General features: G+C 36.2%; 3 protein-coding genes across 3 annotated transcripts in view; 1 reads left to right on the top strand and 2 right to left on the bottom strand.

The window, feature by feature from the left end:
* The window catches only part of LOC106883087 (signal recognition particle subunit SRP68), an 18203-nt gene extending 8875 nt beyond the window's left edge, over positions 1–9328 (bottom strand). Inside the window, exons 1-4 of the mRNA XM_014933979.3 lie at positions 9221–9328; positions 3319–3385; positions 2003–2116; positions 1165–1360 (exon numbers count right to left, since the gene is read on the bottom strand). Of these exons, the coding sequence (XP_014789465.1) occupies positions 1165–1360; positions 2003–2116; positions 3319–3385; positions 9221–9320 (477 nt within the window). The 5' untranslated portion in view covers positions 9321–9328. The remainder of the gene's footprint in view (positions 1–1164; positions 1361–2002; positions 2117–3318; positions 3386–9220) is intronic.
* Positions 9329–28890: 19562 nt separating this feature from the next.
* LOC106883085 (lysosomal alpha-mannosidase) lies at positions 28891–79668 on the top strand. Its single transcript, XM_014933977.3, has 26 exons — positions 28891–29207; positions 35608–35710; positions 39305–39478; positions 40759–40952; positions 42291–42396; positions 44018–44115; positions 45232–45303; positions 46251–46367; positions 48201–48404; positions 49663–49723; positions 50678–50717; positions 51602–51671; positions 53638–53757; positions 55441–55557; positions 60781–60910; positions 63619–63695; positions 66288–66515; positions 67969–68087; positions 69971–70072; positions 71633–71720; positions 73028–73114; positions 73548–73638; positions 74885–75030; positions 75927–76073; positions 79112–79226; positions 79403–79668. The coding sequence occupies exons 1-26, from the start codon at positions 29115–29117 to the stop codon at positions 79492–79494; spliced, it is 2991 nt and encodes a 996-aa protein (XP_014789463.1). The 5' UTR covers positions 28891–29114; the 3' UTR covers positions 79495–79668.
* Positions 79669–80843: 1175 nt separating this feature from the next.
* Positions 80844–124425, bottom strand: LOC106883086 (heparan-alpha-glucosaminide N-acetyltransferase). The gene is made up of 17 exons (XM_014933978.3): positions 124251–124425; positions 110144–110301; positions 107024–107136; positions 103620–103726; positions 100827–100893; positions 99783–99840; positions 98922–99025; positions 98480–98587; positions 97570–97721; positions 95423–95535; positions 93768–93889; positions 93046–93172; positions 90396–90482; positions 89175–89249; positions 86604–86674; positions 84926–85038; positions 80844–82808 (listed from the first exon to the last, which is right to left on the bottom strand). The coding sequence occupies exons 1-17, from the start codon at positions 124288–124290 to the stop codon at positions 82633–82635; spliced, it is 1791 nt and encodes a 596-aa protein (XP_014789464.1). The 5' UTR covers positions 124291–124425; the 3' UTR covers positions 80844–82632.
* Positions 124426–144179: the final 19754 nt, after the last annotated feature.

Raw genomic sequence — 144179 nt, 5'->3', positions numbered from 1 at the left:
TGTTGATAGTCATGTCTGTGCTGATATAGTAATTATGTTATGTTACCGAGTGGACGTTATAACAATCTCAACCTTTAGAGGATAATAACACTGTACGATTGGGGGTCATGCAGTGCCAGACAGAAACATTCTGTTGATGGCTTTGGAATATAACAACATCTGTCAGAAGGACAACCATCATCAAAAGACAAATAACAGTGGCAAAAGACCACTTTACAATAAATATCAAAAATGTGACATGAAGTTAAAGACAATAATTCATATCATGAAAACAATAAATTCGTAATTCCTTTGTAGAAAGTGTCAAATATAGTATAAATTACTTTCCTAGTTCCCAAATAAGTTAATTATTAGTGGAATAATAATACTATATACTAAATGAAAAAAACCTGCTGTTGTTGTCATCTCTGCCCACTAAGCTCCAGGGCTTTGGTGTACCTAAGTCAGTAGGTGACCCCTTGACCTCACATAAATTTCTATTGCATGCATTATACAATTTGTACCAAACCCACAGATATATATACATGGTTGGTATGTTTGTAGATAATTCAGTTGTGATGGATCAATATCAAAAACAGTACCCATTTCTTTACAAAGTGTAGTTTTGATCTCCAGACTTCTGGGTTATGGGCCTAGCACACTTCTACTGCACCACTCTGGTTAACAAAAATTTTAGCAAATATATGATGGATTATTTCTCATATCATCAGTTCTGAGTTACATTTCTTGTATTACATCATCAATCATATGTTATTTATTTATTATTTCTTTCTATGCATTGGACCATTTGAGATATACAAAATATAGTAACTATAATAACCAATGCTGCAACGCTACAATGTTAACTGACTCAGTGAAAAGCGACATTTGAGTCTGCTGATACTCCAAGAGTCACATTTAACAAACAACATACATAGATCGCTGTGCTGCAAATTTTTCTAGGTGTCACCTCATTTGCTATTTTCAAATCAGCCAGAAGCAAATCAATTCTTTAAATGTTTCCTTAGTGCAGCATATTAGGCAAGCTTGCCAACGCTTTAGAAAAGAAGGGGGGAAGCTGACCTTTCACTGAATTTAGATAGCACTATGAATCTTTAGGCATAACTTTAAATTTATCAAACAAATATAAGCAAACTAAGAATAAAGAGATATAAATTTACACACCTGGGCTTCAAGTTTAGTTCGGGCATCACATTTAGTACTACCACAAAGTTTTGCTAAATCATCTGCATGATTTACAGCTTTTTTCAAACGAGACAACATATGAAACTGTTTCCTATGTTCTGTGTTAGCTTCAGCTTTCAGCTGCATGAAATAACCCCATGCTCTTTCAGCAGAGAAAAGAGGAAGATGTAGATATCTGGAAATAAAATGGATAAATATAAATGCCAAAAAAGCTAAATATATATTAGTATCATTTACATAAAAATAGATAAACATATTTACTATATTTGTTTTTGTCTGTAATGCTGCACATCATCAGCATCAACTTTCTAAGTACTTACAAAACTCACAAATTTGAAGAACAAATATAATTTATCGACCCCCAAAAGGATGAAAGGCAAAGTCGACCTTGGTGGAATTTGAACTCAGAATGTAAAGATGGACCACTAAGCATTTCATCCGGCGTGCTGACGTTTCTGCCAGCTCACCGCCTTATTATTATCTATTTATTACTAATCTATTTGTTTTTTTTATCATTATTGAATCAAACGAAACAGAAATACAATGACCATCTTGAATTTTATCTTTCAGATAATTATTTAACAATGTTTCAAAATTTACTTATAATTAACTGTGTTTCTGTCTGTAAGATTGAAATCTAGTGTATGTATATTTTATGGAACTCAGCAGTTGTGAGATTAATGTGTTGAATTACTAATGCAGCACACAAAATATCAACATTTGAGAATCAACTGAATATTTATTGCCAACACAGTAAACTAAGTATCAAGTACAAAAGGAAGCGATGGATAAATGACATTATGATGATAATATTTACCGGATATCAACCAACATATCATTGGTGATTTTTTTAGAAACAACTTTATGCTTGCTTCCCTGGGGAAAATGGAGAGACTTTCGTATGCGACGAAGTCGACGGCTACAATAGCTCCTGTAAAGCAACAGATAATTGAAACATCAATGACATGTACCATTAGAAAAAGAGATTTCTTTCTGAAACACAAAAATATGTTTTGTAAAAGGAATGTTATACAAAGAATAAAGGTCAAACACAGCATTATTTGAACTGAGAACTGAGGATGAAAAGTTGTAATATATTTAATAACATATATTCTACAGTCTAGACCATCTCTATTATTCTTAAAAGAAATATTCATTTCTGATTTAGATAAAAGCTAGATTTTTGTAAGAGAGTGGACTGTAGTTAACTGCAATGTATCACTGGAAATAATAATTTTGATGAATGGGACTAAATACTGAAAAGCAAATTGTTTAGCGCTATTGTTTCTGCCAACTTGCATTAAAAACAAACATTTAACAATGATTTCAGCCAATGCTTTAGTGTTGAATTTGTGCCTTTGGAATTTTTTAGATGTGAATCTAAGCCTTGTAAATTATGATTTAGTTTTAAAGCATTTCTTTTCAATCTATACCATTTTATATTCATCAATTTAATGAAATTAAAATAACCATTTTCATAGGAACTCATTCTGGTAATAAATATGACTAGCATGACTTTTTAAAAATCTTTTACTTGCTTCAGTCATTGAACTGTGTAGCCAAACTGGGGAACCACCTTAAAGGGTTTAATTGAACAAATCAACCCCAGTACTTATTCTATCAGTCTCTTTTGGAAAAGTGCTAAGTTACAGAGACATAAAAAAACAACAACACTGGAAGCAGAAATGTGTGTGTGAACAAACCTATATACATACGTGTGTATGTGTATGTATGTATGTATGTATACATTCGTAATGAGTTTCCACTCAGCATCCATCTACCAAATTCACTCACAAGGCATTGGCTAGACTGAGACTATAATAGAAAGTGTCCAAGATGCTGCACAGTGGAACTGAACCAGAAATCACATGGTTGTAAAGCAAGCTTCTTTAAAGTCATGCCTGTGCTTATACAATTATATATTTTTTTATTCTTTTATTTAGTTTCAGTCATTGCACTGCAGCCATATATAAAATTAAATCTAAATTAGATCAATGTTTTGAACATAAGGAATTGGTATTCTTAAAACTGAGAATTTGGTGTAAAATAATATAATTTATACACTGAAAGCAGAAAGTGACTTCTGTAAATATATTTTGAGCCTATTTAGAAAATAATGAAAATTAATTTTACCTATAACGTTGATAATCTCCATGTCTAAGGCCATGTTGCTGTTGGGCTTCTTTAATTATCTGTAAAACTGAAGATTAATATTCTCATAAGTAAAAGTTTCAAGTCACATGCACAGAATTAGAAGCAAAAAATATTTTCCAAAATGTCAACTGATGTTATGAACATTCTATTTTGTAATACCTCTATATGCCTATCTGCTAACATTTTTATATGAATTTAAATATATAAATACACACACACACATATGTATTAGTGTGCCTGAGATGTCAAAAGTGAGAATTGTATTAACCTTTTTGATACTAAACTACCTGATACACCTTTGATTCTATGATACAAACACCATGTTTTAAAGCAGTCATGGGCAAACTGGCAGGTGGGACTTTCTGAATGGCATGCCAATGAAAAATGACCTTGATTTTTTTTAGTAGCATGGCCCATCTGATGATAAGCCAAATCCCATGTGGCTACCTTCTCAAAAAAAGATTGCCCGTGCCTGTTTTAGAGTGATCTAAATTTAAACCTTCCATCAAAACATTTCATGTTATGTTCCAAACACCAGCTTAATGATGACAAAGTTATTTTATTAAATTCTTCATCATTTTCAAAATTAACCGAAACAAAGTCAGTGTATTTCAACAGAAATATAATAGCAAGAGGGTTAATTACAGAAAGTGCATTCATAACATCCATAAAGTAATTGATAAACTTCTTGTCTAATGACTTTTCACTGTTTTTATTAATAGTAAAATATTAATCTGTGATCCGAGTCAAAAAACTGAGATCAATAATTTGTAAATGTGACAGTGCATGCTGTCCACAGAGAAGTGGTTAAGTCACAAAGGTACACAACTACGTAGTTAAGTGTGCTATCAATAATTATGGATTTTTCATTGTTCTACTCAACAGCTGAATGGTAGTTATAAAAATGTAATTAATAAATAATAGGTGCAGATGCGGCTGAGAAACTTGTTTCACAAACATGTGGTCGTGGGTCCAGTCCCACTGCACAGCACTTTGAGCAAGTGTCTTCTACTTAAGCTCCAGGCTGAGTAAAGCCTAGGGAGTGGATTTGGTAAGTAGAATATGTATGTGTGTGCGTGTGTCCTCGTGATGATTGCGAATGGATATCCCTGTCATACAAGTGATGTTGTTCATTTCCAGTCTTCCTTGGAAATCAGATCTGGCTATGGAAAATATTATTTTGCTTGGAAACATGTGAGAGTAGATGACTAGGGCATCCAGTTGTTGAAAAAAATCTATCTCATCAAATTCTATCTGACCCATGCAAGCATGAAAAAGTGGACATTGATAATGATACTTTCTTCAAAAATATTAAGTTTCATAAAGATTTCCTTGATTTCATCATTATTTAATCTTCTTACTACCGCACTACACATTGGTAATTATCACATGTGAATTATCATATAATTATATTTATATACAGATCCATACTTTCTCTATATATAATTCAATTAAGTGATTTCAATTCTCATTTCAATGACTTGACTAATTGACTTTGTTTTGCTAATAATTAGGTAGTTAAAAGTTTATTTAACTTGGTAATTATTACCAATCTTTCAGTGAATATAAAACTTTCTGTTCTCAGTTGTAATACTAAAGAGATATACTATTTCCTTGCTTTTCAATTTATCTTTTTGATTATGAATTTACTTGTATAGCTAATTAGATAAATGAAAATTTGAATCTGTCTTCACAGGCATTTCCAATTTCTTTTAGTTGACTTAATATTTCAGATGAATAAAAATTTTCTAAAATAGGCTGTCCATATGTAAGGAATATCCAGTGATGGCTAACTAACTTGTTGGCAATTGATTGTTAAACAATATATTCATGGTTTAAATATTTACACACACACACACACACACATATAGCGCATAGAAGGGATTATGATCTAAGTTGTGTTCTTGTGAAACACATCTGCACATTCCAGTAACCAAATGTATATAACTGTTATGAATTTATCATTTTATTAATATTTATATTCTTAATGTATTTATTGTATTGTAATGAAACGTGTGACATGGAATTAAAAATATACCAAATTTTTCAGTTTTTGTTTTAACACACACATATATATATGCATCTTATGATCCTAAGTTTCACCAGGGGATGTACAGAGTATTCAGGCAAATTATGACATAACTTGACTGAAGACCCTGTACATCCATAGGTGAAACTCATGGTAGCAAGAGACTGACTTGACCAAAATAAAATATATTATTAATCTCTACCATGGTATCCATCGTATCAAGTTCTCTTTATCTAACAGACAACACTAAATGGATTTATATATATATATATATATAAAATTTATAGAAAAACAAAAGACAAAGTGTATGAACAACAAGCAAGTGTATTAGTTTGACACTCGGGAAAATGAAGAAGTCTTTTACGTTTCGAGCCTACGCACTTCAACAGAAAGGAATAAGAGGAAAAAAAAAAAAAAGAGAAAGAATGAAAAAAATTTGTAGATTTCAGTGGTACAGCATATATAAAGAGAAGCTCCAAAATAATATATAACAGTACACAAGAAAATTATAGACATTTAGAAATTATATTTATAAACAATTAAGAATTATCATTTGTTAGAAATTATTGACAGCAGCTGGTATAGACAGACACTTCACAGATGAGATGGTAAATGATTAGACGATTTGCAGATGTTGATAAATACATGCTGTTATAGAAAAAGAAATGATAACGAGAGAATATAAGGTATTAAGAGATTCACAGTGACTGGAATAGAATATAGCTGAAACCAGCCATTAGTATTAGGAACAGTGCACATTACTCTCCTAGATGAAAATAGTAATAAATCGAAAATGTTGCACCTGAAATTCTCTGATACAGAAAAATACTTTTGAAGCATGCTACTCATGTATATTGTTGGATACCTCATCAATTGCTATTTTTCAGCTTTTTTGTATTAATCATCTTTAGAGCTTTTAATTATTTTTGGAGTTTGATAATTATGAAGTAAAAGTACAGGACTACTGATCACTTAATTCAAGACAACTAGCTATGTGCTGAGTCCCTGAGAAATATGTCTCACTTCACCTGTCAGAATAATGGTTTTCAATCCTATTCATTGTTCAGTAATTAAAGGTGAGAAGAGCTGCTAGAGTATAAAATTCGTCTTTCTTGAAACTGGTGCTGAGCAGTAAGCTCAGCTCACAACTGAACAACAGACACACTAGCAACTTGTTTGATTTATGGTTGAAACTTTAACTTCAAATTTACAACACTACATCTGATCACTGTGTAGCTTGACCTACCAATTTTCTCAACAAATGCTAGGCTTTATAATATCTAATCTTTTATAGTGATCACAAATTATAACGATTAAGCTTCCTCTTTAGAGCTGCGCTATAAATCAGTCATACACAAAAAGCAAATTTGTCTCACACTCAAATCCTGCTTCCAAATCATCATCATTATAGTTTAACATCCCTTTTCTGTGCTGGCATAAGTTGTATGGTTCAACAGGAACTGTCAAGCAAGAGGACTGCAGCAAGCCCCAATGTCTGCTTTGAATGCCTTTCCTAACACAAACCATTTTGTCAAGTATATTGGGTGTGCTTTCTGTGGAACTGGCACATCCTCCTTTTATCACTCCCATTATTGTATATGAAACACTTCACCAAAACTAATAGAACTATAATTCCTTCTCATTCCTGTTTTCCTTTTGACAACCTACTTGAAACTAAAGAAACTTATTAATCTTGGTTTCTTTTTTTAGTAGTGTTGCTACCTGATGATGAGCTATGTCTCATGTGGCCCATTTCTTGAAACAATGTTGCTCATGTCTGCTATAAATTTAACAAAAGAGACCCAACTTTGAAAACATGGATAAAAACTGGCAGTTTTATTATGTATGTAAAATGGTCTTCCTTATTTTATTTAAAATCAAGATTAGGAAAATGAAATCCAAACTAAAAACAAGCCAGAGTTTTTAACTCTAAAATTAAGTGACAACTCATAAGAAAAGGCATACTGTCATAGATTTTATTCATTGCTATTATATCTCTGTAACAGAGATATATTATAAAATAATAAAGAATGTATGCATAATATTGAATAATTTTGTTTAATTTTAAACTTTATGCATGTCAAGAAAATTGTTTTCTTAATCTTACATAACACTGATGTAGTTGATTTATACATATGGATAAAATAAAATGGAAATCTCTTTATGATAAAACACCTGTGAAAGTGTATGTGTGTGAGGATATTGAACACTAAACTTGCCCATGTCTAGATTAAAATTGAACCCAAGCCTTTTTAAATACCATCTAACATACTTGAAGAAAAATGGAATATAAAACGAAAAATGGTTTAATTTCTCATTAACTTTTCAACTGTTTACTGTGTTAAAGCTGCAATTTCTATTTGTCATAAAACAACAGATTATATGGAGAACATTTATTTGAATACTAAGGGAAATTAAGTACAGTTAAAATTATATCAACAGCAGTAACTAAAACTACCAAAGTACAGAGGCTGTCTAATATTGATTTCTAACAGAGGAACAAAAGCCACATTTGTTTAAAGGGGTATTAATCAGTGAGATCGATTTCAGTACTTGACATATTTTATCGACCCTGAATAGATGAAAGGTAAAATAGACCCCAGTAGGGTTTGTACTCACAGCATAAAAAGACCTAATTAAATACTGCAAGGTCATTTTATCAGGAATTTTACTGATTCTGCCGTATGCCACCCTGAAGGCTGTGTTAAATATCTTATATCGGCTTAGGAGGAGTAGGAGTAAATGAATTCAACACCGGTAAGAGGAGGAGTAGAGTAAATTAATTCAATACCAATAAACAACTGGTACATATTTATCGATGCCGGAGAGATGAAAGACAAAGACTTTCTTCAAAAGGATGTGAAATCAGAATTTCTGATGTATGGAACTAAATAATACAAAGAGTGTGCTCTAGCGCTTTAAAGTTTCTGAGTTTCTATCGCTATATTTTCTTATAGTGGCACAAAGTCACATATTTGGAGTGGGGACGGAGTAGTCGATTCAACTGATTCTTGTGTTTGGTCACTTCGGCGGAATTTGAACTCAGAATACAAAGTAACCAAAATAGAAATACAAGACATTTTGTCTACTGCCTTTACAGATTCGGCTAACCACCCTTGTCACATTTCGATAAAACCTAAAACAAGACGCTTATTGTTCTTTAGTAATATCCGAAAGATTTTTACAAAAATAAAAAAAATCTAAGAGAACAGAATTTAAACGTTAAAAAAATACTGAAAAGTGTTACAAAATCGAATATCTAAATAGAACAGAACTTCAAAATATATAGTTACATATCAAATTAAATTGTTTTTACTCTGTTGGATTGTAAAGACTGTCAGATTACACTTTCCACGTGTTAGTAAATAGGTACGAGATAACGGATAACATATGGATAACACCCTGTTTTAAAATGAGATTAATTTCGGATCAAAGGGAATTTCTAAAACCATGCTGGTTAGGACAGTTGGATCGATGTTATACATTTCTAAATCTGGATAAAGAATGATGAAATTAGCTGAAAAATTGTACAGCAGCAGATGAACGTCGATGCATAAATGAGCCAAACTGCACGAGATCTAAACATGAGGTGTCATACGTAACTGACACGTATGTGAACATTAAAGCAACGAAAACACAATCGGCAGGTTTTGATTTCGAATTACAACTAGCCTGTAGTAAAGTACAATGAAATGTAAAATATCTTCAGAAAAATATTCCTTATGAATAAGAAAATGGTGCAAAATTCGAACCATTTCTGATGACTGAATAAGCAAGTAAGTACTAGTCTGAATAACATTAGCATTATGAACAAACAACACATAACTAAAAAGATCAAGTAAATTATTATACTTTCAAGTGTAAAACTTGTTGAGGCCGATGTACGATGATCCTTTCTTGATTCCGAATGTTCGTGTGAAGAATCGCCAGCCGCATTACTTGATTGAGCCATATTGAATGACTTAGTTGATGATGAGCGCCACCTACCATACTTTAGAGAGTTATCTCCTCTTGCATATTCTTTGGAAATCAATGTTAAATCGCAATGGCAGAATAGTTAAGTGTTAGATTCTTGGATGAAGAGTTGTAAGTTCGTATTTTACTTCTATGCACTCTGACATACAACTCTTGTAAACTGTAGACTGGTTGTATAGCTTAGTGTTTGTGTGTATAGAAAGTACTTGGGAGATATGTTACTGAGTTCAGCACAAACACAAAAACTTAACTGTATTAATAATGATTTTTTTTTACATGGCTACAAATTTCCAGGGAAAAAGTATAGTAAATTGAATCGATTCTTGTACATACTGTTATCAATTTTATTAACTCCAGAAAGAGGTAAGATGAAGTTTTCCTCCGTGGAATACAGAGTGCTGAGGTTAAATTCTATAACACAATTAGCCAAAGGCTGTATAGAAATTAAAGGTACCAGATATAACAATAATAATTATACACATACATACATGATAGCTGTCCATTTGTGACTGATGAAGACCATTACTGACCATTGCCTATGTGAAGTGTCAGTAATGCCGTGCATGAGGTTATTGCACCCATTGTCAACTTCACCCAGGTTTGTGCTCATGGCATCCATGCTTGTTGTAGAGTCCTCCTACTTGACCAGGTACTGGAAAGTCAGTGATTGCACACCCTAAAATTTTAGGTTCAAGAAGGCTTTTACAACACCTCACATATCCTCTCCACCCTATTGACATGATCCAGAGACAAGCCAGAGAAAGATATCCAGTGCCAAAATAGGTTACAGGCTCAGGAATGTTGAAATGCCATGATCTCAAGTGCATGCAAAATACCTCCAAAATGTTCAATGCCATTCCCAGCATGTCTGGTTTTATGTCAGTGACCTTCTCCAAGAGGCATGCTTTAACAAAAGCTTAGGAGTGCCTCATACCCATGAAAGAAGTTCTGTTGGCCACTTGGTGGTAGTATTAGTTAAAGAAAGAATTTCATTTGCAGTCATGCATTGTTACTCTGATGTGTGATTAATGTTGCAAAGGTAAAAAGAAAAACCTCTAGAGTAACATTATTCAACAGAGTGCATAGCTCGGACATAGGAAGTCTCTCTAAGTTGAACCATTATTTCTCCACATTGAGAAATCACACCTCCAGTACTACAGGCATGTGATTAGAATATCACAGGAAAGAATTGCATGGTAGATTCTTCAAGCTGAGCCAACCAGCAGAAGACACAGAGGATAGACCAAGAATGAAATGTAAGCTCAGTCTTTCATGTTTGGGAATCCAACCAGAAAGTGAATGACAGTTGCTTCTGATAGGGCCCTATAGAGGAGGTGCCTGAGGATTCTACTCCAATGACACTTCCAGGAACAGTGGGCAGAGAAAATGACAGGCTGGATGGATGGAGGTAAAAAGAAGATTATAAAAGAAAGACTGCAATATAGAGCTTTGTTCAACTGGACATGTATCTAATTTTAGATCAACTAATTTGTTTTGTGGTTCTGCTTTCCTTATGTTTAGTTGTAAGAGAGCAAAGCATATGTTTGTCACCTATTGAAATGAAGGGAAAAAGTACTAAGAGAAAATTCCTTTTGAAGTCTGTTTTATATAACCAAAATGATTGAGATAACACTGATCTCTCATTGGTCCAATAAAACAAATGAGTAATAGTGAATGATCAAAACAAGTAGTTTCATGATGGTTGCTACCATTCTATCATTTCTGCTAATCCATTGTCTTCAAATTATCAACTCTTACAACCTAATTTGATCCAAATAAGAGGCTTTTACTACAATGATCTTCTCTTCAAAGAGCTAGAAAACAATTTTTTTCATTTAATGGAATTAGTGGTATATGATAGAAGTTTTGTGAAGGTTTTTATAAAGAAAATATGGTGAATTTAAAGAAAAGTAGTAAAATATACTCTAACACAAAATTAACATTTTGTTTTCCTTTTAATAGTTTCCTCTATAAACAGCAATCTTTTGTCTGTCTATCTGTCACATATCAAAGCCACACACACATACACACACACACACACACACCAGCTGAAAAACACAGCATTGGCAGAGTTGAAGACTCGGAATAAATGGTAACATTGCAAAGCAATTTAACTAATAGTAAATCTTCCCCCCAAAAATACTCAACACAGTTCAAGACAATTCAAAAAAAAGTTTTTCCTAAGAATATTTTTTTTAGATTTCATTTAAACATACAATTTCTATGATTTTGCAAACATTGTACACAAATTTAAATATTTTCAGTCCCTCAATTTCAATTAAGCATTATCTTAACTCTAACCTTCACACACTCATTGTAAGTGCTTACACCAAACCCTTAACCTTAAATCCTAAATGTAAGGCCTTATCTCAAAAAACTCTAACCATCAGCTTATCTCTAAATCCTAAACCCTAATAGTGACCAAAATCCTACTCCTAAATCCTAATGCCAATCCCTGATCCTAAGATTACTTTTTGTGTAGATTAGTAATCTGCTTCATTTAAAGCATACACTTTTGGGAAAAAAAATTGAAATTGAACATGTACCATCAGACATGTACTTTGAAATAAATGGAACAAAAATGATAGACACTTGTAATTTGGAACAACCAAAATATATAAAATATGAAGAAAATTTTAGAAAAAGATATGGAAGTTATGTGGGACATTTATCAATATTTTGTGAAGCCATATTAAAGTGCCAGACATACTTAAGTTGTACTATTACACCAACATTAAGCACCTAGGTTCTTGCAGAGAATAATTGAGGATCTTTTTTCAGTATGTCTTTGATGTGACACTCCAGGTGTTTTCAGTCTGTCGTTGAGAAACTCACTGGATATTTCAGTACACAATTTCAAAGACCGCAGCTGTTGATTCATCATTTCTTTAGTATGGTCACAGGTATTTCAGGTAGTAAATAGTAAATATATATGTTAATAGAGAGAGAGGAGAGAGGGAGAGAGAGAGAGAGAGAGAGAGAGAGAGAGAGAGAGGATAGGTGGTACAAATAGCAGAAATATATCTCAAAACCTAAAAGCACAGTACAACACATACATTATTTAACTGTAGCCTACACCAGTGTCGCATAACCAGCCCATTTAAAAAGAAAAGTACCTTTGAATTGTTGGGTGACATGCCGTGCTTGAGGAGACCTATTGAGTCAAGTAAAATCAAAATACAGTCAAATGGAAATTGTAGTTGTGGCCTAGGCCAGTGCCACCTGACTGGCTCCTGTACTGGTGGCACTCAAAAAGCACCATTCATGCATGGGTCATTGCCAGGCACATAAAAAGAACCATCCGAATGTGGCTGATACCAGTGCCACCTGACTGACTCCCATGCTGGTGGCACATAAAAAGCACTCACTACACTCTTGGAGTGGTTGGCATTAAACGATGATGATGATGATGATATATATATGTATACACACACACACACACACACAGGTGCAAAACAAGATGGAAAAAATAGTAATCAAATACCAAAGGTAGGGTAATATACTTTTTATTAAAGGTGCAAAATTATTGCTGGACCGTTACTCAGACTTTCACACTCCCATTCATCAGACAATTGTGATATATATATATATATATATATATATATATATATATATATATATATATATATGTATATATATATATAAATTATTCATTTAAAATACAGAAATGCCTATAATAGGACATCTAACCCGCTAGAAAGAGCAGCAAGAAAACTCTATACCACAAAAATAGGGATAATTTCGAAAGAGAATGAAAAATAAAAACTTTTACCAGTCTATACTCTGTACCATGGCTTCAAGTTATTTAGCAAGATAAAAACCATGGTACAGAGTATAGACTGGTAAAAGTTTTTATTTTCCATTCTCTTTTGAAATTATCCCTATTTTTGTGGTATAGAGTTTTCTTGCTGCTCTTTCTAGCGGGTTAGATGTCCTATTATAGGTATCTCTGTATTTTAAATGAATAATTTATAGTCTATTGACTAATTTTTATTCTCACTGGACCACTGGTGGTAAATTAAATTTCTAAAATTTTTTTGCTGCCCTATGATTTATTTTATATATATATATATATATATATATATATATAGACTAACTAGCAAGATAGTTTTTGTATGTGGTAGATGCTCAGGAGCAATAGACACTGAAAATCTGCAGAAAACAACCTTTGCCACAATCCAGGGAAAAAACTGGATGTAGGTGATAGCTTCCGTTATCTAGGTAACCAAGTTAGTAGCGAGGGAGGGTGCGCTGAAAGTGTAGCTACTAGAATAAGAATAGCCTGGGCAAAGTTCAGAGAGCTCTTACCTCTGCTGGTGACAAAGGGCCTCTCACTCAGAGTAAAAAACAGACTGTATGACGCATGTGCATGAACAGCCATGCTACATGGCAGTGAAACATGGGCTGTTACTGCTGAGGACATGCATAGGCTCGCAAGAAACGAAGTCAGTATGCTCTGATGGATGTGTAATGTCAGTGTGCATACTCGACAGAGTGTAAGTACCTTGTGAGAAAAGTTGGACCTAAGAAGCATCAGTTGTGGTGTGCAAAAGAGACGATTGCGCTGGTATGGTCACGTGGTGAGAATGGATGAGGATAGCTGTGTGGAAAAGTGCCACACCCTAGCGGTTGAGGGAACCTGTGGAAGAGGTAGACCCAGGAAGACCTGGAATGAGATGGTGAAGCATGACCTTCGAACATTAGGCCTCACTGAGGCAATGACTAGTGACTGAGACCTTTGGAAATATGCAGTGCGTGAGAAGACCCGGCAAGCCAAGTGAGACCATAATCTGTGGCCTCTGCCAGGGTTGTAGCCAGCTCACTTATTCATACCTTTACTTCATTGGACACTAAACTCAGCTTGCGAAGACCTGTTGAGGCAAGTGAAATCGAAATCAAACCAAATTCGACAACTGGCATCCATGCCAACCTCTCCTTCATTGGACACTAAACTCTGCTTGCGAAGACCTGTTGGGGCGAGTGAAATCCAAGTAGAAATCAAAATCGTAATTGAACCAAATTTGATGACTGGTACCTGTGCTAGTGGAGCGCTGTCTGGCTTCCATGCCAGTGGCACGTAAATAGCACCATTTGAGTGTGATCGTCACCAGCGTCGCCTTACTGGCACTTGTGCCAGTGGCATGTGAAAAAACATTTGAGCGAGGTCGTTGCCAGTGCCACTGGACTGGCTCCTGTGCAGGTGGCACGTAGATAACACCATTTTGAGTGTGGCTGTTGCCAGTACCACGAGACTGGTGCTCATGCAGGTGGCACGTAAAAGCACCCACTACACTCTCAGAGTGGTTGGCGTTAAGAAGGGCATCCAGCTGTAGAAACTCTGCCAGATCAGATTGGAGCCTGGTGCAGCTATCCGGTTCGCCAGTCCTCAGTCAAATCTTCCAACCCATGGAAAGTGGACATTAAACAATGATGATGATGATGATATATATATATATATATATATATATATATATATATATGTATTGTTTTGCCAACCTATATAACACTATTTTGCCATACTATATACATATTTCTATTTCATTTCTAGGTTTCTTATTTTTCAGCACCACTTTGTCTCTTAATTGTGTTATTTCTTCCTCTTATTTACTATTTACTGTAAATCTAGTACTTCCTTATAATGCTATGTTTTACCAGAAGAAGCATGTACAGACAAAGAGAGGAAGAAGCATAGTGAGAGAGAATGAGATGCAAATAGGAAAATAGAGGAGTTTAGAAGAGAAATGTAGGAGAAAAAAACATAGTTTTTTTAAAGGGTATATGTGTGTGTGTGTGTGTATTTATTCCATCTTATCCAACGTGTCCTCGTTTGTAAAATGTTAGCTTGTGACATTGTAGAAGATTTGGCTGTTATTTCCAGTAGGTCAAGCAACCACACAGATTCTCACATTTTCTCACACAAAAATACACATACATATACCTACATATATGCACACACATGTTATTTTTTAATCGTTGATTTCAGTTAACTTGTTAAGTGGTTGCACCTGTTTTTTTTTTGACAAAAGTGGGGAGAGGAAGAGGGAGAGAGAGAGAATGAGAGTAAGGTGGGGGAAAGATAACGGAGAGAGTGGTGGTGTGTATTGACGATCTGAACGACAGCTTATGTAAACTTACCAACTCCTTATCACTGCATACCAATTTCTTACATTCCTTCCTTTCTTTCTAGCCCTCAAATATTCTAGAGATTCCATTTGGGTTTTACATGTGTGTGTGTGTGTGTGTGTGTGTATTTCTTTGTGATGGACAACTCCTTTTTCCTTCCTTAGCTTTCTAAAAGTTACATATATGCATATGTATTGGTGTTGGTGTACGTGTGTGTGTGTATGTATGTCTGTATGTATGTATGTCTCTTCTGAAGAGGGAGCCAGTTTCCAACAAAGATACAAGGCTCCATCTTTGGGATGTAGTTAACACAGATAAATTCACATTTGGAACTTGAGTAAAGTCTTGCATATTTTTACTGTTCCATTCACAGATTGCACTTGTAATGTACGAATTAGACAGTTGATTTCTCTTTCTGAAAATTCTAGTTTATCTAGATTCTCCTCTAATCATTTACTAACAAAATCTAGTGCTCCAATTATTATTGTTATGAATATGAATTCATGTATGTATGTACTTGTGTACATATGTATGCAGTGTCCATCATAATATATTTTCATCTTCCACTAAGCCCTGCCTATTACTTGGAAATTTCCAAATTTAAATTCCATAACTTAACTTTTATCTTACCCCTCTCATTCAAGTTCAATGCAACTCAGCCCACACCTCACACATTTTGTGTACCACAGCCTAAATAGCCAAATGATTGTCTATGGTTTTATAAGTTACTAGCTGAATAGTCCGTCGTTGCAGGGCAATTTTCACAATGTTCCAATGCCTTAGCCTTGCCATCGCCCGTGGTAATGCCGCGAGCATGTTGGCTTATTCAGTATGTTCCACTGAACCTTGAGATGTGGGACCAATTGAGGCACTTGGTGTTGAATTGATGTGTTTTTTCCATTTTTCTTTTTTGTTTCTTGTTTTTTTTTTTAATCTTTCTTTATTCCTCTTTTTCCCTTTTTTCCCTCCCAGTTTTGAATTTGTATTTTTAATGTGGTTTTGTATTATATATGTATTGTTTACATCTGTGTTATATCCTGATAAAAGGTACTCAAAGAGTAACTTTTATTCGCATGACATAGCGATTTCTATCTTGATTTCTGTTTCTTTTAAAAATCCAAAATCCAGTCATAAATGATGCTGTGTTCAGAATCATACAATATTTTGCATATTTTTTCCTGAATGATGCCACATGCCTAAATTCATGAAACTCCAATCCTACCAGCGATCAGCAATATATAGGAGGATTGTATGAACCTGAAAATGTGTCTTATTATACACTTTATCTGTATGTGGTACAATATCCTGATTTATATATATGTAAAATCATAAAATAATCAGAAGACTACATGTTTGAATCACATTGGGGTTACCAAAATTGAAGAAGGCGGTTCTTCCTTTAAGTCAAACGTAACGATTTCTGTCTATTGATCTGTGACAAAATTAGTACAATCATTTTAGAAGGTGTGCAATTCTTTAGTCAGGAATCACTAAAATATAATGACATTATAATTCATATTAGATAAATGTCAACTTTATAATTAATTAATTGTTCTTCCTTCATTCATTTCTCCAATGCATCTTCACATTCAATCAAGCACAACAGCCTTCGTTACACACACACACACACACACACACACACACACACACACACACACACACATGAAAAAAATAAAAGAGAAACCGGAGAAATTGACATATAGACATCAAATTATTGGAACATAATGCAATTCTCAACAATATTAAACTCAATTTCACCTACATCCCTTTTAAGAGGATTTAAGTCCTTGATTTAATCATATATACAGATAAGTTGCAATAATAAATCTCTGAGTGAGATGTAAACAGTAGCAGCACGACATCATGAAGTATATTTGCTACCTAAATGTGGCTGGCCCATATGGAACGATGCCACTGTTGTTTATATCCCCAGGAAGACAGCTCCTCCATCTGGCTAACGACACACTGTCTGTGTCCGATCAGTATTTGCGAAGGGAAATCATCGTTCCCATCTCTAGCCTTACGTGATACACACGGACCCGGGTTTCTGGATAATAACCTGTCATCAGCCTGTGGCAGTCACCAGCTAGGGATGAGAACTGATTCCAAACGCAAAATACTATATGCTTTTTCGAGTGACAAGCCGTTGCTGATCTCGAAAAAGGAGATATCTTAATTCATATTCCATACATTACTGATTGAAGCACAGCATCACGTTAGACAAAAACAAGGGACATAATTCTGACAATATTGGATAAGAGTTACTTCCCTTGAAAGTTTTTCTTGTTTGCATCCTATTTATTTTTAGCTAAAAGTTATAAGTGAATCTTTGTGTGTTATTTTAAATGGCTTATAAACACCTTCCACGCAGCAAAGGAATAAATATTTTACTTTTTCTTTCAATCAAACATAAGTTTGATTTATAGTGCTATCATTTCTGAAATAGAAAAACTGAGTTCAAATTACAGTTTTTGCTTCTAATTAATCTCCAGAAGAATTTTATCTGTAGGCCTACAAGTTTTCAGTCTGTTAACTAACCACCATCATTACTCTCAGCATCACCCTCAATTTAACATCTACTTTTCCATGTTTCGATGGGTTGTATGGAGTTTATTGAGACAGATTTTCTACAGCTGGATTCCCTTCCTGTTGCCAACCTTTACCTGTTCCACAGAATATTGGAAATGAATGATATTCATTTACAGTAATCACATAATATCTAGACAAAGACACAAACACACGCACACACACACACACACACACACACACACATTATCTATTCTTAAATATCAAACAACAGCAGTTCTATCTGTTCGATTTTAATATTTATTCATGAAAGTAAAATTCACTTAGTCAAAGGATCTTTTTTCTTTTCCTTTTCATGTTCTTGTTCTTTTCCTTTCTTGCAAGTTATTTGTTGACCCCGCTAGTGCCACTGACACAAGAATAGCATCCAGTATACACTGTAAAGTAGTTGGTATTAGGAAGGACGTCCAGTGATAGAAAACTTGTCAAAGCTGACATTGGTGTCTGATGCAGTTTTCTGGTTCACCAGCTTCTGTCAAACTATCCAAACCATGCCAGAATGCAAAATGGATGTTAATTGATTATGATAAATGATGATGATGATAACAAAGATTAAAGCCTAAAAATATATCTAATATTTACTAACTACATTAGTACAAGGCTCTATGTACTAATGTAATTACATTATGAGTTCAAATCCTGCTGAGGTCAATATTGTTTTTTATCTTCCTGAGGTCAATAAAATGATTTGATTGTGTCCTTTGTCAAAATTTGTGGCCATGAGACAATGTTAGAAAATTATAATAGGTTTAGATTGAATGTAGGTATTATTTAATTAAGTTTCAATGTGTGAAATTTGTTATTACTAACTACTTCCACTACTCTGAACTAGCAAACTGCATACCTCCTTCACCTAGTTCATTTATTTCTCCACTTTTCATCATTCATTTCTACTGCATCTCTCCCTAACATTTCATACTCAGGTTCTACACAAAAAATTCTGCCTTAGAGCTGTAATCCTCTGGAATTACTCACCAACCATGTTTTCCCCAGAGACATCAATATCAGTCTTATTAGTAATGATGGGGATAGAGATGGAATGGAGGTTTAACAAGCTTATGGGTGCTATTCTTTCTCCTCTGCACATCATCATCCTCATCATCATTTAACGTCTGCTTTCCATGCTAGCATGGGTTGGACGATTTGACTGAGGACTGGTGAACCAGATGTCTACACCAGGCTTCAATCTGATTTGGCAGAGTTTCTACAGCTGGATGCTCTTCCTAACACCAACCACTCTGAGAGTGTAGTGGGTGCTTTTACGTGCCACCGGCATGAAGGCCAGTCAGGCGGTATTGGCAACAGCCACACTCAAAATGGTGTATTTTATGTGCCACCTGCACAGGAGCCAGTCCAGTGGCACTGGCAACAACCTCGCTCGAATGTCTTTTCACGTGCCACCGGCACAAGTGCCAGAAAACCTACCAGCCATTTATCTATGTGAGTTTGTAAATATGGAATTTAAACTCTTATTGTGCTGTCAGAAGTCACACTACTTTATTGGCATCATCATCATCATTTCCACTGCTACTGCCACTGCCACTACCATGGTCACCTGAGATTAGTGCAGCATGTTCCCTGTTATAATTTGCACAACAATAGATCTGATAGCAAAGTTGTGATAAGCAATTTGCTATTTATCAAGTTATGTTCCAATGTTTACTTTGCACTAATGATTTCATTTCTTATCTAATTAAAACAATTTTGACATTTTTTATAAAGAAGTGCAGATATTTCCTGTATTAAAGTGCACTGTCCAAGCAATGGATGGAGCAAATTGTTACCTAATTCAGTTTTCTTTCTGAGTCTTTTACTTCAGAACTACATTATCCAATGTGCCCTTCAATTTTTAAGACAATAGAGTGTGGTTTGAGGGAGATTTGGCTGCTATTTTTAGCAAGTTGAGTGACAGCCTAGTGTCCTTCAACTATGCAAAGAATTACCACAGCTCTCTGCAACACACAACTATAGCACCTAAAATCATTACAAATGTAAGGCCTTACAATCTGTTGTGAGATATCACAGCAAACATACATAACATTATCAAAACTGCTTCCCTGGGCTAATGCATTCTCTTTAGAGACAGATATTTCTTGAACATGATCAGGTGCTCATTCATTTAAAAGATCAGGTAATACCCACATTGGAGTAATGTTTCACACATCTAGTATTACTATTACACTCGTAAACATTATAAACATCACTTAAAAGAAGGTAATTCAGCTGATTTGCAAAGATTTATTCACTAATACACAACATTCTGTAACTCACAGGAATGCTATCTTTCTCTTTCGCTATTACTATGACTGCAGCTGTTCCTGTAAAATAGCTAGTTCACTGCATTGGTGCACATCACTTTTCTTTTCAGTGACATTAGTACACCTCACGTCTCATAAAATAATTCATTAAATCCAATCCGTCTACAAAAGTGCATACCTCTGGTGTTATCTCTCCACAAATATTCTTTCTACAGATGCTTAAACTGATTATCAGCCACATCAGTCTCAGTAGTATGGATGGACCTACAAAAGTTATGAACACATTCCTTCCTTTGATCAAATAATGAAAAGAGTTTGTTATATCATCTGGTTAGTGAATTACCAGAGTTGTTTGTGTACGAGATGAAATATCTTGCAGTATTTGTTCTAGATTTTTGCATTCTAAGTTCAAACTTTATCAAGGTCAGCTTTGCATTTTATCCTTTTGAAGTCAAAACATGACCAGTCCAGGAAGTGACCAATTTTTCTCTTTCTATCTCTCCAAAAGAAATCAGCTATGGTTATGCCTGGAGAGGAATGTGTGCCACCAGGTTTAAATTGTTTAAGACACTCTTATCACAATGGCATCCTTACAACTCTACCAGGAGTTGAAGACTCAAAGAAAGGCAAGGCAACGTATATCGTCTATTCATTCCACTAACTGACACACCAACTCTTTAAACAATTATTATCTCTGTCTTACCACTGAACTGAGCATTTACTCAAACATCACAGTTTCCATTGCCTATGATTGCCTGCTCATTATCAACCTTCTTCATTATAATCCTCTACTTTTCAAAACTTTTGCTTCTTTATTTCAGCAAACTTGTTAGAGCTTTGTTAATTCTATGTTGTGTATCTTTGGATAACTAAGCAAAACAGTTTTATCCAAGACAGCTAAACAAGCAACAAATGCAATTCTTCCTGATAATGTTCCTCCACATCATTCATACAACCAAAGTGCACATCTCCAAGGTTCTAAACTAGTGGTTTCCAACAGTAGTTCCTTTTATTTAAATGAATTTTCTCACAGACTCCTTTTAATATGCTTATCCTTATGTGTGTGTGTGTATATATATATACAGCTGATTGTATCTTTACTGTCAGACAATTACAGGAGAAGTGCATTGAACAGAATCTTGCTCTGTACCATTGCTTTGTTGATTTGAGCAAAGCATTCGATACTGTTAATCGAAGTGCTCTGTGGCTAATTCTGGGGAAAATTGGTTGCCCAGAAAAGTTTATAAACATGGTCAAGGCTTTGCATCAGGATATGAGAGCTAGGGTTAATTTTGGTGGTAGGCTTTCTGAATCTTTTGCTGTGGAAAATGGAGTAAAGCAGGGAGACCTTGATGCACCCACCCTCTTTGCAATATACTTTGCCGTTGTGGTGTCACATTCCTTTCAAAACTCTGAGGAGGGTATCTACATAAAATATCGAACAACTGGGAATGTTTTTAATTTGACCCGACTGAAGTTTAAAACGAAGGTTTTTACTTCACTTATTAGGGAACTTTTGTATGCTGACGATTGCGATCTGGTTAGTCATTCTGAATCGGGTCTGCAATCCCTTGTATCTGCATTTGATGCAGCTTGTGATGATTTTGGCCTGACCATCAATCTGAAAAAAACAGTTGTAATGTATCAACCTGCGTATGGTGCTGTTTGTAACCTCCCTAAAATTTTTGTTATGGGAAAGTTACTTGAGGTTGTCAATTCATTTGTCTACCTGGGAAGCTCTGTTCAAGATGATGGAAATCTTGATACGGAAATACACCTGCGAATTCAAAGGGCAGCAAAAGCATTTGGTGGCTTGGAGTCACGCGTCTGGCGCCAGCGACATATAAATAACAATACAAAGCTGGCTCTTTACAAATCATTTGTCTTAACATCCCTATTGTATTCCTGTGAAACTTGGACCTGTTATGAAAGGCATTTTAAAATGTTAGAAAAATTCCACCAAAAATGCCTTCGTCATATTTTAAGAATTAAATGGAATTCTTTTACTCCAAACACAGATATCCTTGCATCTGCAGGCATCCCCTCAATTAAAGCCATGATTTTGAGGAACCAATTGAGATGGTGTGGCCATATTGTTCGAATGGCAGATGAACGCATGCCGAAACAGCTATTTTATGGTGAGCTTGCAGAGGGGAAACGTTATCGGCATAAACCTAAAAAAAGGTTTAAGGATGGCATAAGGACTGCTATGAAGTCAATTGGAATGGCTCCAAAAGATATAGAAGTCCTCGCTTCAGATCGAGTTGGATGGCGAACAAGGGTGTGGAGTAGAGTGAAAGCATTTGAAGAGGCCAGGATGATGCAAGCAGGGCTCAAGAGATATTTAAGGAAAAATGTAAAGACTGAGAAGGTGAATGACAAGGACCTTTTTGTGTGCACAGTCTGTGACAGACCATGTCTGTCCTTGGCTGGCCTCAAATCTCACCTGCGAACCCATGGAAAACAAACCTCATCCAGCTATTCTGATTATATGTCTGTGCACACGTTTGAATGTGGTGTGTGCCAGAGGGTTTGCAAATCCAATGGGGGTCTTAAAAGACATGTTAGGATCCACAATGAGCAGAACTTACCTGCAGGTATTGGTAGTGCAAATCAGAGGTGCAATCTGTGTGGGTGCTTTTTCAAAACACTGTCTGGTTTAAAAAGCCACATCAGACGCCATGAAAGGGCTAAGGTGTAGGTGCAGGAGGTGGTCAAACTCTGTTTAAGGAGTAGACAACCACCATATATATATATATATTCGAAGTTAAGCAACAAAAATTCAATAGGTTATAGCAGTATGTACATTTCGTACAAGCTCCATTTATTCATGTAGTGAGAACACCACAGAAAATACAATTCATTGTATTGAATTTTTGTTGCTTAACTTCAAATTTTATTCACCAAATCTCTTGATTTTGTTTTTGGTTTTTATCCTACCACATTCTGGTGCCTCAAGCATTTTAAGTACCACATTTAATCTTTTGATTAAATCTATATTATATATATATATATATATATATATATATATATATATATATATATATGAATATATAAATATGAAATTCTGAATTTAGTTCACAGACCTCCAGTACTACCTTTCCAGACTACCAGGTGTCTGAGGGCCCCAGGTTGGGAACTGCTGCTCTGAACTATTTCCTTGCACCACTTTTTTAGTAATATAGGTGAAAAATGCTACTTACAACATCTGCAGTACTTTACCACCCATTACTAATTGAGAAGTATGTGCAGAGAGCTTTTGAAGAGAGTCTCTACTAACTGTGATGTGAAGGAGGAAAAAGACGGAAGCAAAGAGAGAATTACGGTAGTCTTATCTGTTGATCTGGAAGGGTCACTCACAACATCTACATGCTCTGTCCAGCACCATACTGTCTAACATGTCTGCTCTTGTACTCTGTCCACCAACTGACTGCTTGTGTCTCACTGACCCCACATGCCCACCATGGCCCTTCTGGTGGGACCCACAGGACATGCGTACTCCCTTACTTTCGGTCCTTCCCTACAACACAGCCTGGCTCATGACACCACACGCTCCCCTGATCTGAAGGTCATTCAACCAACCTGCCCACACCTTCTCCTCAATCATGACCACATGCCTTAACTTGTTTCATAATCAGCCAACCAGTGAGGAGGGCACCACTCCCTCTGCGACCATCGTGGGACTTCAGGACTGGCCTCAGTTCCTGGCATGTTACTACCAGCTTCGTCCTCTTGTCCATTACTGTTGGCTCCAACCTCCATCACAGTGATGATCCTGCACACATCCAAAACATAATGTGGCATGCCATCTACTGACACATTGTTCCTCGAATTTACAGAGGTTATTGTCCCCTTTCCCCATTGTGATGTGCACCACACATTTGGGGGTTTAACCCAGACCTACACAAAGGCATGCTCTTTCTCTTCTGTGGGTTGTGGCGATGTGGTACATGGATGTCTTCACTTGTACTTGAATATTGCCCTATGTGGCACTGACTCCTCAGCTTGTCCCAACTTGGGCGCCATATTATACAAAAAAACGGCCTTGACCGGTGAGATGTGGCCCCTCTCTGCTATGGTCTTGATGATGCGATGATGCCTCTCCACAACTCCATTGTCACTTGGCCAGTATGCTGCCCTGAAGAAATGACTAACATGCTTTTTGTCGAGCATTTCCCCCAGCACCTCCGAGTGAAACGCAGTGCCATTATCCACAAGCAGCTCATCCACAGGGCCTCGTTCTAGGAATATCTCATTTAGTATTCTTGTGATTTCCTCCATGGTCCCTGCCTTCATCTCCCTCCGTATGGCCAACTGCCCTGGTCTGCAGTCGACCATTGAGAGGTATGTCCCCTGCTGGTAGTGCGTCACATCCACTGCCAGTTGTTTCCAGTTGTATTCCACTGGATTGCTTCCTGCCTCATGCACGCCTGGAGCAGGGTCAATGGATTGGCACCTGTCACAGCTCTCAACTACTCTCTGCCTGGTCACATCAGAGTCAACTTACCTGGCTAGGAACAGGGTCCTATCCACCCTCATGTGATGCATGGTATGCAGTCTCCTCAGCTCTGAGTCACTCAGTCGACACACTGCAGCCACTCCTTGCTCCAGATCCTCCGGCACCTGCAACCAGGCTTTCTTTACTCTAGTCAAGGCGTCTGCTCTATTCCTCTCAGATGGCACAAAAACCACACTCAGCTTCAGGTTAAACTCGGCAGCTAGCTCACCCAGAATTCCCAATTGGCATCTTGTCAGCATCTCTGCGCCACCTTTGGTTCACTGGTGACCACTGATCCCACCCATCTAAGTACAGTGGTCGAATCGGTCCGGATCTCGATAGTACACAGCCCCCACCTCAGGGCCAGGTTTATCCCCCTTCAACACATTGACTGTGGTTGCAGTTGTTCTTCTTCCTGAGCTAGACCACATCCTCCACCACAACACCTCCAATTTCCAGGACAACTCCCATTGCTATGCTGCTGGCATCACCACACAATCCCATTCTTCAATTTGGACACATACCAGTTTCCTCTTACTGGGTCCTCTGCCATCACTCTCTCCAAGACTTCTTGCATCATGGCAGTTGTCTTCTCACCCACATTGTCACACCACCTCACTCCTTCAGCTTGCTTCTTGATGAAGCTGAATGCTATCCGGAGCCATCCTGCAATCAGGCAGTGTCCCAGCAGCTTCCCACACACAGAAAACAGTTCTTGCCTAATTGTCTTGGAGCCCATTTCTGGGATCTCATTCCCTCTCTGAAACACCAACGTGCCATCCTTGTCTCTCCGTACATTGAGTCCCAGTGCAGCTCCTTCCATCGCCTCTGGCAGTTTGGCAGTTAGCTCAAAACTTTTCAGGTGGCTTATGACCTCCTTTGCTGACACTATACTCTCATTCAATCACATTATTTACATTATATTTTCTCTGGCTTTTCTACCATTACTATAACTACTGTTGCTTCTCTGAACTAACAAACTGCATACTATCCAATTCTTGGCACCCATTTCTCCTCTTCTAGTGAGTCTCACTCCATCTTTTTCTTGCTTTGATAAATTAAAAATAAATCTCACCCAGCCATTTCTTTTAGTGATGTTATAAAAGTGGAATTTAAACTGTTATTGTATCACAATAGTACTCAATGCTCTATTTACATTTTATTACACCCCATCACCAGTAGCAGCAGCAGCATAGATTAATGCAGCATGTTTTCTGTCACACTTTCAAGAACAATGAATTTGATAACAATGTTGTGATAAGCAATATGTTATTAGCCGAGTCATGTTTGAATAACTAATGTACAATAAACACTGACTTCAGTTTAATTCTGATGGTGTTCATCTTTCTTCTAACTGAATATAATTTAATATTATCTATTAAATAATATCTATTTCACCTCTCTACTCACAAAAGACATTGTACTGGGTGGCTTAAATGCATACAACTCATTTTAGCTCTCTTACAATTTCTGTAGCAAAACTATCTGCAACATTATCTGTATCCCTGAGCAACACTGTAACTCTTTAAACACCCTTTGTCTCTTTGTTATCTACAAACTCACGATAATTTCTGTCTTATTAGAATTTTCAAACTATTCCTAATGAAGGCATTCACCTGAATTCAGTCCTCTTGAGTCCTCTGGTATTTAACCTTTCATAAATCTGTTAAATGTGTGTCACCCTTAATGTATCTGTGACAGCTAAATACACAACTAGAATCACCTTGTTTGGAAGTATAACCTCCATCATGCATGCTATCAAATTCCTAAAAAACCCTCAGTGTTTCACTGTTGCCAATCAGGCAAAGCACACTGGAGAAAATCAGCACCAACTAGGAGACATTTTCCACCACTATAGCATAAGAAAGATGGCTACCAGGACAGCATTGTTATCCAATACATTGTTATGTAAGCTTTACAGGAAACATGTTACAGATTATGTATGACAGGAGACATTGATTACTGCTGCTAGAGGTATTGCTGCAGCTAATGGTGGTGGTGGTGGAGATAAAATAAAATGTAACTAGAGTAATGAGTCCTATTATAGCAAAATAACAGTTTAAATTTTACATTAAAAAAATAACTACCTTTGTGTATTTCATTGCTGGCAAGTTATATTTCCTCTCAAATTGCAGGCAGATATCTAATTTTAATAAATTTTGCAGAATCCTCCTAAATTCACATGCTGAAACCCATTTATCTTATAACCTTGTGCACAGTCACTAAATTTGTAGGGGAGCTTTACATGCTCATTTAATGTAAGAAATAGCAGTCAAATTTTTCTTAAATAACACTCTGCCATCTTAATAATATATCTATGGCTGCAATGGATAATGCTGTTTAGAAACACAATGTCTGAAAATAGATTAAAAAAAAAGTGGGGATGGTTATGGTTTAAAAACGTCTGATCATCAGTTTGTTTAATCAGTGTTGATCTGGGTTTAAACAACCACATCTCTTGTTTCTGTCCAACAAGATAAATGATTTCAATTCCTCCTACAGCCTCTCAGGGAGATTTGTCTCATCATCATCATCATCGTTTAACGTCCGCCTTCCATGCTAGCATGGGTTGGACGATTTGACTGAGGACTGGTGAACCAGATGGTTACACTAGGCTCCAGTTTGATCTGGCAGAGTTTCTACAGCTGGATGCCCTTCTTAACGCCAACCACTCCGAGAGTGTAGTGGTTGCTTTTACGTGCCACCGGCACGAAGGCCAGTCAGGTGGTACTGACAACTGCCACGCTCAAAATGGTGTATTTTATGTGCCACCTGCACAGGAGCCAGTCCAGCGGCACTGGCATGATCTCGCTCGAATGTTTTTACACGTGCCACCAGCACAAGTGCCAAGAAGGCGACGCTGGGCACAGGTGCCATCACGTAGAGATAAGCACTGGCTCTAACCATAATGGTTTCAAATTTTGGTACAATGCCAGCAATTTCAGTTGAGAGGGCTAGTTAATTACATCGACCTCAGAGTTTAACTGGTACTTATTTAATTGCTTCCAAAAGGATGAAAGGCAAAGTTGACCTCAGTGGAATTTGAGCTCAGAATATAAAGACAGATAAAATGCCATTAAGCATTTTGCCTGGCATGTTACTAGTTTAGCCAGCTCACTGCCTACTGGCTCAAATTTTGGCACAAGGTCAGCAATTTCAGGGGAGGGGTAATTTCTGTAGAGGGGTGTAGCCAATTACCCCAGTGCTTAACAGGTTCTTATTTTATCGACCCCTAAAGGATGAAAGGCAATTTGAACTCAGCGGAATTTGAACTCAGAACGTGACGATGGACGAAATGTTGCTTAGCATTTTCCCCAGCATGCTAAAAGATCTGCCAGATCGCCACCCTACTGCCTTTGTACACATCAACAGTTCAGAAAAGGATCAGCCATAGTATAACAGTTAATGTTTAAATTAAGAGGGAAAAGGTTTATAGATCAGTTTCTCCTTTTAGAAATTGCATGAAGGTCAGCATTATATTTCAGAAGTTTGTGACACAAATTACTCTCTTCTCTCTTAGACAAGAAGAAGCCTCCTCATACGAAAAGGACAAGATGGTCATGCTTGCAATACCGTTGGTCTGCTCGATCACGGCAAACCTGAGAATAAACGTTAAACAACAACAAAATCTACTACTACTACTACTACTACTGTAATTTTTCAGATTAACACCTGCACGATCTTCACTAGGGTGTTAGGGCTAGGGTTTTAGGGCTAGGGTTTTAGGGTCAGGGTTAGAGTTAGTGTTTAGAGTTAGGGTTAGGGACGGAAAACCGTAACCCTAAAACCCTAACCCCAACACCCTAGTGAAGATCGTGCAGGTGTTAATCTGAAAAATTACCACCACTACTACTACTACTACTACTCTATTTTTTTTCACAAGTTGCATCCATCATTTTCTGATATTTATTTCTCCTCCTAGACGTTTGGTTGATCGTCGCGCAGTCTCTGTAGAGTGGCTAAATAATTGTCCAATAATATCACTGCTTTATATGATAGACTTTTATCAAACAGAATGCCAGCTGATCATCACTAATCGGTTAATATGCGCGTTTGTCAAGGGAACAAACTCTAAAATAACTAACGAACTTTGATATTAGCTCAGTTGATAGTTTATGTCACATGTTCTAGCCTTATTTAAGGAAAAGATATGTATATATATATATATATAACATATCAATGACTCTCTCAACAGTTTTATGATATTTAAAAACGCTACACGACAGCACATATATTTCGTTTGACTTTGTTTTCGTTATTGCTGCTTTTTCTCTTCAAACATCATTTTAATGACAGTGTTATAAGGATGACGACTGGAGTTATTTGTATTTTTCTTAGCTTTCTACTGGTTGTAGGGAACCAAGCCTACCCTTTTCATGCATCGTCTTGCGGTTATCAGGTAAGAATAAATAACTTCGAAATATTTTTTGTGCCCAATTTATTAAGATGCCGTGATAATAGAAGTAAATAAGATTCTAGCCAGGCAATTACACAAACTGGTTTTGAGATCCGGGTTTGTTTTCGTCAGTGCAGTCGAAGAGATTTTGTGTTGTTATTGTGCGAAAGAAAATAAAGAAAACAAAGTGACGCTAGTTCTGATTTACCATTCATTTTAAAGCTAACAAGTTTTGCTCATTCATCTATAAAGTTGGTAGGAAGCCTCCACGTAATTTTTCGCTTTGCTAGCTATAGCAGTCAGTCTCTTCTCACGAATTACATGTCTTAAGGGGTAGGATACATTAAATAATATAATCCAAGATATTTTTAAAATATCTAAAGAATAATCAACAATAAAATAACTCGACAAAAAGGACGACGACGACAACACAGTTGAATTAATGTTTTCTTTTTTTCTTTATTTTCCATTTTTTCGCTCATGATTATGTTTACTTCTGTTCTGGGTTTGTATTTTAATGTGGAATATATATATTTAATCAAATACGTTGTAACAGTTGTGTAAAATAAAAAAATAAATTCAATTTTCCGTTTAAAAAGAAAACGAAACATGTAAACAGGCCAACAGGATCTCTTTCTTTAAAAACGAAACAAAGACATTGGCCAATGTAGTCAATATATATATGGCATAACTACAGATTTCGGTAAATTTTCAGATTAACACCCGCACGATTTTCACTAGGGTGTTAGGGTGGGAATTCTGTCCCCTAACCCTAACCCTAACCCTAAAACTCTAACCCTAAAACCCTAACCCTAACCCTAAAACTCTAACCCTAAAACTCTAACCCTAAAACCCTAACCCTAACACCCTAGTGAAAATCGTGCGGGTGTTAATCTGAAAATTTACCCAGATTTCTGCACCCCCGACTTTGGATAACTTTCAGAAAAAAGGATATTTTTTAATGAAATTTTCTACGAATTCATGTAGATTCCGAATATCCAAAACTTTTTTTTTGGGGGGGGGGAGTGTTTTAGGAGGGGGGGGGGTCAGGAATTTCGGAAAATTCACCGGCGTCCACTTCAATTCGTCTTAACTTTCAAGGAAATGGATATTTTTTAATGAAATTCTCTACAAATATACCTCGGACTATGTAGATTCCGAAAACAGGAATTTTGGGGGGGAAATCAAGTTGTCCATATTTGTTTCATTTTCTCCGTTTTTTTGCGTTTGTGCATCCGTAGATTTCTGCCCTCACCAGAAAACTCGTTATGCTAAAAATAACAGCTACAGGTCTGGTACACAGAAATATGTTATTAAAACGACTTATTTGTTGCATACAATCTTTTTTTCACTTTAAGTAAATTCCCAGGTAAACGTTTCTAATAGAAAGGCAGAAGACACCAGAAGCAAAAATAAATAATATACACGCACAGTTAAATATAGAAATGTGAAGTATAATTTGTTACATAATCTCTATAGTAAACATGATATTGAATGGAATAATTCCATTTGAACTTTTTAAATTACATGTGTGTGTGAGAGAGAGAGAGAGAGTGTGTGTGTGTGGTAGAAATCTACGGATGCACGAACGCACAAAACAGAAAATGAAACAAATATAGACGACTTGTTCTGAAACACCCTCGAGGTATATTTGTAGAGAATTTCGTTAAAAAATATCCATTTTCTTGAAAGTTAAGACGAATTGAAGTGAACGCCGGTGAATTTTCCGAAATTTCTGACCCCACCCCCTCATAAGACACTTTCCCCCACAAGTTTTGTATATTCGAATTCTACATGATATAACACATATCAACTTGGACAGACACAATAATTATAGTACAATAAATTGCAGCGAAGAATTTATTGCATTTGGAGAATAATATTGTAACGATTAGAGCATTTCTTTATCTATACATATAAATTTTATATGGGTGATTCTGTCTTGTCTTGGGTTTCACGGTCAAACGGCTGGGTGGAATTGTGCGAAAAATTACATAGATGTATAGAATGATCCGATGGTGATGCTGGGCTTTGTATTTTTTCATAGCTCCCATGGTTACCGAGATAAGCTACTATAATAATACTCTTGTGTTATGAATGAGAAAGGAAGGGGTGATGTCATACTTGGTAGTGGGATGATGAAAATTGTACGCTGAAAAAATAAATCAAACAGCGTTTCAACTCTGTGAATATATGTGTGTGTATGTAAAAGGGGGGTATGTGAATGTGTGTGTGTGCGTGCGAGCGCAATGGAAGTAGGATGGCTCATCTTTATTCACTTAGTATTGGTTTATTTTTTGATTTGGTTGAATCTTGGTTGGGTTTTTTTTTGTTGGTCAGTTATTTTTAGCATTTTGACAGAAAAAAGTCATTCCAAAATTGTTTTTTAACATAAGCATGCCCAAATAAGTTGAATGCTTACACAGAGCAGGTTTTACAGCCACATCATCCGAACCGACCAGGTGAAACCGGGCTTAGCTGCTAGTTTGTTATAAAGACAACAAAACTAACACATGTTCTGCAGGTCATACATTCATTGTGTTTTCCTTGTATTGTAAACAATTGCAGGCGGCAAGTTGGCAGAATCATTAGCATGCTGGACAAAATGTTTCACGGCATTTCTTCCTGCTTTACATTCTCAGTTCAAACTCCACTGAGGTTGCCTTTGCCTTTCATCTTTTCGGAGTCGATAAAATAAGTAACAATTGATCACTGGGGTTGATGTAATCGACTTGCTCCTCCTACAAACTATTGAAAGTCGTCGAAAAAGCAAAGGTGCGGACACGTCTAGGACTTAGTTAGCTGTTAGGAAATTTCATCAATCATTGAATGCGGGGTTGTGCCATATGGAGACTCAATTGTACGTTGCTATTTGGTCTTATTTTGATGTTTTTGTGTTGTTTAATTGGTGTTGCAGCACTACGTGCAGCTGTCGATGAGAGTATTATGAATATGTGTTTGCTCAAAAGTATCTATTACATTTGCCTCCCATACGAAACACCAACCCCTCTCCCCTTAGAATGGGACGATCGGGTGTGGCTGATTGGACACTGACGATTTGGCATGGCCAACTGGACGTTAAAACTATTTTGTTGACAGTACATTTTGACACTGGAGGCAAATACACACACACATGCATGCATGTGCAGAAATGTTTGTCTTTTTATTGTTTTTCCTGTCTGGATGTATTATTGTTGTCTGTTGTGTTCTTGTTCCATTTTTATTTATATATATATATATATATATATATATATATATACATACACACACACATTCTGTGGAAGCCACAGCATGGCAAGAAAAAACAAGGATGACCAAAAGTGACTTGGCACCACACCTTCATTAATGACCTCAAAGCCATTGACATTTCATGGGATGAAGCCGATATTGCCACAGCTGACCGGCCACGTTGGAGAAGCCTTGCCGCCCATTGCGCCACATGGCACAGGAGGACCTAAGATATACACAGAGACTTTACAATGTATTAATTAAATGTGATTGACATAAACACACACATACACACTCTCTCTCTCTCTCTCATACATATGAAGAGAGATATGTTCACACATAAAGAGAGAGAGAGAGAGAGAGCATTAAAATGTCTGATTTCAAATAAGTCATCATTGAATCAGTAACACCAAATAGACAGCTCCAAAACAGCTGTGCCAAAAAATTTCATATCTGTTTCCATTTGCCTGATGAACCTCCACTGGAACTACATTCTTTAATATCTGGTGCTCAACTTTGTGCACTAAATAAAAGAAGACAATACCTAGTCAATTGCTATTGACAACACATACAGTTCACTGTCTAGTGAAGTGGATCTTCATATAATGACCAAGCAACTTTCACAACATCTATTTTTATATTAGGTGGGTGAAGGCATCCCAGGATTTGAAACCATGTAGGTTTAGTGACTAGGATCAGACCAATCATCTTGCAATAATATCACCCTATATTATTGAAAGTTTCAGATGTTCCTGTGTAAATGGAGATTATAAAAGCAAAAATGTGATCAAACAGGCCAGAGGTGCACATAGATAATACAGAGGAACAAACAGGTGGCACAGACAAGAAGTTCATAAGAAGACTATTTTTTTGGCTATTTCTCGACCCTGGGTTAAAGGAATCGTCGGCTGTGATGAACAGGATAGTTTCCTACTTGTCACACAAAGTCATTCTTATCTATTATTAATTCAGCCATGCACACCATTTACTACTGGCAAATCGCAATACAGCCATGGCAAGCATCTGTATAATTATGTAAATATTGTGATATACACATATATAAATAAATGTTTATCAAACACTGTTTGGAGTTGGTTTTATTATGGGACAGCATATAGCCTGAATTTCATATGAATTAAACAAGAATCATCTGGCTAGTCTGACATGAAATTCTTATCTTTATTTAAAATTATTCCCTCTCCTTGATTCTTGTCACTTTATGGCTCTGTTGCTGGTCTGTAGACTCTGGTCCTCTTCCTCAGTTGATGTTCTCCTGGTCTCGAATTTAGAGATTGCATTGGTCATCTGGAACAGTGCGTGTAACATCCAGTTTTCAGATATGGAGTCAAATGAAATTTTTGTTTTGTGTTTACTTCATATCAATATGTGTATATTTAAGATCTACTTATTCGTGAACCTTTGATGTTGAAGCTGAAGGAAGACAGTAGAAAATTATTACAAACCTCAATTTGTACTGGGTACATAGAAATGCAAATTTATAAGGTTACCATGCATGTAGAGTTTATGTGGTTATTTGGTCACTTAGAAATAGCAACCAAATCTTTCCATAAAATTATATCCTACTGTCTTAAATAAAAGCATGCAGTGGACAGTGTAATCCCAAATATACAAAATGACTGGATTCTCACAGTGGGTCTGTTCAATCTGTATAGAAGAATAGCAACTAGTGCCATGCTCTGACTGAGTCCACTACCACCAGAACCTACATGTATACTGATTGAACCAATGGAAAAGCTTCTCTGCAGCGGCTTGACCTGCCACCAAACATCCTCAAACCACACCCTACATCTTACAAAAAGGATGCACATCATACCCAAGATATTTTGGTTTAGATATACCTTTGACTAAAGTGAGATAGTCATGCCCTGAATGCCATTAATCATGGGTTTGTTCAATCAAAGCTAAACTACATCTATATAGGAGGTTAATCCAATGATGGAGCTACTATGTAGTCATTTGACCTGCTAAAAATAGCTGTAAAACCTTTTGTTAATCACACAGTACCATTTTGATAAAAAGAGGAAGGACTCCTTGGATAAATATCAGTTTTTAATTTTAATATGCCACTTCCTTTTGTTAAACTTTAGCTTGTATCAGTTTAGTTCTGCAAAGAATTTTTGTTTATTTACACTGTCTTACAGCTAGTTTATTTGTCATAGAGGATACTTTTAGATGCAGTTAAGAATTACTTTTTGACTGCTGTGACAACAAAAGTAGAAGAGTGGTTATAACAAATAATAAAGAAGATAAGTGGTCTTGATTTTAGTTGAAAAGCTTTTAGCAATGATTTTAATATTGCCTTCAGTGAAAGCATACATTTGTGGTTTCTTGGTTAAATTTATCTGAGAAAATCTTTTCACACACACTATGTAATTGCACAGATGGAAGAAATACTCTGAGGGTAATTACAAGTTTTAAACATTGGAAGATATGGTCTGTTCTTTGCACTTGTTACATGAATAAATGACACAAACCTGTTTCAACAACAAGAACAACAACACAAAAGATAATTCTAAGTTATGCCAAAAATATCTCCTATAACAAACAAGCTGACTGCAGGACAGCATAGTTATTTTTTGTGTTGATAATTTTTGTACTTTTGTTGAATTATTTCTCATGTTAAGATAGGTGTGTGTGTGTGTGTGTGTGTGTGTGTGTGTGTGTGTGTGTGATTGTATTTAGAATATTGTAACAATACAAACATGAACAACATCAATGCACAAATAAAAGACAATAGCAAAATAATAACCACTCAAAGAGGTAATTCTCATTTATACCAAAAATACTCTCTATGATAAACAAATCAAATGCAGTTCAACATAAATATAAAATCCCATAATAATGATTTGGTATTGTTGCTTTAATGGTGGAAAATAAATCTGAAGTTAAAATAATATAAAAAGGAAAAAACGAAGCAATTTGTATTAGTTTTACTTATTGAACATAAAATTCAACACATTAGTAAAACTGAATATCTTTTGGAGGGGTGACATCATTAACATTTTGATATAATTAAAAATTAATGCAGCCTTGTTTTGTACATTGTATTTAAATGATATAAACAATTTAAACTTTATTTTAGTTGACTTGTAGTTTCCTCTCTTTATTATATTTTTTATTATCTATTTACTATTTTTTTTTTTTTTTTTTCCAGAGTTGTAATCCTGTGAAAGATGGCATGATCAATGTTCATTTAGTGCCTCACACTCATGATGATGTTGGTTGGCTAAAAACAGTTGACCAATATTATTATGGAGGTAAGTAATAAATTTGTGGAAAATTTCCCAGGAATGTTTTCTGCATGAACAATTTGTAGTTGAATGCAAGATAACAATCTACTTAAGTAGTGAGCCAAAAATAATTTTTGATTTATTTAAATTAAACTTATATTGAGAAGGAAAATCATTAGAATTAATGAGTTCTTGTTAAGGGAGAGAATTCTGAAATTTAAATTGATAAAAAATTAAACAGAGACATACAGTGAGGAGAGAGTTAGATCTTTGGTAGTTACAGTAACAACACATTTTTTTGTCTTTTTAAACCTCTTCAGTGAAGCATAGTCTAACACAGTGGTTCCCAAACTTTTTCAGGCTGCTACCCACTTAGCACTGAGGCCACATTCCTAGCACTCCACCCTCACCACCACAAACATAAACCACTTTCTGCAGCAAATTCAAAACAACTGTAGTTCACTAATAAAACTTAACTTAATTAACCCATTATTTTGTTTACTTTTACATCCATCACCTCCCTTTTGGTCACTCTGTTATCACCCCATTTTTCTTCAACACCTCTCTGAGGGCGTGGGAGTACTGCCCACTTTGGGAACCATTAGTCTAACATGTAGCTACCACTTTCAGAGTTTGTAGCTGCTGCTTTTAGAGTTTATAATTATTTGTGTAAAAATTGTATACTAACTAGGTAATTTGAAGTAACAACATTGAGAAATTTTCCAGGGCTGCATAATCACTAAATTTTAGATAGGATCTGATAAGGTTGTAATAGTTATCTTGTAGTCCCATGAATAGTTCTGTTACCATTATGCAGAGGACCTAGTCAACAGTCTATTAGTTTATTTGTGAAATGATTTATTTGTTCTAAACCTTGGCCATGACTTAGGCATTTAACTTTCTCTAGCTTAGTTCCACTAGCTTAAAATTAGTACCTTAAAGAAATGTAACTCACTTCTATCAACTGTAGGGGCACTGGTAACTGATGTTTGTTTTCACTGCAGTACTGAAACATCAATTAATCAGTATCAAATCTACTTCATTCTAATGACACCATTGGATGTCAGTGATAAACTCTTCTACATTGCAGTACCATCTGCTGTTATCAGAGATAAGATTTATACTGTGCAGTACCACCTAGTGATGTCTGTTATAATCTTTTCTGCTCTAGGCACAAGGCCGAAAATTTTTTTGGGGGCGGGGCAGTTGATTAGATCAACCAAAGTAAACAACTGGTACTTAATTTATTGACCCTGAAAGGATGAAAGGCAAAGTCGACCTCAGCAGAATTTGAACTCAGAATGTAAAGACAGATGAAATACCACGAAGCATTTCGCCCAGCATGCTAACGTTTCTGCCAGCTCACCGCCTTGATAAAGTCTACTATATTATAGTACTATTTTCTGATACTAGAGATAAACTTCACCCATTGCAATACTACATGCTGATGTCAGTGGTTAATTAGAGAAAGAATCTTTTATCTTTTGTTTCTGTAATTAAACTGCGGCCATGTTGGGGGCACTACCTTGAAGAGTTTTTTTTAGTTGAATGAATAAAAATAAGTACCTTAGTACTTATTTTTAGTTTTTTAAGCCTGGTACTTATTCTATCTGTTTTTTTTCTGCCAAACTGCTAAGTTGCAAGAATGTAAATAAATGAACACTGGTTGTCAAGCTATGGTGGTGGGATACACACACACATATATGACTGGCTTCTTTCAGTTTCTGTTTACCAAATCTACTCACAAGGCTTTGGTTGGCCTGAGGCTATAGTAGAAAATGCTTGCCCAAGGTGCCACACAGTGAGACTGAACCTAGAACCATGTTGTTAGGAAGCAAACTTCTTACCACACAGCTTTGGTAAGAAGTTTGAAATAAATATAATTACGCTAATGTAGATATAACCTTTTCTACTCTAGGCACAAGGCCTGAAATTTTGGGGGAGGGGGTCAATTGATTAGATCGACCCAGTATGCAACTGGTACTTAATTTATCAACCCCGAAAGGACAAGTCGACCTCGGCAGGATTTGAACTCAGAACGTAAAGACAGACGAAATATCACTAAGCATTTTGCCCAGTGTGCTAATGTTTCTGCTAGCTAGCTGCCTTCTAATGTAGATATAATGATTCTCACATTGAAATGAATTTGTAAACTGGGGTGTAAGTAATGATGTCAACTTCATTACATACCTGGTTTATCAACCGGAAAGAGATAAAGACAAAGAAAACCAAAAAAGCAATGTCAACCGAAGTGCTAAAATAAAAGAACAGTAAGACAAAATGAGGAGTAACACTAAATACTGTAAGCTATTTGTCTGGCACGGAATCATTTCTGCAACTCCACTGTTTTCACAAACTTAAAATGTAAAAATTTCTACTTTAAGCACAAGGCAAGCAATTTTGACAGTGGAAGGGAGGGTTAATAGATTACATTGACTCCAGTATATGACTGGTACTCTATTTTAATGACTTTGAAAAGATGAAAGGCAAAACTGGCTTCATGGGATTTTAGCTCAGAATGTAAAGGATAAGGAAATATTGGTTTCAAATTTTGGCACATGGCCAGCAATTTCGGGGGTGGGGGGGTAAGTTGATTACATCAACCCCAGTGCTCAACTGATACTTATTTTATCGATTCTGAAAGGATGAAAGGCAAAGTAAACTCAGAACATAAAGCCAGAAGAAATGCCACTAAGCATTTTGTCCAGCATGCTTAATGATTCTGCCAGCTCACTATCTTAAACTAGAATGAATATTACAAGACATTTTTACTCCAATGCTATCAATCTACATATAAGGCCTGACGTTTGGGATAGAAGATTGATTAAATCAACCCCAGTACTTGACTAGTGTTGGCACTCCATCGCTTATGACGTCGAGGGTTCCAGTCGATCCGATCAACGGAACAGCCTGCCCGTGAAATTAACGTGCAAGTGGCTGAGCACTCCACAGATACGTGTACCCGTAACGTAGTTTTTGGGGATATTTAGTATGACACAGTGTGACAAGGCTGACCCTTTGAGTTACAGGCACAACAGAAACAGGAAGTAAGAGTGAGAGAAAGTTGTGGTGGAAGAGTACAACAGGGTTCGCCACCATCCTCTGCCGGAGCCTCGTGGAGCTTTTAGGTGTTTTCGCTCAATAAACACTCACAACGCCCGGTCTGGGAATCGAAACCGCAATGCTATAACCGCGAGTCCGCTGCCCTAACCACTGGGCCATTGCGCCTCCACACTTGACTAGTACTTAGGGATGAAAGACAAAGTTGATTCTGGTAGGATTTGAACTTAGAATGTAAAGAGCTAGAAGAAATACCATCAGGTGTTTGTCCAATACTATAATAATTTTGCCAATTTACCATCCTAAATTGTTTCTGACATTGACACAAGATCTGAAATTTGGGGGAAGGGTATTCAATTATGTTGTACCCAGTGCTTAACTGGTAATTTATTTCATCAACTCTGGCGGGATGAAAGACAAAATTAACTATAGTTGTATTTGAACTCAGAATGTAACGATTGGTAAGTAAATACTTGCAAAACATTTTGTGCAATACTATTATAATTCTGCTTACCCGCTACCCTAAATTAATATAAATATTATGACTTCTATTTGTTACAGCCAAAACAAAAATTCAAAATGCAGGAGTACAATATATCTTGGATTCAGTAATTCAAGAGCTTTTGAAAGATCCTTCCAGGCGCTTTATATATGTAGAAATGGCCTTCTTTTGGCGCTGGTGGATTGAACAGCATGATCATACACGTCACATTGTACAGAAACTTGTTAAAGAAGGTAATTATTATAAGTTGATAAATGTCCAAAAATATGTGTTTTTGCGCTAATGTTGTATAAATATCTTTTTATTCAAGTATTCTTTTTATTCTTTTTTCAAAACATTTTGATGTAGATTAGATAATTAGATTAGTCAGAAATTGCTGATGTTGGGAGAAGGATTTGGAGAAACTGTTTAGTGTGGGATGTGGGAGGAAGGTACAGTAAAAGTAACAAAAGGAGGAGAGACAAGTGTGAGAGGAAGTAGTGTACAGCTATGAGATCAGAGAAGCAGGAACCATTGCAATAATTATAGAAGAAGCAGAGAGAAGAAACATCACATCTATGAGTTTATGGTTGTAGAGTTTGGCCAATGAGTTTTTTTGTCAACAGTTGGATGGCATGGTTTTTGGCTACTTTCTAGGATATTTGTATATGTAGCTGAAGCACTGTCTCAGATATGTGAATACTGCTCCTATGTGAATTTTATTTGATCTTTGTACATGGTCAGCTACTTGGGCCTTGAATATTTTTGGATATTATTTTGGCAATATTAGCTAAGATTCCACGATAGATCATCATAGACTGTAAGGCCAACTGTTTGTAGTGAATTTGATAGTTGCTATCTTAAGTAATCTTCAAAAGGTGAAGTATACTTTCCATTAGTTAATTCAGATAAAACAATAAAATATGCTGATCAATTGTTGGCCCTCAAAAAAATTCAGTTAGAATCTTCATTCACATATCTAGGACAATGCAGCTTTGAGCAAACAAACGCACTCATGCGTTTGCACATAGATATGCATTGAATGTACCCAAATGAACACCATCTGGCTAACTGGCAAAGCTTCACTGACTAACAAACTACAATCACTAGTTCACAGATGTGCTGTTTCTTCTTGCAGTTTTACTTTGAACTTGAAAACTATGTACCACATCTGTCTTAATCTATCAGATGAAGCTTTTCCACTCTCAATCCCTACTTTAGCACACTAATCTCTTACACTGAGCATTTACCTAATCCTTAATTAACAAGTGTTACATGAGATAGCAGTATCAGCTTAGTATCCACAGTCTGAAAAAGACTCAGAAAATTACTCCTAACATGAAGACAGTCTTCACCGGTTCCTCAGTATTCAAATAAATTACGGGACATTACTTCTTTACTTTAAATGTATTTGCTTTATACTAAAATGTTTTGCTATAAAATCAGGTTGATCATATGTAGTTAACATATAGTGCTTTAAAGATATGGAATTTTCTTTTAACAAGACTGATATGAATTTATTTTCAATTTGTAGGACGCTTGGAATTCATACTTGGAGGCTGGACCATGAATGATGAAGCAGCAACACACTATAGTGCAATCATTGATCAACATACTCTTGGTTTTGAATTTCTATCAAAGACCTTTGGTGAATGTGGCCGGCCAAGAGTAGCCTGGCAGATTGACCCATTTGGTCACTCAAAAGAAATGGCATCTTTATTTGCTGGAGTAAGGAGTTAACTGGTTTCCTTTGTTATAACTAATTATATATGAGGGTGTTGTTGTTTAGCCCCAGTCCAGTCCTAACTGAGTGGACTTATGATCAAAAGCAATCAAGTTGTGACGATCCCATCCTTTTTCAGGTACTGTGTAGTTCAAACTACATTGTCCAATAAGTTTTTTTAAGATTGAAGGTGTAATTTTAAGGAGATTTGGTTACTTTTCCTTGTAGGTCAATTGACAACATGGAAGCTCCCTTGTTGGTTTATTATATTTAATTTTGTAGGAAATCAGTATTTTAAGTGCTCCAAATGTATGTGAGCAGCTAAGTATTAATTTTAGAAGTTTAAATGTAAAGCAAGAAATTAGTCAAAAATTAGTGACAGCTAAGCATGATTAAAGTGGTAAGAATCTCACATATCTGGAAATTGGTGAAAACCTAATGCTGCATAGATAGTGTAACTAAAAAAGTAAGCAATTTCCTAATAATATTCTATTGATGGGAAAACATAAGACAAGGACACCTTTTAGAAAGCAATGGAATTTTATGTTCTGTCGTGATCATGTTGGCTTTTCACACATTATATTCTTTTAATTCCAGGCAGGATATTTTATATAACTCATTAAATGATTGTTTAAATTCAGCTATTGCGCTGCTGAGTAAATTTTCTATATTCAGTATGTATTTGTTCTATCATTAACCTTCCTTGAAAACAAATATTTTCATTATTTGCTACATATCATTTTTCACCAAGTGAGTGAGTCCATTAACAACATCACTGAAAACTCCATCTTTATATTATGTACTTTGGGCAAGGAAGTTTAGCAGAGAGCAGTTTTCTCTAAGTTATTTCCACAGAAAGTGTTGGAATAGCATTACAAACTTTGTAGAAACACTAGTCAAGTGCATCTACTTGGCTGTTTAACTTGTTAGAAGTAGCAGCTAAATCTCCCTTAAATCACCCCTGGCTATCTTAAATAAGGAAAAGACACGTTGGTTAATAATGTAGTTGTAGATATTCTAAAACAGCAAGGTGTTTATTGATGGAAAAATCTTTGGTCATAAGTCTACTCAACCAGGGTTGACTTGGAGATAAGCAACAATTACTATAACAATAATGCTGTTTAGAGTTGTGAGTTCTTTGAATATATTTAGTACTTATTTATAGTTAAATGGGCTGGACTACTTGATAGTTAAGTGGTTTTGTCACTGGCACTACAAAGTACTAGTGGCAGAATGCAGATTACCAGTTTCTCAACTGTTTGTGTGGTACCTAATCCTCATTTCCTACCTCTCTTTGTATTTATTGTTTGTCTGCAATATTAATTATTTATTTTGTTTTGTAGATGGGTTTTGATGGATTATTTTTTGGACGGGCTGACTACCAAGATATAGTAAAACGTGTGCTTGATAAAGATATGGAAATGATTTGGAAAGCAAACCAAAACATTGGTACATTCTTATATGTTTCCTCATTATTTTGAAACTTTTGTTAACATTTGAAATAAAACTTAATTGATTTTCAAATTAAAATCTATTTTTAAGTGTTCTATTGACAAATCTTTGATTTTTTACTTTAGAAACATTTTAATATTTAGGCCCAGGCATGGTCGTGTGGATAAGAAGCTTGCTTTGCAACCTCATGGTTTTGGGTTCAGTCCCACTGTGCAGAATCTTTAGCAAGTGTCTTCTGTTATTGCCTCAGGCTGACCAATGCCTTTGAATGAATTTAGTGGATGAAAACTACATGGACGCCTGTTATATATATGCATGTATAAATGTACATGTATGTGTCTTTGTCTCCCAACACCATTTGACAACTGGTGTTGGTTTATTTATATCCCTGTAACTTAGTGGTTCAGCAAAAGAAATTGATAGTATAAGTACTAGACTTAAAATAAGTACTGGGGATGATTTGTTTGATTAAATCCTTCAATGTGCTGTCCCAGCATGGCTTCAGTCTAATGAATGAAACAAGTAAATGATAAAGGATTTAAAATTGGAGTTTGGAATACATTATGCAATTCCACATTTAGAAAGCACTTTTCTTTTTCTTTTTTTGCCTTTTATAATTCAAGATTTTCTAGAAACTTTAATACAGGTACAACATTGATTTTTTTTAACGTTTAATTCCAAAGCTTTTCTAGATTTTGGGATCATTACCTTGGTCAACACACTCTAAATTAAACAAATATTAAATTTAGTTAAATAATTAAATGAAATACAGGTACCTGTACATTAGTGTAGATTAGTGTGAATTATAAGCAGTTCTAGACCATCAGTGTCTGGAAAATTAGTGTTGTACCTGTACCTGGCTTAGGTATATCTTTGAAAAACATGACATGTTCTCTGACTTTAACATTGCGGCATTGGCTGTAAACCTGAGTATCACCACCTGTAACACAGAGGAGAGGAAGATAAACGAATACAGGAGCCTGACCGGCCACTGCCAGTTTGTGCTGGTTGCAATTGAGATCTTAGATCAGTGGCTCCCCACCTGTGGTCTGCAGACCTCTGGTGGTTTGCAAAGGTAGTTTTGGGGTTCTGTGAACATGTTAAGCTGACAGGCCTTTCAATATCCTGGAGTCCGTGGGAAAACTCATATAAATAAAAGGAGTGCTTGATAGTGAAAAGGTTGGGGACTACTACCTTAGGTGTTCTTGGACCCTGCAGTGCTAATTTCCTCTGCAAAACTGGGATAACTGTGGCCTATTTGAGAAACGAGGGGGTGACTATTGCAGTGAGTGTTGCTAGCCATTCTCTGTGACGACATTTTTGGAATCATGTCCATGAGGCGCAGCTGAACACACCATTTGGTCTGGAGTGTACTCCCCCTTCTCATCTGCTGCTTACCCCCCCTTTTTTTTCTTTTCTTTTCTTTCCTTGGTGAGATAGTTCTGGGGTTTGTTTTCTTGATTTGATTTTTTTAATACTTTTAATCATAGATTTTTTCATTTCTTTTCTTCTTGTAAAAATGTGTTGCTAAATAAAAATGTATTTTATATGTAAAAAAAATAAAAAATAATAAATTGAATCACTCTTTCCAATTTTTCATTTGGAAATGTAATTGTAGGTGATGATGCAGATTTATTCACTGGAATACTGCTAAATGGCTATAATCCACCCCCTGGATTTTGTTTTGATGAACTGTGTCAGGATGATCCCATTATGGTAAATCTTTTTGAAATAATTTTTTTTTCATTTATCATTACTCTGTGCGTGTAAGTGAAAGCAGAGTATTGTAGTCACTCATCTTCGTCTGTTTGTCTGTGTGTTTGCAAAATTACTGGAAAACAGCTGAATGGATTTTCACCAAATTTGGCAGAAATACTCATTGGGTGAGAGGCTCAGACTCATTAAATTTTGGTTTGATTAACTTCAAAAGTGGCGGACGGGTGAATCAAAATATTTTTTCTCTGTTACATATGCATAAACGATTAACAGGGGAAATAACTCTTGATGTAATTTTGTTGAATAAGCGTGGCCGTTGATCGTTACCAACGTCGTCTCCCTGGTACTTGTGCCAGTGGCACGTGAAAAGACATTCGAGCGAGATCGTTGCCAGTGCCGATGGACTGGCTCCTGTGCAGGTGGCACGTAAAATACACCATTTCGAGCGTGGCTGTCGCCAGTACCGCCTGACTGGCCCTCGTGCCGGTGACACGTAAAAGCACCCACTACACTCTCGGAGTGGTTGGCGTTAGGAAGGGCATCCAGCTGTAGAAACTCTGCCAGATCAGATTGGAGCCTGGTGTCGCCTCCTGGTCCACCAGTCCTCAATCAAATCGTCCAACCCATGCTAGCATGGAAAGCAGACGTTAAACGACGATGATGATGATGATGATGATTAAGTCTGAGAATATATTTATTAAATTAAATTTTATTCTATCTTTGTGTGCATGCAGGGTATGCATTGCCCCTCTAATGTCTTTTTTTGTCATTTGTAGAGCATTACTCATGATAGCCATATAACACAGTCTCATGCTGGGTGTCAATGACAAAATACTAACAACAGTGTGTTCTTATGATGATAGTATTAAGTTAGTTCTAGAGTTGATCATCGCGTGTGATTTATAATGGTTTATAAATATAAGTTTGACATTTAAAAAAAAAAAAATTCTCCTTGACTGGAAAACTTATGACTTATAACATTTATATTATTCTGAATTATATTTAGATGGGGAGAACAGATGTTAAATTTATGATCTACAAAATATCGGGAAATACATTTTTTTTCCAGTTAGTGTATTTTTATGTATTATATTGTCTTTTGATCTTTCATTTAAGGATAATCCACGATTCAAAGAGAACAACCTGAATGAAAAGCTGATTATGTTCACTACCTGGGTTATGATGAAGGTAAGATATGGGATTTTTTTTTATGAATTAGAGGGGAGGTAAGGGCTGCAACCATAACCTTCACATGTCCTCTGAGATTAGTGAAAATGATGTGGTTTATGTTTAACTTGAACATCTGTAATTGAGAAGGAAGATGCAGGCAAGAAAGAAATTTCAGGATTTGATCTCAGGATTGGGTACAGTGGTTAGTGGGGAGTCTGGATATTGTGACACAATTGGGGTGGGTAAGTGAGTGTGTTGAGTGTGCCTGGGCAGAAATGGTGATATGCAACTAACTAGTTCGGAGGATAGTGATTAAATAGGCAGAAAGACAAGACAATATAGTAAAGGACCAGAGATTGTGTTGGTGAGTGACTTAATGCTAATCAGTCACACGACCTTCTTTTGGGTGTAGTCTAGAATTGACAACGTTTGGATGTGGTTTATAGCAGCTGCAACTTTCCAAAAGTAGGAACAGTGCTCCATTTTGCTCCTTACAGCTCAAACCTTCAGGTGAAGTACAAAATTGCTTGTTTGAGAGGAGCAGTGATTGTTTTTTGTGATGTTGAAAGAGATTAGATTGATATATCTTCATTCAAGGATGTTTTAAGTTCTCTATTCATGAAGGCTGTGCAAATTTAGTTTGAGGTGTGTAAGTTGCATGTGGATGATGCTTGTATGTTATTTTATTTCATTCTGGTGTTGTCATTTTAATGTTTTTTTCTAAAATAGTAAAACAGAAACACTTAATTTTTGAACATTTGACAAGTTTTCTTTTTAAGTTTTGTCTTTAGTAAGTTTATCATTTTTTAATTATATTTGCTTAGTTAGAAATTTTGTACTTTTTTTTTCCATTATTTAACTTTGTTATTTTCCCAAATGTTGTGAAATATTTCTGCCATTCTGTTTCTAACTCTCAAATTTCATTTATATATATATGATTTTTTCTACTCTTATTTTTTTTTTAGTCTTTAACTCTGAGAACCAAACACATTATGCTAACAATGGGTTCGGACTTTCAGTACAGTAATGCCAACGCTTGGTACAAGAATCTAGACAAACTTATTAAGTACATTAATGCCAAAGTAAGTTGTGCTTTTATATATATATCTTTAATTCATGTTTCTTTTTCAATGTGTTTATAGCTATTGCAGGTTCTTTGATGGAACAAAGAGTTATATTTTTGAAAATTCTTTCCTACATATTTATCAGAGACATTTTTGCGTCAATTTCTCCAAATCTAGACAGAGGTTCTACAACATTCAAAATAATTTATTTTCATGTTCTGCCAGCAAATACTAACTTGGTTGGAAAAACGAAAAAGACAGTGTAGAGAATTGCTGGGTGTTACTTATAGACAAGCTGTCATGGAAGTGAACTAAGCAGAAAGCTAACGTATATCCATATAAGAAAGAAGCGGACAATCAGAGATTTTTCTTTCATTTTATGGTTTGATCTGGAAGAGAAGATAATACTGATGACCTTCACAAGTCTTCTCACCGAGACTGATGTGACTGATGCAATTGATGCTCACTTTAGATATCCATAAAATGATGTCTGCAAGAAAAAAAATTTTTGGAAAGGGAGTTTCCAAGGGGTGATATTCTAGGGAGGAAGGATTAATACAGGGCTGAGCGAGGTGTGGGTTAAGATACATTATGGGTGATAACAGAAGAGACAAGTAGGTCTATGTGTATAGTAATCAATTAGTTGAGTTTGAATAAGTAGAGTGAAGGAACAACACATTTGTCATGTTTGTGGGTTAGTTGGTTGCAATGAGTTGTTGAGTGAGAAGTAGTCTTTGCCAATCAGTCTAAAGGTTTTCTCTTGGATGTAGTCGAGGAAGTTTATGTATGTAGCAGCAGTAGCATTATCCCAGATGTAAGGACACTACTCCATTGTGAGCCATACTTGAGCTTTGCAGTGAGTCGTCAGCAGTTTTGATCTTTAATATTAAGAGGATGAGGAGTTTGGCCATGTTTCAGATGATGTTTTAGTGGTTTTCGGATGAATCAAGATGTCTGTCAGAAATGATGTGAGCAAATTTGTCTTCAGTGACAATGAAATGAAAGGGATTAAAAGAAAAAATGTTACGATAGGCTATTGTTGACTCTACTCTCTTCATGTAAACCAATATAAAAAAGTGTATTAAGTCTTAATTTGACTTAGTGGATTTGTCAAGCTCAAGATTATTTAAAAAAAGGTTCAAATTTCAGGCTTTTTAGATATGCTGGCATATCAACTTTGTTTTTGATAGATTTTTCAAAATTAGCCCTTTCTCTGGCAACTTTTTTTGGAGAAAAACGTTTCATTTTCAGATAAATTTTTTTTTAACAGTTGAGCTTGCACTCTCATCTGATGTATCCAAGCTTCTAATAGAAGGTTCATGCTCCTTGTCATCTTCTGAGCCTGACATCTGGGCGTAATTTGTAAAAGAAAAGCAGATAAAAACTGAGAAATGCTGAGAATTGATGTATAAACTCATCTGTGTCTGTTTTTGAAACTATGTTTTGGATAAGTTTACTTGTCATACTCTGAAAAAGACAAATTAGGTGAAAACAAGTTAACTTGTCTTTGGCAGGTAATGAGTTAAACTGCTGAGTTTTATGCCTTGATGTGGTGCCTAGTGTAAATTTTGACAGAAAAAGGTTTAGATAATTTTTACCACTTTGTTGGATGTAGAATAACCTGTATGAGTCAGAATTATAAATAGTAATGAAATATTGGGTTTGAAACAGAGGTTCTACTGCAGCTGGACTAGAATAAATTCAGTGTGATTGTTGTGCATCATTGTCATGATTATCATCTCTCCTGCAATAACAAATACGTTTTTCCATGCTGTTAGTAACTGAAGAAGCAAACGTTTACTATAACATCAGTCCCTTAATTTTATATGCTTTATCCATTGTATTTTGCAGCAAGCAAAAGGCAGCAAATTGAATTTGATTTATTCTACCCCATCATGCTACCTTTATCAACTAAACAGAGCAAACATTACATGGCCTGTGAAAACAGACGATTTTTTTCCATATGCTGACCGACTTCATAGCTACTGGACAGGTTATTTTACCAGCAGGCCTGCAATTAAGCAGTTCATTCGAGAATCTAGCAATTTATTCCAAGTAAGATTGTGTTGAAACAATGACAGTTCAGTTCAATTTTGCTGTTTATCAATGACAAGAAAATACATGCTAAAAAAAAAAAAGAGAATTAATATTCAAAGTATGGTACTAATATGTGATTTCTATTAATAATCCTATTTATTAAGGTGGTGTGCTGGCAGAATTGTTAAGTGTAAGGTGGTGAGCTGACAGAAACGTTCACCCTCTGCATGCGATTAGACTCAGAAAGTTTGAGAAGAACCCATCGACCCAATTTGCTGACTTTTCCGATGGCACATAGGTGTTGATGAATGGTTGAATGACCAAATCCAAGCTTCTCTGCTAGTTCCTCAACAGTTCCGATGGGATTTTGTTCCACCAGGTTTTGTAGGATGTCCTCATCAAGCTCTACAGATCCTCCAGGATGAGGCTCGTCTTCTAGGCTGTAGTTTCCAGCTCAGAATTCCTGGAACCACCATTGATATCGGTTTATACTTATTGTCCAGTCCTCATATACTGCATTAATATTCCTCACACTTTCCAATGTGTTGTTGCTTTTATTGAACTCATAAAGCAAAATATGCCGAATATGCTCCTTTGTTGCTTCCATTATAGCTTTGAAAAAATAGCTGTTAAAATCGAACTGCACTCTTCAAAACTTGCACTAAGAATAAGGACAAGGTAAAATTACTACCTGCTTTTATAGCAAGTTGATGCAGGTAGTTTATCTAGTCTCGTTCCACCTTTCAGTTCATGCAATTGAAAAAAACTGCATTATTTATGGGATGACCCGATATATCTTTTATCTTTTACTTGTTTTAGTTATTAAACTGTGGCCATGCTAGGGCACCACTTTGAAGAATTTTTAGTTGAGTGAATCGACCCCCCACTACTTATGTTTTTTAGTTCTCATGCTTATGCTATTGTTCTCTTTTTGCTGAACCGCTAAGTTATGGGGACATAAACACTCCAACACCAGTTATGCAGTGATCGGGGGCAGACACAGACAGAGGGAGAGTGCATAGTTATATTTAATTCCACAGGGTTGAAAGTCAAAGTCAACTCCAATTGAGTTTGAACACAGAATGAAGAAAAACAATCTAGTGTAATGTTATTTAGGCACACCAGTAAAAATATAATAACAATAAAAATTAAATAAACCATTAAAAAAACGGAAGTTTTTTAATTAACATTCTAAATCTGAAATAACTAAAATAAGCATCAGAAAAATTTGACAGTAAATTTTGTTATTGCTTTTGCTTTGGAAATATTTTGACAGGTCACTCGACATTTAGACGTGTTCGCTCAACTTCAGAACCACATAGATTTGTTTAGAGTGTGTAAGTAAAGCTTTTATTTATTCATTTTTTTCACTCCTCTGTGTAGAACCTTGTGCAAACCCTGGGCCAATTGAAGTCTTGAGTGGATTTAGTAGATGGAAACTGAAAGAGTTTGTTGCAGAGTGGTTGGTGTTAGGAAGGGCATCCAGCCATAAAATCCCTGCCAAAACAAAGTAGCCTAGGGTAGTTTTTCTACCTGGCTGGCTCCTGTCAACTGTCCTACCCATGCATGCATGGAAGATGGACGTTAAACAATGATGATGATGGTGATACATATATATATATATATATATATCTTTTAGTTGTTCCAGTTATTAGACTGTAGCCATTGAAGAGTTTTTAATCAAATGAATTGACTCCAGTACTTATTTTTTGTTTAGCCTGATACTTATTCTGTTGGTCTTTTTTATTGAATCGCGAAATATGGGGATGTAAACACACCAACACTGTTTGTCAAGCGGTGGTGGGACACACACACACACACACACACACACACACACACACACACACACACACACACACACACACACACACACACACACACACACACACACACACACACACACACACACACACACACACACACACACACACACACACACACACACACACACACACACACACACACACACACACACACACACACACACGATAAGCTTCTAGCAGTCTCCATTCTGCTAAAATCCACTCACAAAGCTTTGTCAGCCTGAAACTATAGTAGAAGGCACTTGCTCAAAGTGGCATGTAGTGGGATTGAATCCAGAACCATGTGGTTAGGAAGCAGGCTTCTCACCACACACCCACCCACCTATGCATATGTTTGTGTGAATGTGTGTGTGCCTTTGTGTTGGTGGAATTGTATATTAGAGATATCAGATGGAGTTGGAGCAGTACTTTGGAGAAACATGACCGCATTGTTTGTATTACAGTTGTGCATCTTAATGTTTATTGCAGGGGAGCCTTTAAGTGTTGCTCAACATCATGATGCTGTGACGTGAGTTATCTTCTTTTGAAATTTTATTTTAAATAACTTCAAAACTTTCAACTTTTTAAGCTAATAAGATGCTGTCTTACTTATTAAAAACTTGATGGTTCTCATCCATCTCACCAGCCTTGCACTGCATTCACTCTCAATAGTTCAGCTTATATAGACAACAAACATTGTATAATTATCAAGTATTTGGTTAGCTTATACAGTGCTTAAGTGTCTGTGACAAAAGAAAACTTAGGTGTCTTGTTACGGAGCCTGAAGAAGACAACAGAACATCATTCTAGTATCTCACTTTACCATTACTTACTGAAACCTTGCGTAAGATATTGTGTTGAAGTCTTAGTTCTTCCAACTCCATATGGAGCTTTGGGCATTGAAAGACCTCACCCCCACCCCACCGCCTCCTGGCATGGTTGCAGCACTGTCATGTGTCTGATCCCAAGCGAGGCCCATAACTGCCAAGTTTTCCACCACAATTCTCAACCAGATCTGAATTACTATACTCTGCTCTCTGGTTTCTACTTGAGAGAGGCAGTCAGTGATCTCATCATGGACACACACACACACACACACACACACACTCACACTCACTCACACACACACACACACACACACACACACACACACACACACACACACACACACACACACACACACACACACAGCACATGGCTGAGCATCTTCCACTGTCCCATGATGATGTTATTCTGTAGGTTACTCAGCCTGGCTCTTTCCATGTTTGTTGAAGACTCATCGTTAAATCAAAAAATTCTAGACTACCTTTTAAGAAATTTATTTCATCAAAATAATACTCTAATTTCGAAGTCAATAACAAAAAGATTGCTGTTATATTTTATAATTTGTCTCTTTTATGTTTTACTTGTTAGGGGTACAGAGAAACAAGCAGTTGCTAATGATTATACAGCTAGATTGTCTGCTGGTGTTGAATCCTACCAGGTGAGTTAGCATCTTTTTAATTAGATGCGATAGTTTGTCACTTTTTCTGTTTTAAGCTGGCTCTTTTAAAGATTTAAATAATTATCTATGATTTTAATCATTAAATCCCACATGCAATGCTTCTTTTTATGTATTTAGCCGATGGCACACAACTATGAATGAACATATGAGATTTAGCTGTATCAGAAATCGCTGACATCTAAATAAACTAGTATTCAAAATGTTTTCCTATATCATTTTAAGAAAATTGTAATTTGGATAGTTCAGTTTTTTTTTTTAATATTATATTTGGCATTTCTATGTTGGTTACTGGAATTGTCTAGTTTCAATTGTCTAGATCATTCTAGGTGTCCTTAGAAGAACATTTACAACTGGATTTTATTTGCCTGCAATTTAATACTAGTTAATTTTTTTTGTAATTTATTTGTTTTCCTATCCTAGTGATATTAACTTCTAACCCATCTTAGTAATTTATCAACCAAAACAATGGAAAAAGTAAAGTTTACTCAAACAGAATTTGAGCTCTGAACAGCGGGAAATAAGACTAAAACTAATCTGATGACTTACTACCTTTAAATTTCTAATGACTTTAAGCTGAAATTTCTTTGTATTCTTCTGTGGTATCTATGAATCAAGCTGGAAGCTGGCAGTGGTATGATTATAACTAAACTAGAATGTGAAGGTGCATGGCTCAGTGGTTAGAGCATCGAGCTTACGATCGTGAGTTCAAATCCTTGACCAGGCTGTGTGTTGTGTTCTTGAGCAAGACACTTTATTTCATGTTGCTCCAGTTCACTCAGCTGTAGAAATGAGTTGTGACATCACTGGTGCCAAGCTGTATCGGCCTTTGCCTTTCCCTTGGATGACACTGGTGGCATGGAGAGGGGAGGCCGGTGTGCATGGGCAACTGCTGGTCTTCCATAAACAACCTTGCCTGGACTTGTGCCTGGGAGGGTAACTTTCTAGGTGCAATCCCATGGTCAGTCATGACCGAAGGGGGTCTCAGCAGCAGCAGCTCAGCAAACTAGAATGTTTGTGCTATCTAGTTTGGATGCCTTCCATCTCTTAGTTAAAATCCTATTAGAATTGATTTTTACTCTCTTCTGTAAGATGACTAATGTTTTTGAAAACTTATTGGAATTCATATAAAGGCGAAGTGGGTTGTACATGAATAGAAGTAAGATTATATTTTGATAAACAGTGTGGTCTCTATGTATGAACATAATCCTTTCATGAGCCCTATTTGTTACAGTAATTGAAATATATATAAATAAGGGTAATCTTTTCCAAGTCACACCAACATAAAGGCATAAAATGATGCTGTATTTGTCCATTCATCAATAACAAATACATTAATATTTACAAATGTGTGTGTGCATGCATGTTTTCACCTTTGCTTTCCTTCTGTCACTGCATGGTTATGTTTATAGCAAAAAATATGAGAAATATTATTTCCAATGTAAAATATAAAAATTTGCAAGCTACCTGAGATACATACAAGGACTTCAACAAACCGTTTGTACACAGTTTCCTGGCCACTTATATGCATGCATAGTCTACTCATGGTTTGTTCAAATATGAGTTCATTGGTTGAATATATTTTTCTACAGAAAAACAATTCACTGTACAATTTGTTTATTTGGTGCTCTATTTGTATATGCTCTCTTGGCATGTATATGTACACATAGTCTACTCATGGTTCGTTGTTCAAATTCCAGTTTTCTAATTGAATGGGCTCTCAGTAACTTATAATGCATGTGTAGTCTGCACATTATTTGTTGATTGAATATCAGCTCATTATGCAAGTTTAATTTTTTTCAGAAAGACTGTTCTGAAAAACAAATTCTGTTGTTTGTTTAGAGAAGTGTTTATAGATGAGTACCTCACTGTATATTGAATATTATTTGCAGGATTTGTATTTTGTTGTGATAAGAGATAGAAATATTAAATCATTTTTTTTTTCCAGAAATTAACAAATGCAGCATATGCAAAATTGCTACCAAAAACTAAAGAAGCTCCACCTACTCATTATTTCTGTTCTTTACTAAATATTTCAATGTGTGTAGTAACTGAAGATTTAAGTGAGGTATGTCATTTTATTCAAAATTGATTTGATTTTAGAACTCATAATTTTCACTTAATTTTTTTTATTATTTTACTTAGAAACTTGACAAAAGGCAAAAAAGATTTTTTTTTCTTGGAAAGTACTATTTCTATACTTCCACAGAATGTTGTGAAATAGCGAATTGTGATAGCTACAGAAAACTAGTATTTAATTTAAATTTTAGCCAGATAATGTTTATTTGGGGATGTTATTGGAAAGGCTCTCAAGGAAGACTGTGATGTTTGGTAAAATCTTAAAACTGAGATAAACATTGTTGTTGGTGGGTAAAATAACAAACCTCTTTAACCCTTAGCATTCAAACTATTCTGTTGAATGTAATGCTTATTTGTTCACATTGTTTTGAATTAATCAAAATTATCTCATAGCTTTGAGATTTTGATGATGTGGTTGCTTATTTTTAGAATGACATTTTAGGGTAGTTGTCAGATGTGGCTGGTTTGAACATAACACAGGTAGAATATTTGGGCTGGATATGGCCGGTTTAAATGCTAAAGGGTTAAGAGAGATTATTGCAAAGAAGAGAAAGTGGTTGATGGAGTATTAGAATATTTAGAAGATTACTACTTTTTATTGATACTACCCAGGTTTACTTGAGCTGACATGGATCATAGAAATCACCAATTGAACTTATGAGTAACTCATATGTCCAATACCATATGTGTCTTGATTTATTTTGATTAGGGACCAATAAAAAAGAGAAGAAGGAATATTTAATATAGATTAAATACTTTGTTCAATAGCTTTCTCCTCAGAAGAACTGTAATGCTTTGAATCTACTTCAACCAAGTACATCATACAATCTCAGCATGTAAAAATTTAAGAGGAACATCAACTTTGTAAAACACTTGTCTGAGAAGACGTGCAAAAATCATGAATGCCCAACTACCTCCTACTCCAACTAAATAATTGTCTTCTAGAGGCACAAGGCCTGAAATTTGGTGGGAGTGGGTTAGTTAATTATGCTGACTCTAGTGCTCAGCTGGTACTTATTTTATCAACTCTGTAGGGAGAAAGGGCCAAGTGGACCTTGGTGGCTTTTGAACTCAGAACATAAGGATGGACAAAATACCACTAAAAAAATAATTCCAGTGAATTACAGATGATTCCAGTGGATTTCTCAGCTGTAGAAACATTGCCAGATTAGATTGGAGCCTGGTGCAGCCTTCTGGCTTGTCAGCCCTCAGTCAAACCGTCCAACCCATGCTAGCATGGAATGCAGACATTAAACGACGATGATGATGATTATGAAGATATTGTTTGCAAATGATTCCATGGAAATGAAATTTCACCTTCTGACACTTCAGCAAAAATTGTCATATTAATATCAAAGAAATTAAAAAATATATCTTAATACCATGTGTTCCATTAACTAATCTTTCTTATTTCTACAATATTTATCATTATATATGCATTAATTTAGAGATTTTTCTTCTATAAAACTGATATTTAACTTAACCATAAGCGAAGTGTGACACATTTATGGTAAAGCAGTTGAAGTTTCTTGAAAGTAAATTCTGTCAAATTTCATAGAATATTTATTAAACTCTGTAATTATTTTATTCTTCAAATACACCAAAATAAAATATTCTGAATTAGTTACAGCAGGATTTGATTTTAAGTTTGATTTACTTTTTATAATTCCAGTTTACTGTGACTCTATATAACCCATTGGCACAACTTGTATCCAATTGGGTACGGTTACCTGTTATTGGTTCTAGTTATACTGTGCTGGGACCAGACTTGAACCCGGTTCAAACTCAAGTAAGTTTATACAAATTAATTCTTGTTTATTGATATGTTGTTTCCACAAAGACTCTATTTGTATCATTTCAATTTTTCTCTTTTATTATTTTCTGTTCTGTGCTGCACAGCAAATTGCTCCATCCTTTGATGGTTTCAGTAACATATTAGTTTTCCTTTGAGAAGAGGCTGCCAGTTACTCACTTAGTCCATCTCCATTTCTGGAGAAAGGGATGCTGTGAGTGGTGACCACAGCTTCAACCTTTGTTGCAGTGCAGGGTAGCCAGCTAAGACAGAGAGAGACATGGAGGGGAAGGGGAAAGAATCATCGTTATACTAGACCAATACATCATTTATTGACCTTGGAATGATGAAAGGCAAAAGTAACTTTAGCAAGATTTGAACCATGGACATAGAGAACTAGAACAAAATACCACAACCCAGTCTATCAGCTAGTCTTCTTTTTTCTTTTTCGCCCTTTTAAAGCCTAGCCAGGCTCATGGGCCCGGTTTCCCAGTGTCTATGGTGTATGTGTTCCCCCCACCCAGCTGGACTGGATGCCAGTCCATTGTAGCTTTACTCAAGGATAAAAATATTTTCATGGAATATTGAAGACAAATGATACTGATTACTTATGACCATTGTACGATGCCAAAACACAAGGAAACCTACACACCTGTCTACCACAGCAGAACTCAAAAATCCTCAGGAAGGACATCCAGCCATAAAAAAGCATGTCAGAACAGACAATGAAGCCTGGTGCTGCCCCTGATCTTACTGGCTTCAGTCAAACCATCCAATGCATGCCAGCATGGAAAACAGATGTTAAATGATGATGATGATATCAACATCATCATTTAATGTTTGTCTACCATGCTGGTATGAGTGCATGGCTTGTCAGGAGCTGGCCAGGTAGAAGACTACACCAGGCTACCATGTCTGTTTTGGCATATATATATATATATATATATATATATATATATATATATATATGGCTTTGTGACTGTGGCATCCTTGTGATATCTCTTCTGAAGTTTTTTAAAGGAGGAAGCATTTGTATAAAGTACTCTTTAAACCTTTTGATATCAACCCACCTGAAACTGCCTTTAGTTCTATGATATAAGCTCCCTGTGTTAAAGTGATCTGAATTAAAATCATCCATCAAAATTTCCAAACACCAGTTTAGTAATCTCAAAGTTTTTTTAACTAAATTCTTCATTATTTTCAAAATTAATTGCAGCAAAGGCAGTGTATTTCAACAGAAATAGGATAACAAAAGAATTAATGCAGGTGTGCAGTTTGTGAATGACATTACTGATGTAAGACCTGCCATATTTATTATAAACGACATAGTATACTACATAAGCCTGTAAATATATTTCCATATTGTTGCTATGTGTGAGCTACCTTCCAAATAGGTGTCTTTCCAAGGAAGGTCTAGAGCAGTGTTTCACAACCATTTTTATCCTATGGACTCCCTTGATTACTGTTTCACCCAAATGGCCCCTCATAGCCATTTGATGTTTAAAAAATCCTGTTATATTTTTATAATTAAATATTATTGTGAATTGTATAAAAAATTGTTGAAAGATTTTGTGTATTGTAGAAGTATTATGAATTTATTGCACATAAATTTTAATGACAAAATCTTATATGGACCCCCAAGGGTCATATGGACTCCAGTTGAGAACTACTGGCCTGGAGTGGACCAGCTGTGTATTCACTCCCTGTCTGTTGATCACTTAATGGGTTGCAGCAGCTGTTCTGTCATTAAACCATGGCAGTTTTAAAAAGCAAGTGGTTGTTGTCAGAGGTGTGAACTGTCTATGGAGTTATATTATCTAGCTGGTGTCTGGGCAAAGAATACTGGGTAGCCATTATCCATGAGCACCCTTAGGAACTACTTAGTGCTGGTGACTCTGTCACCTACTCTACTGCATTCTTACTCAGACGATCTTGGCTTTTTTAGGTAGGGCTGATCTCTAGTGTACAAATAAATCATTGCAGTCAGTTTTTCTTTTGACACTGGATGTGTTTTATTTCTATTTATGCCAAAGAAAAGAAGCACAGAAACAATTATTGGTTTCCTCTCATCATCATCATGGCATCAATGTTGGTTTTATTCAATAAATTTTCCTTAGAGTATTTTGTCATGTATCTCAACTTTGTGTCATCTCATATGTGAAGCCCAGTGTTCTGATAGCTAAGATAATCAATTTGTTTTATCGTCCAGGATTTAGCTCTATCATGGGTATCTTCCAATAACTCGTGGGACCATTTTCCTTTTCCCCTTACATACTCAGCGCCTTACTGGCACTTGTGCCGGTGGCACGTGAAAAGACATTCGAGCGAGATCGTTGCCAGTGCCGCTGGACTGGCTCCTCTGCAGGTGGCACGTAAAAGCACCCACTACACTCTCGGAGTGGTTGGCGTTAGGAAGGGCATCCAGCTTTAGAAACTCTGCCAAATCAGATTGGAGCCTGGTGTAGCCATCCGGTTCACCAGTCCTCAGTCAAATCGTCCAACCCATGCTAGCATGGAAAGCAGACGTTAAACGATGATGATGATGATGATGATGATGAACAGTAAAAAATGGTTTGGAAACCCTGTTATAAAAGCTGGCTTTCTGTAGTTATTTTAATTATGAAGTAGATAAGCGTAAACAATAGTTGAAATATTAAATTATTTACAAGTTTGTCAATAGCAGAAATAATCTTCATATCTAAACTAGTAAATAAAGACAAATGCCAAAATGCCATTGGTGACTTAGCTGTCAGCATGAAGTTTAAACAGTTTACTGAAAAGAGCAGAAGAGTAAAGGCTGACTGTTTTATTTGCTATCAAAACATGTCAGAATCATTATTCATTGCTATTGTTACATTCAATATCTGAACCAACAAAATTTATATGAATGTACAATGAAGATTGTTACAAAGGTGGTAGTCATAGCTTATTGAAGTCTCTCTCTCTCTCTCTCTATCATACACACACACACATATATATATCATCATCATCATTTAACGTCCGTTGTCTATGCTGGCATGGGTTGGATGGTTTGACTGGGCTGGCAACGCACGCACACACACACATACACACACACACATATACATACATACATACATACATACACAGTCTCTCTATCTCTTACTCACACACACATGTGCATTTGCACTATGGTTGGAAATGCTAAGGCGCATGCTCCCCATAAATGCATGTTTGTGCTTTTGTTTATTTTATGGATGTGCTTAGATGTACACGTGTTTATGTCTTTTTGCTAATAGATCTCTATCTAATGGAGATTATATTTTGCTGTCATTTAATAGTGACAACATGGTCTAAGTTATATTAAATTGAGATGCATTAACAGGAAAAAATATAAACGTTGACAAGGACTGGCACCTATTTTAATATATTTATCTAATAATTCATAGCCGAGTGAGGGAATAAATAGCAAATCAGCTGATGGAAATATCTGGCTATGTAAATTAAACAATCTTACAAACTTTCTTTCTTTCAGATACAGAAAACATAAATCTATGCACAAACCACAAGGACCCCTCTCCTTTCTTTCAGGTTCAAAACTTTAAGGCTGTCACCATTAATGTCAGTACAATGAAAAGTAGGTCAGGAGAATTTGGAGAAGTGTTGTATTCAAAAGACAAGATTGAAGGCTATCTCAGCCAGACTCCTCATGCATAAGGGTGGGTATTAGTGATGGAATAGGTGGAGTTGACATATTGTTAGCAGAGAAATGGATAAAGTAATTGAGGTAAATGGAGTATATGATAGAGTAATTAAGTTTAAGCTAGTTATAGACAAGATAGCAATAAGAGCTATTGCAGTATATACATCATAAACAGAGCTGGTAGATGAACAGAAGGCTCACTTTTATGAAGCCTTCCCAGAGGCTGCCTTGATAACATATATTGATAACCTTATCATTTCAGCTAGTTATTTTAAGGTACATGTTGGGCAACTTCATATCTTCTCTGGTGTATATGAAAGCTATGGGTATTGTATGAGGAATGAGAAGGGATCAAGACTCCTGGAATTCTGTGATACACATGACCTAATCATTTACAACATGAGCTTCAACCTGATTATCTACTGATCAGATGAACACACACACCAGATAGACTTTATCCTCACCAAAAAAAACAGACAAGTGGTTGTAGTTTTGAAGTCTTTTTTTTTTTGGTAAAGAATGTATCACTTAACATTGATTAGTGATTTGTGTTTTCAGAGTGAAAGTAAGATGGCCTCAAAGACAAATGAGTTTGGAGAAAGAAAACATAGAAGTTGATATAGTGCTCAGCCACTTGTAGATTCAGAGAAGTTTTAGCTGACACTTATGATGAGTGGGAAGTGGAGAGACTGACTTATAGCATAATGGAAAACCGACATTTTCTGTGAGACAATTTCCTGTCAGCTACAAACAAGATCTGTGGTGAGTGCAAGGTCATAGTCAGATGGAAGGTCACTTAGGTGGAAGGTAGAATAACACTGTAGATACAGCTATAAAAGCTAAGAGACAGGATTGGTAAAAATGGAAGAAAGGGAGCTGCAGAGAGCAATACTAAGTAGCCACAAGAGAAAGTAAAGCACTTGTATATATAGCTTGGGAAGAAACAGAAGGTAAAAGGTTTGCACAAAGTTTGCAAAGAGAAGATCAGAGGTATGATGAGTTTCCAGGTTGCAAGATGGTGTACATCTGAAAATTGAGATATCATTGGGGAGAAGCGTATTTGGAATGATATTGGTTCATTGGCTCTTGCCAATGCTGAAAAGTAAAAGGCAAAGAAGTGCTGTAGTAAGACATTGTTGAATGAGCAAAATGCAATGGAGAGAGATAGCTATTCTAAGTAAATCTAACAAAGGGACCAGCCATTGAAGTTGACTAGAGCATGGTAGATAGAATGATTAAGGATATGAAGGCAGGGGATGCGGCTGAATCATTATGATGAGATGCTAAAAATATCTGGCAACATAAGCTACTTGCATAGTCAGTTAGTACAGGAAAGTGTCACAGCCAACAACAGGCTTAGAAGTATCATTGTTAACTGGTACAAGAGCAAAGAAGAGACAGGAAACTACAGAGGTATGAAATTGATGGACCTGGTTATGTAAGTTACTAAAAGAGTTATAGTGCAACTGGGTAAGAGCAGAATTAGCCTAAAACTATAAATATTAATGCTTTTTATATTGTTTTAAAATATGTTTATCAGAAAATAAATATATTTCTAGGTTATAGCCATCAGTTCTTCAACTAAAAGAATTCCAGAACGGAGACGATCTAAAGCACAGAACACATTGATTTTCGAAGTAAAGATCCAGCCTTTAGGCTTTGCAACTTATTTTGTGCAAATGACTACAAGTAAGTTGGATACAAACTCTACTTTTTTGTGGTGAAAATATTTATCTCTTTTATTGTTGGTAAGAAAGTGCCTGAACCAGTTCCTCATTCCTAAATGGAGTTGGATAAGATTATAAGAGTGCTTCACTAAATTCATTTCAGCATTTAGTTTTGGATTTCTATAGGTGTGGGTATGACTATGAGGTGAAGAAGACTGGTTTCTAATCACATGGTCTCAGGTTCACTTCACTTTTGGCACATTGGCAAGCACATTCTCCATAGCATCAGACTGACCAATGCTTTGACAGTGAATTTGTTAGATAGAAACTGAACACATTCTGTCATCTTTCTCTCTCTCTCTCTCTCTCTATATATATATATATATATATATATATACATATATATATATATATATATATATATATATATATATATATGTTGCCAATGCCCCTGGACTGGCTCTTGTGCGGGTAGCAAATAAAATACACCATCTTGAGCGTGGCCGTTGCCAGTACCGCCTGACTGGCCTTCATGCAGGTGACACGTAAAATCACCCACTACTCTCTCTGAGTGGTTGGCGTTAGGAAGGGCATCCAGCTGTAGAAACTCTGCCAAATCAGATTGGAGCCTGGTGTAGCCATCCAGTTTCACCAGTCCTCAGTCAAATCGTCCAACCCATGCCAGCATGGAAAGCGGACATTAAACGACGACGATGATGATGATGATGATATATAGATGCACGCATGTGGGTGGGCAGAGGGTATTTGAGCATAAATTTGGCAGTTTGCATAAAAGAGAAAGTGAACCCAATATCCCATCCCAAAACAAAAATATTTTAAAAACTTCAGAAGATATTACCTAGATTAGGGCTGGGAGATAACAGTTTACTCAAAGTAGCTTCGCTCATCTTCTGCCATGGTATCAAAGTGTTCCAGAACCTGGTGCATGCATTCCTCACTGTGTCCCTGGGAAAATCTTTGAACATCTCCTTCATCTTAGCCACCAGCTTGGTCTTGGTGTTGCAGGCAGAGTAGTTGGTGTCTTTCTCAATTGTGCCCCACACATAGTAATCTATAGGATTACACCTGGTGGGATTAGGAGTCCAGAAATTGGGTGAAGTCATAGAAATTCTCCCAACAGCTACTCCCAAATTCTAGTGTGTGGACACTGCCAGAACACCTGCTGTGTTCCTTCTTGTTGGCCATGGTATTTTAGTCTCTGTTGCGGCTGTCTGTGTCATGTCTCACAGCTTTTACAATGTTCACAGAGCATTGAGCAGCAACCATGATGACTGCATTTTGATAGCTGGTGTGAATCATCAAATATTCTTTTCAAATATTCAGATGGCTTCCAACCCTCCATATCAGCTAACTTCTTTCTCGACTACAACTTTAATCTTTATGGTCTCCGATACTGTTGACTGTTCACCAATACATTAAGCTCTTCTTGAAAAAAGGAGACATAAAAATTATCAAAATTTAGCTTGAACACTGTGTATATAAGATATATATATATATATATATATATTTATATTAATTGAAGTGTACAGTATTATATATTCATTATGGTTGATCTTACCAATCAGTTTTGTGTTGGGGATTCAACAAAGTGTTAGGTAACAGTCCAATTATGAAACCCTGCACTTTTCAGAGATAGCTGTTACATGTTAAATGTTAATATATATATATATATATATATATATATATATATATATATATATATATATATATATACATATATATATATATATATATATATCATCATTTTGTGTGTGTGTGTGTGTGTGTGTATGTATATATATATATATATATATATATATATATATATATATATATATATATATCATCGTGGCACTCTGTCAGTTATGATGATGCGGGTTCCAGTTGATCCGGTCAACAGGACAGTCTGCTCGTGAAATTAACGTGCAATTGGCTGAGTACTCCACAGACACATGTACCATTAACATAGTTCTCGGGGGGGATTCAGCGTGACACAGAGTGTGTCAAGGCTAGCCCTTTGAAATACAGGTACAACAGAAGCAGGAAGAAAGAGTGAGAGAAAGTTATGGTGAAAGAGTTCACCCCCCCCCCCCTGCTGGAGTCTCATGGATCTTTAGGTGTTTTCACTCAATAAACACTCACAACCCTGGTCTGGGAATTGAAACCGCAATCCTACGACCACAGGACCACTGCTCTAACCACTGGGCCGTTGCGCCTCCACACACACACACACACACACACACACACACACACACACACACACAAACATATGTGTGTGTGTGTGTGTGTGTATTTGTGTGTGACTGGAAATGTAACTTTTATTCCATGGCAGTCACATTACACTATTTTATATGTGCTGGATTTTCCTGTTTTATTTAATCTCTTAATGACTATGAATCAGTTTGTATGTGGGCACTCGACCTGCTGAAAATGATAGCTATGTCACCCTTATATCACACACCATTCTGTGAAAAATGGAAAGGGCATATTAGATAATTTGATAGTGTATCTACACTCTATTGTGGGGGGGGGGGATGAATACTCAGAATGATTGATTATGGCTGAATATCTTTGATCAGAGTCGACCTGGAGCTTAACACAACAAAAACTTAATTATTTTGGAAAATATTTTTTCTTTACTTTTATTTTTGTAAATTATAATGAAATAAGACACCTTAGATACAAGAAACGAATTGATTATTAAATGTTTTATCTTTTATATTTTTATAGGTGATTATGTCACTCAGAATACCTTATCACAAATAATTCCTGTAGATCTGGGTAAAGACTTTGAGATCAAAAATGATGTAAATATATTATAATTTTCTTTTTGTACCTCTCATGAAATTTCCTTAATTATGATTAGTAACCTAACTAGATATCCAATTCTTGAACAAATCTGAAATGCTCTATTGAATCTATATTTTTATAAAAATATATGAACAAGAACTAGGGTCTCCTATATTGGAAAATATAGGATGATGATACCCTTGAGTAATAAGACAATGATTTGAGATTATACACTGTCCCATTTTACAAAATCATATAGACTGATAATTGACTATGTTTACTTAATAACCACTGAAAGCAATACATAAATGTCTCTGTTACCCTGTTTTTGTGGTAGATTGAATCTGTCACCACCGTCAGGTACTTGGGTGTTTTAAGAGAGGTCCAATCTGTTGCAAACATTTGAAGGTCTTGAATCAACAGATAATAGATTCACTCGTGTAAAGTGAATCATGTTTTTTCTTGTTGTCTTTTTCTTCCATCTTTAACCAGTCACAGAGGCCTTATAAACAACCATCTGCATTGTCTTACTTTCTATAGCTGAGCTATGTGAAAAATATAAAAAATTGTGGACAAATAACTTTAACCCTTTAGCATTTAAACTGGCCATATCCAGCCCAAATATTCTACCTAGTTTATGTTCAGACTGGCCATATGTGGCCTCTCACATCCAGCTGACAATTTCATTACAGAAGTAAACAATCACATCATCAAAATCTTGAAGCTTCAAGATAATGCATGATTGATTCAAAACAATATGAATAAAGAAGCATTACATTAAACAGAGTAATCTGAATGCTAAAGGGTTAATGCTATGTTTTCTATTTACATACCATTTTTTAGATATTTATTTTCTCACTAATATTGTTTTGAAATTTTATTTTTAAATGTGTGAGTGTTAAAGGCTGATAGTAAACTTCCAGAAAACTGAGCTGGATATGTTGCAAGGTACTTTATAAATGTTTTGATAAGGAAGTAGAAAGATAAAAAAGCGATGACTCAGTTTCTAGTTGAACTAGTTCTCTTCACTCACTTTGTGCACTTGTGATGTGGTGACACAACAACCCATTGGTGAATGGTGGGTGGTACATAACATTTTCAATTTGATAGGTGAAATGAATATATACATCAATCTCACTGGACTAAGAAGATCTGGGAAGGCCATGAGCACTGCACCATCCTCCAGCCCCAACAAGTAAAAATAAAATAAAATTTTACTGGGCATTCCTTGGGTAGTAACGACAAGGGTTGTAGTTGATCTGATCAACAGAACACCCTGTTCATGAAAATAATGTGCAAGTGGCTGAGCACTCCACAAACACTTGTACCTTTAACCCTTTAAGGCTGGGTATAAATAGCAAGTCTTTTTGTGCGGGATGCAAAAAAAGGCTAAAAAATACAAGATAATAATCAATCAAATAGCTTATAATGGAAATGTGGCTTATATACCACGCTTGTCTTCTTCAGAATTTAGCAGTGTGTCAATAAGCCACACCTGTCCTCTGTGGAAGAAAGCATTTTGTGTCAATAAGCCACACTTGAACTTAAAGGGTTAACATAATTTTCAGGGAGATTCAGCATGACACAAAATGTGACAAAGCTTGTCCTTTGAATTTCAGATACAACTAATTTTTGCCAACTGAATAAGCCAGACCCAGCAAGTAAAAAGAAAATAAATTACTGGGGATGAATAAAGTCAATTTGTTTGAGTACACTACTTAATAAGTACCAATTTCATTGACCTCAGAAGAACAAAAATTTAAGTAAAGGCTGTTGAAATGTGAACAGAAAATGCCGGGAAATATAATAAACTAGTGTACGACCTGTAGTTTAACCTTCTGCTTTAAATAGTGTTGTTGTAATAGTTGGCACAAAGTTGTATTCAAGCAAATTTACTTCAGTGTACTAGAGATATTTTGTTTATTGACCTCAAAGTAATAAAAAAGAAGCAGTGGTGACTTCATCAAGATTTAAACATTTTGAGGTACACAGTTTTGGGGAACACAAATTCTTGGTGGTCCTTTTAGTCTGGCCCTCTACCATTTATGTCGTTACCTTTTACTGACCAGTTTAATGAGACAAAAGCCTTTAGGTTGTAAGTTATTTATTTATTAACTGTTGATTTTATAATTATTGTGGTTTTAGCACTAACACCAGTTTAATGACTGGCACAAATAAGACCACCACATGTTGCAATATGAAGGTTTTGAAAGAGTAAGCACACTGCTTCATCAGTTGTGCAGGTTAACAAAAGATTTGCTCAGGTCTTAGGTAGAGAGGTGTGTTTGAAAAATATATTGCAGTCTTCACCCAATACCATACATTCAGCAAAAAGCCTGCAACTTGTTCTGGGAGATGCTGGGTGGGAGTACAAAAGATGCATCTCCCAGGACCCTAAAATGGATCCAGAGGGAACAACCATTAGTGATTGAAAATTTTGCTACTGATAGGACCCAATGGAGGACCACTTTCTCAGGAATAGCAGGTGAAGATGGATGGATAGATTTTATAATTGTTATTTTTATAATATGATTATCTTTGTTGTTGCTTTGTTATTTTAAAACTATTCACATTTGAAGATTTTTTTTTCCAAATTTTTCTCTTAACAGAAAATCTCAATTAGTTTCAATGGAAAAACTGGTCGTATGCAAGGAATTTCCAACCTTGAAAGTAAGGTATCAGCATCTGTGGCACAGGATTATTATTATTATATTGGCCATCCTGGTAACAACTCCGACACTAATACTCAAGCTTCCAACAATTATATTTTCAGACCTTTAAACAACACACCATCTAGTGTGAATTACTTGATGCCTGTGAAGAGTCACATAGTAAAAGTAAGTTACATTTCAATAAATTCCTTAGATGGATTCTTATGCATGAGACATTTATATAAACACAGAGTGCTTGGAGAGTACGGATGTAGGTATGAGATGTTTTAGTAGAGCCGTTTTGGCATCACCTATTTGGTGTTGTTGATTTGATATAGTCTTGATATCAGATCAGGGGCTGGGACAAGTTTTTAACTAGTTATCCCTAATTGTGGAAGGAACCTGTGGAAGAGATAGACCTAGGAAGACATGAGATGAGGTGGTGAAGCATGACCTTCAAACACAGGCTTTAAAGAAAAAAGGCACTGGGGTTGATTCATTCAACTAAAATCCTTCAAGGTGATGCCCCAGTGTGGCCACAGTCTAATGACTGAAACAAGTAAAAGATAAAAGATATTCATTTCATAACTTTTGCAAATTTGGTGGAAATAACTTTCAACATGTTTTGAATTTTCTTCCTTTCCGAAAATGGCTTCATCAATAATATTTCATATGTTACAAGTCAAAAACATCAGATCATTGGTTATTGTCCATTTTCTATGTAGACATGGGTTGGGTAGTTTGACTGGATCCAATGAGCTGCAGAGCATCAGGCTGCACTGTCAGCTTTGGCATGGTTCCTATGACTGGATGCCATTCAGAGTATCATCTACTTTGCTGTGTGTACTGGAAATGCTTTTTGAGTGATACCAGCACAAGCAAGGTTACTGAGTAACTTGCAAAGCAAGGAAAAGAAATATATTTGAGAGAGGGGCAGGTGGCTTTATGTGTTGAAGAAGGTATTCATGTACATAATTTTTGCTTTACAACGCCAAACTCTATAGAAAAGAAGGCTTGGGAGAATTAACAAGATATTCTTATGGATGAGACATCTCAACTATGCTAATATTGTTTTATTTTCAAATAATAACCTTTCCTTTATCGTATTCTTTCATTCTTATACTTGTTTCATTCTGGGTTTAGTCAATCAAATTGATCCCAGTACTATATTAAGTCTGGCACGTATTCTGTTAGTCTTTTTTTGCTGAATTGCTAAGTCATAAGGGCACAAATAAATTAATACCAGTTACTAGGCAGTAAGAGACACAAAAACATGCATGAATGCAAATACACTGACATTTTCTCTCTTTCACACACACACACACACACACACACACACATTCGCACTCACTCATTCATTTGTGAATGATAATAATTCATGAGGTGCATGTAGAACAATGAAAATCCAAACAATAATGTATCTATTTATTCTTAATATATTCTGGCAGAATGTGAATATCTGATTGCTGTTGTTTCTCATCATCAGCAAACACCTTCTCTCTTTAGATCGGTGGTTCTCAACCATTTTTTGCTTATCGACTCCTTTGATTTCTGAGAAATCAAGATAAAGTTATTGTTAGATTATATTAATTGAAAGTTATGTTGATTTAATTCTTCCAGAATGATTTTCTTTTTACAGGGACCACTTGTTCAAGAAGTTCATCAAGTATTCTGCCCTTGGATTACTCAAGTTATACGACTATATAAATCTAACAATTTTGCCGAAGTTGAATGGACTGCTGGATCAATCCCCATTCAGTGAGGAATTCTATTTATAAAAGTTTATTCATTACAAGGGATTTTTTTCATATTCATTTCCTCAGTACCCCCTGACTGGCCCCGTTGCCAGTACCCACTGACTGGCCTTCATGCCGGTGGCATGTAAAAGCACCCACTACACTCTCTGAGTGGTTGGCGTTAGGAAGAGCATCCAGCTGTAGAAACTCTGCCAAATCAGATTGGAGCCTGGTGTAGCCATCTGGTTTTCACCAGTCCTCAGTCAAATCGTCCAACCCATGCTAGCATGGAAAGCAGACGTTAAACGATGATGATGATGATGATGATGATGCTAATTTAGAAGAAATAACAACATTAAAAATGTTTTGGATTTTTTTTTTTCTGAAATAATAATCACAATAATCGTTATTATTTAGTGTCGGTTTTGCATACTGTCATGGACTGGACAGCTTGACATGATTAGGTAGGTCAGAGGCCTGTGTTGTGATCTAAATATAAAGAAGAGGAAAGATCTGAGGATAGAGTCCTAGTGTACTTTTACTTGTCCTAATTCTGGACTGAACTTTTATGTCCTACCATTTCTATGCATAGTTTGAACTACTCCCATGAGCCATTTATTTCATATATGCTACTTTGATAAAAAAAATGCCAGTAAATTGAAAGAAACAAAAAACATAGACATCATCATCATTTAATATCTGTTGTCCATGGGTTGGACAGCTTGACCAGGGCTGGTAATGTGAGGGTCTGCACCAGACTCCAGTCTGATTTGGCATGGTTTCAAAGGGTTGGATGCCCTTCGTAATGCCAACCACTCTGAGAGTGTAATTGGCATAGATTAGATGAGTCTTTTCTACTCTTTTAGATGCATTGGGGAACCATATCTCACTAATAAGGTTCATTTTTGGCTTGATTTGTGTTGTTTTCTTATTGCCAACCACTTTACAGAGTGTACTGAGGGCATTTTTGTTTGTGGCACTAGCACTACAGAACCTGTTATGTCTTTGACAAAACTAAAGTATCCTCCAAACCCTACTCTTAGCAGAGTGATCCCATTATTTGATAACTTTAACTGTTGTCATATTAATGCAAATACATTGTGAAAGACAAATTTAATGTGGTATTAAATCCTCATCATCATTTAACGTCTGTTTTCCATGCTGGCATGGGTTGGATGGCTTGACAGGAACTAGCAAACCAGGGTCCACACCAGGTTCCAGTCTATTTTGGCTTGGTTACTACAGCTGGATGCCCTTTCTAAAGTCAACCACTTTACAAAGTGTACTGGTGCATTTTATGTGACACCAGCCCCAATGGTTTTTATATGACACCAGCACCAGTGCTTATTATGTGGCACCATCACCAGTGCTTTCTACATGGCCCCATCACCAGTGCTTTTTACATGGCACCATCACCAGTGCTTTTTATGTGGAACCAGCACCTGTGCTTTTTATGTGGAACCAGCACCTGTGCTTTTTACATGGCCCCATCACCAGTGCTTTTTATGTGGAACCATCACTAGTGCTTTTTATGTGGAACCATCACTAGTGCTTTTTACATGGCCCCATCATCAGTGCTTTTTATGTGGAACCAGCACCTGTGCTTTTTATGTGGCACCATCACCAGTGCTCTTTATGTGGAACCAGCCTCTCATGGATGATTTTCATCAGCCTCCAATAAATTATGTTCTTAAACATAGCACCACAGTTAATTTGCATTTCATGATGTCTTTACATTAAGTCTGATAGATAGATGGCTGTCATCTTCTAATACTGCTTCTGTTGTACGTAACAGATTTTAACAGTTGTATTTTGGTGATAGCTTTTAAATTTGTTTTTATTTTCTCTTACATTCACCATTTATTTAGTCTATCTCCACCTAATTCTTATAACATTTGTTTACAGTGACAATAAAGGAAAAGAAATAGTTGTTTCATATCAAACTAATCTTAAGACAAACAACTTGTTCTATACTGATGCAAATGGAAGACAAATTATGGAGAGAAAGTGAGTACTAGACATTTTTAATGTATCTTCAATATTTACTCTTTTCCTTTTTATTATGTGATTAAGTATTTTCTATGACCTACCAAATGTTTAGTTTGGTGACAAATATTCACTATAATAACTATATACTGTGGGATTACCAATCAGACTCTTAATACATTCTGTCCAAATATTTACTGTAGATAATTAAATGTTTACTCTAACTCTACTTGCTAAATAAAATACTCATAGTTTTGACTGGAATCCTAACAATATCATTGCTATTAATTTGCATTCATGTTACATTAAAAGAAAGGAAAGCAAGTCAACAAGGTAACTCACTCTGTTAGAAATAGTAACCAAGTCTCCTCTAAACCAGGAACAAATGTCTTACTGAAAAGGAGATGCATGGCTTTTCTAACTGGAAAGAGAGAAAGAAGAAAAAGAAAGAGAGAGAGAGAGGCAGTGAGGGCATATTCTCAAAATATAAGGTAATTATGAAAGATAGAACAGAGACAGCGCACCATAAAAGGGTGAGTAGGTTGGTAAGTTTGTAAGAGTGTGGAAAGAGTAACAGATGATTAGAGATGGAGATCGAGGTGAATGCAGTGGATATCAGTTTGGGATGGGGAGTGAAGGAAACAAGATTCACACACACGTGTGTGTGCATGTTTTTTTTTCCTTTTCACTTGCTGGAGGAAGGGGCTGTACCTGTGGTCTTTGCAAGCTCTTTTATACCAATAAAATTGATGCTATTTATGCTCATTTTGAATTTTTGAGAAGCCAATATCTGCAGGAAAGACATGAGCATGGTAATAATTTCAGAGGGCAGATGTTCTGGGAAGGAAAGAATGACGCCTAGGGTTGGACATCACATGGATGATGAGAGGAAAAGAGATGAGCATACCTGTAGGGAGGTGGCAAGCACCCACCCAGTTCCAAGGATCAGAGATCATTATAGCAGTGGTAGGAAAGGCAGAGAAAGGAGACAGAACACTTGTGGAGCAGAAGTTGGAGTATATCTGTGAGTGATTTTATTGCAGTCAGTCAGGTGACCCTTTTCTGGATGAGGTTGAGCATGTCTGTGTGTGCAGCAATAGTGTTACCCCATATGTGAAAGCAATACTATATGTGCGTATGTTGAGATTCATCTGTTTTATTTAAAAAAATGTATTTGTTGGTATTCTGTTAGATATTTTAAAGGTAATTCTTTCTTATCTTATGCATTCGTCCATACTACAAAAGCCAGCTTTCCATAGTTGAATCTACACAGAAATTTCTGTGGTTACATGATCAGGTCAAGTAACCTGATCGGCTATTTTCTTTTAATAAACTTGACTTTCAAATACCAACTACATGTAATTAAGGACATCCAGTTCCTATATGGGAATGGAAGAGGAGGGTGAGAGTGGACAGAGATGTGTGCACTAATGGTAGTAATATTTTTCTTTGATAATTGCTATAATATAACTGGTACATTATTTCATGTATGTAGGGTTATGGGAAAAAAAACAAAGTACATTAATGAATTAATAAAGAGAATTCCTTTATTATTTTTAATATATTTTATTTTCACTGCAGACTTAATTACCGACCTACCTGGACTCTAAAAAATTCTGAACCTATTGCTGGCAATTATTATCCTGTCAACACCAAGATATTCATCAAAGTAAGTCATGGAAAATTGTTAATCTCATTTTTTGGTTAACTCTTTGTCTTTAAATGAGTATGTGTTTGCATTTTGGTAACTAGATCAAGAAATTCATATCAAGATTTGATGCTAGTGCCTAAGCAGAGATATAGGCAATTCTCAGTAGGCATAAGGACTGAATGGTATTAAGTCACTCCAAAACATTTCACAGATGTTTTCTCCTCTCTCTATATATTTTGCTATATCACAGTTGTCTCTGATCCTCAGGGTTGATTGGTCTTGTGCCATCTTCAGCCAGACACTTATGACTCACCTGTCTCTCCCTCTTCTTGTCATCCACACTGTAACCACATATGCATAGGCCCCATATTAACTACTATGCTCAAGTCTTCCTTCCCAGAATGTTGGTTCTCTAAAATTCCTTTCAAAGTATGGCTAGCAAGAAATTTGGCGGCAGATATGGAAATAAGGTCTATAAAAAGCTTTTGTATTTTGGTTGATAGATGACTTTAGTCTTTTTATGGTTGATGGTTATTCCAAAGGACTTAGCTGCTTTTAGCTACAAGGCACCTCATGTCATTCACTGAGTGTTACAAGAGTATCAGCATAAGAAAATAAGAGTTTGCCAAAAAAATGCTTTTTTCAATTCTGTATGTGTATGGAACTTTTGGAGACAGTGCTTCTCAAGGAAATAGTCCTGGAAAGCAACCCAGAGAAAAGCTTAAGAAATTGACAAATAATATTGTGACATTGTTCTCAGGAAACCTTCATTGGTGTTGTTTTAAGATATAAAGTGTACTGAAAGATCATGTGTGATCAGGATGTGACTCCAGGCCAGTGGCAAAGACGGAATTATTCCAAGCATAGATACACATCTTTAAGCACATACATGTGCAACTTGTAGATTACTGCTCATACTTGAATACATAATCTGCTGAATAAAGTTCTGTGAAAGGAATATTTTTAGTTTATATATGTATAAGCAAGGTTAAATATTTTTAGTATTACTTACAAAATATATTATCACACATGTATTCAATTAGATATTTGTATAAAAAGTTTTATATACATATTTTCTATTTTCAAACTACCTGTTTTGCTGTGTTATGTTGTGTAATCCATGGGAAAACTTAGGATTGATTTAGGAACATAGTTCCAGTTTGGGATCAAGTATCCTCTTTCTTTATAATAGAGCATTTGCTACAAGTTCAACTTGTATGGCATCATATGCATATAATAATTGAATTTAATCATTTGTTGCTTCAGATCTTTTACAAACCAAGCAACTGAAATTATTGAATACAAAATTGTGTTGTCTTTTCTAGGATGTCATGAAAGATGTTCAGTTCACTGTTCTGACTGACCGTTCTCAAGGAGGCAGCAGTTTAAGAGATGGACATGTTGAACTTATGGTATGTTTACTTAAAGAAATTGTATCTTTTTTTATCAGGTTTTGAAATATAATGCTTTTTTGATATTATATTACTGATGGCTGTATCCTTTGTAAACTACATTTCTGTGCTTGAATGTCAGGTATAGTAAACCAGTGTCTTGAAAATTTGGTATACCATATAAATAACTCACTTTCATTAAAAACATATGTGGTATTTATTTAAGCCATTTGAAACTTTATTTGTAATTAAGTGGATTTGTAAAAGAACTAATATTTTAAAAGTATAACAGCTGATTTTGAAGTAAATGGAAGAAGTTTAAAGAATTGTTATGTTGCCAACAATATTTAAGTGAAAAAGACTTGTGACAGTATTGACTTAGTTTTTTCTTAAAAACAAAAAAAACTTAGAAGGTATGTTCATAATGAGGTAATAACTTTTCCCTTTTTTATAGTTACATCGTCGTCTTTTGTATGATGATGGTAGAGGTGTTGGTGAACCCTTAAACGAAACTGGCGCTGATGGACATGGTCTGATAATTCGAGGTATGTACCTATACAGTTGATAAATGCATTTCAATGTTACATTTTTGTAAGAATCCACTGTTAAACATTGCCTTCTGTTCTTTTTTAAACGAATGTAGTAAACGAAGATATTAGTAGACTTGATAGTTTTTATATAAAATCAAAAACTGTAGCATTTGCAAACTTTGTGTAACAGAAATAAAACTGCATTTAGTTAGATAAGTAACTGGTTTTCAAATACTGTTGCTGTGAATTCTGAGATAAGAAAGTTAATAAAGGACTAACAATTCTTTAATGGCTTATAAAATATTAGTTTCAAATTTTGGCACAAGGCTAGCAATTTCGGGGGAGGGGTCAGTTGATTACAGTGACCCTAATGCTCAACTGGTACTTATTTTATCAAAGCTGAAAGGATGAAAGGCAAAGTTAGCTTTGGCAGAATTTGAATTCAGAACATAAAGACGAATGAGATGCCACTAGGTATTCTGCCCAGCATGCTAATAATTCTGCCAGATTGCTGCCTTAACCCTTTCGTTACCAACCTGACTGAAACCAGCTTTGGCTCTGAGTAAAAATGTCTTGTTTTCATAAGTTTTGAATTAAAATCTTCCACCAAACCTTAGTCATAATTTATGTTCCTAACACTAGCTGAATGATAACTAAGTTATTTTACTAAATTCTTTGTTATATTTAAAGTAATTGAAAGAAACGCAGAGCATCTGAAAATAAATACAGTAACAAAAGGGTTAATGGATTATAAAATATTGTCATCAATCACTTCACAATGATGATTTGGATTAGAGAATTCCTAAGTTGTAAATATGATATTATCAACACAGCTTGTTAAAAAAAATGTGCTGTCAGTAAAAAGTAGTCACAAGTGGAAGACCTAAGAGATGAGAAGCAATTAGGTCAAGCCTCAAGATGCTCAGCCTCAGATAAAAATCTTATTTAGCCCTAGGACATTTCTGATCCAGCAGACTTGTAGTCAAAGACGTTCTTACTATAGCCATCCCATCTATTCCACTAGACAGTGCACCACATTCTCTGTGTCCTTTCCATTTTGAAGATATTATGAGAGAAATTTGGTTGTTACTTCTAGTAGGTCCTAAACATGTAGAGACTTTCCTGTTGGCCCAGAAGATCGAGATGAATGTTGATATGCTGAATGGCAGATCTATCCAACCCATATCAGCATAGAAAAACAGATATTAAAACAATGATCATGATTTGTGGCTCTTAAAATCTTTGAATTTTATAATTCCAGGGAAACATCATCTGTATGTTGACACAAAAGGAAACTCCACAATTTTCCACAGGCAACAGGCTATTGAGAACTTCTTACATCCAACAATAGCTTTTGCTGAACTGAGAATGACACCAAAGGACTGGAAAGCTAAATTCAACACAGATGTAAGTTTATTTTCAAAATAGTGTATCTTGTTATATATATATATATATATATATATATATATATATATACGATTTAAAAGAGTTCCAACTCAGTCTGTTTTTTATGTTTTATTTATATTCTTATAAAATTAATGTGGGATATGGAATATATAATATAAATAGTAAAATGAAATGAAGTATTGAATGTCTTATTGAATATATTAAATATATAAGGACTAGTATACTTTCCTGCCTCATGGCAGTCATCAAGGTCCTGTCTGACAGATATCCCACATTAATTTTATAAGAATATAAATAAAACATAAAAAACAGACAGAGTTGGAACTCTTTTAAATAATATATTCCTCTATACATGATCATACAAAACCCTTTTTTTGCACCAGTCCTCAGTCAAATCGTCCAACCCATGCTAGCTGGAAAGCGGACGTTAAACGATGATGATGATGATGATGAGATATATATATATATATATATATACATACATACATAGGATATTGCGGTAGTAATTTACTTGCAACATCGATGCTCTTTGTGTATACTATCAGAGTTTACTTGTCTTTCTAACTGATCTTCATACTAGTTAATACTGTTCATAAAACATTAGCTGACCACATATTTTTTTTTACTAGACCAAGCATTATACTTTTCTCACTTGATCTAAATCTTGGTATCTAACCACTTCTCAGATTATACCAGAAATATTTATACCAAATACCAGGTGTATTTCTGACTCAAAAGTACCTTCTTTTTGATCAGTTTTACAGATTTACTTCTCACTATCAATTCAGATATTTCTAACACCTTTACTACATACTCAACTTTCACGAAACTTCTGAGTGTTACATATTTGACTGACACAAATAACAACAGTAATAAGAATTTTTGTATCATTTTAGTGGGCAGCTATGAAGAGCAGTCTTCCTGGTAATGTGAACTTATTAACTCTACAGCAATGGGGTAAGGATACATTACTACTTCGTCTAGAACATGTCTTTGAGAAAGACGAAAGCACATTTTCAAAACCTGTGACAGTATCACTAAAGGTAATTATACTTTGTTGCATTTATTAATTTAAGGATTTTACATTAAAATTCCATTTAACTTTATATTTTATTTTTATAATTAACAAAACATGATTGCTTAATGCGTGTTGATGGTACTCTGGGGACAATATGTTAAGAGTTCAATGGGTATCGAAGAACAGTGGCTAATATGACTTTTTTTTTTAGTGCTTTTGTGTTATTTGAATGCATTAGTTTAGTTAGACAAGAAGATAAGCAAAAAGGAAATTCCAATATCTTTGGAAGTGAAAGAAGACAAAAAACATTTTACTGGTTACACTGTTTGAAAATGTTATATTAATTCTTTAATATATAGGAGTTTAGAAATAACCAGAAGAGCAATAACATGAAGACACACACCCACACTTATATGATTTTAATGTCCACTTTTCCATGCTTGCACAAGTTGGATGGAATTTGTTAAGGTTAGATTTTCTAGGGCAAGATGTCCTTCCTGTCAACAAGACCTCAACTGTCTCCAACTAATATAATATTTCCCTTTGACCAGACGTGTTTCTACAGAAGATTGGAAACATTGACACTGCTTGTATGACAGTGATGCTCATTTAAAACTTATCATGTGATGTCAAGACAAGGAGACACAAACACACATATATATAACAAGCTGCTTTCAGTTTTTGTCAGCCAAATCCACTCACAAGGCTTTAGAAAGCTATAGAACAAGACATTTGCCCAAAGTGCAGTGCAATGGAACTGAACCCCAAACCATGTTGAGAAGTGAACACCTTAACCACATACTCATGCCTGCACCTATATATCATTAACAAAACTTAGAATATCCTGTAATTTAAAAGTGGGGTATCTTTGTCAAGAAAAATTTTGAATCTTTGATTTTATCAATTTGTAAATATGCAACTGATATTAAATTGCTGTTTTGAATTAAGGCTTAAATAGATTAAAAAAAATATATATATGTACTGGTTATGTAGGAACTTCATGAGGCAGTTTCAAATCTGAATTAGAGTGAAATTTCAAGTATGGGAGAAGAGGCAGAGGGGTCCCTCTCTTGTGCTGATATTGTGTTAGAAATTTTTTATAGCAATCATTGACAGTGTTAGAAACAGGAATTGAATATATCACACATATATATATATACATAGCATGTTTTAACTTGCTACAAAGACTCAGTATTTAACCCTTTTGTTACTAACCCGGCCGTAGCCGGCCGAAAAATTTTTTGGTTCATAAGACTTAGCCGGCCAAGCGTACCCATTGTTATTTAAACCCAAATCTCGTTAGTACATTCGTTAAAACACCTGATTTCACTTTGCAAACAGTTGAGTTATTGTCTCTGACATTGTTTGGCATGATATTTGAACTCAGTGAATTTTGGAAGATTTTTTTCCACATTTTTTGCGGTGTTAATTTTTTTCAACTTTGAAGATGGAGAGGAGTTTCATGCTATCAAGCAGTGATTCCAAATTTGAAGGTTTTTCAACAGAAGATATGGAGATATCGAAGAAAAGAATGAATGAGCTACAAAAGCACGTGGTGAACGATAATGAATCGGATATTTCTGTATCCAAAACTGAAATCAGCGATTCTGAAAGCAGCGACGGCGACAGCGAGGATGATTTTACACCAGAAAAAGATTTAAAAAATATTTTTATTAACAATTTTTCTGAGGAAACAGGGTGTACCCATAGTCTTTCTCAGGAAGCGAAACCTTTAGACTTCTTTTTCATGCTTGTTTGAAATGATTACTGCGGAAACAAACCGTTACGCTGAATGTAAACAAACCGGAAAAAAAAGATAGCTTGTGGTTTCCTGCAACTGTAGATGAAATACGGGCATTTTTTGCTATAAATATTATTATTAGACAGTTACCCAGAATAACAAATTACTGGAGCGATCAGGAACCTTTTGGCGATGAATACATTTCCAGTATTATGAACAAGTACGATTCGTGAAGCTGAACCAATATTTACATGTGAGAGACACTAGCAGTACACCCCCCACCAGTACGTGGAGAACTTTCAGACAAAAATTATGCAATAGAATTGATTAAGAACCCTTTCTTTAATTATGTTCCAAATATTACATTAGTATGTTGATAAATAAAAAAGTTACAGGTGTTTAATGAGACTAGTCTAAATTCATGATTATTTTAGAATTTAATTGAAACTCATGAGGGGTGTATTTTGGTCAGAAATATGGTTAAGAGGATGTGGGTTCTGAAATGTGATATTCAAGATAGTACTAAGGGCATTATGAATTGAATTTGTATCAAAACTAAGCTACAGTCTTGGCATGTTAGTAGCTTACATTCTTGCTTGACCAAATTAATCTATGTAAGACATTAGATATATGTGCAGTATAAAATTAACTGATATTTTACCTTTTGATGTCAACAAACCTTGAAAGGGGATAGATATCCATCAATGCTATACCTATCTTAGTTGAGGGATCCTACCTTGTGAGTACTTGGTGATCTCACCAGTGCTGGTGCCATGATAAAAGTACACAGTGCACTCTGAAGTGGTTGGTATTAGGAAGGGTATCCAGTTGTATAAATCATGCCAAACCTGGCATTGGAACTTGACACAATCCTCTGGCTCATCAGTTTATGTCAAATATTCGAGCATGGAAAAAGGGACACTAAAAATTTAATACATCATCATTATTTCACATCTGTTCTCCATGCAGGCATGTGTTAGACAGTTTGACTGGAATCTGGTAAGCCAGAGAGCTGTACCAGTCTCCAGCTTGGTTTCTATAACTGGATGCCCTTTGTAATGCCAACCTCTCCAGAGTATAGTGTCTTTTACATGTCACTGGTACAGGGGCCTTTTATGTAAATGATCTAGAAATAATTTTCCTTACAGTACTATTAGCAAGTGCAATGAATCCAATGATAATTTTCATATGAAATGACTTTGGATTTAATTATGCTTTCTTATGAAAGAATACATCTTTTAATTAAGGAAATTTCTTTCAATTTTATCTTTGAATATTTTCAATGAAAATCTGTTTATATTTATCTTTCGTTGTTTTTTCAGAATTTATTCATCCACTTTAACATTACTGCCATTGAAGAATTAGTTCTTGGTGCTAATCTCAACCTATCAGATTTACATCGTCTTAAATGGAAAGCTGATGGAGACAATACAAGCAGTAAGTATTTAACATTTTTTTGGCATAAATTAACACTAGTTTAATTCTAATCTCAAACTATAAGATTATTAGAACCATTTGAAAATTATTATTTCTTACAGTATCTTGTTGAAATTATCAGCAAATTCAATTCATTTTTACCTAAAATTCTATCACAGTTTTATATCCAATTTCAGATCATTATTTCAAGAAGCAAGAAGGTCTTGAGATTACCTTATCACCAATGGAAATTAAAACACTGGCAGTGACAATAAGAAATTTCTTTTAAATATGACAATTCAGTTGAAAATGTAATGGTGTAACTAACTGAAGAAAGCTGTCTTTCAGTTATTTTTTCTCTTTATTCTGCTTAACTACTTATCACCAAAATCATCAGATTGTGCAGATTGCAATTTTTTTCATTATATTTTAATTAAAATGAACAACATCTTTATACTTTTAATATGAAGAATTCAATAATTTTTTTATTTGTGTAGTATTTTTATTTTTTATTTTTGGGTCTCATGGAGGTAATGACCGAAACCTTTGGCATTATGTCAAGAAAACCCATTAAGTCAAGTGGAATAGCAGCCATGGCAGATACTGATGTCATGCAAATGCTGGTGGCACATAAAAGCACCCATTATATCCTCGGAGTGGTTGGTGTTAGGAAAGGCATCCAACCATAGAAAGCATGCCAAATCAGATGGGAATCTGGTGCAGTGCTCCAGCTTGACAGCCCTGGTCATACTGTCCAACCCATACCAGCATGGACAACGGAAGCTCAGTGATGATGATATGATCATTCTAGTGTTCATTCTGAATTCAAACTCAAGCATTAAGCTGTAATACTGAATATGTAATGAAAGCTATTGTGTAGCTTGATGGTGTCCAAGATTGAGGCCAGGTTATGCATAAGTTTGGAACAAAGAAGTTGGAATATGTATGTAATACTGAGGTAATACATAATATTCTATGCTAGAATAGTGGTGGGGAAAGACATGTAACTTTCCAGTATTCTCTTTTACTTGTTTCAGTCTTCTGACTGTGGCCATGCTGGAGCACCGCCTTTAGTCGAGCAAATCGACTCCAGGACTTATTCTTTGGAAACCTAGTACTTATTCTATCGGTCTCTTTTGCCGAACCGATGTTGGGGGACAAACACAGACATACAAACACATATATACGACAGGCTTCTTTCAGTTTCCGTCTACCAAATCCACTCACAAGGCTTTGGTCGGCCCGAGGCTATAGTAGAAGACACTTGCCCAAGATGCCATGCAGTGGGACTGAACCCGGGACCATGTGGTTTGTAAGCAAGCTACTTACCACACAGCCACTCCTACGCCTATTTTTTTTTTTTGTAAAAATGTCACATTGTCATTTTTGATAAACACAATACTAGTTTTGAAAACGTGGGAAATAAAAGTATTTTGAGGCAGTAGAAAGGGAATTCTTCAAATATCAACAAGCAATATAATCAAACTTTAAGATTGATATATAAATGATATAATATATAATATGGTTAAAAAAAATAATCAACTGGACAGCTGCTAAGTTCCAATAATCGAAGTAAACATTTACAAAAGTAAATAAATAAATAAAAAATTTTTTAAATGAAGACTCAAACATTTGACATAAAAATTGATCATATTTTAATATGCAAAAATTGTAACAGTTCCATGCACAGCTGGGTAAACATGAAAATGATATAAGGATGTCATAAGCAACAGATGCTTAAATAAAGTTTAAAACTTTTAGTCCCATTAATAATAATAATAATAACTGAGTATTTGTGTGATATAAACCAGTTACATCTCCAAAGCACTTAATAATTGATTAATTTTTACAAAGAATTTGCCCTAATAATAAATCAAATTGAGAAAAGAGCACAAGTATTTAACCTTGTGTTCAAGAGAAGACATAAAAAATAAATATTTCAGTTTATATATCACAGGTAAAGTATTTAAGATGCAATCAATGATAGACCAGTTGTCCTGTTTTGAATAATAACTAATCTAATTTTCAGATATATTTTTTAACACAAGTGAACTGTTGTGACAAATTAAGTTTAAACATCAAACTTAAGTTTAAGTGAAATATGTATTTTATACATCAGAATTATTGTTTTGAAAAAAAAAAAAAGTAGCAAGTCATTGGCCAAAAAATTCATTGGTTTGTATCTTTAAATCTAAAATAGTGCATCTAAGAGTAAATAAAAATCATTTGCGTTAAAGCTCCTCGCTACAACAGCAAGGAGCTTTATGGTTATACTATAAGTGAATGTTTTTTTTTAAAACTTTCAAGTGTTGGACTCAAATCCTCCCAAGATGAAACTGGAATGATGATGGTACATGCAGTACTATGTTAGGTGTAATAAAAAATATTACCATAATTTTTCTAAGAGAGACCAATCAATCAAATATATAAAGTAACAGCTGATTCTAGGTTAGAGTTTGAGTTCATGTTTATAGTTAGAACAGTAAATATTACTGATAATTGAAAAACTGAAATGTTCCTATTCTTTTACAGGTTTCAGCCATTAGTCTAAGGTAATGCTAGGGCAGCACATTTAAGAGTATAGTCAATTCTATTAATTTTGTTTCTTGTTTGGCACTTAGATTTTCTGTTTCTTTTCACTCCTGGATTGATGAAAGGCAAAGTCAACCAGGGCAGGATTTGAACTTAAAACTCATTAAAATAGTCCTAGTGTATTGTTTAAAAAAATACCTTAGTCATAAAACAGCTATATGTTCATCTGAGGAAATTAACTTGAACACTGCAGCAGAAGAATAATCAAGTAATTAGTCTGATAGTTACTATATTGTGACATTCATCACAAAGCTTGTTTAATCAGTAAGTTGACAATCTTTCTTCTGATTTAAATAAAAATCATCACATCACAATGTCATAAATCTAAATATAGTGAACTTTGGACTTAATCTGATCTCACTTGGAAGAATCTTTTTAGTAATATATTTCAAATTAAAAATTACTGATGTTCTTATATACAATATGGCATTTAGATTATAATTTTATGCAATGATAGCATGATTATAAAACATTCAATATTTGTATAGGAAAGAAAGCCTAACAAATATAGTTTTATGATTTTTTAAAAATTATTTGATGAAAAAATATCTTTTGTAATTTGAATATTTCTGAATTTGTTTATTTTTAGAATTTTTTTTAAATAGAAAAAGCACTTGAAAATGGATTTTTTTTTTCATATTCTACAAAAGATACTCTAAAATAATTATTCTTTTAATTATTTGCATAGTACACAAAATATGCACATATTATATAGAAGTTTTTAGATCAAGATGGCGTATTTTATAGAATAAAGAAAATAATAGACAAAAACAAAAATTAAATCAGCTCACTTCATATAGTTTGGATCAAATGTCTAGGAATTGTTCCAACATGATTAGACTGAGAAATATAGTTCTTTGTAATGCATAAAAGCAGCAATTATAAACCAGAATGCTGCACCCCATAAATTCATTAGGTAATGAGATAGGTGATTGCTTTCTATTTTCCAGTATACTGGGAATTTGCAAACAAAAACTTCGTGGCCCATATACAATACTATAGCATTCATTCCTACAACAGAAAGAAATACATAAATAAATATTAAAATTACAGTAAGTTTAAGTAATAGATTCCTATTAAGGCTTGCATTTTTTTTTAACAAGACCAAATTTTATACAAGAGAAATATAATTAATTGATTTAGCACCGGCATCAAACATATGGGGAAATGAGCTGGCAGTAACGTTAGTACGCCGGGTGAAATGCATAGCGGTATTTCGTCTGCCGTTACATTCTGAGTTCAAATTCCGCCGAGGTCAACTTTGCCTTTCATCCTTTCGGGGTCGATAAATTAAGTACCAGTTACGCACTGGGGTTGATGTAATCGACTTAATCCCTTTGTCAGTCCTTGTTTGTTCCCTCTATGTCTAGCCCCTTGTGGGCAATAAAGAAATAAGATCAGAGTTGACAACTGAACTCAGAATGTTGAAGAAATAAATTGCTTACAGTAAACACCCATCCAATTTGAGGTTTTCTTAACCAGCTCTGGTGCCTCCATCCCCACACCAATAAGTATTATTATCTTGTTATATTGAATTATGTTCTCCAAATTCAGAGAAGAGATGGGTCAAGGTATTCTGCATACAAGAGGTAAGATGGAGAGGAGCTTCAGCTAGGGTCCTCACAGGCAAGGTACATAGGTATAAAATTTTCTGGCAAGGTAACATGGATGGAGTAGGCATACTCCTTGAGGAGAAATGGGTGGATAAAGTCATAGAGGATGTTAGGGTGTGCGATAGAGTGCTTAAGCTCAGGCTAGTCCTGAAGAATAGCTGAGACCCCCTTCGGTCATGACTGACCATGGGATTGCACCTAGAAAGTTACCCTCCAAGGCACAAGTCCGAGCAAGGTTGTTTATGGAAGACCAGCAGTCACCCATACATATCGGCCTCCCCTCTTCATGCCACCAGTGTTATCCAAGGGAAAGGCAAGGGGCTGATACAGCTTGGCACCTGTGACGTTGCAACTCATTTCTACAGCTGAGTGAATTGGAGCAACGTGAAATAAAGTGTCTTGCTCAAGAACACAACATGCAGCCCAGTCTGGGATTCGAACACACAACCTCACGATCGTAAGCTCGACGCTCTAACCACAGAGCCATGTGCCTTTACAGAACAGCACAGCTACAATTATCTCAGCCTACGCCCCACAAGCGAGACTACCAAATGATCAGAAGGACCTTCTGGGTTTGTTAATTTGCAAACTACATGGTGATCTCAGTAGTGCTGGTGGCATGTAAAAAGTACTCAGCACACACTGTAAAGTGGTTGACATTAGGAAGGACACTCAGCTGTATAAACCATGCCAAAGCAGACACTGGAGTACAATGCAATTTTAGCTCATGCATTATATAGAAATTCCAATTAATGATGTGTAATGCATGAGCTAAAACCAAAAAACTTTCTCATCTTGGAAACTGTACGTGATGTCAAAAAAACTAATTGTATATTTGAAAACAGCATTTAAAAACTACACTAAGTACATCTTGACATATGCTTGATGAAAAATACTTGTTGACCAGTGTTATTTGTTAAGTTAAATCAAACAATTAGAATGTGTAATAAAACTAAACCAATTAGCTTGTGGGAGAATCATGATTACCATTTAAAGATATATATATATATATATATATATATCATCATCATCGTTTAACGTCTATTGTCCATGCTGGAATGGGTTGGACGGTTTCACTGGCATCTCAAGCCAGGAGGCCGCACCAGGCTCCAATCTCATCTGGCAAAGTTTCTACAGCTGGATGCCCTTCCTAACGCCAACCACTCCAAGGGTGTAGTGGGTGCTTTTTATGTGACACCAGCACAGGAGCCTGTCGGGGTGAGGGGGCTGGCATCAACCACGCTTGGATGGTGCTTCTTATGTGCCACCGGCATGGGAGCCAGTCAGGCGGTGCTGGCAATGACCCATGCATGAATGGTGCTTATTGTGTGCCACCAGCATGGGAGCTAGTCAGGCAGCACTGGCGTCAGCCACAACTACAATTTCCATTTGATTGTGGTACGATTTGATTTTGATACTATATAAATATAAATATATATATGTAGAAACTTTTTATTATTATTATAGTAACTTTTGCTTTATTTTGAGATAAAATTTGTGTGTGAAATGACTTACCTGCCCAGGTAAATGGTATTCCAGTCCAAATGTTCCCTACATCAATTGCAAGATAACAGAGAGCAAGCATGAAGAAAGCTAAGGAAGCTGCTGCAAAAATGTACGAGACAGACCTAAAAAACAAATGGAAATCTTGCTGAAAAACTTTAGAATAATTTCAGATTTATTGTTATTGATTAGCCTCAAGTCAACTCAGATTGAGAAGACCTATATTAAAAATTGTTCTGGCTTTCTAACTGAGGTCATTCTTATCAGTGGTAGGGATGTTAAATTAGAACCCTTTTCACTTAGTCCCTTGCCCCCAACATTAAATTAGACAAGTTTAAATAGAAGTGTTTTAAATTTGTTAAACTCATTCCTTCATTAGTCACTATTTTAGAAAGGCTTTTGGTGCTGTCATGTCTTAATGAATATACAGAACCATGTAGCATTGAAACAAATGAGGGAGCAAGTATCTTTAGTCATAGCATCGAGTTGACCAAAACCTCGAGACTGTAATTGGGTAGATGGAAAAAGTGTTGTTTGGTGCTAGACTTAATCCATCACTCAGTTTAAATTTAACACCTGGCCTTTGACTAGAGTTTGTTGCAAGAATTCAGGCCAGATCTCTCTAATCTGAGGATAACTTCCACCCAGCAATTTTAGAAACTCTGAAAGGAATTTTAAAGTTTTTTTTAGCAACCACCAGATTACAAACCATGGAACTCTAGAGACCTTCTGCAAAGTCAAAGAACGATAGAGTGGTCTGCTTTAAGAACTTCACCTGGAGTTGTCGCACTAAGAAGAGAACATTGGTAGTATTCTCTCCTGGCAATATTGCATCTCAACTGATTCTCTTTCTAATTAGATGTGCTAATAACTTTTACTTTTGTAACTTGGTCCATTAATTTGATGCCTCTGTAGTTACTTCTTTCAAGAGCATCTCCTTTGCTTTTGTAGCAGCTGATGATGATACTGATAGATAACATCTCTCTGAATTACTTGATATACTAGGTAGTATCCTATTTCAGCAGCTATTTTTAGGATCACAGCAGCTATCCCTGACAGCATATTCTTAATGATACTTTCAACTTTATAAACTAGGTTTAATTGAAGTAGCTCATCTCTTGTGCATTTTACTTATTCGGAAATTTCTCATAGTATTACCGCTTCTTTCTCTTCATGGCATCAGTGTGAGCAATGTGCATCACTTTCATACTGTATACACTTATCACCAACAACATTTTGCTTTGCAATCTGGAGCACCTTATGCCTATGCAGAACACTGACAAACTTCTTATTTTCAGCTTCTCTCTTTGGATAGGTCTGAAAGCATCTTGCCACTTGTCATGGTCCATTATCACCAGGCAAATGATAACTGAGGAAAATTGCCAATCTTTGTTGTTGTGTCAGAATTTTGACATGGTTTCCATAACCAGGTTCCGTTCCCAGCACCAACTACTCTACAGCATGAACTGTGAGTAATTTATCATACCACCCATATCAGTGGTTGTCTGTTACTGGACTAAAGAGACTCCTCTATCCTGTATCAGCTTTTTTTTTTTAAATTCAGAGTTACTACTTTTCTTCATGGGTTGGTTGCACACTTCTTGTAGAATCAACATCTCTTCAATAAAATACTGAAACTGAGGTAAAATGATATAGTAAAAACGAAAGGTTTAAGTAAATATATACATACCAAAGATTTTTGTTGATGGGAATAACTCCCCCATCTCGTGAAGCTTCTGTTAAGGCCAATGCAATAGCACCCTATAAAATAGAAAGATTTGTATGTCAGATAAAACACACAGTTTCTATTTTTCTTTTGTTTGTTACTTGTTTATAGATGTTTATCAGAAACAATAAATGAATTTTAAGTTTGCATCGAGCACTGAAACTTCGTAACAATACACATACACACACAAGTATAGAAATATAACAAAAGGGTGGAGGATATCAAACTTTAATAGTAGTCGATCACAACATTTGTTTCTGCACTACACACCAGCTTTAAATTGCAGAGTTTATAATCTATTCATAAACCATTATAAAAGATCATTCTTTAAAGTTATTCACATGTGTATCTGGCCCTGGTATATATCCTACTGATAACATGTGGTAGCCAAATACCAAAACAAGATATGTATGTGTGTGTGTGTGTGTGTATATTTATATATATATATATTTATATTATTCTTAAACAAAAATGTTGCTGACAGTGACTTCAAAGTTTTGGCCAGCTAAGCCATTGTTGAACTGCTGACAATGGCTTAGCTAGCTGAAACTGAGTCACTGTCAACAACATCCCTGTTTAAAAATAATAAATTTGTACTCTACAAATATATAGTGTAACCCATCAAATTAATATGAAAAAAAAAACAGAAAAAAAAAGGAAAGAAAAACATCCTGAAATACAACAATATCTGTTTCAACACAGTTTCACATCAGGAATATTGCAACACAAATTGATAAATGTAATAATGTAAAATTGTCTTAATTATAATTGAACATAAAAACAAACATGAATATATATATATATATATATATATGTAGAATATGAAGTCATGAAGTATGAGATGAATATATTTATTTCACCAGTTTATATCTATATGTATGGAATACAATAATTAATAAAAAGGTTTTCTATAGAAGGGAAGAAAGGAGATTTAGTAAGATATATACATTAATATTTCGAAGATGACTTTTTGTATGTATATATTGGAGTTGAAGAATTGATGTAACCACAATATTCTATGGATCTGAAGAGCTAGCTTTCTATACCTGTATTAGCTTGTAAAATGTACAATCGTACTATGTAACTTATAACATACACTAATGTAGTGCAGGCATTAAAAAATTACTTTTCCATGATATTGACTGCGAAATGATTGTAATCTTATGGATATCAAACTAGTGAAATAAATACATTCATCTCATACCTCTCGACTTTATTCTCCTTGTGAAATAATCATTACTGGTTGGATTTACTGGATTTCAATATTACACCCTTATGTTTTGGTTTACTATTTGGTTCATAGCCTGGTCCGCAAAAGGAGCTTTTTTATGAGTACCACCAGATTAAATAAATCATATTTAATTAGCAATAATGAAATAATCAAGCAAAGCTCAAATAATGCATGAATCGGATTTGCAAAAGGATTCCAGAAAAAAAATTATATTTATTATATTTGTAATCAATTAGCAACTTCATCATTCCCCTTTTTCTTACAAAAACTAATTGATAAAAGGTTTCAAGCTCTCTTTAATGTACTCCTATTTTACCACAAACACTTGTCATATCCTTTGTTTACAATGAATTTCTTCGGACTATAATTATTATCTGTTCATGTTTATGATACAGATGTTACAAGTATATATGGTATGTCCCATGCTCCTCTCGCCATCATCTATTCTTAGCACTGAGTCTATCATCTATCAGTAACTGTCGGTTGCAATGAGGAACTGTGAACCAATTTATAGACTGAGGAGAGGATTTACAATCGATTGCTCCTGGGGGTCAATAAGCCCATCAACAAAGATGAACATGGCAATGTTGTCTCCTCTGCCATCTGCATCATTTCATTTAATATCCGGTTTCTGCATTTAAACTGTCATTCCGTGTGTATTATCATTGTATGAACCAAGCACAAAGAAGACAAATATATACTATCATCATCATCATTAGTTCAACATCCACTTTTCCATGTTTACCAGGGTCAAACAGAATTTTGTCAAGGAAGATTTTCTGTGGCTGGATGCTTTTCTTGCCACCAACCCTCACCTGTTTTCATGCAAGGTTAATATTTCTTTATGACAAGACACAAGACTGGAAACAAAGGACAGTTTATATAATGATGACATTCACTCACAACTACCACACCATGTCAACTACAACAACATTCAGATCATAACGATTTACTTGCATGGAGATGAAAAATACTTTGAAATGGTTATGTCAACTTCTGTGTGTGCTTACACTGAAGAAAAAAAGTGATTCATCACCTGTTAGGTCTAAATTGGAAAGAATTATCTTGAGCAATCCAAAACATGACAAAATATATAATATTGCATGTATATGGTGAGAGGCAGCCTTATAAAAGCAATAAACATAAATTAAACTTTTATGATAGTAAATACATTATCAGCATTATTTTAACAGCCACTTAATCCTTGATGCTCTAGATAAGGGCTTGGACTTTACACAACAAGAAACTAATTATTTGAATGGAATAAATAAAACAGTAGAATCAATAAAGTAATTGTAACTCACTATAACAACACCCCAGATAAAAAATCGTTTCACTCTTTCTGAATGCATCCGAAACATAAGAAATATTTTTCCTGCCTGAAAGGAAAAAAAAAATCCTATAAATTATAAAAATCAAATCATGAAACTGTCTCAAATTCCTTTCTTGTTTGCTTCAACATTATGAAAGAAACAATAATAAAACATATCTAGAAAACATTATGGTATCCCATTCCCTTCTAAACATGAGCAGCACTGAACTGGAACCCTCAAGATCATGACAAATGTCTGCCCTCCCCAACACTGTGGATCTCTCTTGATAAACACACATCTTCAACATAACTGAAACTGCATCACAATGACTAGTCTTTCTTTTAAAGCCAGAAAATACTTCAGCCTCCAACAACTACTAACTCTCTATAAAGCTCGGGTGACACCACAATGGTGTACTGCTCATACATTTAACATGTTGTATCTGGTGTAGCCACAGAATCCAAAACTGCATCCAAAGAAAGGCCACTTGACTGATTGGCATAAAGCCACTCACCAACTAACATTAATTTCTAGCCCACAGGAATGCAATCTCTTCTCTCTGACTCTTTACAAAAGAGCCTAGAATACAACAGAGGACTATGTAGTATCATCAGAATATTTGTGTCATTTCCATTCAGTTACATGTATTTCTTCTTGTTATCCATATTGACCTCATCTCCATTTATTTAGGTGACATGGATGGTCAAGTATAAAGTAGACTTTCTGTCATAGGCATTTGTCAGAGAACTAACAGTGATTTGACTAACTACTATAAATGAAAAATTCATGAAGCAGCAGCTACAGGATCATAAAGAAGTGGATATAATACTGATTGAACTCTTAGTTATATTTCTAATGAGATAAACAACTTGTGTTTTTGAATCAGTTTTGAAAATAACCAAGAATTTGGTGGTGTTTAGTAAAATAACATATCAGGCTACTGTTTGAAACATAACATATTCCAGACACTAAAAAAAAATCCTGTTTCATTTCATAGAACTAAAAGTGGCCCCAGGTTATTATTAAAAGAGTTAAAAATTTATCTCATTTGGTAGTGAAGGAAGGTTAGATATGTCAAGAGAGTCAACAAGATGTTTAGAGACAAGAGGTAATAGAGATTGATTGATGTAGATATTACTACAGATATCATTTTCCTAACAGTGCATTACAATAAATAAATAAAATATCTTTTAATCATAAACTGATACAAACCTGTAATCCAAGGAAACAAATAACACATGTTGTAAGGGTGCCAAGAAGTCCTTCTGGATCAAATGGTTCATGAGTATGATACATCTCCTATTAAGAATAAACTAGAGCTGAGTATGCTTAATTGTGTTTTGTGGACATAACTGGAATTCAATTGTCCAAATTGGAATAATTTAGACAGTAAAAAATATGAAGAAAGAATATCAAAGCTAAAATCTTAAGATTATTTTAAAATTATTTAAATATTTTTTATTGAAGTCTGTCAAAAGAGATGGTCAAAATCTTTTGAACAAATAAAAAAAAAATTGTTTAATGAAATTTATATTTCTAATGTCTTTAGTAAGACAGGTAAGTAAGCTACTGTAGAAAAACAATAATATTTTATACAATATCATCATCATCATCGTTGTGTTTGTTTAACGTCTGCTTTACAATAGTAAATCTAATTTAAATATAAAAAAATATGATGAGTGTCTAGGTGCATGCATAGCTGTATAGTTTTGAAGTTTGCTTCCCAAACACATGGTTTCAGGTTCAGTCCTACTGTGTGGCACCTTGAGCAACTGTCTTCTACTATGTCTCATGCCTACCAAAGCCTTGGGAATGGATTTGGTAAATGGAAACCGAAAGAAGCCTGTTTGTGTGTGTGTCACCTTGTTTTGATATTGTGATTGTTGTAAATGAATATCATTTCATTTCTACTATTTTGGGAAAACATGCTTGGCTACCGGGAAACTTGCTTTACTAGGAACTAGGTAAGGCCTCCTGGCAATAGGATAGAAATCTGACGATAGAAAATCTGCTTCAATAAACTTTCTCAAACCCATGCAAGCATGGAAAAGTGAACATTAAACAATGATGATCAATATCAAAGTAATGCATTAATGTGGTAAAATCTATGTATTAGAAAGCTGAGAGTCAATACTAAAGGAGAAAAAACTAGTACAAACAAAAGCTCTTAAATGAACTTATTAGATTATTAGTTCACAAAACAAGAATTTAGAATTTACAAACAATGAGGGGAAAAATGAGAAGAAATTGACCAATCTGAATTCAAGTGAAAGATTTAAAAATTGAAAGAGACCCAGGTATTTTTAGAGAAAAATTTAGTGGAATATGATGTCCAGTATCCAATGGAGAAAGTAATCAAATAAGTTAAAACCATATATATGTAATGTAGTAAATTGAAAAGAGTCCTCACAAAAATGTTTTATTGGAATTATCTCCTTTGTTGGACTGGTTTTTTTTCTTAGGATTTTAAAAACATACAATCGTTTGGATAATTTAAGCTGACAGAAGTTTTCAACTCATTAAATTACATATGTGACACCCTACTGTACTAGTATCTTCTTCAGCCATATCATCATCAGCAACATTTTAATGTCTACTTTCCCATGATTGCATGGGTCAGATGGATTCATTGAAGCAGATTTTCTACAGCCAGATGCCCTTCCTGTTGTCAATCCTCATCTACTGTCAAGTAAGGTAATATAAACCCACGACCAGATATGTTCTCACAGAATGTTAGAAATGGATGACACTACTTGTATGGCAACATTTACAACTATACATTCATAGAGCTAGAAAGATTGAGAGACACAAATCAATCTGGAAAAGGAAGATATAGAAGATTAAATATCCTTCAATCAGTCAGAGTGTTAGAGAATCTGTAACTGGTGGAAAATTCCAGCCAGACCAAGGGCAGCATGGTGATGGAACAGGGAAGTAGTCAGAACCATAAAAGTGAAGAGTCAGGCTGGAAGATTTGTAAGAATGGGAACAACAGAGAACTTTACCAGGTAGCTAGAAGAGAAGCTTGGAGATAGCTCTATTTAAGAAGGGGAGAAGCAGGACCCTCCCACCCAATAAAACAACAGGTTTTTCAATGTTCTATGGCAAGAGATCTGAAGGCATGAGGTGTTCAAGATTGCAAAGCAGTATATCAGAGAAAACTGAGACATAGCAGGAGAGAAGTGTGTGTAGTAGGATATGGGTACACTTGCACTTTGTGATTCTGTAAAGAGGCATGGAAGTGAGTCTTATCAACATCATCATCGTTATCTAATGTCTGTTTGCAGCGCTGGCACAAGCTGAACAATTTCAGTAGAGCAAACAAATCAGAGGGCTACATCAAGCTTTAATGTCTGTTTTGGCATGGTTTCCATGGTTGGATGTGCTAATACCAACCATTTCACAGTGTCCTGGATCCTTTTTCTGGTACTAACACTGGTGAGGTCATCTAATAACTTTAAGGCAAAACTCCCTCCCCAACTAAGGTTGGGTGTGTAGTATTGAGGGAGGTGGCTTTGTGCCAGGTAGTGAGAAGTGTGACAGAGGGATAGAAACAGGTGTTATGCTGTAGAGGACATACATGGTTATCCCAGTTGGAAAAGGAGAGAAAATGGTAGTGGTATCATGGCATACCCTCAAGTTACAGGAAGGTGAACGTGGTCTGGAGGATTGGATAGGGTGGATGGGTAGGTGAATAGCAGATGAATAGAGATGGAAATAGAAATGAATTAGTGAATGGTAAACATAGGGGGTGAAGTGGAGAGGTGGTCACTGGTGAATATCAGTCCAATCTAAATGTATGACTAGATGTAAAATATTAGGAATTGTGTATGTTGATAATAGTAGAGAAATACAGAAATACCATAAATGTTCCTCTTTGATACATGTGTGAACTTCCAAACACTGTTCTATCAATATAGCCAGCTGCACCACCTGTACAATTCTTGTATTTACCATCATCACTTATTCCACCAGGACCTAGGTAACCACTGCATAAAATTTTTTTAAAAATAGTAAAGAACATGTATTCAACAAAGGATGAACAAATATAAATCACCCTGTAAGATATAGATTCATTTAAAACACTGATGCAAGAATCAACTTGATTAATATCTGAAGTAACAGTCTGATTACTTTTTCTGCCAATATTTCTGCCAAAAAATTTTGAAAATATTCTTGAAAAGATGGCGTAACTAATTAATATGTATAATTGTTATTTCACTTCAATTTCTATTTGATGCTTTAATCCTTGATATAGAATTAAATAATATGGAGAAATGTATAAAAAAAAAAAATCACAAAATACTTTCATAGTGCTAGTAACAACACCAACTCATGTGAAGACCAAACAATTAAGTTACTTTAATTCCCAGTTATTAATCAATATCTATGAAGAGTCTTCATATTCAAGCCAGATTTGTAAATGAATTTTAACATTTTATATATAACAAAATTATTTCTAAAAATATTGTATTAATATTAGTCATCTAATTCAGATACTGAACTACATAAACTACAACAATCTCTTCTTATGAACACAGTTTTATGGAACAAGTCAAAAGAATTTCTTTAAGTTAAACTTACGTTGGACAGCCCGGTACTGGTAAACAGAATGTCACACAAAGATAGATAATCAGTAGACTTAACGCAACAACCCAGTCAAGCCAATAATTAACAAGATCTTGGATTGGACTCCACCAAACAAACTGAAATATTAAAAAAAAAATCATATATCTATATATTAAAGAAAATTGTTTTCATAATGCATTATCAGATATTTTAGCTATAAAAGTAAAGACCCCCTTTGGTCATGAATGACCATGGGATTAACCTAGGAAGTTCCCTTGCTGAGGTACAAGTCTGGGCAAGGTTGTTTATGGAAGACCAGCAGTCACCCATGCATACCAGCCTCCCCTCTCCATACCACCAATGTTATCGAAGGGAAAGGCAAGGGCCGATACAACTTGGCACCAGTGATGTCACAACTCATTTTTACAGATGAATGAACTGGAGCAACATGAAATAAAGTGTCTTGCTCAAGAACACAACACATAGCCTGGTCTGGAAATCGAACTCACTACCTCATGATTGTGAGCCCGATGCTCTAACCACTAAGCCACGTGCTTTCACATATATTAGTTATAACATAAAACACAAAATTATACAGGCTGGCCAAAATACACATGTATGGTATTCATCATCATCCTCCTATTATATATTAAATTTTTTTCATGATATATAAATGATATTAATAACCGTATTAAATTTATTCCAAATGTCAGAATGCAATGTTTCTTAATGACAAGTAGTTCATTTAATTTCAATGACAAATTCTAAATTTTCTTTTTCTTTCTTAGACTTAAATATAGACTAAGAGAACAGTTAACAATAAAGGATATGAAATCTTAGCGACATCTGGGAATGAGCCTTGCTTGATAAGTACAAAGAAAGCTGATATGAAATCAGTATGGTGTACTCAGCATAAACACAATAAAGATGAAAATTAGGAAGAAATCAAGACTTTAAATGCGTTCAATATACAAGAACAATTAGCAGTGGTAAAGTCATGAAATGAAATCCATAAACTACTTAAAAGGCTAACAAGTGGTAGACACCTCACCTTACACACACACACAAATTATTATTTTTAGTTGTTCAGTGGAAGAGCGGGTAGTGTTTATGACCTTTGCATGTCCTCATTAGATAACTTAATTAGTGCTGGGAGTAGTTGAAATGAGAGTATAATAACAAGTGGGAGAAAAAGAGATTTAGCTAGCAGTTACCTCTGTTGGAAAATATATAATAAAAAAAAATTGAGTTCATAATTAAATGTTGACTTTGAATATTTACTTCCTAGTCTCTTCTAACTCCATAAACTCAACTGGCATTTGAAAACAAAATATTTTACCATGAAAAATAGTAACAGTTTCTGTCTACAAAATCCACTCACAAGGCTTTAATCAGTTCTGATGTCACCAAATCAGAAACTGAAGTATAAACAAAAATATCTCCACTTTAATTATAGTGATCTACATTTTGATGGCAAATGACAAATTTTAAAATTAAGTCATTTAATGTACATTTAAAAACAATTTTTACATGGTGTTTGACAGTGGCTAAATGTAAAAAAAAGTCTTAAAAAATCAAATAAGGTGAGAAACATTACATCAATTTTATGTACAAATAACAGAAATGAAATAATTATAGCTTATAAACTGTTGATAATTCAAATAATTTACTTGATGGCTGTCTGCTGGTCGGGCAGAAAACATATGTGTTACAGATACAATAAAGTAAGTTACAGCAATGCGTTGAAGCACTCCAGGAATACGGATATCTTTCAATTCAATATCTGGAGAAAAGAAAAACAAAATTAATAATCAGCATTATAACAATACCTACTGAACAAAAAAACAGGCCCTATAATTAACTTTATATCACAATCATCATCAATAACATTATCAACATCATGATATTGTCATCATTAATATTATGACTATCATTATTGTTAATTATTATATCATCATCATTTGACGTCTATTTTCCATGCTGGTATGGGTTGGACAGTATGACAGGAGCTAGCCAGATGGAGAACTGCCCAGGATCCAGTTGTTTATTTTGGTATGGCTTCTATGGTTGGATGCCCTTCCTAATGCCAACCATTTCAGAGTGTACTGAGTGCTTTTCACATTGCATCAGTATGGGTGCTTTTACGTGGAACAGGTGGTTTTACATGGTACAAGCACAGACACTATTATGTGATGCCAACACGAGTGCTTTGTAATATGGTACTAGCACCATCTATTCCTCAAGACAAGGACCTCTTGGCTGAGAGAAGAATACAGATGCTAGGAGAATAAAGAGTAGAAAGGGATAAAGTATGAGACAAAAAGACCTTTTGCTGTAGAGAAGCTGTATGATTACTCACATTTTAGAAGGAGAGTAGAGTTGGAAAGTGATATACATGATAAGGGTCAGCATGGACCTTTAAGATATAAGGTGAGGAGAAATGAAGATGGAAAGGGTGCCAGGAGTGAGTGGGGGAATCGAGGTCAGGTAGTACAGGGTAGCAGAAAAATAAGGATGATACAGTAAATAGGGGGCTCTACACAAATAGCTCAAAATATCTTTATCCCAATTTGTCATATCCTTCCCTACTTTATCAATCAAAGTTTGGTATGACCAGATCAAACTCACTGAAGTTTAATTTTCATTTGTCCCTATTCTCAAAAAGATTTGCTCCATGACACTTCTTCAAAATTCATTACAGCTTTCAAATAAAACAAGTACAACTCTGTACTTTGCTTCATTTTCCTACCAAAAACATTACATAGTTCTAGATTGAAGCCCTTTCAGAACACACCTAGGCACATATATCTGTCATATATGAAGTGAATCCTCTTTTCAGCACCATTTAGAAATTACTTGCCTTCTATCTCAATTGCATATTTATTACAATAAACAAGTAGTTAAGTACAGTATTTCATAAGAAGAAGGAGGTGCAATGGCCCAGTGGTTAGGGCAGCGGACTCGCGGTCATAGGATCGCGGTTTCGATTCCCAGACCGGGCGTTGTGAGTGTTTATTGAGCGAAAACACCTAAAGCTCCACGAGGCTCCGGCAGGGGATGGTGGCGAACCCTGCTGTACTCTTCCACCACAACTTTCTCTCACTCTTACTTCCTGTTTCCGTTGTGCCTGTAATTCAAAGGGTCAGCCTTGTCACACTGTGTCACGCTGAATCTCCCCAAGAACTACGTTTAGGGTACACATGTCTGTGGAGTGCTCAGCCACTTGCACGTTAATTTCACGAGCAGGCTGTTCCGTTGATCGGATCAACAGGAACCCTCGACGTCGTAAGCGACGGAGTGCCAACAACAACCAAAATTCATAAGAAGATACTTTGCAGGAGCAGTTCTGAAAAATGGTAACTAAATGTTAACAGCCATTGTTAACTAGTTACTTTGTACAATAGTTCAAACAACAGCTATAATTAGACTATAACAAATGAGAACAATGTAATCTATACTCTTCAGAACTTGATCTGTCATCATGGAATTTCTATGATGCCCAAACATTTAAAACTTTAATTTAACCAATGTTAATCAGCTTATTAAAAATGGTACAATACTTTGAATCTACTGAACATGTCTTTACACTGAACAAAACATTTTTCAAAAGTAAGATCCTACAACACTGAATAGATAGGAAATGTTAATAACAAACCAGATTAAATGAACTTTTTTAATCAAACACCTAATGAATCTTAATCTGGAAATAATATAGAATATAATGTAAAAAAAAAAAATTGTAGATTAAATAAAAAAATTAAGCTGATAACAATTAATTGTATAAAAACAGAAGTATTATTAAGTAAATAAAACTTACTCGGTTTGTTAATAGTGTTGATTATTATGCCAAAGAAAAACAACACAACTGTTCTCCAAACTATCTTTGCTATAATTGTCTGTTTTTTAAGCTCTTTCCGCATCATGCTTCGAAAACTATATGCCATAGATGTTCCCATGATGAAGACAAACCTGAAATTAAATAGATTTACAATACAGAATGGAGTAAAAGAAAGTTTCATTTATTAAACTGCTGATTTTTGAACATTTTTTTTCTTTTCTGTTTTTTTTCCCAATAAACTTCATGTCCTTTTCCATAAAATCCAAAGATAACGTTCATGTAAACATCATCATCATCATTGTTTAACATCCGCTTTCCATGCTTGCATGGGTTGGACGATTTGACTGAAGACTGGTGAACCAGGTGGCTACACCAGGCTCCAATCTGATTTGGCAGTTTCTATAGCTGGATGCCCTTCCTAATGCCAACCACTCCGAGAGTGTAGTGGGTGCTTTTACGTGCCACCGGCACGAAGGCCAGTCAGGCGGTACTGGCAACGGCCATGCTCGAAATGGTGTATTTTATGTGCCTAAAGTATAATTATTGGTATTTTATGGATTGTTAGATTGATGAAAGGTCATGTTGAGTTCCGAAAAATTAGAAATCAGAAACCTGAGACATTATAGTAGGTACCATAAAATATCCTGTCAGACCATGTAGTGTGCATATATGAATTTATTTGTGTGTATCCACTTTCTTATTGTAATTTAAATCAGTTTTCAATGGGCAATGTTGCTTCTACAGAGGGATTGGAGGATCAGATCATGCTCATATCTTTCGCTTTTGGCTTGGATTTTACAGCTGGATGCCTTTCCTATCACCAATCACTTTACAGAGCATACTACACTAATATTTTCAAATTCACAAAAGAATACAGAAGTTATCTTACCAAGGAAAAACTAGATCTGCAGTATTTATTCCATTCCAAGGCGAATGCTTGAAGAACCAATATTTACCGCCTCCACAATTGACAAATATCATGTTTACAATGCTAATTCTGGAGGAATATACAAATATTAATAAATAGATGCATTATTTAACCATAACTATTCAAACAAGTCAATTTGCAATAATATAATGGAACAGAATATATTATTTTGTTTTAAAAAAATAAATAAAACACAAAGGCATGGCAAAGATTTAAATTCAAGAACATTGATTCAGTATCATAATTCAGAAATAGCACTTCTTTAAAATGTTTTAGAAGATTATGCACAATGTTCTTTCATCGTAAATAAATATAAAAAATAAAATACGCAAACTGGATTTCAGTTGCTGTTCTTTAATCATGATATTACAAGTGATGAAGTGAGAATTAATAAATTATTTACCCTCGAAATGCATCAAGTGATTTTAACCTTTCCCGTACAAGTATACGGCTACGTAGGCTTTCATTGTCATCTGTGGGGTTGATGCTGTCTGGAGAGCCAAGATCCTATGAAAAAATTAATTATCAATAAGCCCAACTATAAAAAAACAAAAACAAAAAAAAACTAATAATTTCATCATTTCATCATAGTGATTAGGGTTTAGTGGTCATGATCATAAGGTCATGGATTTGATTCCTGGACCAGCATGTTCTATCCTAGAGTAAGGCACTTCATATCACATTGCTCCAGTCTATTCAGCTGAAAGTGAATATTGGCCAAGAACTGGTGCAGCCCTCTCTCCTGCCGACTGTTACATCCTCAATGTTTCACCAAATCAAGAGTGATGTGATAAGACAGTGTTAACATCTGCTAACAACTACATAGGTATCTAAAGCAATTAGCAAAATGAGGCACATGCTACTAAGTTATATTTGCTAGTGAATGATAGTTATGGTTTCAGGTTTGCTACAAGGGAGAACATACTATAAAAAAACACCCACATTTCACAAATTGAAATACATACATCATTAAATAAACAGAATGAGAGAAAATGTTGCTATCAAACACAGAAAGAAGGCCACAGATTTTCTAGAAAAAGTAGTCACCAACAGTATTGACTCCAGTATGTGACCGGTATTTATTTCATTGGTCTTAGAAAGATGAAAGCTGGAGTCAAGTGTGACAGGATTTGAAACCAGAATATAAAGGGACTTCAGTTAATTCTGCAAGGTGTTTTATCTGTGGTAGTTATGGTAATATAAATTCCTGAAGCAAGTAAGGAGAGTCAATGAAAATTTAAAGTAAGAGGTTTCATAAACTTACTGCTTCGATTAGTTTCTCTTGACTAAATCGTGAAATGATTCTTCTGAAGGTGACACTGCTGTAAGAAAGATAAAATGACAAAACTAATACCGATGCATCTAATGAACAGATATGGAAAAAAAAGTTGTATCATCATCATCATCATCATCGTTTAACGTCCGCCTTCCATGCTAGCATGGGTTGGACGATTTGACTGAGGACTGGTGAAACCGGATGGCAACACCAGGCTCCAATCTAATTTGGCAGAGTTTCTACAGCTGGATGCCCTTCCTAACGCCAACCACTCAGAGAGTGTAGTGGGTGCTTTTACGTGTCACCCGCACGAAAACGGCCACGCTCGAAATGGTGTCTTTTATGTGCCACCCGCACAAGCCAGTCCAGGGGCACTGGCAACGATCTCACTCGAAAATCCTACGGGAGCCAATCAGGCGGTACTGGCAACGGCCACGCTCAAAATGGTGCATCTCATGTGCCACCCGCACAAGAGCCAGTCCAGGGGCACTGGCAACGATCTTACTTGGCTTGCCGGGTCTTCTCACGCACAGCACATTTCCAAAGGTCTCGGTCAGTAGTCATCGCCTCGGTGAGGCCCAATGTACGAGGGTCTTGCCTCACCACCTCAGCCCAGGTCTTCCTGGGCCTACCTCTTCCACGGGTTCCCTCAACTGTTAGGGTGTGGCACTTTTTCACGCAGCTATCCTCATCCATTCTCACCACATGTCCATACCAGCGCAATCGTCTCTCTTGCACACCACAACTGATGCTTCTAATGTTCAGCTTTTCTCTCAAGATACTTACACTCTGACGGGTATTCACATTGACATTACATTCACAGTGAAACATAAATGTAAAAAGGAACATTTTTCTGTTAGGAATATTATTGCTAAAACACTGGCTAACACCAACCAACAAGCAATCTGTAGGATAGTTTGAAAACACAGTGTAAATATATATATAAAATTATATTTTGAAGAAACAAGAAGAAAATAAAATTGAAAGTAAAATAATTTAAGTTTATATAGTACAAAAGGGAAAATATATTACCTTTTGAAATAAAATGCATATCTCAGCAAGATGATTACAAATACAACAGCCATGCTGATATAAATTGCTAGAAAGACAATGAGATGTTATAAGTTACACAAAAACATTTTATTAAATCAACAAAACTATATGTGTTTATATTGTTGAAAACATAACACGTAATTTTATTTTTTTAAAAATTGTTACACTATTATACAATACTTCTTGCAAAGAGTGTCAGTAGTCATTGGACTTGCTAGGAACAGCAGCAAAATCTCCCTCAAATTGTACCCTGCCACCTTAAAAAGGAAAGGCTAGTTGAATGATGAATCCTAAATATACTATGCTTGAAAAAAAGACATGGTGGTCACAAGTGAAATGCCTTTCATCACAAGTATTCCTAATAAAAACTAACCTTGAACTAAACAGTACTTGTTTTATATATATACATATATATATTAATCATCATCACTGAACCTCCATTGTCCATGTTGGCATGAGTTGGACGGTTTGACCAGGGCTGGTAAGTTGGAAGGCTGATTTGGTATGGTTTTCTATGACTGGATGCCCAACTGACTATAGAAAATATTCTAATATTAGGGTATAGAAACCCCCATAACAGAAAAAGTGGGCATTAGTACATGTGGAAATCAAACCTGAAAGATGTGTGGGTTCAATTCGTATGTGTACTAATGCCCATTTTTTTCTATTAGGGGTTTATATACCCTAATATTTGACTTTTTTATAGTCAATATATGATGAAAGCTTACAATTATATTTACAAAATTTTCACTTGTCACTGTTTCTTAATTTATGCAGAATATGCTCACACACACACACGTATGCACATATATATGACTGTGTGGCCTAGTGGTTAGGGTGTTGCACTCACAATTGCTAGATTGTGTGTTCAATTTTCAGACTTGGCAGCATAGTGTTCTTGAGTAAAACACTTCTTTAACGTTGCTCTAGCCTACTCAGCTGTAAATGTGTAACCCTGAAATAGTATAACCTAGCTAAAACCAAAGTCTTAATTAGGAAGTCAGACAAACCACAAATCCCTTCAGGTAGATGACTCTGCTCGATTTGTAGAAAAGGTGTGGGTAGAAACTCCATAAGATGTACCCAGTTTAAGCTATGGACATATAAGAGGTGCAGCAATATCAAAGGAAGGCTAACTGGGAAGATAGTTTTTGTATGTGGCAGATGCTCAGGAGCAATAAACACAGAAAATGTGCAGAGAACACATGATAGCTTCCGTTACCTAGGTGACCAAGTCAGTAGCAAGGGTAGATGCTCTGAAAGTGTAGCTGCTAGAATAAGAATAGCCTGGGCAAAGTTCAGAGAGCTCCTGCCTCTGCTGGTGACAAAGGGCCTCTTGCTCAGAGCAAAAGGTAGACTGTATGACGCATGTGTATGAACAGCCATGCTACATGGCAGTGACTGCTGAGGATATGCATAAGCTTGAAAGGAATGAAGCCAGTAGGCTCTGCTGGATGTGTAATGTCAGTGTGCATACACGACAGAGTGCAAGCACCCTGAGAGAAAAGTTGGACTTAAGAAGCATCAGATGTGGTGTGCGAGACAGATGACTGCGCTGGTATGGCCATGTGTTGCCAATGGCTGAAGGCAGCTGTGTGAAAAAATGTCACACACTAACAGTTGAGGGAACCTGTGGAAGAGGTAGATGCAGGAAGACCTGGGATGAGGTGGTGAAGTACGACCTTTGAACATTGGGCCTCAACGAGGCAATGACTAGTGACTGAGACCTTTGGAGGTATGCTGTACCTGAGAAGACCCGACAAACCAATTGAGACCATAACCTGTGGCCTATGCCAGTGGTGTATAACCAGCCTACTTATGAGTACCCTTGCAAAGACTTGTTGAAGCAAGTGAAATCAAAATCGCTGACGTGGCCAATGACAGTACTGCCTGATTGGCACTCATGCCAGTGGAACGTTAAAAGCACCATCTGAGCATGATAGGTGCCAGGGCCGCTGACTGGCTCCCGTGCCAGTGGCACATAAAAAGCACCATTCGAGTGTCATCGTTGCCAGCGTCACTTTACTGGCACATGTGCTGGTGGTACGTGAAAAACAACATTCGAGCGTGGTTGTTGCTAGTGCTGCTGGACTGGCTCCCGTGCAGGCAGCACGTAAAAAACACCTTTTGAGCATGGTCGTTGCCAGTACCACCTGACTGGCACATAAAAGCACCCACTACACTCTCAGAGTGGTTGGCATTAGGAAGGGCATCCAGCTGTAGAAACTTAGCCAGATCAGACTGGAGCCTGGTGCAGCCTTCTGGCTTGCCAGTCCTCAGTCAAACCGTCCAATCCATGCCAGCATGGAAAGTGGATGTTAAACGACGATGATGATGTGAGAATAAAGCACTAAATATTGATTGAATTTATAATATCATGGTGAAGAATGTAACAGCTAATAAATAAAAATAAAGGAACACTAGTGTGAAAATCTCAAACTATACAAAAGAATATCAACGAAAGTTTGCAACCAAAATGTTGAGAGAAGATTGCTGTCATCAATATTATTTTGTTAATTAGAACAGTGGCCTGGCAGAATAGTTAGCATGAAGAATAGAATTACAACAGGTTGTATCATTTTATTTACATTCATTTGTAGATAACAAGAGACACAGAAAAAGACTGATTTCTCAACACAAATATAAATATGAAAGAAGTCATAAAAGATTGATAAGAATATATTTGTAAATTTTGCTTTGAATTTCAATTCATTACAGAGGTATATTAACAAAAGAAGAAAATACAAAATTATAAGTGAAGGAGATACATACGGATAAAAACATCACTAGGATCGTTTGTCAGTTCCTGAGAACATTGGGTTCTGTTGTAAATCAACAAGTTGTAAATACCATTCTCTTTAAAATGGAATGTAGTTTCCCTAAAATTGAAAATAAGAAAGTATGTATTTGTGTGTGTGTGTGTGTGTGTGTGTGTGTGTATATCTATATATATAAAAAAAATTTTCGGAATGAGATAAAAAAACCCAAGGCTGTGAAGATTTCAGAACATTTATAAATAGGTCTTACAGCTGTTTCCAGGATATTTATTATATCCCTTCATCGGAGACGGCGTGAGAAGATGGTTAAGCAATAGTTAATTTAGATAAGAAATGAAATAGAGAGTGAAGTGGAGGAATGAAAATAGATGCGAGATATGCAGGGATATTGCATTTGTAGATCCATTATTTATATACACACATGCTGATATATGACCTATGTTGGACTCCTTATTCACATAATCACTGAACCTGGAGCTTAACTATGGTCTATCCATAGCACTTACTCAGCATTACCTGACACCTTTGGGTCTTATTGACACCATTACCGCTTATAACCTCTCTGTCACTGTGTATGTATGTGTATGTGTGTGTGTGTATATATATATATATATATCATCATCATCATCGTTTAACGTCCGCTTTCCATGCTAGCATGGGTTGGACGATTTGACTGAGGACTGGTGAAACCGGATGGCAACACCAGGCTCCAGTCTGATTTGGCAGAGTTTCTACAGCTGGATGCCCTTCCTAACGCCAACCACTAAGAGAGTGTAGTGGGTGCTTTTACGTGTCACCCGCACGAAAACGGCTACGCTCGAAATGGTGTCTTTTATGTGCCACCCGCACAAGCCAGTCCAGGGGCACTGGCAACGATCTCGGTCGAAAAACCTACAGGAGCCAGTTAGGCGGTACTGGCAAAGGCCACGCTCAAAATGGTGCATCTCATGTGCCACCCACACAAGAACCAGTCCAGGGGCACTGGCAGCAATCTTACTTGGCTTGCCGGGTCTTCTCATGCACAGCACATTTCCAAAGGTCTCGGTCAGTAGTCATCGCCTCGGTGAGGCCCAATGTACGAAGGTCTTGCCTCACCACCTCAGCCCAGGTCTCCCTGGGCCTACCTCTTCCACGGGTTCCCTCAACTGTTAGGGTGTGGCACTTTTTCACGCAGCTATCCTCCTCCATTCTCACCACATGTCCATACCAGCGCAATCGTCTCTCTTGCACGCCACAACTGATGCTTCTAATGTTCAGCTTTTCTCTCAAGATACTTACACTCTGACGGGTATTCACATTGACATTACACATCCAACGGAGCATACTGGCTTCATTCCTTGCGAGCTTACGTATGTCCTCAGCAGTTACAGCCCATGTTTCACTGCCATGTAGCATGGTTGTTCGTACGCATGCGTCATACAGTCTGCCTTTTACTCTGAGTGAGAGTCCCTTTGTCGCCAGCAGGGGTAAGAGCTCTCTAAACTTTGCCCAGGCTATTCTTATTCTAGCAGCTACACTTTCAGCGCACCCACCCCCACTACTAACTTGGTCGCCCAGATAGCGGAAGCTATCGACTACCTCTAGTTTTTCACCCTGGAATGAGATAGAAGTTGTTTCCTGTTTGTTTGCAGTCTTTATTGCACCTGAACATCTGCCACAAACAAAAACTAACTTGCTAGTTAACCTGCCTTTGATGTTGCTATATATATATATATATATATATATATATATATATATATATTTTCATATGTATGCATTACATGCATATGTGTATGTTTTATCTATCTATCCACATGCACACAAGTCAAAAACTTGGCTCAATGGGTGATTATCTGACTACACCAAAACAAATCAATCTCCTGATGACACCACATCTGCAATAGTTCAAGCATACTAAAAGAAGGCTACTTAATGCTGGAAGTTACATGATTGCATGGTCTCCTCATGGTTTGCCCTCTCTGCAATTACATAGGACTTGCACCAGATGTCCTCATGTACCACACATCTGATAGTGGACCTCATCGCATTGATCCATTTGTGATGGCTCACGACGACCCACAAGACCTGTTAATGGTAATGCCCTGGACTTGCTGGTTAAACTCCGCTATCCTGATGATGCCTGACCATTGACAATGTTCTTTGTCTTGGGCACAAATGACACATTCTCAGCAGAATCCTCCAGATATTTTATAACTCTGCACACAAAAGGATTTTGCTATAATCAAGAAACTGGCAAACTCCAAGTCACTGTAGTTGGCAGCTCTGAACATGCTATAACAGATCATTTCTTGTGTCAGATGGGAATCTGTATTGTCAATGCTACTGATACACCTGAACAATTCAAAAATTATTTTTGGTGCATGTTGTATATCACAAATGAAGTTCTTTATTTTAAGTGGTTTAACTATGTTCCTCTGAACAGGTAACCCTTGGACTTATTCTATCTACCAGTGTGTGTTCATACACATACATACAAACACATATACACATACCACTCGTAATTCAAAACATGTTGAAATCTAAAATGACAAAAATAAAAGAAGATCAATTACTATATCTCTTAATGCTGTCTTTCTCAGAAAAGTAATAAAACAATAAGAAAATGTACACCTACAAATGACACAAATAACAGGGATTGGGGGGATGGAGTGTGTGTGTGTGTGTGGGGGGGGGTAGTAGATTTATTTGTTCTATCAATATTCTTTATCGTTTTTATTTCAAATGAGTAAAATGAAACATCTGCATATGTTCTTGAAACCTGTCTTTCTAGCCACATATTATTTATCTATATTGGCAAATCATCATCATCATCATTGTTTAACATCCGCTTTCCATGCTGGTATAGATGGGACAGTTTGACATGGAGCTGGCTAGCAGGGAGCTGTCCAGACTCCAGCTGTCTGCTGTGGCATGGTTTCAATGGCTGGATACCCTTCCTAACGCCAAACATTTAGCAGAGTGTGGTGGGTGCTTTTTACATGCCACTGACACATGTCCATTTACGCAGCACCAGCACCGGAAAGAACAAGCCTGTATGTGTGGAAGATAGTGATTTTACTTAGCTTGATGTGTCTTCAAATTGCTACATCTCTCAGTCCCTTGTTATTTCCTCAGTGAGGCCCAGTGTCTGAAGATCCTTTCTCACCATCTTGTCCCACAACTTCCCTCCACAATTAGAGCTCAGGACTTCTTTATGCAACTATCCTCATTCATACACATCACATGATCAAACCAGTGGAGTCTTCTTTCGTTGCACACAATATCTGATGCCTCTTATACCCAGTTTCCCGCTTAAATCATTTACACTGTTGTGCATGCACACAGACATTACCCATCCATAAAAAAAAAAAGCTTACTAATTAACAAGACAAATTAGAAATACATGCTGCATGTACTTACTGACATAAATCTCCTTCCTCATCCTTAATCTTAAAGTGTACAGGCCATCGAGAATCCACTCTCAAATAACATGTGGCTCCAGGGTTGATGCGGGCAGTTAATCGTAGTTTACACTGAAAAATCACAACAATCAATCATTCAGTTATATTGCTATGCATAAAAATAGCATGTCCTCCTAGGTAATATTGTACGGCTTTTGTAGCAATTGCTTTCATGCTGTCTTAAATAATAAAAATTCTTGTACATGATATAATTAAATGGTAATTACTAACAACATGGGTCTCAATTTTTCATGAGCAATAAAATTAAAAACCCAATGACATATATGACAGCGCTATTCAAGAGAAGATTTGCGTTTTCAAACTCGGAACTGAGAAAACTGATAAGGAGGATACAGGAAGCGGTCGAAAAAGCCAGCTTCTATATATGGCTGAAGCGGGAAGACCAAATATGGCTTGAAAGTCATAACATGCCTAGGTGAGACAGGCTGACACTGAAGTGGCTTTGTGCCCTCCATTGTCAGTTAAAGTTTAGACAGTGTCATGTGACAACTTGCTGGGGCTGCCTGCTGGAGCCTAGCAGCGGGAAATTTAGACAGTGTCACGTGACAAGTTGCTGGGGCAGCCTGCTGGAGCCTAGCAGCAGGTATAAAAAAGGGGAATTTGACAGGACAATCAGTCGGACACTGACACTCGTTGATGCTGCATCGAAGAGGCCAGGGAATAGAAGAAAGAAGACATGCACCCAACACCAGAGCTGAAGACACCTCTGAAAGGGGGGGCCCCGCCACGTCAAAACGGTAGAGGAGTAGGGGCCGAAACTGGACGTGGTTCCTCCTGATGAGGTCTTGAGCTAACTGGATCCTATAAAGGAGCTGTTGTGGTAGCAGACCACGAAACATGGTTGAAATTCCTCCTATGAAACACAGTTGACTTAATGGCCACTGACCACTCCAACCCATACAGCTGCTACAACTACATGTCAAATCACTCACAAATCTTCACCAGAATGACACTGTAATATAAAGTTGATATGAACAAACAAAAGCGAAATACACAATAAAATAAGCATATGACAAGCCACATTCATATCCAAATTCTGTTGTGTATCTAAGTATATTCCATTGAATATAAAAAAAAAAAAGACTTGTTCAACAACGAAGAGCCTCTTAACTGTTTCTATGTAGTTGTCAGTCATTCAGAAGCATGTTAGATAATAATATTAAGTAAAATTTCTCAGTTGCCACTCTTTCATGCCACATAATTTAACTTTGCACACTAGGGTGTGCAGGATGTTTCCAAAAGAGTCAGAAGTTTAGCATATCCAGATGCAAAGGGGAAATGGATAGCCAAGTCAAAAAATTACTGAATAAACAACCACGATTCCAATATCTTCTAGCCTTTGACCAGTGAGTGATATGATGTGGCCACAAATTACTTCATGTAGGTGTTGTAGTATGTGAAGGCACATGGTTCAGTGGTAAGAGCACCGGGCTCACAATCATGAGGTAGTGAGTTCAATTCCTGGAGCAGGCCATGTGTTATGTTCTTGAGCAAGACAATTTATTTGAAATTGCTTCAGTTTACTCAACTGTAGAAATGAACTGGGTCGTCACTGGTGCCAAGCTGTATCGGCCCTTGCATTTCCCTTGGATAACATTGGTGGCATGGAGAGGGGAGACTGGTATGCATGGACGACTGCTGGTCTTCCATAAACAACCTTTCCCAGACTTGTGCCTTGGAGGGAAACTTCTAGGATCAATCTTTACCCTTTAGGTGTTGTAATGTAATTCACCATGATAAAATTGAGATACTTTTGAAGGCCATAACATAAGAATTTAAGACTGGCTGCCCATTGGAATTCCTCTATGCTGATAACTTGTTCTTATAGATGAAACTGCAGTAGAATTAGAAATGAAATTCCAAGTGTGGAAGCAAAACCTGGAATCTTAAAGGTAATTTAGCAAAGGCCAAAGTTCTAGATGGGTAAATGGCCCTGTTCTATATGTTGAAAAGGAGTAGGTACAAATTTCATATGGTGTACTCAGTACAAACTATGGTTACACAAGAGACAGTAAAATCACAAGAACAGAGAAAATAGAATTTGTCAGTAGCAGATTTGCAGGAGTGATAAATAATAGGAGCATACAGGAAATAGATGTTCTGGAATGCTTATTTCTTGAAGGTAGTGGAGGAGGATGTGCTGAAAGAATAACTGATAGAATAAGAATTCGCTAGAGAAAGTTCAGTGGACTATTACCTCTGTTAGTGACAGAAGGCCTCTCCCTCAGGTTGTATGCTGCCTGTGTATGAACAGTATGCTATATAATTGTGAAACTAGAGCTGTGAATGCAGAGGATTATGCAAAGACTAGAAAGAAATAAAACTAGCATGCTCCAAGGATGTGCACCATCAACGTGCATGTATGACAAAGTAAAAATGTGCTGAGAGAAAAATTGGGCATAAAAGGTATCAGATGTGGTGTGCAGGTGAGAAGATTGCGCTTGTATGGTTATGTGATGTGGATAGACAAAAGACAGTTGTATAAAGAAGTGCCAATCGCTAAATGTGGACAGAGTCTGTGGTAGAAGACTCGGGAATATGTAGAACAAAGTGGTGAAGACTGACCTCAAAATATTGAGCCACTCAGAGGAGATGACAATGAACTGAGTTAAATGGTGATTTACTGTGTTTGAGAAGATCCATCCATCTCAGCAGAATCAAGGTTCTGTCAAGCTTTCTCCAACAATTCATCTTCTAACACCCATTCTGCCATCATTATTCTGTGGCACCCTATTTCTTCACTTCCCCTCCATTCAACTGTTATTCTTTGCATCTAACCCATTCCCTATCTCTAATCATCTGTCACACTTTTCTCACATAGAGCACCAACTGACACATCCACCTTTTTCTACTCCTCTGTCCTATACTGTTTCTCACATCCACCTTGTACCTTAACCTTACATCTCTCTCTCACTTTCCAGATGGGCAAGGCATGTATTCACAACTTCAGCCTTACCCTGACCCTAGTTTCTTATCCCTCAATCCTATACCTCACTCAGTTAAAGGGTCTTGTCTTCCAACAAAATTCAAATTGAGAATAATAAAACTGAGCACTAACTTTCCAACATTCTGCACTTTGAGAAAAGAAAGACAATTCTGTTGTGGATTCACTTTCAATTATTATGTTGGCTGTGTTGACTTTAGGCTTGAGTGTTTCATTTCTACAGATAGAAACTTTTTCCAAAGACTCATCCTCAAGAGCAAATATACATTGACCTGGAAAAGAATTTAGGAAAAAATATATTAAAACTAGAATTAAGAAAAGAAAATAATTTGAAAATAGGTTATCAGATAATTTTCATGATGTTCTTATGGTATACTAAATTAGCAAATAGATTAATGGTTACAGAGGAATTTAAGTATTTGAACAAGATTTCCATAAAACATTTTTCATGCCCAGATATCTCCATCAGCCTTTCTCGTTTTCCTGCTGGGGTACCCATGTTATCTCCTCTTTAGCAATGTTAACTTTACACCAAATATACTGAGTGGAGAAATTTACTGACTAAGAATACTGATTTATTTTGATTATGCATAAATGGGAAGATTTTATCAAGCTGAATTTACAGGACTTGAACTCAAAATTGAGAACAAATCCAAGAACACTAAAATATTTAGTCCAATGCCTCAACCATAGGCACAGCCTTTTTTGAATGTGTACATTAAATACATAACTTATAGTTGTTTTGGAATGAAAATGTCACCCGATTCTCAATAAGCTTAATGAAATAAATTTTGAAACAAAAGCACAAAACATTTAAAACATGTGAAATCATTTACATAAACACCAAAAGTATTAATCAATATGAATAATTTATCTAGAGAATGAGACATATGTAACATCATTTTACACTATAATATTAGTTTAGATAGAGCAAAACTAATTTCCATTCAAAATCAAATGAGATACAATTAAATAAAAAAATATTCTAATGTCATCAATTTATTTCTCCAATGAATTGACAACATCAATATTATCATAGTTGATTTCACTGGTAATGTTAAGAAACACTTGGACAGATACAACAGTGTAGTCATGGTACAAGAAATGAAGAGTGATCAAGGCACTTGAATTTCAGTGATGCAAACGCTCTTATCACTTGTAACTGAAACTGGTCACTTACACTGAAGGTGGGTATGCATGCAAAAGTGATCTATAGCTGGTGAGGAATTTTATTTATTAACATAGTTTAATGGTCAGTAGTCTTAATTTGAGGATGAGAAAGAAGACTCAGAAGACAAAAAACATGTATGAGAAGGAATGCACAGAAAAACTATGCACTAAATAACCTTTGTTATGCTGATGACATTGTGCTGGTTCCTACCAGAGACTGATTGACAAAGTTAGTCTAGTCTTTAGTAATTTTCAACAGGAAGTCAGCAGCAGAAAGACCATGATCATAGCAACCACCAGGAAACCAGAGCAGCTTATATGATGATGGCAGGTAGGGGCAGGGCCACACTATCCCATGTTGACAATTTCAAGTACTGGGGCGCTACCCTTGACTAAACAGAGTACTGCAGCCAGGAAGTCAGAGCACGACTCAGTACAGAAAGATCATTTCTGAGGTCACAAATACAATATGGAGAGATTTCACTCATTAAAGCATAATTATGAAACTTCTGAAAACTTTGGTCAGTAGCATTGTATGTGTGTGAAGCGGGACTTCTTAAGGTAGCTAACAGCAAAAGGTCGAGGCGTTTGACACACCATGCTATACAGATGAGTGCTGTGGTCAGTTGGGCAGTTCCAATGATTCGGTGATTCAGTTTTGGATTAAATGGGAGCAGACTGAAATCTGGTAACAAAGGTCAGTCAACAAAAAGTAATATTTTAGCCAAGTTAACTGGATCCAGAATGTCTGTACTCACATACTCAAGTGCTGGGTGGATGGAAAATGGGTTCATAAGCAACAAAGTTGGTGTGATGACATTAAGGATTGGACAGGGATGATCTTGGCAGAGTGTACAGCTTCAGAACCAAACTGCAGGGTGTGGTGAAAAATAGCAGTTGTGTCTGAATCACCAGACCCTCAGTCACCAAGATGTAAATATTCCTTCATTTAGAAGTAGAAAACTTGAATACAGTAAATAGTTAGACATTCCAAAAGGACATTTGGTCAACATTTGAGGTTGTAGTAGGGTCCCATTAGACATGAAAAATGATGTGGAATATTACAGCATAATCTGTCATAAGATCTAAGTGACAGGTCTATATAAAAAAGAAAGCTAAGACCAATATCAAATATAGAAGTTCAGTAAAAATGAGAGAGAAATAAGGTGAACATGTTCTATTGGATTTGATGTTAGTCAGCATGGCAGAGAACAAGTAGTCAAAGAGAGTAGCTGAATATAAAAACCATTATCCCAAGTGTGTAGAAGTGACTATACAAGTTGTTTGTGATGAAATAAATTGATAAATGAAAAAATAAAAATAAAAAATTAAAGTCTGGAAGAGAAAAATCAAGGAAGATTTTGTTTGTGAGATCTTGAATAAATGGGTCTTACAAGAAGTGTTAAAAGACCAAGATGTGCTTGAGGCATTTTACAGATCTGTACAATATATACCAACATGGAAAAAAACATACATTATGATGATGATAATTAATATTTACAGATGATACTAAGATATTTTTATCTGTGTAGTGTGCTGCATTGAAATTAGCCTAGTATATATTCTTAATTTAAATTTTACAAATAACTTCTATTTTATTATTTTCAGTGATATTTTTGTAGATGGTGAGATAATATACATTTTCAAGCTTCTGTGATCACATTCTACTCTTGCATCATCCAGATTTGTAACAATCATCTGGGTATTTCATTGCAAAATACCACTAACAAAGCACTCCTGCAGAATATTGCTCCTTGTCCGACTTGATATTTAACACACTACTGCCAGTTTTCAATAGAAAAAAAATTATATAAGAATGTAGGAGACAGAACAAAAGGGTTTATGTGATTTCTTTCTAAAAGATACCTAAAGCATAAATATACCAAACAAATGTAAACATACAAAAATTAACTAATCTTAATTAGTTGTATTAATTTTATTAGTGAAGGCATATCATATTCTAAGGAAATAGATTCAATGATAAAAATGGAGGAGGAGAAAGCTTACAATTATAGTAAATTAGCTTCCAGGTAACTGCTAAGTTCAGGCATGGCTATGTGGTGAGTAGTCTGGGTTCAGTCCCACTATGTGGCACCTTGAGCAAGAGTCTTCTGCTATACCCCAAGCCTGACCAAAGCTTTGTGAGTGGATTTGACAGATAGAAACTGAAAGAAGCCCATCATGTATATCTGTGTTACTCTTTCCTTGTCTAGACACTGCATGATGGTTGTAAATGAGTGTGTCATTTCCAATCTTCCATGGAAACATGCCTGGTTGGGGGGGGGGGAAATATTACCTTATGTAACATGTGAGGGTTGGTGACAGGATGAGCATCTGACTGTAGAAAATCTGTGTCAACAAATTCTGTCAGACCCATGAAAGCAAGAAAAAGTGGATGTTAAAATGATGATGGTGATAATCATTTCAAACCCACAGGGAACAACTTTTATAAAAACTCAGTTGATATTATACTCTAAATATGTGAACAGATGAGATACAGAACAAATATATTTAGAAACTATGCCATAAAATAAAAAAAGAGGAAATTACAAAACTTGTTTCTAATTGAAGACAAAAATTTATGTAACAAAATTATAGAAATGGAAGAATATGTTAGTGGCATAGACAGGGAGCAGCAAAAACAAAAGGATAAAAGTAAATTTTAAACAGATGGACAGAATACATTGGGAAATGCTTTAGAAGTGAAGCTAAACAAACTGTGCCCTTAGAATACAAATAACCTTCAACGTATTATAATAGCTGAACCAGGAATAAAGGAAAATAGCAAACATAACGAAAGAAATATAATGAACTCACAAACATAGAATGAAATATGAAATAGCAAAAGTGATAAAGTATTTCATTAAGAATATTGGTTTCAAATTTTTGGCACAAAGCCAGCAATTTTGAGGGAGGGGATAAGTCGATTACATCAGCCTTAGTTTTTAACTGGTACTTAATTCATCAATCCCAAAAAGGTGAAAAGCAAAGATGACCTTAGTAGAATTTAAACTTACTACCATTATATACTAAGAAGATATTTTAACTATTTTTTTGTTTTTTATGCATGCATGGTAGTCTCATTTTCATAAAATGTGCTCAGCAGTCCATGCTATGTAAGTAAAAATCCCAACACTTTATGGGTTAAATGTTAAGAGCAAAGACCTTTGACTCACTATAAATAGGACTGAAACTAAATTAAAGTTGAATCAAATTTATTCTACCAGCTCATTGCTGGTAGAATCATTAATCTTTCAGAGAACATTCTTAGAGGCATTTCTTCCAGTTATTTACCTTCTGAGCTTGAATCCGACCAAGATCAACTATGCCTTTCAGGGTCAATAAAATAAAGTACCAGTCAAGTACTAGGGTCAATGTAATCAACTCACCCACTCCTCACAAAATTGCTGGGCTTCTGCCAAAATTAGAAACAATTGAGTGAATATTAAACAGTGACTACATGTTTACTTATTTAGTTTGTATGACCCATGTGTTTTGATTTGACTGACTTTATCAGATCACATTCTGCAATCTGATATAGTTGTATAATAGTTATAGCTATACAGTTTACAGAATGTTGAAATTATTTTTGTTCAGATCATTTTCGTAAAAAACTCCATGATGATGTAAGAGTAAAACCAGCGACTAGCCAAATAAACTGGGAACATCAAAAGAACCCCAACATGGTCGTTTAATCAGTTAGAAATAGAAGCCAATTCTCCTACAAAGTTAACTTTACTGAATTGAAAATGTATTGTATAATATAGTCCTAGATACACAGAAGATGTAATGGTCAAGTCTGAAACACCACTTATAGGACTCCTTAATCAGAGCTGACTTAGAGTTAAACAACCAACAGAAGTCTTTAGAGTTGCATATTTTAAGTTATATATTTTGCCTAGAAGCACAAAACAGAGACACTAATAAGGTTTAAAAAACAGCAACATAATATCACAGGCAATGTCTCTCATAGTTACATCAAAATATGACAGCCTTAAAATAATTGGAGAAATGATAACAGAACTGTGCAAAAAAAAAAAGAAAGAAGTTAACTGATATATAACTGTAAGAACAAATTAAAACATTTCCTTTTACTCAACTGACTTACTAGATAAATATAGATAAGTCAATAAATATAATACTTTCAGGAAATGAATTGTTTCAATTAGAATCTCAATAATTATCATGAGAAGATGTTATAAAAAGGAATTAATGTATCTAGCTATGAACTAATGCAGCCCAAAACATTTTCTCAGTAACACTTGTCTTTTGTTCAATGCTCTAATGATTCTGCTAATCAACCATGTTAGAGATGAATTTTTTTTTGTTAATTTTCATATTAGTTATTGGATATTCTTTTATATATTTTGTAGATGTTAGATAAATTTTTTTATTGAAAATCAAGTTGTATACAATTTCTCTTACAAATTTTACCTGCTTGAACATGGAAACAACAAGAGAGAAAAGATGGTATAGAGACAATGAACTTGGTCAACATTGACAATACTAGACCAGCAGAGAAAACAATTATCATGAGGATGGAGACAGTTTGCACCTATTATGATGCAAATCACTTATCTCTTAACCCCTAAGCCATCTCTTTTGTACAGGCTACACTATATTCATCTTCCCTCTGAAAGGTGATGCCTGCATTATGTAGAATCATTAATGTAGTTCTCAGGGAGACTCAGCCTCATAGAATATGACAAGGCTGGTCCCTTTGAATTACAGCTACAACTCATTTTTGCCAGCTGAGTGGACTGGAGCAAGATAAACCTTCAAGTGGTTGGAAGAAAACAAAAAAATGATCTTATGTAGGGGCAGGAAAATCTTTTCAGTTGTTAGGGTCACTGTGGATGTTAATCCAGTCCTAACAGCAGCATTTGTGGGTCTCACAGATCTGGAGGCTAAGGCCCAACATAAACACCAATGTGCAGGCTGTTCTAATCAAACTGAGCGCAAGTCGAGGGCAAATACATGACGGAATAGTAATTATTTCGTCTTAGCTTTCACTGCTCATCCGAAACATGATATTTCTGCCTTATGAAATGGAACGTTTCCTTTCACTTAAAAAATGACACTCCGTCGGTTCCAATTTATCTGATCAACGAAAAAAATCGGTTTGTAAAATTAACTTGCAAGTGGCTGAGTACTCCACAGATATGCATACAATAAGGTAGTTCTCAGGGAGATTCAGCCTCACAGAATGTGACAAGGATGGCCCCTTTGAATTACAGCTGCAACTCATTTTTGCCAGCTGAGTGGACTGCAGCAAGGTGAAGTAAAGTACCTTGCTCAAAAACACAGCACGCCACAGGGAATCATACTCGTGATTTTACAATTGTGGGCCAAATACCCCTAACCACTAAGCCACGTACCTTCACTCTCTTAACCGTAGAGTAAAGGATTGAAGTGACAGAGACAGAGAAAGGAAAGCCTCAGTCATATACAATGACAATGAGACTGAAATATGATCTTTTCTAGCTTCTTTGTTTTTAACAATGAAAATGACATTTAGTAATGAATGGAGGGAAAGCCTTTCAGGTGTTTACATTTTTATTCTGAGAGTTCTAGAACGATCGACTGTTAGTTCTCTCTTCTTTCTCCCACTCCTGGTACTTATTCGCCTTCTTTCATAAGTCTTCATGTCTTTTAGTTGGGGGGGGGGGGAGACTATGTTTTTTTTTCAGGCACGTTTAATGTTTTCTCTATAAACTACAACCCCCACTTTTTTTTTTTTTCATACACAAACTAATTCGAGCAGGGTAAAAACTGTGAAAAGAGACCAGAAAAATGGGTAATATCCCTTAGAAAATGGGTTGGGGAGAAAAGTTGCCAACAGGTGGCTACACGAAATTCAACTCTATACTTTAAAGAGTATCTTCTACTGTCGCCTCAGGCCGACTAAAGCCTCGTGAGTGAATTTGGTAGACGGAAACTGAAAGAAGCTCATCATATATTTTTTTTATGCGTGTGTTTGTGTCTGTCCCCCACCACCACCATTGTTTGACAATTGATGTTGGTGTGTTTGCATCCCCGTAACTTAGCTGTTTGGCAGAAGAGACCAATAGTATAAGCAGCAGGCTTACAGGGAATAAGTCCAGGGGTCAATTTTTTGACTAAAGGGCGGTGCTCCAGCATGGCCACCATCAAATGACTGAAACAAGAATAAAAGAATACCAGAAGAACTTTCCGTACCACTAAACCAAGAAGGTTCTTTGAATATGTACAATATATTTTAAGGCTAAATAGTAATTCTGTTTATGTTTGCGTAACTGAGATATTTTGATTGGATTATAATAGTTATTGGTTTTACACTTCTTTCTATATTCTGCAATTGTCACAATATAGAAACATTTCTCATGGCACCAGCACACAATTTACAGATGCTTACATTTTTTATGTTAACTGTGAATTTTTCATAGGTCCAGCTAGTTAAAACTGAATAGAGCAGTTATTTGATTTACATTCCTTCTATATTGTCTAGTTTCGGATGAAATGAAATACTCATACTAGGCTGAAAAATGCAAGAAATGACATCCGTCTTGAATCAAGAATACAAATAGCCAAGATGAGATCACACCATAGAATATATATAACTACGTAGTTTATAAATTAATAAATTCAGAACACTGACGACTCTCTTTCTTGTACTGAAATATAACCTAGTTCATTTCACAAACAGGAACAGTATTACTGAACTTATCTATTTACACTTAATCCCTCATGGTCTCATTAAATAATGGTATTACTTTCAAGGAAAAGTTCAAACAATGATTAGAATATTTGATGGCTTATGAGGCCCACCTTTTTATTCCCTCTAAAAAAGCATCACAGAAAATCAGCCCCCACCTTATGAACACAAGGTCAAGGTTTAGGTTACTGGTCAGTGGTGGTTCAAGAAAATGTGTGCTAAAACAGAGGTACATCTTATACAAAAATTGCATTCAGAGTGTTAAAATTCATTAAAGCAGGAAGTGCATATGAAATAAGTATAACTGAAGAATGAGACTAAACAGGAAGACACAGACACAGTTTCTGTTGACTGTGCACAAGCATTGTAGGTCAAACTAGTTGTAGAGTTTTAAAATTTACAATATTCTTGTTTCTTTAACCCTTTTACTGAGGAAATCAGATATAGCCACTCAAAATTTCATTACCCTTAATTGCTGAAAGCAGTTTTATGTACCAATCAATCTTTTGCTGAGGAATGTCATGTTTGAAACTATTTTTTTTTACTGAGATATATCAAGTTTATCAAAGCAATATGACTTGCAGAAAATACCAATTCTATTTTTTGGTAGATATTTAAGATTGTTACTGAAATAACAATGAAATTTAATTTGCAGTTAAAGGATTAATTTATGTTGCCATGAAACAATAGCTTAGTCATTCAGAAAATGTCTTTTAATTCATATAGATTGAAAAAACATTTGCACATTAATATCTAATTTCATAGTAACACAATATAATAAACTTTAAACATATTTTACAGTATACCAAAATATTTAGTAAATATGCAAACTTTGCCTACCCACCCATCCATCAGCTCTCATTCTTTGTCTGTAGCTACATTATTATTTTACTGTTGTTCACTCTTTCTGTACTGCCAATCATCACCTCCTCTCTCCCAAGCCACTACTTCTATTGATATTTTTCCTCATTTTTATCACTTTTTTTCCAACTAATATCTATCATTGACTACCCTTCCATCCTTGTTCACTATTCATCTATACCCCCATCTTCTACCACACTTGAAACCTTTACTCACCCTTCCTGATCTTCCGTCCCCACTCTTCTATTCACTATGTGCCTTGAAGGTAAGCTCTGACACCACATCATTACTATATCTCTTTTTCCAGTTCCCCACCAATTATTCCCATCTACCCTTAGTCACAAACTTGTTCCTGTCCCTTTATTATACATTAACCGTTCAGCACCTAGGATAAAGCCACCTCCCTCTCTACTATAATCCCACCCAGTTAAGGGTGTTTTGTAGTCTTGTGAGTAACATGGCAATCCCACTAGTGCTGGTGCCATGAAAAAAGCACCCCACATTCACTGTAAAGTGGTTGGCATTATAAAGGCCATCCAGTTGTAGAAATAGTATTGATATAAATGCCACTGGATCTACCTCACGAATTTTTCCGTGTTTGTCAAGTATATAACAAATGAAACAGAAAAAGGAATTCATGAGATTCTTTATTAATCCCAATGATCATTTCAACCCATCTTGCAGCGATTCCTCACAGGTGAGATACTGTAAAACTGTAGTAAAACTTCAGTGCAGATGTGTCTCGTCGAGTGACTTTTCAAACAATACCTCGTTCAATAAAGTCAGTTTCCGAAGGGGTGGGGAGAGGACATTGAAACAATGATGCGACAATGCCCCACTCTAACAATTTCGAAGATAGCACCCAGAGAAAATACACAAAACACTGAAAAACTTTGGAGAGACATAAAAGAATCAATCAAAAAGCCATGAATTTGATCAAAACATCTGCAACAATATCTTAAAAGATATTTATTTATAACCTCTCAACATGAAGGAAGTCTGTTGCACGAGTTCTTCATAGAAGCAGCCAAGTTATACTTTCTTCTCCCGAATCGTTGCTATCAAATAAAGACGAACGTATGTACATGTATGTTTGCGCAATTTTTTTTCCTATTCGTTTTTTTTTTACACCTATTAGACTGTTTTTTTTTTGCTTTTTTCGTTTTGGTGACCGGGCACTAAACTAGATCTTGAAAGATGAGGGAGAAAAAAACGGATCGTGTGAAGTTTCCGACAGTCCTCTCCCCACCCCTTCGGAAAACATTTTCCCCACGAATTACATTATAATCCTAATTTGTGTCACTTAAACGGTATTTCTATAAAATTTCATTAATATATATCCATTTCCCTGAAAGTTATGAGGGAAAAATTGGATCTTGTGAAATTTCCGAAAGTCCTCTCCACACGCCCCCGTTCGTTTGCGCAAATCTTTGTTATATTTGTTGGCACTATCATGCTATTAGCTGTCAGAAGTGAAAGTGCTCACTGCTAGTGAAGTATCTGTCTGTCAGCCTGAAGTATCTGTTGCTGGCCTGTCGATTCTTTGGCTACTGACAGCTAATACCATGACTGGCCGGAGCGAGCTATATGTCTGTCTGTCTGTCTCTCTATCTATCTATCTATCTATTACTCGAAAGTTCGCGCGTCCGCGCTAGCTAGTCGTGAGTGGTCCATCCTATTATTTTTAAACTTCAAACTTCATTTGTTTTCTATTTTGATAAATTCTCTCTGTTGAAAATTGTATTTTTATATTTTAAATAATTTGCAATTTCAGGAAATATGTTTTTATATTAAATTTGTGTTTTCTACTCACGACTAGCTAGCGCGGACGCGCGAACTTTCGAGTAATAGATAGATAGATAGAGAGAGAGAGACAGACAGACAGACATATAGCTATCTCCGGCCAGTCATGGTATTAGCTGTCAGTAGCCAAAGAATCAACTCAAACCAGCAACAGGCATGCAGGCAGACAGACAGATGCTTCACTAGCAGTGAGCACTTTCACTTCTGACAGTGCCCTATTTGTTTTCTACACATTTCTTTACACCTAGTAGGTTTTTTTTTGTTGTTGTTTTGTTTTCGAGCAAAGAAACTTATACTCGTTTCCTCTGACCGAAAAACTTAGTGGTTATTGATATTTCAAGTTACGATAATAATCTACAACGAAAACATAAAAACACGAACAAAAAGTTCTACAAACATTGAGATGGAGGAAAAAAAAAAAACGTCTTTAGGTGTTGACAAAAGAAGATATTTTGGAGATATTTTTAAACACCCGAGATCACAAGATTATTGCATTGAGCCGCCAACATAACACTCATTGTTTCTAATCTATTAGGATGACTGCTAATCTGACATATTATTTTTCGCCTTTAAAGATTAAAACATTATCCTTTGCTGAGCAGATGCTGTTGCTTTCGTCACTACTCTCATGATAAACAGGCTTTATGATATCCGAGAGACCATGTGACATGACGTCTAACATTAATGTAAACTTCTAACAATAGAGAAAAGTTGGAAGAACTATAATATTAAAAAAGACATGAATATTTATTCATCCTTATTGTACTATCAGTCATTACCGAAACGTTCTTTGTTGTTGCTACTTACTTAGAGCAACTCAAACACCCGTTATTGCATTCAGTGTTTACCTAGTTAACACAATTTAGAGTTAACTGTCAGAAGAGAAGTAAAAGATGTTATTCCACGAACTTATGTTTATCGAATGACTGATTAAAGTTCAGATACTAACACCTAATGAACATGAAACAAAGGAAACGAGTATAAGTTTCTTTGCTCGAAAATAACTTATAAATTTAATGTAATAACAATGAACGGCTACTTAGTTTCTCACATCTTATTAAAATGCCTTTAAACATTATCTCTTATACATTTAAAGAAATACCGGAACAATCATGGTGATATGTTTTGTTGCATTTGAACAGAGACCCTCTCCGTACTGGTGCCTGTAAATTTCTTAAGATAGGCATAAACATCTCGAAAATATTCTTCAACGGGGATGGCATACTAATTTCTTCTTTCTTCAACAACACAAAGGCAATCAGTACACACAAAGAAAACATTATCCACCGCCATCCCAACATTAACAGCTCGTAACTAGATGGCCACAAATATTCAGTGTCATCTTCACTAAGGGTCTCTCCTGACGAACACACATTCTCTATACAGCAAAGACTATATCTTAAAAGTCATTATTCTTTAGGGGCGGAAAATACTTCAGACCCTAAACAACTATAAACTGACTCTTCGAAGTCCAGGTGACATCTACAAGTGCACTACTCTCGAATTGAGGTTGAGTTGCTGCTATACACAGGCATCCTAGACCGCATTATTAAAAATAGAATCCAAGACGAAGACGTGGCTGTGAAGTAAGTTTGCTTCCAAACCGCATGATTCCTGGTTCAGTACCACTGAGTGGCACCTCGGGCAAGTGTCTTCAACTATAGCCTCGGGTTGACTAAAGCCTGGAGAGTGGATTTGGTTCACAGAGACTGAAAGAAGCCTGGCGTGTGTGAGTGCTTCTCCACCACCCACCGCTTGACAACCGGTGTTTGTGTGTTAACGTCCCCGTAACTTAGAAGTTCAGCAAAAGAAAACTGATAGAAGTCCCAAACTTAAAAAAATAAGTACTGGGATCGATTCATACGACTTAAAATTCTTCAAGGCGGTGCCCCAGCATGGCTGCAGTTAAATGGCTGAAACGAGTAAAAGGTAAAAAGATAAACTGATTGGTATAAAATCGTTCGCCAGCCGACTTCAACCTCTAGCTTACGGACCTCTCTTCTGCCTTTCCGACTAACTACAACAGTGGCCACTATTTTTCAAAGCTCGATGGTGGTTATTATCATGTCATCTCCGTATATAGATTCGGTACTAACTGATCATCTCTGTTGCTCTTTTCACCAATATCGTGTTCGCGCATTCACCAGAGCCCCGCACCAACCATTAAATCTAAGTCATTCGTTCATAGAATATCATCCCTCGCCCTCTGAAACCCTTTCCTTGCCTGTGTTTTTTGAACCATCAATTTGGAACTGTTCAAAAAACATTAACCGTAATGAACTGATGAGTCTAGGAAGGCCAGTTAATGCTACCGGTACGGCCAAGTAAAAGAAAAAAATGGTACAAAAAAGATTCACCCAAGTGACGAGGTATGAACTCAAAACCTATGAACCAAGAAACAGAAATTTATTCAACGCTTTAATCAAATGTCAAAAGGGAGCAGTTTCTTCTATATTCAACATTACAATCCCACAACTAGTATTTAAGTTCGGGTCAGCCTGTAACGCTGAGTGTCACACACATAAGTGGGACCAAAGAAATTGTCAACTATTTTGACAACCTTATTTACCAAAAAGTGTACCACTTCCGCTTTGTACATTAAATTTTGATATTTCGTTTTACTGTCCAAAGTCGAAGAGAATTAAAACGGCAATGATCTTGGGCCCCACCATCTCTTTAAAAGGAAGAGAGAGAAAAAATAACTTGAATATAGGAGAAAAACATGCGATAGCATCATTACATACTAAAATGAGTATATAGAATAAAAATTTTTTAAATACTTTTTAAAGAGAATATATATATATATATATATATATATATATATATATATATATATATATATAAAACGATAAATTATAAAATGAAAAGCATATTTCTAAGAGAGTAGATAGCCTTTTCTATATTAGAACTTGGGGGTAATTTTTTGCGGATAATGTAGGTTTGTTTGTTTTAATTTCAACAAGCTGACACCATTTAATGAAGAAGCGGTGAAAGGTAAGAGAAATAATTCACGGTGAAAAAAAAGTCCAAGTTCTCATGAGATAAAACATTATAAAGGTCTAAAAGTGAGGATAATTAAAAGAATGTTACAATTATTCTTAAAATATATATATATATCTTGGTATTTCATTAAAAATAAAAAGACAAAGTAATAGATAACCTCAACTATAGTTGAGAAGAAAATCAGCTGTTCTCTATGACTGGTATACGAAAGTTAAAACGTTAAATAACAGACAGAATATCTAGGATTACATGATCCGATGTATTATACTTTTATTGACTGCTATTTCTAGCAGAATAAGCGAGAATGTATTTAGAGGCTCCCTAGTTGGCTCGTTTAATTATTTTGCTGGAAACTTGAAAAAAATTGTAATATTAAACGGGGGGGGGGGTTCTTCTTTATAATAATGTTAAATAAAATTTGAGTATGAAAACTGTTACTCCTATTTTTAATACTTTGTTGCTAAACCGTGAGCAAAAAGGAGAAAACAAAGAAACCTTGTACAAGTACTAATGATAGGATATATTTTTTGCAGCTAATAATAGTTTGTTGATTGTAATGAACAAGTATTTTCGTTGTTGAATAGTAAATAGTAATATTATATATATATATATATATATATCTCGAAGGAATGCTCTCTTTCAGATATAAAGGATTAACAATATAAGGTCCTGAAATAAATGTATACTTACAGCAAATGATACACAAAAGTGAGAGTGTACGGACACTCATGCTGTCAGAACTTTCACTCAGCGTACCAGGAAGGAGATTGTTTTAAAAAACACAGCACAGCTATCAACAAGGTAAAGAATTATGACAAGGGCGTCGACACGTATTTCGAAGTATATGATGATAGCTTCCTCTGTCTCGTGAGATAACCGGAAGTAAACAAACAAGTCACATGTTTGTTAAATGATGTAGCACAAACCAGCGCGGGAACTATATAATATGGTCATCAATCCATTTGAAATAGCAATCTCATCATGCTCAAATCATGGGCTTGCTACATCGGAGATGGGGCGGTTAAACAACTGTAGTAGGTTGTTCTCATTTTTTTTTTTTTACATTAAAAAGTAGACAGCATAGGATAATTCTTCTGGGATCTTTCTGATCTTTCTTATTCGGATTACCTGATGCAATATTTATATTTTGTTTTGCTTTGTGTTTACTTCATTGGGTTTATTGGGTACGTGGTCTCTATTACCACCATATTTTTTGTATTCTCACCCCCATTAAAAAATTGGGTTATCTCCCCCGACTAAAAAAAAAATTATTTAACCCCTCAATAAAACAAAAATAAAATGAAAAAAAATTAATAAACATGAAACGCGAAAAGATTAAACATCTTATTGAATTTGATAATATTTTTATAACAAATCATACAAAACTGAAAAAAAATAATGAACATAAAAATTGAAAAAAATTAAACATCTTGTTGAATCTAATAACATTTTTATAACAAATCAGACCATTCCTATTGAGGAGGCCAAAAGTCAGCAATGTGTTGAAGTATTGAATCAAAAGGATCTAACTCTTTTAATCCAATCTCTTGTTGCCACATTAACTCGATTTTTTAGTGGGGAGATCACCCAATTTTTTAATGGCAATTTTTTAATGGGGGTGAGATAACCAAAAAGTACCTTTTTTTTTTTTTTCAGATTGGCTCGCTAGTCTATTTTGTTTTAACAGACATGTCTATGATCAAAATCATTTCAGCTGTGACTAACTCGTCTTTAATTTCCAAACTTAGTTTACTCTAGACTAAATGTGTCCGTTTTTTTTTAAGATGATGTTTTTTAAAAGGAGATTTGGCTATTTCTTACTGGTTAAACGATTTTGTAGAGGCTCTAAGATAACGCGGGGTAGAAAGAAATAGATTGATAGGAAATGTGTAATGTTTAAAGAAGTATCGTATAAAATAAGTAAGCTCGAAGAAAGACAAACAAAACGATAAATTTCTGCCAAGTTCACTAAATGGAAATCATTGCAACAAATTTCGTTTCGCATGAGCATCATATCTGAATGCTTAATAATAGTGAGTGACAATAACATCATAGAGTGAAAGAACATGGACATATTAAATTTGTAGATACTACTGTACCATTTACCACTTTTCTGTTTTTACACTTCACCTATTTTCACTTCTAACACCTTCAACTTAACATGTAAAGCCTAAATGCAAAAATCGAAATTGTGCGATGAAGTGCGGAATTGTTTTAGAACGGTGATTGTTGGTATTCCATCGTTTATTATTTAAATCTGTATTGTTATCTCTCCGAGAAAAGTTCGATCCATATTTTGAGTATCTCAGAGTTAGCGAACCGAACGCAAAATATTCTTGAATTCTTTCGATATTTGTTCTCAAACATTCTGGCAACAAATATGTCCTTTATTTTTAAGAGAAATTGATGAAGATCAAAGGATTTTACAGCTGCTTTAAGACCAATAGTGTCAAGCCCACAATAATGCATACTCCTCTGTTGCATTATATTAAAAGACAATTATTACCATTTAAAATTTTTAAAAAAATCTATATAATATATATTAGCTAGCATGTTCTCAAAGCCGGAACCCAACAAGATTTTAGGGAATCTTATATCACAATATAAATGAAGCTTATAAATCGCAGTACTAAAAGATGTAACCTATTTCCCCTTCATTTTGTCTATACACGTCGAACCAAACGTAGTTTTTTTTCTCTCAAATATATGCACAATTTTATCAGAATGAATTCTTTTGATATGATCAATATTGCAAGGAATCTCTCCAACAAGTAATTAGTCTTCTTAAGAATTGCATGCATTTCTTTGGTTAATTTCTTTTGATGTTCTCACTCTAAGGGATCTTACTTAATAGGACTACATATATTCCATGTGGATGGGTTTTCCCACATCTCTGCTATCACTTCATGTTATTTCCTTCGTTACTGTAGGATGTATGTGTTTGTATGCAGGCGTATATACGAAAACAACGTTTGTGCGGGAACAAAATTTGCTTAACGAATGCAAACTCAGTTTTTCAGGATGTTCAAAGTGTTTTCATTGCCCCTCCTCCACAATAAAGAAAATTTCAACAGTGCCCTACAACTTCTGCACCCCATGTTCCCGAGCCTATGTTAAACAAAGCAAAAGTCAAATACTAGAGAAGCCTTCTGAAGAGTCTGCAAATTCATGAGTGACCAATTACGAAGATACATATAGAAAAGAATGTAATGATTAATAGCAATTCGAAAAAGGACAAAAAAGAAAGTGTGCAAAAACTGGAGTAAGTTAACGAGTTGTGAGTAGAAAAGCAAAAATCTGTTCGGCACATTGTCTATTGAAGTGAATCTGGAATTACAGTTATCGGCGGATGTAGGGAGGCAATATTCAACTTTAGGAAGAACTTCAGTTCTCCAAATGAAGACGCAAACCGTTTAACGTCCTTCTACTCTTCAGACGTGTTGAGCACAAAGCTACAAAAGGTGCTTCCTTTTTTAGTGATTATTTTCAAGCAAACCATGTGTGACAAAGAGTGGCTTTAGGTAATTCTGAATTCTATCTCTTGCCTAGCTGATTTGTACTTTGATAAGTCACCAGTTTTAACATATTTGGAAGATGAGTAGCAGTTATACATGTCCAAAAGTTGGTGCTCACCAGTTCCAATCATAAAGGTTGTAGATTATTTTCAAACGTCGGTTTGATCACCAATGTTAGCGTTAACAGGAAAGTTTTTGGATCTTTTTTAAAACGGGGGCCACATTTTTCATTAACGAAACACTTTGAAACTTGGAACACTGGTAGAATGTGTCATATAAAACATCTTTTTCTCTTAGTCTTCTTAAAAAAAAAAAAGAAATCCATAAGTTATTACATGTTAAAGTTGTCGTATTTCTGTAATTTCAACCAATCACTGACGTCCATTCAGCCGATATACATTAAGTGCCGACTACATAAACAAACGATTCTGAAACAATTAACCCTAACCCTAACCTTAGGGTTAGGGTTAAAGCAAATTTAAAATGAAAAAAGCAAATAAAACGAAGGTATGGAGATTAAATACGCTTTACATCGCTTAATCAGCCAAAGGAGTAAATAAAAACAAGTGAATACTTGTCAGTGATTGGTTAAAATTATCGAAATAGGACAATTTTTTACATGAAATAAATTCGAATACAAAAATATTTTTCTGTTCTATAACACAAAATAGATAAGTATACGAAGTTTGAAAGTCTTTCCGTACCAAAAACACTACGTAAAACATTAATGAAAAATGTGGCCCCCGTTTTAAAATAGATCCAAGTTTTTAAAGGAATAAGACAAATCTTTTACTTGAACATAAACATTTTAGCAAACGCTAAAAAGCTGGGTCACCGCAGACAGAGAAATCATCGGGGAAATGATATGCAAAAAATGGATCACAAGATGTTGCTTTTTGAGCATGTGTGGCATAACATTAGTTGTGCATATGTGAGAACATCGTGGACATAAGAGCATTACGTGTGTGTATGCTAGCGTGAGGTAAACTGTTATATTTATAGCAGTTCTTGTAAACTTAAGTGGCTGGGGTGAGTATGACAACGAAAACAGTGGCTGCTGCACAACCGTAGCCGGACAACAAAGTATTGTGTCAGACGATCTCTTCCCTTTCTTGAATATTAGACACTGAGAAATGATTCTCTCTCTCTCTCCACCCCTTCTTTCTTATGATAATGATTACCAAAATGAGTTCTAAAAGAAAATGGTCAAATGGACATAGCTGACCGTTTGAATGACACTAACGAATGAAATTTCCGTTACTTATGTCACGAGGTTGCTTTGGCACCATTGTCGCGGTGGCTATTTGTTAGTTTATGGACGGTGTTGACCATCGTCGTGTGGTCTAGTTGGCTGTGCGTACCCTAAATAAAGTAACACACGAACTATTAACATATTTATTGCTGGTCATGATTTACTATATTGGCTGTTTATGAATGAAAGATGTTAATAAAAAAATCGCCGACGGGAAGCCGAGAACTGCGCTGTCTGGTAGAATGCTAACTGTGGTACATCGTGTGTGAGTGTCCGAAGCAATGTCTGGCTGAGTTAGGCGTCAAACGTGTTTTATAGGGTGGAAGGGAGTGAATTTTAGATTATCCGAGGAGCCATAGCTTTGTGCTGATTGGTCGATTTATAGATCAATCACTTGAAACTGTGGTGGCTTACACGTGATCCATAACTGAATATCTTGAGGTTGGGGTTCGAATCTCTACACTAGGTTAGCAAACAAACAAGAAATAAAACATACTCTTGGGAGTTTTCCATGAATTTTCAGACATGTCAAGATTTCAGTAAACCTCGAACTCAGATTTCGAATCTTTCCAAAACTGACGTTACAGACCTGGTGTCAGTTATATATTGTCTCCAGTGGATGTTATACAATGTTGGAGATTGTGGATGAGGTACTACGAACTGTCCAGGAAGCCTTAATGTTCTTCAATATACTGGTTTTGCAGCTGCACAACTTAGGACAATCTTTAATGTCTCACGTATAGTCTGGTAAGATCACAGGAACCAAATTACACCAGTGATTGGAGTTGAGATGTGTGCAAAGGGAAGCATTCAGTTGGCGATGCAATCTCACGACCATGCCATCGTACTGAGTGTGATAAGTTGTGACAGGTCGAACGCGTTGGTGTCCAAGTAAACTGATCAAAGAAACAAAAAGTAATCGGCTCGAACCGTAGCCCGCCGACCCTATGTGATGAAAGGGTAAAGGGTAAAAACTCACTTCCTTCGGTCATAAGTTCTAAAACCAAATGGACACAGCTGACTGTTTGAATGACACTAACGAATGAAATTTCCGTTACTCATGTCACGAGGTTGCTTTGGCTTTCAAACTTAAATATTCCAGGTTCGAATTCGAGGAAGGTTATTGGTACGACTGCCGTGATCTTTTCTTTGAACAGAGAGAAAGTCTAGATGTTTTTCCATCGAATTGAACTTCATGCCTCTCGCACCTACAGATTCCCTTCCAGAGCCTATTGGTGAAAAAGCTTTCTCAGTTACCATATTGGTTAGAGTTTTCGTCAGATGAAAATTCTCCTTGGAAGTTGCTTAAATGAATGTATGTTGCACTGATCCAAAATAAGGCTTGTTGACTGAAATTCATGCTTCGGGTTAATTTAGAGCTTAACCAACAGATAATGGAAAAGATTTGGAGTGTAGCTGTCCCCTGAAGTTCCTTACCTTATGGGACAGGGAAAAGGTGCAGAAATGATGAGGGAGCAAGACTGTGAAAAAATACCCCCCCCCCAAAAAAAAAACTGAAGGGCTTCGAGGGACAATTAGTCCAAGACTCTGCCGACATATTGGTCTCAGTTTAGTAATTTTAAGGGGTTCCATTTTTACTAAACGTGGAGGATCGTTATGGTTCGAACAGAAATTGAATCAAGATTCTAACTACAAACTCTTGGTCCACTTGCAATAAATCTCGACATTTTCGTTAATTAAGGTTTTTTTAATGTTTCTTTTGTTCTTAGCCTAGAAGCAAGAAAATAGTTTTACTTTGTGTTTTCATATATTTTTTCACTAATTAGTAATGTCAGCTCGACCTTCTGTGACTTTACTATCATCGCTTTTGTCAACATTGTAATATATAAATTTTATAGTTTGTCAGCTCCAGATATATATACTTGACATGTGACAGCCTAGTGTGTTGTTTTAACATTATTCTTATAACACACATGTTAGCCTCTGGCTCCGGTTGAAGCCATCTGTAACATCATTGCCACTACAACACATTATCATCAACGACAGTGAGAGACCATCTAATTGCGACTGCTTACAAGTAGCATGTCTCAATATGTCATATCCACATGCTGTGAAACACTTGTTGAAATTGCTATCCAGCTTGCCACCTATTATTAGCACAAACGCATGCTTTTACTCTTCATAATACAATTATATATTTTAAAGCACATATACATATACAACCAAATATCGAAGCATACATTCTCTCATACATTGCTAAACTGAAATTTTCGTTACCGAAATATTTCTCTAAATATACTTGTAGAAGTTCAGAAAATATCTTATATAGCGTTTGAAAATAAATATTTTTCATATTGCGGAGTTGACACGCAAACTTTATTTTTGCCAGTCTTTTCTCAACAACGATAAACAACTGGTGGCCTCAACTGAAAGACCGAAACTTTCCTATTCAAAGAAAGAATGGCTCTTCAAAACCCAGAGGTTAAATAGAAATGACAAAAGACTTGAATAAAGTTGAAAAACTATTTAATGCAGGAAATGTAAACACTTCAATTTAGCAGATAAAAAACAGCTAATAAAAGTCGTTCATTCAAATAAACAGGTATAGACAGTGTTCAAAGGTTGATTGCTAAAATCTCATATTTTACAACATATTAAAATCAATGTAAAAAGGTTTTCTTTTTCATTGTGTCAGTGAAGAATAAAAATAAACAAGAAAACAGATGAGGCACAATTGTGAGACATGGAGTCATCTTGGCAGATTCACTATTTATAGTGTAGCGTACAGTCGAGTGAAATTCCTCTCCCCTTTATTATATATACATACATTCGAACGTAGCAGATAACAGTTAACCTTTGGCCGCTATTTGGACCCCGTTGTGCCCACTACTCTGATTGGATGGTACTGGCGCAATTTGTCTCTTACTCTGTCGCGACAATCTGCAGCGTATAACCAATCGGAGCTCTAAATGAAATCACGTAAGACAGCCTGTTCTCAACGCCGTTCGAACCTACTGTTCCTTATAAAAACTCACTTTCTCCTCGTCTCGGTGTTTTTGGTCCCAGACCTTTTAAGGTCTAGCCACTGACTACACAAGACACAGCTAGTTCCAGTGACAACGCCAGACGACAACACCCATCCAACAGCAACACACCCCGGTTTCAAAACAGCAATTTCGTGAATTACTTCACCATGGATCAACAGCAAAGATGCAACCTGCAAGCTAGACGACAACACCCGTCCAACAGCATTACGGACCTCCATCTTCGCCGCCACCATCATCTTCACAACGTCGTCAACATCATCTCTCTACATACACAGTTCAAGCAACACTGCACAGGTTCCAACATAGCACTGTTTGTGTATTATTTCAACATGGTTAACAGCAAATATACAACCTGCGAGAACTCCTCTGTAAGTGACCCAGGCAGCAACATTACAGCCACAACTTCGTACGACACGTACCACAACCGGCTCTGCATCATCGCCGCAACTTCTAGATACAGTATTTCAATTACCGTGTACAATTGACTATAAACTGATATTTCTCATTCTTGTGTCTATGAACATTCGTCTAACTTCTCATTATAGACTCTCTCACAGTCTTCTTCATTGTTATTCTTATATGTACTTAACGCACACGCATACATCCATGCCTATACACACATACACTTTGTTCTCATGACGGCCTGTCCATTATTCTGTATACATGACGCACACACAGACACACATGTTGACATATCAATAAATCATCTCTTAAACACCTGTAGTAACGCCGTGCGCATGCGTAGTCTCACGCATGCGTGGAATTCAACATCCAAGCGTTTCCCGCTTTATTCTGACTTTTTATCGACTGGCCAGCGATTGAGCAAGGACGTGTCTAGCTGTCTCTCTCCATCTTTCGAACTCACGCCAGACAGCTCACATCAACATACCAACGTCCCAACAACCATGTTCTCACACACAGAAGGCGTCTCAACAACCAAGAGTAAAGCTGTATATTTTCCACCATAAATAAATATTGTTGAGTTGATAGTTTGGAGTTCTGCGTTCCGTTCATTCTAATTTAATATAGGAAATTGGGTGTACACCTAATGGTGTATAACCAATTTCCTACAAACTGGTGACCCCGACTAAAGAACAAACGCGGCCATGGATTCTGGACTACCAACCAATAATACTATACGAGACGTCAAATTCATTTTTACACAGCGTCGTCTACTTGCTAAAAATAGCAGCAACATGCTCGTCACATGCGAACAATTTCATCTTGGGTTAAAAATTTCTTCAAGGTTTTCGCTAATGGTCGTACAGATTGTGTCTGTCGACCGTCTGTAAAAGCGTACCTCTTCAAACACCATCATCACCAAGCAGCCTTTTCGCCACCAGCTTCGTTCAACCAAGATTACCACCGCGACGACAACAACAACCACTACCAACTACAAGCATTCCCCCGACGTCGCCAACAGTTTTAACAGGACATCATTACCACCACACATACAGAACACAGCTACAGCTATAAACCAGTTCCTGCGCCGACGTCTTCACCATCAATGTACTGTCTACCACAATGTCGTGCGCCAACAACCCCACTACCAGGGACACACCAGATCAACACACTCGGTTTTATCTTCACTGTATGAGTGGAATATCCACTCACTCACAACAGTCAGAGCTAGCCGACTAGGATATTTAGTACCAGGTAACAGGTCGCAATCTCGCATCGACGCTCAACTACAGCTCTGCCAACTGACCACAACTTCCTGAGTACAGACATTCAACTTGTGTAACTCTTATACGAACTGGATTTTTTCTCTACAGACACTTTTACTATGTTCTGTGTTTTTTTTTCTCTCTCACACACACACTTGTGCACTCATATATTTTCTTTCCTTTCAGAAACATTGCATACATGTATCTCACAAGTGTACATTCATTTCTTTGATTTTTCTTTGTGTGTGTTTGTGCTACATCTTGTGGGTGGTTTTCAGTGGCCATCCTGCCTCAGGCGTTCCTCCAAAGAAAAAAAAAATTATCGTGCGTTCCACACTGGCGAGGGGAGCCCTGTAGTAACGCCGTGCGCATGCGTAGTCTCACGCATGCGTGGAATTCAACATCCAAGCGTTTCCCGCTTTATTCTGACTTTTTATCGACTGGCCAGCGATTGAGCAAGGACGTGTCTAGCTGTCTCTCTCCATCTTTCGAACTCACGCCAGACAGCTCACATCAACATACCAACGTCCCAACAACCATGTTCTCACACACAGAAGGCGTCTCAACAACCAAGAGTAAAGCTGTATATTTTCCACCATAAATAAATATTGTTGAGTTGATAGTTTGGAGTTCTGCGTTCCGTTCATTCTAATTTAATATAGGAAATTGGGTGTACACCTAATGATGTATAACCCACTTTCCTATACACCTATTCGGTTGTGTCTCTCTCTCTTTCCTCTCTGGTACGTACATGTATTATTCCAGCCTTCTTAATGGAGTCGTTATTAGATGCCCTTCCACAAAAAGCGAAAAAACAATCGTTCCAACTTGTTTAGCCACGAATCTGGGCAAGACACGGCGGTTAGGCAGTAGGTGATTACAGATGCGATAAACACATTTGCAATCTCCGCTCTTCCTTTCAGGAATAGCCTCCGCCCCGACCAGGCCTGGGTTAGGAGATCCACCCTGCTTGTAACCTCGCTTCAGTTCTTCTCTATCTGGAGGTCTGGACCAAACCAAACCAAATCCCTTGCATTTTAACCGGACCGTCCGTCCAACATCCGACGACGCTGTTGGACGGCGTCGACTTGCCTTACCCGGTTAATTTTTACTCCTTCCACCGCTTCGTAATCCTTAATGGCCTCACCTTCCCACTGTAGGTGCTGGATCTCGGCTACGATGATAGTGATGTCATCTGCATACGCCGTTATTGATCTTCCACATTCTAGATCTCGCGGGACGCCTCTTTCACTCTCCAATTTCAGCACTAGAGGCTCGAGGGCCAATACATACAGCAAAGGAGAGAGAAGACATTCTTGACGGACCGAGCGCTCGAATCAGAACGATTTCGAGAAGAAACCGTTCATCCGAACGATCGATTTGATGTCGCTATAAAGAGCAATGATCCATCCATGGAAGGTAGGGGAAAATCCGGCCGCCTCTAGGACTGCCGCCAGATACCGATGGTCAACCCTATCAAATGCATTAGATTGGTCTAAATGGACCAATGTCCCATTCTTGCCTGGAATTCTGTTCACCTTCTCTAAGGTATAGCGTATAAGGTGGAGATTGTCGTGTATAGATCTGTCGGGAATGGCACAAGTTTGCACCTCCTAAACAAGTCCACCCACAACCCGTGCCAACCTTTTTGCAAGTACCTTGGCTAAAATCTTCAACAAGCAGAGTGATGGGCCTGAAATTATCGACTACATACACCTTGTTTGAGTTCTTTCTTAGCAGCACCATAACTCCTTGGCTCACAGATCTAGGTATGTACCCATTCTGCTGCCAGTTGGTGTAGACGCATGCTAGTAGGTACCCAAACAAGTCTGGCGTATTATAATATAGTTCGTAGGGGAGACCATCCAATCCCGGCGACTTGTCCTCGCCGCAATCCGACAAAGCTTCCTGCTCTTACGTAGCTGTGATCGGCCCATCACAGCATTCCGCTTCCCGTCCCAAGAGACGCGGCATACTGGTGAGGAAGTCCTTCCTGCGTTCCAGCCCACCGCCCCTCCCAAACAGCTGGGCGAAATACTCGTGAAAAACCTTTCACATCTCATCGGGTTCGTTTACCGAATGCTCATGTTGATCCGTCAAAGACCTTACTGTGGCCTCATTACCAAGATGGGCCTCTACCACCCCGGCCCATCCAGCGGCGTTGATTCCTCTCTTGTCCCATTGTACGTAGCTTTGCTCTGACAATGCATCCCTCGTGTTTAGTTTCGAGGTGTTGGTTGAGTGCCAATCTCGCTGCTAAAACTTGGGACACAGAACCAGTCCTCGATGCCTCATCTAGAGCCTTAACTAAAGCTCTTTCTATTCTGTTTTTTTTGTTGACTAACTCTTTACTAAATTTAATTGACCCAAACTTAATGGCTCTTTTGAGGCATACCACCATTTGTTGTTGATAATGAATCCGGTAAATGCCCTCATTACTAACTGCCTAATCCGGCTCCTGTACTCCTCACAGGCCAAAAGTGACCTGTTTAGTTTCCAGTAGCCGGGTCCCTGTCTACACAAACTATCTAAGTCGAACTTACAGGTCACCAATTTGTGATCACTGTAGCTGACGATGTAAAATTGTGGACACCTGACTAAGTTTTTGTCTTTAATCCCAACAATTATCCTATCTAAGCAAGATCTAGAAGACCCGTCGCTATCTGACCATGTCCACAATGGAGCGCCCAGGTAATTTAGTCTGTACCGATCTGCTACATGAAAAACGACTGAGCAGATCGCTGAGGCAAAGGTTTCCTCTCCTATCGTTTAGTATAACCCCGTGGCGACCAAAGCCTTGTGAGTGGATTTGGTAGACGGAATGTGTGTGTGTAAGTGTTTGTGTGTGTGTGCATGTGCATGTGTCTATGTGTGTGTGCGTGTGCATGTGTGTGTATGTGTGCACGGGCGTGTGTGTGTATGTGTGTGCGTATGCATGTGTGTGTGTATGTGTGCACGGGCGCGCGCGCGCGCGTATTTCTGTCTGTGTTTGTCCATCACAATTGCTAAACAACCGGTGTTGCTTGTTTACGTCCCCGTAACTAAGCGCTTCTGCAAAAGGAAACCGTTAGAATAAATGCCAGGCTGAAAAAAAAAAAGCACTGGGGTCAGCGCTGGATTAACCATAAAGCAAAATAAGCACATGCGACATCAAGGGATGAGGGTACCATCGAAATGAAAATGGTTTACGGCACAAACGAAATCACTTTAAACTTGCTAAAATATTGTTCGTAATGCCTTGTCTCTTCTAAGTATAGAAGCAAAAGTGTTACGTAAAATTAATTTTAATAACATCATCGAAGACTTTGCAGATAAAAAAAAACGCGGAGCAAACTTCAAATATAAATAAAGTGGAAGCATACAAAAATAAACCTTACTTTCCATCTTATTGTTAATTTTGTTTCATTTTGAAAAATAAAAATTCATTTTATAGTTTATCGTTGTTTACTATTTTGAGTCATTCTTATTTACATTTTGAAACATTTACAGTAAAAGAGGGTACTCTTTTACTCTTTTACTTGTTTCAGTCATTTGACTGCGGCCATGCTGGAGCACCGCCTTTAGTCGAGAAAATCGACCCCAGGACTTATTCTCTGTAAGCCTAGTACTTATTCTATCGGTCTCTTTTTGCTGAACCGTTAAGTTACGGGAACGTAAACACACCAGCATCGGCTGTCAAGCGATAGTAGGGGGACAAACACACACACACATATACATACGACGGGCTTCTTTCAGTTTCCGTCTACCAAATCCACTCACAAGGCTTTGGTCGACCCGAGGCTATAATAGAAGACACTTGCCCAAGGTGCCACGCAGTGGGACTGAACCCGGAACCATGTGGTTGGAAAGCAAGCTACTTACCATACAGCCACTCCTGCGCCTATACCTTTTAAGTCCTTAGGGCCTCTATGGGTCTAAATCCGGCTCTGACTGGGGTCGATCAATGACTAAAAACTTCAAGACTGTGTCACAGTCTTAATAGTGTACATTAAGTTTGGAATATTATATATATTTTTTCATGCTCCACACATCTTTTATTAGAACATTTAAATACAAAAAACAAACAAACAAACAAGAAATATGAAAGATAAGAAAGGAAAAGAAAAAGGTGGGGAGGGAGGAAAAAGAAAAAGGTATGTGGGCAGAGGAGGGAGTAAAGCAGCGGAAGATGGAGAGGGAAGGGTCGATGGGTCACATATCCCAGACCAAGTGGGGTGTTCAGCCGCGCGGCGCGGTGATGACCGCGATAGCATTACTGCGGAGAAAGGCCAGCGACACTCGCTGTTGCAGTCACTCCATCTCACGAGGTTCATTTCTCCGTTGGGCCCCCGTTATCCCTAATTTTGCGGAGGAAATCGGTAGTCTCGACGGCGAGAGGTAGAAACTGATAGCGGCCGGCCAGATTCTTGTGTTTCTTGATTTTTCTCTCCGCGTTACTAGCAGCGACACCAGGATTTGCAATAGATACTGCAAGGTTGGAGCCGAAGAACGTGTCGCTGCCCGTCGCGTCCCAGATTAGATCTGCCTCCTTCGAATGGGAAGACGGTTATTCCGCCGGGGAGCTTACCGACGCCAAGGTTGAGACCTGCTAACTCAAGATATCTAAGATATCAGAGCGGTAGTAGACGAATTCGGCCTGCATCCTTATCCTGCGCCAGCTGCGTCAGACCCCTTCTGATTATATCATTCAGAGCAGTGTGTCGGGGAAACCGGCCCACGCTGAGGCGCAGGATAAGGATGCAGGCCGAATTCGTCTACTACCGCTCTGCAGTCATATTTGTGCGGCTCGCACACGCAGAGAGCGAGGCGCTGGGCCTCCCCAATACAGGTACACTTATCATCTAGAATATTATCGGAAGATGAGGAGAGCATCTAATTAATCCATGCACTGTAATTTGGCTGCAAGGCGGAACGGAGGCAGGAAAGGCAGTGCTAGTCTAGTGATGTCTCTAGCTACTTGAAGGTTGACCTGCATCTCATGTCATCCCAGTTGTGTTTAGACATCCATATTTTTAGGTACGGCGAGCCCATCAGTGGTCCAGTCGGTGAGGGTTGACTTCCATATCTGGGCTACATTAGGTTCGGCTAACCTGCAGAGTTTTTTTGTCAATAAGGGTGCCGAGGAAAGATAGGCCAGCAGAGCCTGGTACACTGTAGACCGGAGCCACCGAATCTCATAGGCAGTTTGGCCTGTTTTCAAACCTGACATTACAGATCAGTTCGGCACAGCCCTGGATGGTGTTATCGAAATCACTGAGAGGGTGACATGGCACACTGTGTAATGAGAAAAGGAGCTTAGGCCTCCATCACCCTCTAAAACAAACAAAAAGCCTTCTTTCATCAATAGCAAACAAACGTCTGAAAAGTGACTGTCCTGTACGACTAGCACATTCCGCGCTACGTTATCGATACAACAGTTAAATAGCTCAAGCATTTCCTCCAAAGCGCTAACAATTCTGATAACCAATCGTCGACATATATTTTGCTGCTATGTAATTTCTCTCACTATTTTATTGGTATCTTTATGAATATGAGGAGGAACTTTTGCAAGTTTTTTTTGTTCCTAATAATTTTCAGCGTCCTGATTTCGGTACATAAGATTTAAAACATAGAATGGAGTTTTGAATAGCTTTTGGTATGAATTTCAAAGAAAGGACTTTCACACGCAATAATATCTGAAAACAATTTGTAAAGATATGAGCCACAAATATAATTTAAGATAGGCTGAGTAAATGTCGGCTTTGTGACTTAAATATAATTTTATAATTGCTGATGATAATGATTAATAAGATAGGTGTGATTACAAGCAGCTACAGAAAGATTAACATTGGTGATGTAAGGGAAATAATTAACGCTGAAAATTAGAAGTAGTTTCCCTTTAAGCACCTATGTTCTAGCCAAGCAACTGAGGAAACTGCATGAAATAACAACCAAATGTCCTTCAAACCATACGTTACTTTACTGTCTTTGGAATAAAATATATTGAATAATATAGTTCTGGATACACTCTGTGCAGGAAAAAGGCGACACAGTCAAGCTTGAATACTTTTGATCATAACTCTACTCAAGGATGGATCCTATTGAGATTTATATTTTATAGGCTATAGATATGTGTGTATGTATATTTATTCTCTTGTTTTTATAGGTAGTTGGAAAAACTTCCTTTTGTATATACCTCACCCCATAAATAAAAAGAAATATTACACATGGTGGAAAAGTGATTTCCTACCATGTCTTATAATAATAATGATGAGAAAGTCATAAAGATTAAGAATTTCTATTATAAATGGATAAGTGTCCATGCTGCATCAAGGTCACTATTATAGATGGATAGGTTGTTTTCCATCTAACGTGACTCTACTCAGAAGGCTGTAATATCATTTGACAGGAAAACTGGTATAAAGAATACATAAACCAAAGCTGTGACTTTATATATCTTTAATGTGGCCACACATACATACACAAACTGAATGCTAAATGGAAGTGGTTGATGGACATTTATTCATATATCTACATGCATCTGCATGGGTTGTATATCTGCTGTTAACCCTGGTGAGAAGCTCACAGACAGTGATATGTGGAAACCAGTGCAGTGTTGTTGGTGCTGTGTAAAGATGTTAACGATGTTGGTGAGAGACATGATGGTGGCAACGAAGATGGAGGTCGCTGTAATGTGGTCAGTGGTTAGACCTTGGATGGTCTGGAACTAAGAGACCTCGAGACTAGGAGAAGGTGAGATTTTATAGCTAATGGTAGGCTCAAATATAGTTTACAACAGACTGTCTCATATGATTTATTTGAAGGCTGTGATTGGTTGGGTTGCATATTGGCACGTGATAGAGTAAGAGACAAATTGTGCCAACACCAACCAATCAGAGTGGTAGACACAACGGGGTCCAAAACAGCGCCCAAAGTTTAGCTGTTACCTGCTACATTCATATGTATGTATATATGATAGAGAGAGGAAGTTCACTAGAGTTTGCTACACTATTAAAAAAGCTTCATTTCTGTATTATGTATATTCATATCCCAATTTGCCCAATGTTAGGGCCTAAATTGCCTAACTCTATGAAATTTGCCTAACCTTGGGACATGAATATACATAATACAGAAATGAAGTTTTTTTTTAATAGAAATAGTTAATTTTTATGACTTCCTTCTCATTATTATAAGACATGGTTGGAAATCAGTTTTCCACCATGTGTAATATTAAAAAAAAAAAATTTTATGGGGGTGGGTACAAAAGGAAGTCTTTCCAGGTAGTTTATCGGATGATTAATATTTGTTGGTTTAAAGGTGGCAATCTGGGCAAAACGCTTAGTGGCATTTTGTTTCTCTTTACATTCTGAGTTCAAAATCTGCTATGCTTGACTTTGTCTTTCATCCTGGTTGATAAAATAAGTACCAGTTGAGTACTGGGGTCGAATTAATTGACTTACCCTTCCATCGAAATTGCTAACTCTATATCAAAGTTTGAAATCAATATTTGTTGGCATGATTAAGGAACAAAGATTAAGATTGTAGCTGAATAATAAACCAACCTCCTTGAAGTCGTAGGTCTACTCAGTTAGAGATGACATGGATCTATACAATGCCTGTTTTTTGATTCTCCTTAAAAGAAGTTGACAGTAAACTTTCACAAGAGATTCAGTTGACACCTGAATCTGAAATAGAAGCTATTTAATATAAGCCCACAGTTTGGTGGTCCAAGACACTGTATAGAACAAGACTATGCTTAGCTAATGAAGTCGAACAAGCTCAAAACATGTCTAGCATTGTCCCAGTACTACCAGAGATCAGACTTACTCTCTTCTGATTTCTGTTTTAAAATAATTTAAAACCTGGGTATGTCTCTCTTGCAGTGTTAGTCATTAGAGATAATGAACTTTTCTCTCTGATTAAGAAGCTTGCTTTGCAATCATATGATTTCAGGTTCAGTCACACTGTGCGACCCCCAGGTAAGTTTCTTCTACTAAAGCTCTGGGCTGACCAGTGCTTTGTGAGTGAACTTGGTAGATAGAAACTGTGTGGAAGCTCATTGTATATATATATCTATAATAATAAAAGTGAAATTCTGTCCGTCTGTGAACCCTGTGTCTTGGTCTACATTTGCTCTATATAGATATATTATACCATTTTGGTATCAGGATGATCCTGGGATTGAAAATCTGCCTGTCATTTGGTTCTTGAACATCCAGCATTGGGATCTGATTTAAAAGCATTTGGGGTTGCTATTTCTAGCAGGTAAAGCTTGGCTGATTCATGTCATCTTGGTTGGCATTTGTCAGATGATGTCAGAGATCAAGGGGGAGATAAATGACGTTCACTTTGTTAACTGAGATAAGAACTTTGGGACAAATTGGCCAACAATGAATAAAATGATTGCATTACAGAATTAATTCTCATCTGTCCTTAACCCCTGATCAAACATCACTGGAGCATATAGCCATGCTATTTAGTTCTCTTTAGTTTTGAGTCACAGGCCCAATTAGCCCTCCACAGGAACCAGGTTAAAAGTCCACATAGAATGTGGCTTTTAAGCTAGTATATATATATATATATATATATATATATATGTATGTGTATGTCTTAGTGTTTGTTCTCTACCATTACTTGACAACTGGGGTTGATTTGTCTGTGTTACTGTAACTTAGTGGTTCAGCAAATGTGGTGGAATAAGTACCAGATATATAAAAAAAAAAACTTCCTTTTACTTGTCTAAACACTTCATGGTGGGGCCCTAACATGGCTACAGTCCAATAATGAAACAAGTAAAAAATAAAATAATATCAATTAATCACTTTTAATTAGAATTGTTTATTTACTACATTCAGTGTGTTAGCATTGCCTTAATTGATTGAAAGAATGATTGGGTAAAAATACTCAGAAATGCAACAGACATCTCAGTCATTCTTTTAAGTTATGTTACCAAGTGTTCAAAACCTATATTCTTTATAGTCATTCTAAGCTCTCTTGTTAGACAATGTTTTGCTGATGAAGTCCAATGATGGTACTTATTTTATATTTTTTAAATTACATCCCCTGGTGTTTCTGATTCATCATTTACTGTTCACTTTTCCATGCTTGCATAGGTGAAATGGAATTCAGTGAGGCTGATTTTCTACAATGGGATACCTTTCCTGTCACCAACCCTCATCTGTTTCCAAGCAAACAAATATTTTCCTATGACCAAACATGTTTCTGATGAAAGACTGGGATTGAACAATATTGCTTATAACCATCTCATAATATCAAGACAAGGGTAGACACAAACATATACATGCATGCATGTATGTATGTATGTATGTATGTATGTATGTATGTATGTATGCATGCATGCATGCATGCATGCATGCATGTATGCATGTGAGTGAGTATGCTTGTGTCTTCTTGACTTGACACTGCTTGATTGTTGTATGTCATTCATTTCCAATATTCTGCAAAATCATGTTTGACCATGAGGGAATATCACCTCACTTGGAAGCAGGTGAGGGTTGGCAATATGATGGGTATCTAGCCATAGAAAATCAAATCTGCTTCAATAAACTCTATCCAACCCATGCAAGGATGGTAAAGTGGACATTAAAACAACAGTGGTAATGAGGACAGGCTTCTTTCAGTTTCTCGCAACTAGAGTCACTTATGAAGTTTTGGTTGACCTGGGGCTTAAGTAGAAGACACTTTCCTAAAGTGTCATGCAGATGGACTGAATTCATGATCACACTGTTGGGAAGTGGAATTCTTAACTACATAGCTAAGTCTATTAGATTATTTTCTTTGTTTCACCATCTCTTCATACTAATACACCTAATTTTTATTCAGCATCTAATTATAGTTCACTACCAAAGCAGCAATATCAACTATATAGACGTCTGCACATGGCTTAGTGATTAGAGCATTTGGCTCACAATTGTAAGGTCATGAGCTTGATACCTGGCAGCACATTGTGTCCTTAAGCAAGATACTTTTTCATGTTGCCCCAGTTCACCTAGCTGGCAAAAATGAGTAGTACCTGGAGTGCTAGTTGTGTTTAGTTTTCAGTTAGGTTCTGAAGCATCTGTACTATTTCCTAACCTTTTCTTTCCTTTATGACAATCATTTAGTTCATTCCTGATAAGTAATAAGATTGTTTTTGGTCTAATTCTTTTATTGTGTATTAACTCTTTAGCATTCAGATTATTTTGCCAAATATGATGCTTATTTATTCACATCGTTTTGAATTAATCAAGAATTATCTCATAGCTTTGAAATTTTTTATTGATGTGATTGTATATTTTTAGTATGACATTGTAGATCAGATGTGAGAGGTTAAATCTGCCCAGTTTGAGCATAAAACTTGTAGAATAATTGGGCTGAATTAAATGTTAAAGTGTTTTAATAATGTATTTAAGTTTTATTGAGATTCCCTCTCAAGATGGTGTCAGCACATCTGACATTTGGAATAAGATCAATATGGTCTCAGCTTGCGAAGACTTGTTGGGAAAGTGAAATCGTGATGGCACCTGTGTCCAGAGTCGCCTTTCTGGCACTTGTGCCCGCGGCATGTGTAAGGACTTTCGAGCGAGATTGTTGCCAGTGCCCCTGGACTGACTCTTGTGCGGGTGGCACATAAAATACACCATTCTGAGCGTGGCCGTTGCCAGTACTGCCTGACTGGCCTTCGTGCCGGTGGCACGTAAAAGCACCCACTACACTCTCTGAGTGGTTGGCGTTAGGAAGGGCATCCAGCTGTAGAAACTCTGCCAAATCAGATTGGAGCCTGGTGTAGCCATCTGGTTTCACCCGTCCTCAGTCAAATTGTCCAACCCATGCTAGCATGGAAAGCGGACGTTAAACGACGATGATGATATATATATATATATATATATATATATATATATATATACACACACACACACACACAAACATATATATATATATATATACACATACATATATATATACATGCAATATACATACATAATATAAATAATATATATATATATGCATATATACAACACATATGTACATACATATGTATGTATACAGGTATGCATACTGCTTAGCGTACTGTTTTATCATTACTATCACACACATTTTAGCCTTTGGCTCTGGTTGAAGCCATCTGTAACATCATTGCCATTATAACACATTGTCATCAGTGACAGTGAGAGACCATCTAAGTAATTGTGACTATT

The sequence above is a fragment of the Octopus bimaculoides genome, chromosome 5 (assembly GCF_046866305.1).
Source record: "Octopus bimaculoides isolate indiv1 chromosome 5, ASM4686630v1, whole genome shotgun sequence".
In the NCBI taxonomy this organism is placed as follows: Eukaryota; Metazoa; Mollusca; class Cephalopoda; order Octopoda; family Octopodidae; genus Octopus; species Octopus bimaculoides.
The sequence above is the reverse complement of the archived record's forward strand: the minus strand, read 5'-3'. Positions and strand labels throughout refer to the sequence as shown.

Bases quoted from the DNA above. Each gene is read 5' to 3' on its own strand.
- LOC106883085 (XM_014933977.3), top strand. From the start codon at position 29,115: ATGACGACTGGAGTTATTTGTATTTTTCTTAGCTTTCTACTGGTTGTA. The intron at 35,711-39,304 runs GTAAGTAATAAA...TATTTGTTACAG, and splicing joins TGACCAATATTATTATGGAG to CCAAAACAAAAATTCAAAAT. The intron at 73,639-74,884 runs GTATGTACCTAT...TTATAATTCCAG, and splicing joins ACATGGTCTGATAATTCGAG to GGAAACATCATCTGTATGTT.
- LOC106883086 (XM_014933978.3), bottom strand. From the start codon at position 124,290: ATGAGTGTCCGTACACTCTCACTTTTGTGTATCATTTGCT. The intron at 90,483-93,045 runs GTATTTCTGTAT...TATTCTTAATAG, and splicing joins ATCAAAGAGGAACATTTATG to GAGATGTATCATACTCATGA. The intron at 86,675-89,174 runs GTGAGTTACAAT...TCTATTTTATAG, and splicing joins TTATCTGGGGTGTTGTTATA to GGTGCTATTGCATTGGCCTT.